Source organism: Pituophis catenifer, unplaced genomic scaffold (assembly GCF_029215685.1).
Source record: "Pituophis catenifer annectens isolate HBS135680 unplaced genomic scaffold, rPitCat1.0.hap2 SCAF_1, whole genome shotgun sequence".
Classification (NCBI taxonomy): domain Eukaryota; kingdom Metazoa; phylum Chordata; class Lepidosauria; order Squamata; family Colubridae; genus Pituophis; species Pituophis catenifer.
Genome location: NW_027256881.1, coordinates 182,482,591 through 182,626,769, shown reverse-complemented (window position 1 = coordinate 182,626,769; position 144,179 = coordinate 182,482,591). Strand labels below are relative to the sequence as shown.

The 144,179-nt window shown below is 37.8% G+C and overlaps 5 protein-coding genes and 1 long non-coding RNA gene across 9 annotated transcripts; 2 read left to right on the top strand and 4 right to left on the bottom strand.

Moving 5' to 3' along the window:
- Window positions 1–20,558: 20,558 nt before the first annotated feature.
- On the bottom strand, window positions 20,559–43,511 carry SF3B1 (splicing factor 3b subunit 1). The gene is given in 26 exon segments (XM_070933284.1): window positions 20,559–21,169; window positions 21,745–21,961; window positions 22,928–22,956; window positions 22,958–23,201; window positions 23,802–23,933; window positions 24,833–24,953; window positions 25,041–25,152; window positions 25,247–25,429; window positions 26,024–26,245; window positions 26,987–27,112; window positions 27,721–27,867; window positions 27,958–28,103; window positions 28,941–29,211; window positions 29,637–29,723; window positions 30,409–30,588; window positions 30,962–31,063; window positions 31,153–31,350; window positions 32,389–32,510; window positions 32,961–33,173; window positions 33,680–33,917; window positions 34,223–34,390; window positions 36,087–36,166; window positions 37,954–38,068; window positions 38,997–39,098; window positions 39,311–39,477; window positions 43,430–43,511. Coding segments are annotated over 26 exon segments (3,909 nt in total). The 5' UTR covers window positions 43,458–43,511; the 3' UTR covers window positions 20,559–21,010.
- A 5,567-nt stretch (window positions 43,512–49,078) lies between these two features.
- On the top strand, window positions 49,079–63,060 carry COQ10B (coenzyme Q10B). Of its 2 annotated transcripts, none has more exons than XM_070933282.1 (5): window positions 49,079–49,231; window positions 54,340–54,489; window positions 56,208–56,400; window positions 59,634–59,735; window positions 61,336–63,060. In XM_070933282.1, the coding sequence occupies exons 1-5, from the start codon at window positions 49,155–49,157 to the stop codon at window positions 61,501–61,503; spliced, it is 690 nt and encodes a 229-aa protein (XP_070789383.1). In that variant the 5' UTR covers window positions 49,079–49,154; the 3' UTR covers window positions 61,504–63,060. The 2 variants fall into 2 exon arrangements, with proteins under 2 accessions (XP_070789383.1, XP_070789384.1); XM_070933283.1 differs by lacking the exon at window positions 49,079–49,231 and adding an exon at window positions 51,458–51,510.
- Window positions 62,923–74,729, bottom strand: HSPD1 (heat shock protein family D (Hsp60) member 1). The gene is made up of 12 exons (XM_070933280.1): window positions 74,616–74,729; window positions 72,441–72,616; window positions 71,194–71,446; window positions 70,442–70,524; window positions 70,127–70,222; window positions 69,721–69,814; window positions 68,485–68,653; window positions 67,152–67,251; window positions 65,454–65,699; window positions 64,103–64,277; window positions 63,600–63,778; window positions 62,923–63,516 (listed from the first exon to the last, which is right to left on the bottom strand). The coding sequence occupies exons 2-12, from the start codon at window positions 72,612–72,614 to the stop codon at window positions 63,367–63,369; spliced, it is 1,719 nt and encodes a 572-aa protein (XP_070789381.1). The 5' UTR covers window positions 72,615–72,616; window positions 74,616–74,729; the 3' UTR covers window positions 62,923–63,366.
- A 303-nt stretch (window positions 74,730–75,032) lies between these two features.
- On the top strand, window positions 75,033–92,269 carry LOC139309123 (MOB-like protein phocein). 3 transcript variants are annotated; one of them, XM_070933279.1, is made up of 9 exons: window positions 75,033–75,334; window positions 77,601–77,765; window positions 86,663–86,725; window positions 87,160–87,260; window positions 88,481–88,523; window positions 88,708–88,794; window positions 90,051–90,130; window positions 90,241–90,352; window positions 91,869–92,269. In XM_070933279.1, exons 1-9 carry the CDS (start codon window positions 75,332–75,334, stop codon window positions 91,998–92,000), a joined length of 786 nt encoding a protein of 261 aa, XP_070789380.1. In that variant the 5' UTR covers window positions 75,033–75,331; the 3' UTR covers window positions 92,001–92,269. The 3 variants fall into 3 exon arrangements, with proteins under 3 accessions (XP_070789380.1, XP_070789379.1, XP_070789378.1); XM_070933277.1 differs by lacking the exons at window positions 75,033–75,334; window positions 77,601–77,765 and adding an exon at window positions 81,942–82,136; XM_070933278.1 differs by lacking the exons at window positions 86,663–86,725; window positions 87,160–87,260; window positions 88,481–88,523; ... (2 more) ...; window positions 90,241–90,352; window positions 91,869–92,269 and adding exons at window positions 78,525–78,614; window positions 79,704–79,907 and having other exon boundaries at window positions 75,075–75,334.
- On the bottom strand, window positions 76,168–81,689 carry LOC139309125 (uncharacterized). Its single transcript, XR_011599790.1, has 4 exons — window positions 81,089–81,689; window positions 80,732–80,884; window positions 77,133–77,214; window positions 76,168–76,760 (listed from the first exon to the last, which is right to left on the bottom strand). It is a non-coding gene; the product is annotated as an uncharacterized lncRNA (long non-coding RNA).
- Window positions 92,270–97,816: 5,547 nt separating the features above from the next.
- RFTN2 (raftlin family member 2) lies at window positions 97,817–129,298 on the bottom strand. Its single transcript, XM_070956825.1, has 9 exons — window positions 129,073–129,298; window positions 126,591–126,774; window positions 123,387–123,495; window positions 120,501–120,819; window positions 116,266–116,469; window positions 114,362–114,480; window positions 109,025–109,128; window positions 102,325–102,403; window positions 97,817–98,513 (listed from the first exon to the last, which is right to left on the bottom strand). The coding sequence occupies exons 1-9, from the start codon at window positions 129,209–129,211 to the stop codon at window positions 98,247–98,249; spliced, it is 1,524 nt and encodes a 507-aa protein (XP_070812926.1). The 5' UTR covers window positions 129,212–129,298; the 3' UTR covers window positions 97,817–98,246.
- Window positions 129,299–144,179: the final 14,881 nt, after the last annotated feature.

The window sequence follows — 144,179 nt, the reverse complement described above, 5'->3', positions numbered from 1 at the left end:
GCTGATGAAAGTCTGTTTATACCACATAATTATAACTGCCTTTCAGGAAGAGTGTATAACTTTTTAAGGGCTGACAACATGCTTGGCTTTCAAATGGCATGCTGTTTCCAAGATGAAGTAGTGCTGGTAGGATAAGGAAAAAGATAAATTTGATTTGATTTAAACGTAAACATAGTTAAAATGGATTCAATAGACTGTATGATTATTCTTTGTACATTTATCTTTTTTACTTTTTCACATTACAAGTGATAATTTGACCACTAATTCTGAATGGATTCAGTGGCCACAACGTCTACATATACTCAAAAGTATGTGTAATACAATTTGTTGATGTGTCGGTGTTGGCTACAGATTTGGATAAGGTCCCCCCAGTCCCTATCACCACCATTAAATAAGAAGGAGAGCCAGAAGGTGAAGAGAAAATGCCGATTTCTACTTCTCATCTCTGTTTGCCTGTGCAGACATTGAGAGCAAGAAGGAAGAGCAGTATAGCAGACAGAATATTACTGGTGAGTCAACACTGAGATCCCTGCTAAGGTGAGCCTCAATAACATAGAGCCCTTGGATGTGTTTCAGAAATAGTAAGTTATGGGTTTATTTTTAGAACTATATAATACTCTTGCTATATTTTAACATATCTCAAATTGCAGACATGAACAGGCTTTCTTTTCATCTTAAAAACCTGCACTGAAAGTCTCTCTCTCTCTGCAAGCCACAAATAATACATTTAGTTATGGTAGCCTGAACCTATGCAAGTTCTGTCATCAGTCTGATAACAAAAGCCTAGAGGGCACTGTAAAGGAAATGACAGCCTCCCGTTTGTTATTCCATCCTTCATAGCTTTATCAAAGGCATCCCCATATTACATTTTCCTTCGCTTCCTACCAGCAATCAACATTCCACAAACACAAAGTTTCGTCAGCTTTTGCTCCAAATGTTTTGTTCCATCACTGCGATTCCAGGATTCAGTCTACTGGGTGGACTTGGAATAGAACTATTTCTGAAGTGTATTTTCTTTCTTTCTTTCTTTCTTTTCTTTTTTTTCCAAAAATGTTACTTTAAAAAAAGGAAAGAGAAAATAAAAATAGGTAAAGGTAAAGGTTCCCCTCACACATATGTGCTAGTCGTTCCTGACTCTAGGGGCAGTGCTCATCTCTATTTCAAAGCCTAAGAGCCAGCACTGTCCAAAGTTGTCTCGTGGTCATGTGGCCAACATGACTGAACGCCAAAGGCGCACGGAACGCTGTTACCTTCCCACCAAGTGCAGATCTACTACACTTCTCCATCCCTAAACCCTCTTCCCCCAATGCTTCTTCATCACAGAAAGTCTTCATTGCAGAAGGTCTTTTTTGACATGACATCTCACTTACCAAGCAGAAAGACCGAACAGGCAGCAATGCAAATGTGGTTTTGGCCTTAAGTAAAACTATTTTGACTTAGCCAAGCTTTACAATTTGAATCCAGTTTTGCAACATTGAAACATCAAGAGTTTCTTTTTTATTTACTACTCTAATTATAAAGTTTGTCAAACATTGCTTGTAATTATTACAGGGTTTTGTTTTTTTTGTTAGTCCAGTTGTAGGACTAGAAAGGGACGGAGTGAAAATGATTTAAATTAAATATTTAGGCACAATTTAAATATCTAAATATCTAAATAAAACGAACAAGGTGTATATAAGCATTTAACCCCATACACTTAGAGTAAATAAAAAGTATGTAGTATGTTATGTAATTAAAGTATGTGTAGTTTCACACTCAGTGAAGATCTGCCTTCTGCGTTGAAAGGGGCTTTGCTTCAATTGGATTCTGCACAGTACTTTCTTCACACGTTGTACCGTGGCAGAACATTGAACAGTGAAATTCTACTACTTTTTGGAAAACAAGGACTGTTGTAAAGAGTTTGTTCAATTGCATGCAGTTACATAGACTATAGTAAATCAGACACATGCATGAACGTTGACTACACCTGTGTATTTGTATACCGGTTTTTGACTGTATAAATAAATGCATACTTTTAAGCTTATACCTCAATCCTGTCTACTCTAAAACCCATCAGGAAGTAGTTCTGAATCTGCTGATACTGAGATTACTGAAAATTACTGGATAACTGACTGATAAATTACAATGTGCAGTTGGTCTAGGAAGAGGAGTGGGTTTTAGTCCACTGTGGTTATGGAAGCTCAGTGGAAGACTTTGGGCCAGTGGTTCTCAACTGGGTTCTTTATGAAGGATAAACAAGAGGAGTTTTATATACACTTCTTTAATTCATATATAAGAGATAGGATGTCGATTAAATATAAAAATAAAAATCAACCAGCAGAGATTTCTGACTGCCAGTTGTCCATAGAAACAAAGCACATGAGATGAAATAGAGATATCAGGAGTGGATATTCATGTAGAGAGAGCTGAGAGCTTTGTTCCGGGATTTTTTTAATTTTAAAGTCTAACTATATATATTTTCCTGAGGGTTATAGAGGGATGTTAAGGCTGCAGCAGAAAACTAAATTGCTCTTATGTACTATATCTGTAGTCAACCTTCCCCTGGTCTTCTTTTACTGGACTAAGCGAGTCTTTCAATGTCTCAGGTGAAGAATTTAACCATCACTTGCTACCTGATACCTTTTGGGAGGAAAGTTTTTAAAAATATAATGAAAATTTGGGGTTGCTTTAGGTTAGGATTCTGCAATGTAAAAAGAAAAAAAAGAATCTACTAGATTTCTTTCATTACTATGAATCTTAGATAAATGATAGTGATATGATTTGATTCCCTTTTCAGGTTATTTCCAAGAGCCTTTATATTCTGTAAATCAAAGTTTATGATATTGAGAAATGATATATACACAATTGACAGCTTAGCACAATAGGGGATGATAATCTTCTGATGTCACCCTTACTCCCAACTATACTTTCCCTATAGGATTTTCATTTTAATGTCTGATACACATTCCACTCTAGCATTTATTAATCTCAAAGCTACGTAGCAACCAATACCAACAACTCTGTAGATATTAACCAATATCACTGCTCATACTGATACTATTGACAACTTACATCACAACTTTTATAGATTGTGATTTTTATCCCCGCCTCTTTTTTACGTCCCATATGACTTTGCTCACACTTGTATTAAATACATTATTTATTTTTTATTTAGATTTATATAGCATATCAAGTTTTAACTATGCCTTACAACGTTAACAAAACACATTAAATTAAGATCAAACAAAATATATTATGACTTTAAGTAACTTCCCCCAACCTGCAAGTGTTCCAATCATATAGACTTTGAGTCCAAGAATTCTCAACAATGGCCATGCTTCAGTCAACACATCTGGAGGCTACCAGCTTAGGAAAGGCAACCTTCATATAATTTGTGAACCCAGCATACAAAACTAAATTAGAAAATCTTAGAACTCAAAGAAGTTGCTACCATTCCTGCTATCATGCCAACAACCAAAACAAACTACCAGCATGGGGGAAAATTGTTTGCGTTTTCTCTCTTTGAAGGAAGCCAGATGTTTGGGGCAGCAGCTGAGGAGGGAAATGGTTCACAGCGGATCTCTATCAGTAAGGTCAGAAATCTTCTATACAACATTCACTTCATGTTAGCTAGAATGACATAGTTTGGAAAGGAACAAATAATTATCTTAACATTGGAATATGGACCCAAGGCAAAATGAAATCAGCATGAAGAAACTGAATAATGATGAGACCGTGAATAAATACCAATTACTTCTAAGACAACTCTTTCCACTAGTGTAGAGTTCTTTATCCTCTAAACCAATCATTTTCTTGACAAGTCCGAGTTCTTTATCCTCTAAACCAATCATTTTCTTGACAAGTCCAGGTCCTGCTGAAAACAGAGCAGTATGCTTCACAAGGAAAGATATGCAACATCTAGCTGAAGGGGAAGGAGACAAGGAAAGAGAAAGCAATTGTTGACACATGGCAAAATGGCAGATGTTGAAAGTTGGCTGAGGGCAAATGTGTAGGCATTTTAGATCATGAAAATCAAAAGCCAGGTCCTTCAAATTCTGTCACTCTAGCAGCCCATATCACTCAGTGGCTCAGCAAAATAATAATAGATTTACATTGCCATCAGGACTTAATTAGCCACAAGGGCAGCTTTTAAATTAAACAGTAGAAAACCACATCTGCCCAAATCCAATAAATCTTAATGCAGTTCTGAAACTGCAGGCAGTCCTGTTGAATTTCCTCATTTAACTCACTAAGATCTTAGTGCTTTCTTCTAGAAACTAGAAACTTTCACAGCTTTGACATCAATCTCAACTCCACATTACTTAATCATGTTCTGTTTCCTTGTGTAAATATTATTTTCATTCTGAAATAAGTATTGTGTACATGCACTTGATATAGTGCATGTACACATAAAAAATACATGCACATTGGAATTCCTTTCTCCTGTATATAAAACTATTCATAATCTTGAATCTCCATCTGAGGCTGTTGTATATTCTACTACTCAGAAATACTGGTTAGAAATAGATGACACAAGTCTTTACCAACACCTGATTATGAAAGTCTTTGTGAAAGCTGGTTCACTGTCCCTAGCTTTTGGTGCACATGCACGCACACACACACACACACACACACACACACACACACACACACAGATGGAATATGTGTGTCTATTAGGATTTTTAAAGTTAATTTGATCTTTTAGATATTTTTTATTTTAATATAATTTTATTGAATTATTTTTGACACAGAGGTTAAATTTTTGGAATAGAAATGGAGACCCAGATTCTAGTCACTCAGCCATGGAAGCTCATTGTATGACTTCAGATCAGTCACTCTCTCAGCCATTATTTCACAATATTATTATTGAGAAAAATAGAAGAAAGGAACCTACTGTACATTGCCATGAACTCCAGAATAAAAGGCAAAATATAAACTTAAGATATAATAGTTGTACCTTGACTTTTGGCAAACCAAAGGACTCAACCAATTTTCAGTACCTGCCATTTTGCCAAGTGGCAACAAATACTTTTAATAAATGGCTTAATATCTAATAAATATCTAATATGGTGTATTGGTAAAGAAACAAGTAAGATACTAGGAGATTGTGCATTCTAGTCCTGCCTTAGGCACAATGCTAGCTGATGGGTCACTCAACACTGACTTAGCTCCTCCCTTTCCCAAAGTATAATAAATGAATATGGCTTAATGATATCCAGCTTAATGATTGAAAAAAGGAATAAACAGTCCATCTGTGAAAGAAAATCTAAGCTTAGGTGATAAAGCAGGCTTAATCACATTACTTCAGCACACTAAAACACAAACACATGAAATACTTGCAACCATTTATGGAACACTGTGGTTTCCAGAATAAAAAAGAGAGTTGAGTCAAACATTACAACTCTGGCCAGAACAGAGTTGGTTCAACATTCTTCCCAGGTATCTTGATGCCATGTAAGTAGGTGGAGCTACAGTTATTCTAGATGGGTTTGGGCCATTTTAGTTATGCTAAGCCTTTTTCAGAGCTTAATATACCTATTCTTTTTCCATCAAAAAACTAAATTGTTGGTGGTGGCATGATTCTGCAAGATTCTAAGGAATTAAAAAACACCAGGAAAAGTTGGACATCATAGGTGCCCCACAGATGATATATCTGCTTTCTCATTAATAGTATTGGTTAGATTCAATTTCTAACCCAGAAATAGTCTTAAGATGACAGGTATTTTCATCAGTAAAAAAGAATATCCAAAACCTGAAATATTGCTCCTAGTATTAGTAGAACCAGCCAACAGAATTAAACAATAAAACTAATATTACCTTGCATAAAGATTGGACTATTTTTATGCCCCCCTTTTAATTAAAAAATAATAAAGATAAATTTTAAAAAGCTTAGTAGTTGTTGGTTAACAAAACAGGTTGCTTTATGATGAAGTAACTGACCAAAAGACAGGAAACAGTGAGTGGGAGTACACGAGTACATGGATGTTACTTCTAGAAATAGGACTCTTGAGATAGATATGTTTCGTGATTTTTGGTTTTATCCTACAATACAGTATAGCTGAATCAGAGGCAGTTGTTACAGCAGTTTTGTGGAAGTACAAAGGACAAAAACAAGGAAAAGCATTTCAAAAATGAAAACTGTTTTTTCTTTTTCTGCCAAAGGAAATGGCTCTCCCTAAATAAGTCGATTTAAAAATGTTTTAAAATAGAAATAATAAATATTCAGATCTGGTGTCTAATATGTTTCTTTTAAATGTATAACTTTTTTAGTTCTCGTTCTTGGGTATGCCATTTTTAATATGCTGCTTTAACATCACATTTTGCAGGAATCCATTATCTAGGACAGTGTTTCTCAACCATGGCAACTTCAAAATGTGTGGACTTCATGCTGGCTGGGGAATTCTGGGGGTTGAAGTCTAACATCTTAAAGTTGCCAAGGTTGAGGAATACTGTTCTATAGCATGTATAGGTAAAGCCTCCAAATCTGGTGTTGCATTTGGACCCTAATTCCTTTAGTTTTCAGGGGGAAAAACATGAAACAATATGAGATTTGATACATATAGCTCAGGATCTATTACACAGTTTGCCATAAGCACATTATTATGCTGGTCCCTCCAACTCTGCGGGGACTGCAACTCCCAGAATTCCCACCCAACATAGCCAAGCTCATAATTCTGGGAGCTGCAGTTCCAACTCACCTGAAATTGAATTGGAAAGTGTCAAAACAGGGCAAGATGCATTACTGCACAAGTGAAAAAGTACAGCCAAGGCCCAAAAGGGCTACATGTTGGAGGAAAAGTAGAATTTGATGCTGCAGTGTTAAGAAAAAGTAGGAGGGAGTTCTTAATTGAAGCCATATTTCTCCAAACCCACACCTTCTGGCAAAATAACAGCATGAACATACAATCTCAGTAGATAACAATTATTTCTAGATTCTTGGTGCTTGGAAAAGAGCACATATGGCCAGAGAGAGGGGGTTGCTGTTTCAATGTTTACGGCTACAGATTTAAACTCTGCCTGCTTCATACTAAACAGGTAACTATAAACAGATGTCAGAAGGGCAAATCTGGTGCACTGATTGGATTACTATTTTTGTTTTAGGGAAGGGAAGGGAAGGGAAGGGAAGGAAGGGGAAGAGGGGGGGGAGAGAAAGCAAGCAAGCAAGGGATGCCAGTTGGCAATGCATGCTACATTGTGAGCTTGCCTAAACTGCAGACTCTCTCTATATATATATTGGTCCTGTACAAACAGTGTGAAACCAGCTCTTGACAGATGTCTGCCATTATTTAGACCCTGCATCTCTTTAGTAGGTCACCAGGTTTTAATCACCAGTGCAAAAGAATGAGGCCTGGATTGCAATTGACCTGCTGGTTCTGGGTGGTCTCAGCCCAGCCATAGGAACCATAAACCTCAATATACTAATCACGACAGAAGCAAAGAGTAAATCCTACCCAAGACAATTGTTTGCAGTTTCATCTTTGGAGAAAGCTGCAGTCCAGAATTTGCTGAAGGAGTCACTGCTTGCAGTTTCAGAGCATTTGATCTCTGCCTACCACAAGGGGTCTTTGAGGGTGAGGTCATATGGCTTGCATATGAACCAGAGATTTAAACCACCAATTGCAGACAGAGATTCTGTACCAGAACTTGCTCCCTTCAGATACAGTACTGGAGGCTCTTAATGTGTTCAGATGCCCCCTTCAAGGGTAAGCCAAGAGAAAGTAAATTCACTTCAGCTAAGTAAACTTCAGCCTAGACTAGATTAATTACAATTAGACAATTAGAACTCCAGTAGATCTCAAAATATATTCAAACTTTTTCACAGGGAATGAAGCATTAACTGTTTACTTTATAAAATGTGTGACCCAGCAGCAGACTGAAAAGTATCCCTTAATTAGATTTTACCTGTTCTAAATAGTTTTAAGTAATATTTAACTACTGCTGTTTTAACACTTTTTTAAAAAGACCATTCTGGCTTCCTCTTAACACTTACACAAAGACAGAGCAAGGTTTGACAAAGGACTAACCCCCCAACTCCTTTAACCATCTGACACAACCTACCCCACATTAAAATAAATGACAGAGTGAATGAAACCAGGAAAATCCACCATTAAAACTGTAGGAACATCACCACCCCCTGGCTTCATTATTAAAGCATAATAGGGCTCAGCAAAATATGTTTTTCTATTTCTCTGTCCCTTCAAGGCCTTAATGAAGTCATGAGGAAGAGCCCAAAGCCAAAGTTCATAATTGATGTACTACCACAATAATGCTAGTCTTAGACTAACAAGGGCCCACTGTGAAGATGAAAACAGCCAGATAATTTGGCATGCTCAAGTTGGCAAAATGTGATGATGCTTTGGCAGTGTAGCTAGCTATCATTAGTAAAACCTCTCTTGTTCCCATGTTAAAGATCAATAACCTGGGCAGGTTATTAAATAAGCAGGAGGCCTAACAGAAACAACAAGTATTCTTATCTTCTAGCAAGTCTTGTTAGATCTTCTTTCCTACAACAGAGAAATACACTATTGGCCAAGGGTATAAGACTAATGTGACCAAAATCCTGTAAACAGGAAAATGACAAGGCAACACTAGAGAGCTGTATTGGACTTATGATTATACATTTAAGGCAAAGGCAAAAATGAATATTCCTTTATTACGGTAGTGAGTGGCTTTTTAAGACTTCTAAGCTCTTTCTTACTTACCTAAAGGACTCATAAGACTCTTGGTATATGCAACTGGTAAAATGAATCCTCATCTATTAAATATGTCATAAGAAATGAATGTTGACTCTTAATATTCAATGCAGCATATGTTAACAAAATATTCTTACAAAATACTCACTTCCTCTTTATATGTGTGCACCAAATGATTTTTTTTGAGGAAGTAAGAAAGATGTAGAAACTGACACTCTCAGACTTGCAGATCATCATAGGAAAAAAAAAAGAGAGTGAAATGGTGAATTAGTCAAAGTTCTACTGAAAGACTAACAGTGACCTAACTACAAGGTTTAGGATTAGGCTGCATTTCATAACATTCATTCTCTTTGAACAACAGTACAGGATTTGAGAACCATTTCCCAAAAGAATAGCCCATTCATTACTATAAAAACTTATGTAACTATTCAACCCAGCTTTCTCAAACCTGTTATCTTCCCAAGTTTGAGACTAGCTCCAACTAGCCTGGCCAAATGGCACATACAGTTCCAATTCTTGTGCTTATTTATTCATTCAGATCTATATGCCACTCTAAATATTTTATAAATTTATCAAGACTCTACTTACAAATGCTGCAGAACATCATTCTGCATTCTCAGAATAATTCTAAAATATTTTTTACTCAAAAGATGGCATGTTTTTTCTAAAATTATGCCTTTGGTGTGGATAGTGCCATGGTATCATTTAGTCACTACCAGTAGATGGCAATGAGCTCAACTGTATTTGGGTGAGTCAGGAGTTTCCTATTTTAGTTCTTGCTAACAGAAATAAAGAATTAAATTTAGCTGGCTTGCCACCTAAGTATATCCTCTAAATCTTCTTTGCCCCCAATTGCAATGCATTCAATTTCATCTAAAAAAGAAAAAAAAAAGATTGTTTCAGAAATACTGTTTTATTCAATTAAAAATAAATAATCTTGAATAATCTGCCAATGTATATTCCAGTAGGAAATTCCTACTATTTCCTCAATAGTATGTTTTATTTTAGGAGTTATGATTTTAATCATTGCATTATTCATTTTATTACACAGCATAGAATATTGAATGCTCTACATGTATCTGAGAAAAATACATACAAAGGATCAATCAGCATTCATTGTCTACATTTCTTAATCACATGATAAAGAAACTTCAAGTATACTGTCAAGTTTCACCCAATCTATTCCTGTACAAATGGTTTTTCTTGCCTAAATGTAAAATCTTACTTTTATTCACACTGAATTTAATTTTTTTAGATAGGGCACAGTGTTCAAATCTGTCGAAATCCTTCTGGATCTTGAACCTATCTTCTGAGGTGTTGGCTATTCCTGCTAGTTTAGTATCATCTGCAAATTTGATGAGTTCCCAATACATCTAATGCAATATTCTATTAATATTTATTCTGAAGATTAGGGGTGCTTCTGAAATGCAGGTAGGCTCAAACTGTGCAAGGGGACAGAGTGATAGATACTGGGCCTATCTCCTAAGTATACATATCTTTACTTTTAGCTGAAACAGGATTTCATTTGAACATAAACAGGACTTCCTACAGCAGCCTTCATTCACCTGCTGTTCTCTATAAATACTTAAGCCAGAGGTGAGGAATTATGTTTCCTTTATGACTTATGGACTTCAACTCCCAGAATACCTGAGCCAGCCATGCTCTCTCTCTCTCTCTCTCTCTCTCTCTCTCTCTCTCTCTCTCTCTCTCTCTCTCTCTCTCTCTCCCTCCCTCCCTCCCTCCCTCCCTCCCTCTCATGCTTTTAACAGCCTACCCTAAACAGTATTATGAATAAATATATTTCAATATCTGTTTCATGATTCCCTTGAAGCTTGAAAAGGAAAAGGAGAAACTATAAAATGTGTATCATGCATAGACCAGATAAGCAATATGCTGTTTTCTGGTGTTTGTTTTTTTTTTTACTATAAATTTCCATAAACCTGGTTCCTTAATATGTAGATGGGTTTATGGTGTTTGTAAATCTATCTTAAAAATTACACTTTACAAGTATCACTGAGGCACACCCAAGGTTTGGGGAAAGTATCTAGAGAACATTAGACTGCTTATTTTTGACATAGGTAGATCAGCTTGATCCAAGGAAGATAAAGAGGAGGAAAGAAGAATTTAATTTAATCTGCAATTAAATTAACTTTTACAGACAAACCAGACTCCATTCATGATTCCAAAACGTTCATGCTGGTTAAAGCTGCAGTGGGGATTATGTTGCCATTTTACAGAAGGAACCATATTATAAGAAAGCTATAAGCAAAATTTACCTGCCTCTCCAGACCTAACCAAAAAACATTCGTTATAAGGTCAGATATGGCCTTGGGATTACCAGGGGACATCTATGAATGCTTGCACAGTATAAGGTTCCCATCTATTCAAACGTTGGCATGACAACCAAATCCCTCTGCTGCAGTTAGGTGGAAAAGGTTACAAGTCACACATTAGGCACAGAAAAAAACTATCTTAAGAATCAAGAGTTTTGGTGAATGACATTTATATTTCGAGAAAGCGCAATCTGCCCAGCATGCACACCCAACCGATGGATACACATAATATAATAGACTTTTATAGACTGCTGCACTTCCCTATTCGAAAAGCAAAGTTGTAGCTAATTACTTTCTGGGAGAGGCACATATTTTGATTAGATTTCTTTTGGACGAGCCATTTGATAAACACAGTTAATTTTATCTCTTCCCTCCTTGAGGCTAAAATATAAACACAAATCTTATCTGCAAGGCTCTGAGGGGATGGTGGCAATCATCCTATTCCTAATCCATACTTTTAGCTCTGAAAATGTCATAAAAGTATGGCGATTCTCTGAAATTCTGTGTTCAAAAAGCAAACAATGAACCGAATAAAAGAAAAAGGCATTTTTAAAAGCATCATTACTCTGGTTAACAAGTTTGCGGAGTTCACATTTTTGCAAAATACTGAATTTTGACCACAGGCTATAGAGTGACTGTGAGAGAGATCTTTAAATGCAAACAGAGATAAATGACTTGTCAGCTGAACTTTATACTAATAGCAGTGTCTGTGGTGAAAAGGACTGTTGGGCTAAAGTCCTGCTTGTGGGCTTTCCACTGGCATCTCCTTGCCCATTGAGGGAGCAGAGTGTTGCGTGAAACAGGCGTTTGGTCATATTGACTACAGTGCTTCCTCTAGATTTATTTAACCCTGACTGTGTTGACAGAATAGGAATGAAGAAAGAGTTTATATCCCCTCAGTGATGGCTGGGTTATGCCAGAATACAATATAAGTCACCTGAAATCACTAATGGTTTCTGTCAAATTTAGGATCATTTTGGTTTCTTCAACATATTGTGATATTTTCTGAAGGCGACATTAAAGCTATTTCTAGCGCTAATAAATGGACTCCTTATTGTTCCTGTGGCTTTAGTGGGGTATGGGGTACAACAAATGGTTGCGGTAGAATTAAGTACCATAAACTAAGAGTTACAGTTTAAAGAATATTTAAAATTCAGTGAGAGGGTTGATCATTTTACTCTAGGTTGAACTCAGTTTATGGCTGTTTGCTTCCTTAACCATACTCAGTCTGGTGAGGCAAGGATATTACCTCTCCCACCAGTCAGCTATTCTGCCTTTCTGTTTTTAATGGCTCATCTACAACAGGAGGAAAATAACAGATATCAGAATAACAGAGTTGGAAGAGTCCTTGGAGATCTTCTAGTCCAACCCCCTTGCTTCAAGCAGCAGACCCTATAAAATTCCAGACAAATGGCTGTCTAATCTCTTAAAAACCTCAGTGGAGCATTCACTCCATTATACAGATCACTCACTCCATTATGCACTCACTCCAAAAATATAGGTAGTCCTCAACTTGCGACCATAATTGAGCTCAACATTTCTGTTGCTAAGCGAGGTATTTGTTTAGTTTAGTGAGTTTTGCCCCATTTAAGAACATTCTTGCCACAGTTGTTAAGTGGATCACTGCAATTAAGTTAGTAACATGGACGTTAAGTGAATCTGGCTTTCCCATTGACTTATCTTATCAAAAGGTCACAAAAGGTGTTCACATGCAGTTGCACTGCAACTGTCATAAATATGACTCAGCTGCCAAGCATCTGAATTTTGATCACATGACCATGGGGATGTTGCCATGATTGTAAGTTGAAAAATTGTCATGTCACTTTTTTCAGTGCCATTGTAACTTCGAACAGTCACTAAATGAACTGTTGTATGTCATGGACTACCTGCAACATGGGAGGATTAGTAATGGAGGATCACACTGATCAGTTTGTATGAAAAAATTATTTGGTTTTGGATTAGCATATTAAGTCAAGCACATGATTACTATTTGTAACTCATCACTGGGTTTGGTGAAATATGTAATCTCTCCTATTGTGATTTATTCAATATACCATAGAGGAGCCAACCACAGCATAATAAAACATACAAAACTAATCAATGTGTGGATCTAGGAAGAATCTGTGAGTTACGTCAACAGGATTCTCATCTGAAAGTACCTTAGTTTAGCAATTATCTATACAACTCTATCAATGAATATATATGATTTTGCTGGGTATTTTCTCTGGATGTTTTACTAGTTAAGCAGAATTGGCTTGTCACTTGCAAAATAACGTCTTTGTTTCATCATAGAACCAATACTCTACTCCTGCACAGAACTTTCTCTGTGTTTAGAAATGGTTTTTCATGCAATGTACCATGCTAAGTATATCATGAAAAGAGGCACATTTATTTCTGGCTAAGCATGCAGTAACACTGCATTCAAATTCATAGACTTGAAGCAAATCCTGGGGCATGGTGTCTTGTAACGTGTCACAAGAGTTAATTGCAGAAGTTCTTGCATCAACCTTCATGTAACACTCACAAGCAGGATGTTGACACAAACCACAAGTCTCTTCTCTCCCTAAAAAGCAGAAATTAGTTCTTAACAGGACAACACACTGACTGAAATGGGCTTTTGCTGAAGCACCGCCAGCCTTAAGTAACAAATGTGGACAGTATAGCTAAAGACATCTGGCAAAAATCAATCAATTCAACAAGATGAACATATAGTGTCTGCTGTGACAGCTGCAATAAGCCACAAGTGTGCAATTTTTGAGGGGTGGAGAGTTGATATAGATTTGAATTGCTTGTAGGTAGTCATGCTGGAGCCAGAACAAAAATGTAATTAAAATTTTATTTACATTTAAATGTGTTTAAAAAGAGTGTTCTGTCATTTTGTCTTATTAAGAATAATAATTTGGAAACAATTTTGGGATATATTTAGGATCACAGCTAAGATAATGGCCATATTTGTATTGCACAGAAGAGATTATCTAAGTCTATTTGTAAGGGAGGCAATTTAAGCATGCATAATGTTTGGCTGTTGAATGTATGATATTCTATTCATGCTTTTTCCTTTGACAGAAATTTTATTTATTTGCTGTTATTTCTCCCCCAGCTTTGCTATTTGAAAATGGTTAACAATGATAATTTAAAACAGAATTTGAAGTACAATGGTCTCAAAGGGAGGGGGGGGGAAGGGGGGGACCAGTCTATCAAAAACTATTAATCCTGAAGACTGAATGTAGCACTCCTCCAAATACCAGCAGGGAAACAAGAGTGGGAAAATGGTATGTCTGTGTCTCTGCTCTATTAGGCACCCAATGGGCATCTGGTTGCCCATTTTCTGAGGGGTAAAATACTGGATTAAGATGACCAGTCGAGCTGTTCTTGTCAATATTCAAAAGCCCAACATATCTAATTTTATTGCAATTGGTAGGGGTGGAAACAGTCTCTCCTTGTACCTCTCCCACCACTCTAGATTGCTCCCCAGCCTTCAGAAAAGGCTGGAAAAGACTACTGGCAAGGATTGACTCTTCTCTTTTTTAACCAACGAAAAAGCTCCAGGGAATCAGAAGGTCTCCTATTTGGGGTTGGATGGAGAGGAGGGGGGGGGGGGGTTTGCTGGAACCAGCTCAGGAAAAGCAGGAATTCTTGCCTTTACCTTCCAGAGAAGTCTTAGATTTCTTATTGCTAAGTTTGGCTGATTAAAACTAATTTGTCTATGACTAAAACTAAGCAACATGAGGAACATGAGGAAAAAAGTAAACTCCTTCGCACCTTGTGCTAAAATATTACTTTGCCTTCTCATGTTTTTTTTTAAATAAATCACAACATGCTAAGCCAAAATATGATTTTTACAGAATGCTAAGCCTTAAAGTTATTCATTTAGTTTGGATTTACTATGTTGTGCCTATGAATGTGTCTTGTCTCTCTTTCTGTTTCTCCCACTCTCTTACCCAGTTCTAGTGGCTTTGGGCAACTTAAATAAAATCATTTCTGAAGAAAAAAAATGACAAATACCATTAATCATCAAGGCTCATTAAATTTTTTAAACCCTTGTAACTAATTCCCAGGAAAATCTGGCTTCAAGAAAAAGTCTAAGCATTGAAATGACATCTAAAGCACAAACACCTTTAGTATTCACTGCAGCAAAGATGTTCAATTTACAAATCTTAGCTGAATTAATGGAATTTAGACCTACTCTGTGGAGGCCAGAGAAAGCCACCCAAAATGAAAGTGTTTTGTTAAAAATTAGAAGTATCTGTATAAAAATAAAGCAGCATCAAGAGGTAGACCTGAGGCAGCACTTATAAATGCTACTAGCCTTACAACTCTAAAAAAAATATCTAGGCTACCAAAATATATTGTCTACCTTACAGAATAAATACATATTATTTCATGTAAGACTACACAAAGTTATTAGCTAACACTACGCTGCAGTACAGTATTGGATGTAGAGAAGAAGTTGTGTTCTTATAAACAAAACTTAATACTTTAGGATAAGGCTGAGACCAAAACCTCTGTGACAAATTATACACACACTAAATTAAACCAAAATTAGTAGATTAAATTAATTGAATGCAAAATAGTCAGCATATTCTAGAGACAAGTTAGACTACTAAAGGAACTTAGTGTCGCCCTTAAATGCTTTGCTTGACTATTGATCAGAGAATTAGAAAAAAATGTGCTATTTAATAGAAATAAATGATTTAGAATGAATTAGGTCAAAGTGCTTCTTAATATGCATTTAAAAGTTCTTTCCCAAACATCTCTAAGAAAACATAATTCCTGCCTAATGAATAGCATATACGATTTCATGCAAGGACAACCAACAATTTCTTCATTTTTCTGCAAATCTAAAGGGATAATCCCTACTGTTGGGATTTTTGAGACAATTTTATTACAAAATTCCAGGATAATATTTAAACTGAACATTTTGAACTGCGCTAGTTAAAACTTCCTTTTAGTTCTTTGGGTGTGTTCCAAAGCTAATGTGTTATAAATCTCTATTTTTCAAATTAGATGTATAATGTGTGGGCTTTGGAGCACACTTGGGGAAGGCGGAGGAAGTTTAACTCTCACACCCCACATTTCACTCATTTATGAAACCCATCTGAATCTCTGCCAAACTCACCCACCGCCTGCAGCCTAGAAAAGAATTAAAGGGGCCTATTTGCCTGGCATCCAAAACATAGCATCCCTGTGCTTGGAAAACAGTGAGGTCGGTCCTTCTTATTTTCTTTGACAAGAATGCACTCAAGAGCACTTTTTAACAGGGGCTTGTATGGCTTTTCATCCCACCAAGCGCTTTAACTAAGTTAAGGCAATCAGCCCTTCAACTCACTCCTCCTAGCCTTGTCCTTCGACCAATCTAAAAGTTCCGAGGATTGGCTCACCAAATAGCCTATTAGGAGCGGCTCCTTTTTTCAGAATTCTGGCTTAATAAAAGCTGCATAAATATTTGAGCTCACCAGCAACTGGGCTCTGGCCCCGATTGAGCAGCCAATTAACAGCCATGAACGCAGATCGCTATAAAGTGTAAACGTTTGAACAGGGAAGACGAGAGAGGCGGGGGCGCAATAAAGATGCATTAACATTTCGGGTGAAGCCATTCATGTCAAAAAGCTGGGACTGAAGAGGCATTACAAGTAACAGAACAATTCAGCGATTTGCTCTCGATCCCCCTCGCTCCGGCACACACTACACGTTTATTAGGAGATGCCCTTATCCATTTCCCTCCCCCCCCCCCCCCAGCACTGGAGAGGCAGGTCAACACGTGAAAGCAGGTCTCCGGCCCGATCAATCCCAAGATAGGAAAGAGGAGGGCAAAACGCGCCGGTAGGTATTAAAAGCCGTGGGTCGGAACTGGGGGAAGGGAGCGGGGGGCCACGGAAACGTAATCCGCTACTTTGAGATCTGGGACTGGCTGTCCGTGTGGTTCATTTAAAGGTCAGCGGGCCGTGCGAACGCTGAGAGCGCGGCGGGGCTGTGCGGTTGTGCGAACGCGGCCGAAGCGCTGCCGTTTCCGAGATGCCCGCCCCACCGCCTCCTGTTTTGACAACTGCTCCCATTTCCTAGAGACAATGAGAAACTTGACGGGCGATCCGCCTCGGCCGTATCGTCGCACTCCCCTCCCCTCTGCCCCCGCCCCTGGGGCAGCGCGGCATCCAGGAGCCCGCGAGATGGCTTGCTTGTAAGGCTCGCCCCCGAGAGGAGGAGGAGGAGACCCGGCGCTCAGTTTGGGATCCCCGACCTCCCAAAAATGAAGACCCGGCCTCCGACGCGACCTGCCGCCGCCGCCTCCTCACTTGCTGCTGGCGGCTGCTGCTGCTGCTGCAGCGGCGGCTGCTCTCCAGAAGCCTCCCAGCAACGCAGCAGCTCTTCGTGGGCTTCCCCCGCCTTCTCCGTCCCCCGATTCTATTGTTGGTGGTCTCTCTTTTTATTTACCTGGTCGGTCAGTTTGAGCACTGCCATGATCTCCCCCGGGCTTTGCTCGCCCACATGCAGCTCTCTCCGCCTGGAGATGCCAAGCCACGTTCCGAAGGGGAGACGCGCGCGATCGCGGGCTGACAATCCTTCTCCTCCTCCTCCCGCAGCAGCTCGCTAGGTCAGGAGGAGAAAAACCCGCTGGTATTTAGCCAAGCCTGCTCTGATACAGGAAGTACGGATGCATTCAACCCAGCTAGCCCTGACATCACTCCAACACACTCTCCGGGCCGCGCTCGCCTTGAGTAAGAGCGCCCCTTGCCGAGCGTAGCTTGGAACTGCGCCTTTGGCTCTCCCCCCCCCCCTCCTTCCTCCTCCTCCATGTCCGGAAATGCGAAGCTGCTCCTACCGACTGCTGGAGAGCCCGTCGGGATCGTTTCCTTTGTTCCGCTCCCTGGTGTCAGCCGCCCCCGAGCGCGAAATCTGCCCTTTGCGATTGCTCTCCTTCCTTGGTCAATGCGCAATTTATCGGCAATTAAAATAGCGGCGGCTGGGTTCGGTGTTGTAGTTGGGCCAGGCTATAAAATTCTGATACACCATGTGTCTCCTTCAAGCTTCTGACGGCATTGCGTTTGGGATGCAGCCTTTTTGTCCTTGGAGCTCGTCGCTTATATGGGCCGCTGCCTCTTGCTTCCGGGGTCGATCCTGGACTTTGGGGTGCTTCTAAGATTTAGGGTGAAATCTCCATTTCGTGATTAATGGGAGGGCAAATTTCACATGTCTTATAATGAAAGATAAGGAGCTGTACGATAAGGTGTATAAAAATCAAGCCTGATGTGGAAAAACTATTCTTCCTTTCTGGACAGATTAAAGGGAAATACTTGTTGACACAGTGGCTAGTTACAGTAATGAAATTTGCAGCCATCAAATGTGGATATGGGCTCCAAAGTTAAGAGTTTTTAAAGGGGACTGAAACTATTGGGGGATCAGGCTAGGGCTGGTGGAAGGTAAACATCTAAAGCTGCTAAAAAGAGTAGATGGCCTGCACCTTTTTGAAATCCTGTGGCTTTTTTATTAATAGCCCTTGAACCTATCAGGTAGGACTTATGCTCACACAGAGATGTTCCACTGAACCATTTAAAAGGACATATTCCAATGTTGCCTTGACCCCTTCCACAAAGGTGATGGTTTAAATTCACCTTTAGCAACTGTACTAAATGTACAGTTGTAATGTAATAGGTCAAATCAATGACTTAAGGCCATGTTGGCTGGAGATAAGCGAGTCTCATTGTCTGACGCTTGGAAGATACCATGTTGTCAGAGGTGGTTTTGTCAATTTTAAAGGTAATATTCTAATATTTTAATAATTTCTTGCTTTTTACTTAGTCTAAACCAAAACGGGTGGCATAAAAATGCAATAAAATGTTGGCTCTATTTACATTTTTTGTATGTGTGCTTTGTTCGACTGCTATTCTTTGAATAGTAATAAAACTTGTTTGCTTTCTATCTGTGAGCTGCCCTAAAAATACGTTGAAAGGCAGCCATATACATATATCTAAAAAAACTTAGTTTGGATTTCCCAGTTGAAAAATATCTGATGTGAGCAATAAAGTAACATCAGAGAGGCCTTTCTAAAGAGGGGGATCCTAAGAAACAAGAATTTCTTTTCCCCAGGTAGTATGAAAGATACATAAAATGTTTCACTTATTGGATCCATTCCAGTGGTGGGTTGCTCCGCCCACCTGCCCGGACACTTCTGTGCATATGCAGAAGTGTTGCGCGAGCGAACCAGTAGCAAACTAAATTGAAACCCACTACTGATCCATTCAACTGTTTTCTGTTTGAATAAGAGATGGGAAGGGTCAGAAGAGAACTTAAACAATTATTTTCAGTTCATAATGTGCATATGTGCAATCCATATAAACAAAATCAAAATATAACTGTTTATTTAAATGTTTACATACTTCTTCCCTGCTCATTATGAATTTAAAAGACCCAGGGGAAAGATAATTCCTAGACTCTCATGGGGCACCTTTAAAGGAACTTTGAAAAGCATCTCTGTCTTCCCCATGGGGTAAAGAAGCAACAGGGATTAAAAAAAAAGTGAGATTAACTAGTAAACTATAGTGTTTTGAACCCTACGCAATTTTGGAATTAAAAAAATATTCTTCCAGTAAGAGATATATAAGCATCTGATGCACATTATTTTAGTCAAACTCCAGGGTAGAGTTTAAAATGTGAGACTGCAAGTTTTCCATGAATGTTCAAGAATAGAGAATCTAAGTGTCATAAGATTCTGGTATGTTTAAAGAAAATCTGAAGTAGCAATTGAGACACAAGTTTTAAAAAATGTGGCCTTGGAAGCTTTCCATAAACATTGCATGGCTCCCATGCAATGCTTTTCACTGCACAGCTGCAGCCCTATTCTCCTTATAAATTAAACAAAAAAATTAAGTGTTGTCCCTGACCAACAAATGAATGCTTTCCCGTGCTAACCCTTGATTCAAGTTACCACAATGTGTGAGCCTAGAGCAGACATCCCATTTAAACCCCAGGTTTGCAATGTCATCTGAAGTTGAATTGAATGTTGGCTAATCAATTGTCAATTTTCCTTTCCAACCTCCAGATAGTTAAGTGGGAATAGCAGCCACAAAATGACAACTTGAATGGCATCTGTTAACCATAGACTTTGTTTTTCTTTTATACTGGGCCTGAAATGTGCTCAATCTTTCCATATCCCACATACAATGGCTACTATCATCAGTTAGACATCTGTGCCATTTTCCCCTTTTGAACAAGAATGTTACCATGACCAGCCACCATAAAATTTGCTGGTGGATATTTGGTGTAATGTTTACCCACTGAACATTACATATTGTACATAGCCTCCTAATAACATTTCAACCCCACATATACATCTATTTTAGTGTATAATCCACAGCCATGTTTCAATAATCAATAAATATCCAGTTTTGTATTCATTACTGCTTCAGTAAAGCAAATCATAATGGAAGAAAACAGTGGATATATGATAGGAAAATATTTGGTGGAGAAAAGAAAAAATAAAGACCCAAACCTCAAAGCAATTCAGTACAAAAGCCAATTTTATAACAAGTGCTTTTTCAAGATAAAGACACAACAATCAAAATGTGAACGTTTCTTATTTATTCAAAAGCTAGGGTATGACAAAGACAATTAAAATGTAATATGCCACCTTTTTACATGAATTGCTTGATGATCTGAGACTTCTTATATGTCTCCCTGCCCAAAAATGCTCACACACAAATAACCATTAATATTTTATACACAAATGTTTATTTCTCAAACAGCCCCTTTAAACACAAGGAACAGAATCTTAAATCCTCATCAAGATGATTTCCCTCCCATATTCTCTGTAATCATTGTGTTTCTTGGTCACTACTGGCTTTAACACCAAAACAAAGACATGTTATTTAAAAATCATGCTATTGATTTCTAAGCTCTGCCTCTGACCATTCTACGGTACTCTGCAGTGTCTTAAAAATTGTACATCACCAGTTCTGAACCAAATATGGAATAGCTGTCTATTGAACACAAAACAAATGAGAAATAAAATTACAAGACATAATCAAGTTCATAACGAATGTAGGTATTCTTTTCATCATTGTAGATTCGTGGATAATGTGCTATTAGAGCATCCTGTGAACCAATATAGATGGAATTATAAATCTTCCAATACACATCTCTGACTTTTCTGGCAGGGTGAAACAAACCCTAGGAAAAAAAAAAGAACCAGAAATTAAATTGCACTTAAGTGAATCATCTTATTTACTGATCATTTTACAAAGAAATGGCATTTTTCGACATGTCAGAAATCTGGATACATTATTCAGTTCGATCTCTATTGTCTAGCTCCTCCTTCCTAGAAATAATTGGCAAAAGCTTTGAGAAGCAGCAGTAATAAGTTGCAGAACTTCTTATATGTAGCCACTGCCTTTCTACTTATGTTGATTTTATACTTTGTGGTTTATGTAGTCTTTTATTAAAATAATTTATCTGTTTATTAAGGCAAATGTATCTGTTGCCCATGCTAGATATTATTTCTTATCATATGAATCATTCAGAAAATTTTCTACTAGCAAAAAATGATCTTGGAAGATTTCATTATCTATGTTCATTTGCAAACCATATACATGGAACCTTCCTACATTACAATTCTTTTCTAGAGTTCAATATAAAGAAATCTTTAAGACAGTTGCAGGATACTTTTCAATTAAATAATTTTCCTGATCTAATATTGTTTTTAAAAAATATTCAGAAATCTAGATAGGCATTTTTATCCAATTTACCTGTAAACAATACTGCAACATCCGGCAAGGTCCAATAGCCACCCTTAGGCCCTCCAGTGCTCCCATAACTGCTTGGATGACATGAGGAGATGTCTCAAACACATTGGGCCACACATAATTTAGCAAGTGATTCAGAGAGTCCTCACAGCCAAACCCATATACTCCAAGAGACATATGCTGCACTACTGCACTAGCTGTTTGCCTGTGCACCAGATCCCTGAAAAAGAAATTGTACAGAAGAAATTATTAGTAACTTGCTCCCTATTTTTTCTTTCTTTCAACCTTAAGTTGAACCAGAAGTTGTTCTAGTTTGATAAAATAAAATCTTTTAATATCAAACATGACTGTTCATCCTTTTCTCCTCAATAGTCTTGGGTTGATAGCTGGCACAGTTAACTTCCCCCCTTTTGACTCCAAGTCAAAACTGTGCTTCAATACCACAAAAAGAAGAAAAGAAACATTGCCAGGTCAACCAAATTCCTAAAACAGATCAATGTAAGAAGGCGTGTCAAAAAGAGAAAAATGAGAGGGAGCAGCAGCACTTCAGCAGCCCAACGGGCTGACTCCCCCAGCTCAGATAAGTTGCTAGACAGGGTGGATTTGCTAGTAGGTGGATGGGTAGAGAATAAAAAGAATATCAAAAAACAAAGCTACCCTTGCTTCTCTTTTACTTACACAACCAGTATAAGGAACCATAGCAATAGAGGCACCCTCTATCCCAGCACCTATTTGTGCTCTGGAGCTGAATTCCTATTCAAATAATTAAACAAGGGTAAGAAAGGGACTGTTCTTTCCCTTCTCATTTCCCTTCTACTGTTGGCGTAAAGGAATATAATAGAATTATCATTTAAGATTATTTAACTCCAGACCATTGTAATTACTGTATTTCAAGAAAAGCTATATACTGTAGAATAACTCTTGAATGTACTAATTTATTTAAATACATAAAGGAGGTCCAAAAGTAATTATTACATATATGTATATTCCTGATGTCCAAGAAACAGAAAACCACATTTTTCAACTATCCCAAAAATTTCACATCTCAATGAACATGTCTCTGTGGTCTTTCCATACTGCCACAATCATGAACCTAAGTAATTGGCTTAATATTTGTTAGGTTTACTATAACCTGGCAGATAAGAGCAAAGGAAAAAAAATAGTTTAGTGTGGAGGGAAAAATTACCTGTCCATTAAAGCATCTTCAAGTAAGGGGGGTAACAGCATAAATGTAGTCTTTTCCCATTTCTCCAATATATTCAAATAGGAAAGAAAGAGATTTTAATACACCATTCTGAACATTCAACTCTGGAACTCTGTATTCATTCATAAGTGCAGGCAGTACTGTAAAAGGGGAACAAGTTTCAGCCACAATAGCAATTGCCACTGTTGTACACACTCTGTTTTGTCTTTCTTGTACTTTCAAATTATTTAGCAGGGTTGCAAGCACATCATGGGGCCTAAAATAAGGGAAAGATGAAAATATTAGAGAAAAATTACAGTTAAAAATCTATCTGCCTGCCTATCCACATAATTAATCTTTCTCAAGGAAAGATTTCTTGTATTTTTGCTAACAGAAAAGTTTTAGAATACATTTACAAAATCATATGAAACTAAGTAACTTTATATTTAATTATTTCACAAGCTTACAATAATCATGGGGAAGCTCATGTGATAATGTTTGATGCATAGTATTTTCCTTGGTAAAAATTCTAATTGCTTATAATTAATCAATCCACAATTTTATTACATATAATGTGCGCCAGATTATCAGGGTTTTTTTTTTTTACTGCTAACTTAATTCCTCTTTTCTTCTTCTTTCCAATTCTGTCACATGATTACATTAAATGAAATCAATGCTCTCTTCTGGTTGGGATGTTAGATTCTGTCCAAGAAATTCATTTCCAGATAAATGCATAAAATCTAAGGTAGGTAAAATGTTTAATGTGAGAATGTCTTGCCACTAACAACCAAGACATAGATAATTACAGTAGAGTTAACTGTAACATTAACTTTTCATTCCCCATTTAAACAAATCAGTACAGGAAGCTTATACTTACCCAATAGCTTTTGCAATATAACCAAATGTATTCACAGTAGCTCTTCTAATAGCTTTCTTATGTGCTTTTAACAATTCAAGCAATTCAAAACAAATCCTCATCCATTCCCTTGCAGAAACATATTCTGCCCCTCTGGAAGAAAGAGGAAATGGTATTAATAATAGTAATAAAGAACATTTAAATACATTTGCCAAATTAAGTGAAATAGTAGAGAAGACAGAGAGGGCTTCCCTCCCCAAAACTCTAACCTCTAAACCAAAGCACCTCCCCAAGATGGCATTATTTATCCTGATAGATGCAGTCACATTCCTTATGCTAAAATCTTTCTGTGGTTTTCTCTATGCAGAGAAAGGCACTGAATAAGGGATTTCTGGGAAGGAGAACAGCCTTGTCCTGACTTCTCTTGGACAGATACAGCAGTCAGCCGGTTGGAAATTCTTCTAAATCTTTGAAATACACTGCTAAATTTTGAGGGAAAAGCAACGATGGAAGGTATTTAATGAGGACAGATGCAATAATAGTACGCACATGATCTTCATCAGAACATTAGGATTTCATAAACTCTGTACAGGTAGTCGACTTACGACCATAATTGAGCCCACATTTTCTGTTGCTAAGTGAGACAGTTGTAAAGTGAGTGTTACTCCATTTTGCAACCTTTCTTACCCACAGTTGTTAAGTGAACCACGGCAGTCATTAAGTTAGTAACACAGTTAAGGGGATCTGGCTTTCCCATTGACTTTGCTTGTCAGAAGGTCGCAAAAGATGATTACATGACCCTGGGACACTGCAACCGTCATAAATAAGTCAGTTGCCAAGCATCTGAATTTTTATCATATGACCATTGGGGATGTTGCAACAGTTGAAAAAATGGTCTTAAGTCACTTTTTTTCAGTGCTATTGTAAATTTGAATGGTCACTAAATGAACTATATTGTAAGTCGAGAATTACTTGTATAAATCCATTTTAAGAAGTCATTTTATTTGTAAGACATATTTAACTGTTTATAATGTTGTTACAAATGAATTTACCTGTCTGCAATACGTCCAACCAAGTCAATACAATTCTCTTGTACTTTTTCATGCCTGTTTTTCAAGATAGGTGTGAGTCTTGGCAGCAGATCCTTAATTGGAGGAGTCATTTTGTGCATACCTGTTAAATGTAAGAAACAATACATTTAATCTCCATTTCTGTTTTTCAAAGTAAAAATGTCACTCTAACCACAACTCACATACTTACCTATGACGTTCACAATGGCTTTAAGAGCTCCTAGGATACTGCCCAATACTTCAGGGTATTCTTCACCCAAATACTCATACAATACCACACCCAAGTGACCCATCAATTTTTCCTAGAACCAAAAGACAAAGAAAAATATACATAGACTCCAACAATTTTAAACCAACAGCAGATGTTTAGGGAAGAAGATAGCAAACAGTGAATACCTCTTGACAGGTTTTCATGACAACTGCAGTACGAGATATCAGGTCGGCAGCTTGCTGTCTCACTTTGGCTGATTTGTTGTTCAAACGCCACAACACTGTACCACAGATCTGGGGTAAATATGGTTTCACTCGCTTGCCAAGAGCATTTACCACTGTACCAAAGCCATTCAACATCACCGAGTCCTATCAATCAAAAAAATTAGACCAGTGTTAAAATACTGACATTGTTGGGTTTTTATTGTCACATTCCGGGCAAGATTAAATTCTAGGCTGTCATCTTTTGAAGTGACTTGACAAGCAAGAAATATTACTGTAGTCCTCTGATAGCAAAATAATGCAAGAACATTCTATAACTTAACTCCAGCCCTTACACTGAAATAGATCAATTCCATTTTGAGAATGTTTAGCAATGATGCCCATCGAAGAGAATTTAAGAATTTTAATGTTAATTTCTATTCTACAGGAAAAAAGACTAAACTGACCGCAAAAGCAGGATGTATTAGATGAAGAAAGATTGAGAGCTCTTTCCCATCACGAAAAAGATGCTGATTATTTACTGGGGCAGAGAATAGTTTATCTCAGTCCAAGCATAACCCTAATGAGAGATGAAATGTTCTCTCATTACACAGACCTTGTGTATCTCTAAAATTTATTAATTTGCCATCTGCAACGATTAAGTGATTTTTGATGGCATAAATATATCTTTCCAACATTTCCCAATATTTGTCATAACTTGAATCTGAATCCAGAATAGCTTTTATGAGTATATTCATATACCTCTGTAGTCTGTTCTTGGAAGGCATATAAAATGCCATCAATAAGTTGTTCTTCCAACTTGTGGTCAATGTCAGCTGCACCCAGATTCCCCATGATCTTTTCAATAGTTTCCATAACCATTTTCCTATATTGCTCAGCTTCATCTTTCAGATCATCCACAATCCTGGAAATAATTTCTGCAGCTCCAACTTTGTTTGCAAGCTCCACGGTTGTGTCAACCAACTACAACAAACACAAAAGTTTATGGAATCAATGATCAATTTAGAAATTTGGAACCATCTCAATTCCATTTCCAAACAAAAATAATGTATTAAGGATAAAGGCAAAATGGATACATCTGGATTTTTGAAAAGTACACTAGATACTATCACAAGTTAGCTGCCACATAACAGGTAACCAATCACAAAGTAAAACATGCGGGAACACCCCCTCATTTTCTTCCCCTTTAGGGCAGAGGTGGGTTTCAGCAGGTTCTGACCAGTTCTGGAGAACCGGTAGCAGAAATTTTGAGTAGTTCGGAGAACTGGTAGTAAAAATTCTGACTGCCCCTGCCCCCATCTATTCTCTGCCTCCCAAGTCCCAGATGATCAGGAGGAAATGGGGATTTTGCAGTAACCTTCCCCTGGATTGGGGATAGAATGGAGATTTTATAGTATCCTTCCCCTGCCACGCCCACCAAGCCATGCCACGCCCACAGAACCGGCAGTAAAAATTTCTGAAACCCACCACAGCTTTAGGGTATGTATGTATCAGGCACACAATATATATTCCTTTTCATTTTTCTTCTAAGCCAATTATCTCTGCTTAGAAACCTCTACGGATGTTCCCAATTCCACTTCCTCGCAATTGGAATTAAATTTTGACCAACAATAAGCATCCTTTAGTTTTATCTATATTCTGCTTAATGTAATTATTAGGAATTTCTGCTAAAAATTACTGTACTAGTGTCAATAATAGTAATACCTGTCTATAATTTCTTCTATCCAATGCCATTCTATGCTGCCAGAAATGCTTGAAAAATGGAGGCAAAATTTCTGTTTTAATGTAGTTTGCTTCAACACCATCTGTGCCACAACACTGCTTTACAACCTGGAAAAAAAAGACAAGCTAATGTAAAATTTTCCAAAAAGTAAAGATGTTATTCTACCAAGTGTGCTTTATGCATTTCAAATAAATAAAATTATTTGGAAGAGCATTACAGCAAGAATGGGCAACACTGAATGTATTTGCATATGTGTAGTGATTATACTAATGCAGACCTGGGAATTTAGCAATATCCAGAGCGCTTACGGGCTTCTCATATTTACATTTAACAATCTTTAGAATCTCCTCAGAAACCAATTAGTTCAAAATTCAGCTCAACCACTATTTCATTAGCAAATCTTAAAAAGCTGCTATACTTTTATTTCAGAATCTCAGGATTATTTGGATAATGGACAGGAACGTATCAACATAGTTTTTAACACTGTGAAGTCTAATTCTTCAGGTAAAGTGAAACGTAGGTGCTAATCATGAATATTTTTTATTAAGAAACTGAAGTTCTCAGTTTTACCACCATCTCTACATTTATGTACACCTCTCTACTTTTATGCATTTCAGAGTCATATCTTTTTCTTTACCTCCCAATGGCGAGGCTTCCACCAGCAGAACAAAGCAGACTCCAACAAAATCTTCCATGTTCAAATATACCTACATACCTTCAACACAATCTTCTTCATTTCTTCATCAGGAGACTGAAACTCTCTGATAAGAATGAGCATTACTTCTCTGGTATAGTAGTTGGCATACTCTGCATCCATAAGTGGAATAAGATATCCTATGGCTTTCAAGAAAGCAGCCAGACCCTAAAATATATATATATAAAAAACAAATATTATTATAAATAACACCACCTATTAACGAATATTATCTGACTGATGTTAAATTGGACATACCTTTCCTCTGTGTTGACGTATGCCTTTCCAAAGGGGCTTTAGAACAGAGTCAAATGATTCAATACCATATGGGGTTGCTGCTTCAGCTAAAGCAGCAATGGCTAAAGCACTAATGGTGCGTACTTTCTGTTGCTCATCAACCAAGCCTGCAAAACAAATATGTAGTTTATTCTGTATTTCAGATTTCTTTTACCTATTATAGTGTGTGTGTGTGTGTGGGGGGAAACTATGCTGCCATTTTTTAAAAATATTGCTAAGGAGCAGGGGGGGGACATCTAATTTATTAAATAAGGAAGGTTCAGACAACTTCCTTTACTGCTTTCAGATAAAGGGAAAGTCTGTTTTTTTCAGACATTCAAGGATCTGCTCTGCAGGGTTAACCATCTAGAATAATTTTTGAGATAGCATTTGGTGGGAAGTCAGCAACTATCCTCCTAGAAGTCTAGGTGATGATAGCTTTGGAGGAACATTATGGCAGATGGAAAGTCTGCAATGATGTTACTAGGGTATTGCAATAGGTACTAGGTCTTATAAACTTTGGGATAGGCAAGACCAGCAGCAGAGGGGCTTTTTGAGGGATTTCAGAATGAGATAGAGCCCAGCACACAAAGAGATGAAGGCAAAGAAATAAGCAGGAAGTTTTCCTGGATTGTAATGAGAGACAAATATCAACATACTGAATAGTTTTACCAGAGACAGCCTCATTTTTAACAGAACATTCTATACTTCAGCAAAATCCATCTAATTGATATATACTGCTTATAACCTATCAGTCAGTATTGATTTGTCATGAGGGCTAATTTACTGAGAAATTAAAGGATAAAATCAACTGTAAGTTTGATTCTTAAATATAAAGACTATTACATTTCAAAAGGAATAGAGAAAACGACTGCTTTAATCCACTTCATTTAATTGTTACAGATTACTGACATCCAACTCTAAATCATTCAATCTCATAGTTACAGAACATTTAACACACCTACCATGTTCAATAATTTCAACCAAACTCCTGAGATGGGGTAAAATTGCACAACCCATCAGAATAGCAATTTGCTGCACAATCTTGATGCCCGTGTGTCTGGCTTGCCAAGACTTCTTGCTTTTGCACACAGCTTTTAAAAATGGCAACAAGGATGGAATTCCTAGGGCAGAAGCAACAACAGCAAAAGCTCGAGCTGTTGTGTTACGAACATATTCATCCATGTTATCAATATCAGGTCGCATGGTAGAGATCATTGTTGCCAGCCCAGCTGCCTGAATGGACCAAAAACATAAGAATCTGTTAATCCAACCAAAAACCAAAAATACTTATTTATTATTATTATTATTATTATTATTATTATTATTATTATTATTATTATTTAAATTTATATCCCGCCCTTCTCCCCAAAGGGACTCAGGGCGGTGAACAGCCGAGAATTAAAATAACATACAATATAAAAGTTAAAATAATTAAAAATAAATTAAACGGCCGCCCCAATTTAAAATATGTTCCATATTTTGCCATTATTGGTTGTTTTTCAGTGATAGAATATGGCTTAAAGTGAAACATTCTTGTTCTTAACAGCTCAATTTTGTGTGCATATCTATACATAAATTCAAATTGTACACAACCATTTGGCATATCTTCCTTCATCTCTAAGCTAGTATCTGTTCATTAATTAAGAAAGATATATTACCTTAGCCAGGTTGGAAATGATTTCTCTGCCTTCCACTCTAGCATAGTAATCTTCATCAATCAGCAAAGGTTCAATGACCACAAGAATCTAAAAGAAATTGAATGAAAGTCAAAACTCATGGAAATTAATGTTTGATACAAATAATGTAATATTAATTTTGCAAGCACAAATGAAGCTTCAGTCTCTTGTAAGATAAACATTTACTGACCTAAGTTGACAGCTTAAGAATTCCATTTAAAGGTTAATTTTGGAAAACTGTACACATACATATATATTGAAACCATCTGAACTAATCATTTAACAAGATAGCAATTCATAGGTAACACTAAAGAGTCTTTAGAAGGGCTGTTTAAAACCTGTGGCTTGCCTGCTCACTCTCTGTTGCTTGTATGGCTAGGAAGTGGAAGAAATTAAGGTTCATTTCAATTATCTCAATTCTTAGCCTATTAAAATGATACATTTAACCAAAAAAAAAAAAAAACCTGCCAACCCCATGGACTTAAAAAAAAAAAGCCTATAATTTGTTTCTAAACAATTCTCTCTTTTTACATGGTGTTAATTTTCCTGTCATTTGAAAGAAAGGGGAGGGAAAAGTGCATGAATCAAAATTGCACAGATTAGAAGCTTGCACATGAAATCCTATATCCTAGAATAGCGTTATAGCCAGAGTCATTCTACATTTATGTACAAAATATAGTTACAATTATGAGTTTACAAGAGGCTTCTGATCAAGTATGCAACACACTGAAATACTACATTCAGAGACACAAACCTTGTGTACATATGGCCGGACTAAGTCATCCAACTTATATAAGATTCTGTCAATAACTTTAACAAGCAAGTGGCGTTCTTGATCTTCAAGGGTTGGAGACATCAGAAGGGGCAAAATTTGATTGAACAATGGGCCAGCTCCAAATTCTCGAGCTTTGTCAGTAATCTGTCGCAAAGCAGCCTATGGAAGCAGAAGAAAGAAAGCATACTATTATATATAAACTCCAAAATTCCACCAAGTCAAATAATCAGTTATAAAGGTACATTGCTATTACATTTGACATCACAGTGCATTTCTACAAAGGAAGCATTTTAGTTATGGCACATAAAGCAAACAAGCATATTTCAGAAGCAGCTTATTAATAAACTGAGTGTGTGTATATGTATGTATATGTCTTTGCAAACACACACACACACACACACACACACACACACACACACACACACACACACACACCAAAGCTGAAAGCAATCTAGGAACAAAGAAAAGATAAAATGAACCAAAAGTGGGAATAAAAGGAAAATGCCATTGATATGAAAGTAGTCTATTTTACCTTCCTCATTGGAGGGGTGCCATTTTTTATCTTCAAAAGCAGTTTCATTATTTTTCTTTCTTTCTGTTCCTCTGGACTAAGAGTTGATTCATCAACATCAACCTGTAATTGTCACATATGTACAATATTAACATATATTCACTTGAATTTCTTCATCAAAGAACACAACACTGTCAGACCAAAGAACTCACCAGCAGTTTATCAAAATATTGTATGTCATCTGGTTTTAGGAAAGGAAGATTTCCTGAGGGCTGGTCATTGACACTCTTCATAGTCCTGTCTTCTGTTTGCATGTGGAATCCAGTCATGCCACCCAAGGGGGTTGGTGTTGCTGTAAGTTTACGAGCTGGAGTACGAATAGGAACATAACCTGCTGGGGGAGGGAGAACCTGAATGGACAAATAAACACATTGTCACATCACAGAAGAAAAAAGGAATTCCGTACTTCAAATTAAAAAAAGCTATGTTTTTTCTAGGAATAGTTTCAATTTGTTTGTTAAGATTTGTTATTTGTTAATTTATACACTGCCTTTATTCTAGAAGCTCAAGATGATTTATATAGCATTCCTAATGTTTCACTAAAACAAGATGCCTGTAAGGCAGCTTGGCCCAACAGAAAGCAAGTAACTAGTCATTCCATGACCTTCCATAGCTCTACTATTCCAGACCAAGGCAACCAATGTAATGGGTTTTTGTCATTTTACCCTGAGCACTACTGTACATTGTTTCTGGACTGAACAGTGTTGGTCCTCAAGCTCTCTTCTGTCCAAGGTACATGTGAGATAGAGAATTCTGTCCAAGGTACATGTGAGGTAGAGAACCATAACCCAGGCCATCACAGTCCCTTCTTAATTCTAAGTCTCTCTCCCCAGAAAACATGCATCAGTGATATGGACTTCTTGAACATCACTATTTAAATACTGGGAAAGTAGGAATTTGCCAGGCAGGTAGCTCTGGCATCTTATAAAATGTGCTTATATCTTGTCCTACATTTTTTTTCAAAGAATTATTAGAGGTAATTTTAGCTCCTATTGATGAAACTGCATTAGAGGATGTTGTGGTCAAAGAAAGAACATGAAAAGAGCTGAAAGCAAGGATCCTCCTCAACCATTTATTATTTCCCTTACCATTTAATCAGAAATGAAGACATTTCAAAAGTAGCTTAAGATACAATAGAATCAACAAATGGGAGATGAATTAGCTGTTCAAGTACTTTGGTTCATTCTAAATAGATCTTTGAAATTCAGTCTAATTTTTAAGATCGTGCTAAATTTTAGAATGAAATCTCTTTGGCCTTTTAAGAGATTTCTTTTTCATAGTTCATATAGAATCAAAATATTTTATTCCCATTAGTGACATTTAGATGATTTATGTATACACTGAATTTAGCACACAGATACTATTATTGTACATGGCTTATTCCTTACCCGATAGCCCTCAGGAAACATGGCATCCAACTCTTCATCAGAAAGGGGTCTATTTCTTTCATCAATTTCTCTTTCCCATCGCCAGGCTTGGAGTTGTTCAGGAGTCATGCTCATTATGTGCCCTATAAAGAATTTGTTCAATATATGAAGTACATGGAGACAACATGCATGTTTTTTAAAAAAATTATTGGCAATGTTTTCAAGTCATTGTGATAAGCATTATATTTCCAAAAATGCTTTAACTTGATCTGATAACTGAAGTTTAAGTAGAGCACAGATATGAAACAGTAGTATGACAGTATAATGGATATTCAGGCTAACTTCAGCATTAAACAATTATGATTATAGAATAGGATTTCATTTGTTCCCTACTTTCCTTTTTCTGTCTCCAGAATGCTCTAGTATGTTCCTATTCAAGGCAAATGTCAAGCAGGGCAGATGTGTGCATGTGCACTTTAATTAAACTTTAAGAATAATGAAAATTCTACTGGTCAAAGATCCCTTGTCATATAATACCACTGAATCTAGCAGATATAATTAGAATTTTGGCTATTTAAGGGAACTGAAATTACCTGGTGTAGGTGTTGCCATGTTCATAGCTGGTGTACCAATTGGTGTTTTGCCTGGTGTTAATACAGGGGTGCTGCCACCCATCTGACTTGCCGGTGTCTCATCCCAACGTGATTTTCTTTTACTCGCTCCAGGAGTTGGCGTTTCACCAATGGAATCACCCCCTCGATCAGTACGAGGAGTTTCTGCCCATCCACTCCCATGTCCTGGGGTATCTGGAAAACAAAATCCAACCATTTCAAATTGAATTCAGTTCACAAATAGAAGTAAAAACTTTCACAGTACTTTTATCTAAACTCCTAATCTCAGATTTATCTATAATAATTTGTCCAAGCAAAGTTATATTAGGTTATTAGTTTAATTTCTGGGACTGATATACAGGGAGCTTACTAACATGCAATATTGTCTTGCTCCTCTGAGCAAAAGACCTCCTTTGACATACCCAAATACATCCTTTTTTAAAAAGTGGCTTATAAGGTTACCTACATTCTATTTTTAGCATAAGTATCAATATGTTATCAAGATATAGCTAAAGCTTATTAGAACTAAGGGGACAAAAATCAAGTTAAAAAAATAAAAACTCCGGAATGCAAAAGCTTTCCAACAGCATACTGAATAAACAGTTGGTCTCATTTGAAATTAAGATAATCTGCTAAACATAATGTACTAATTTACTGATACAGTAGACTAAATTTATTTTAATATGTTCCACAAAGAATACCTCTTTCTGTTTTTGGAGTCTCATCCCATCGATTCTTCCGAGCACTGGAAGTTGCACCTCCATGCCCAGGTGTTGCATGACCAGGTGTATCACCACGCCCAGGTGTTGCAGCTCCTGCTGGTGTATGACTAGGAGTTGGATCCCATATTTTAGATCCAGGGGTTGCTCCAGGTGTCTCACTACCCTTTGCACGACCAGGTGTTTCATCCCAGCGCAGTGATGGAGTATGTCCAGGTGTCTGAACAAAATAAAACAGGGTTTAATGAAAATGTACTTCGAGATAACGTTTTACAAAAACATATCATATCTTTCAGTCAACAGTCTTATGTCTGGTTCAAATGACAGGATACATTATTCTTTTTAAAAATGTTGAGGCTTAGACCTGCAGATTCATTTGCATTGATGGATTAATTTAAAAATGTCACAGAAGAATGTTGTCTGTGCTTGAAACAGGTATATGTTGAGCACTATAGCCTGTCCTATATTTTATTTCCAACTTGGCAGATAATGAATAAAAAAATAGAATATGCATTAAGATGTTACCTCAGCTTGATCCCAGCTAGACAATTTCTTAGGTGTGGCACCAGGAGTCTGGTCAGCAGTCTGGTCCCAACGCCGTTTGCGTTTTGATGGTGGCTGGGATGCAGCACCATTGACGACTTTAAGTTCACCAGCTTTAGCCTTTTCTGCTAGTTGCTGTCTAATTTCTCTCTGTTAAAGAGAAAAGATGTCTCAAATAACATGAACTAAAGAAATAAGTTCAGAGTTATTGGTACATTCATATCTTCTAAATGGATCCACATTTTAATTTGGGATATACATTTCTACAGGTGAGCATTTCCAATTATTGGTATTAATCAATTACAGAAGATCCTCCTTTAACCAGCATTCAGTGGCTGTTCAAACTCATAACAGTACTGAGTAAGTGGCATTTACAACCAGTCCTCATACTTATGTTAGCCAGTCTCCCCATGGTCACATGAGCATCATTTGAGACCTTCACCACTGGCTTCCAAGAAGAAAATCAATGGGGAAGCTGTCACGAATGGCGATTTGCTTAACAAATGGCAACTGGAAGGACCAGAACTGCTGCCACTAAGCAGCATGTCAAACAATTACATTGCTTCGCAACAGAAATTCCAGTCCCATTACCATTATTAAGTGACAACTACCTGTATAGCCAAATAGACCCAAACCACGTACATAAAGAGAGTGGTATATATGAAGCAAAATACAGAATATATTGGTCTAAATTTTCTAAATTATCACAGTATTTCCTGGCTAGTGCAAATCACTGTTTTTATTTGAACAAATATTTAGCTGAATAATTTATACCCAAATTATACTTACATATGTGATTGCAACATGTTTTATGCGGTTCCATTAATGAACTATGTATGTGCATGTGTGTGCATCTATGAATTTACAATACATCAAACTACAACTTTTTATATATACTAAGAGAATGTGGCGGGTAGCACAGGCGGCCGGCTGAGGCACGTGCGACCCGCTGATTAGCGACTGCTGGAATCTAGATCCCGGGGTGATCGTCGGCTAGCTTCCCAGGCGGCCGCTGAATCAGCGAAGCTGTAGTCCAGACCCGGTGCGATCTCTGGCTTGCTCAGAGCGAGCGGTGCGCAATATGGCGGATCAAACGGTTCCCCAGCTGAGAAGCGCCAATTTAAACTGTCGGGGGGGGCGCAGGGTGGCAGCGCGGCGGCGTTTCCAGCCAAAGCTAAACTGACCAGTTCACAAGGAGCAGCAAAAAACAAACAAACAAAAAAACCCTGAAGTCCAGACCATCTGATTCTGGTGGTCAGGAATGAGTTGAATGAGAGAACTGCCAGTATGTCTCGACAGAGTCAAATAAATTGGAGTCGATAGAGGCATGGCCACCAAAATTATGACTCAGTCTCCAGGCAGATCAACTGTATCAACCCATTCCTGACCCACTCTGCAGCCAATTGGGAGAATGTGAATCGTAATATTATTTAAAGTGGGCCTTGGCAAAGCATTATCTATTCAGCAGACAAATCAACCTACTTCATGTACAACACCAAGCTAGAATTTTTAATCAATTTGTTGAGACAGGCATTTTGCCAGGCTTTTAAATGTTCATATAATTGTATATTATCCATATTTCATGTTTTAGATTTGGTAAGTCTTAATGTTAGAGGAACCTCTCTGTATGTTGCGTATCATTAAATTTTCCTACAATATTCTGAAGTGTTCTGCCTCCAAAGCATTGCAGGAACTAAGCAGTGGTCATAAAGCAGAGAGGAAATACACCAAAAGAAGACATCAATACTAGTGGTACTTCAGGAACTCAACATGCCATGAACTAAGAAAAGCCTTGCCTAAGATAATGAAAACTGAAGCTTAAGAGTAACAATCTTAACCAACTAACCTCTTCTTTTGTTAAATGTTGTTCACGCATAACATCCATATATGTTCTGGCATTCATTTTAGGATCAGGTGTCTTCCCACCTGCAGAAGAGAACAGCAACAGGACAAAAGCATAATAAGTGCAGGAAAGGCAGAAAAGTTGGCTTTTAAACTGCTCTATTCTAACTTTATTTTATTTCAAAATCAATTAATTTTAATATTTTGACTGATTTTTAAGAAGTTATATGAATCTTACTTTTATTCACTTTGCTGATCAATTTAACCTGTTTGAACACAAACATAACTACAACAGCTTAAAACAAATATTTTAAAGGAGATAAGAATGATAAAATGACAGCACAGTTAAGAGTCTTCAGAAGTGATGGGTTCCTGGGTTGCTAATCCGGAATACGTACACTTTCGTGCCTTTTGTCTCCATCAGCAGTTCTGACTTCAAGCAGCAGAATAGAAGCCTAGAAAATTATCTCTTTACCATTAGTAACACTTTGGAAAGATATTTATAATCAACACATTACCTTGTTCAAGCTGATAAAGCCTATGATATCTGACTATACGTACTACTGTAAACCTAAATAACTCAAATTGTTTTATCATACAGATCAGTGTATATGTTTGATGAATCTGGACAATGAACCCCAGATTCTTACTTTGTGGAGGCATGCTAAAAGGGCTTCACTTTAAGAGCACCCAATTTCTCCCCCCACTTATTCTGAAGGTATAATTACAACTGTGAACTGATTGCAGTACAGTGTTTTTACCATAAGGATACTCACAGGCAAAAAGTCTTTCCCCACATCATAAATATTAATTTGAACCTTGAAATTTATTCTAATTTCAAATATTTACAGAAGCCCAGCCATATAGTAACAATCTTATCTAGGAAGCACTATTTTTAAAGTGCAGATTGGCTATACCAGTAGTATAGCATTAGTATTTAGGACAAAATATAATTCTTAATACATTTTCTATGCTGAACATCAATGCCCAATTGGCAGTGTCATTCTGACACCAGCTTTGATAGGACTTTCCTTTGGGATACTTTTTCACCATTATCTACACAGGATGTGTTGAACTGCACCCTTAAGAATGCAGACAGGACTGGCATATAGCAGTACTGCTGTAGGAAAGAAATTAAGGACAGTTAGTATGGGCCTGTGAATTCTGACAATACATGTTTATATCAATGACAGTTAAGCAAGTAAAATCCATATCCCTATTAATTCATGCAGGCTGAAATGCCAATTTACAAAAACCTGCAACCAGTTATAGTTTTAATCAACAGGTGCTCTAAGGTTTCTTGTCAAACTAACACACCCAAGGAAAGCGTCCATCAGGCCCACAGATACCCCTTGCACTAAGCTAGGTTTATAAAATTTATCAGAATATATCTGAACTACTAAAAGTAACAAACGTTTTAAATGTTACTTTTGTTTCTCTTAAGCTTAACTTCTTGAAAATTCAAAATGTGAGAATCAACTGCTCCAGTTTGCTAGGCACCGTTTTAAAAGCAGTCATTCTTTATGTTCTACTTTTGGATTGAAAGCATCCAGTAAGTTGGAAGATTCTTGAGCACTAAATATTAAAATCACTCAAAGTACAGCATATATAACCAAAGCAATAAGAAAAGAGAAACCTTTAACCCTTTGTGTTTCTATGGCAATGGTTCATTATTTTCTTGTCCTTCTACCTGGAAAGAAAATCTGTATTATAAAGGATGAACAAAATGGCAAACTATGATTTCAAACAACTTTCAAAGTGTATAAACTAAAACTCCTGAATTTTCAAGCATGCCAACAGAAATCAAAGGGCTAAAGATAATTTAAGGAAACAAAACTGATAAAATTGAGTGAAAAATGAAAATAATTTACCATCTGCAAAGGGATCAAGACGTTCGGGGGAAATAATCATCATCCGTCTCCGATTTTTGTATTCATCTTCTCTGTCGGCAATCTTTTGTGGACGATGTTCAGCAAATGGATCATACTAAAAGTGAGATAAATAAGATACAACTCTCAATAAAGGCTGGAACAGATTATTCTATTGTACTCAAAATCTGTTCTGAGTGTTGAAAGACATTGTGGAGAACCAGGGAAAAGATAAACTGAAGACGATTATGGTAAAAAAACCCTTCATGTAGCTATACTTAGCATTTGCTTCAACAGTCTAAAAGGGTAGTGATTAGCACTGTTTCTCTTTAAAAAATTCTTTATGGTAAAATGTCAACATATGGATAAAAATGCTTTAATTTGTAGTCACCTTTCTACATCATGGAAGTCAGATGAATTAAGATGATGTTCTAATCCTTCAGATTTCAGCACAATTATTTTCAAATAATGCATTCTACAAACACTAAAGTGCCATCAATCCCCTTAAGAGGGGTAGGCAATTAATTTTCCCAAGGGGTCACGTAAGAAATAGGTAATGTTGTGAAAGGCCAAAACAGGTCTATAAAGGTGCATAGGCAGACACAAATGCACATATGTAAATTGAAACAGTCACCTTCAAAATAAAAGTGAAGCAGTTGTATTGCGTTCATGGCATACATGTATATTTGATTTCTAATTTCCAATTGACCTCATATGGGCTGGACAGGAAATCATGTAATCATGCCTCTTAGTGGAAGCAGTTTCTGCTGTGGTCATTAAGCCAGAGTCCTTGGGCAAAGACCTCACATTTGTTTTGTCCTGCACAAACAGCCTCCATTTCAATTCCTCCCCTATCTATTACAACCCTTCCACCTTTGGTCTTTTGGACTCCCTGCACAGGATAGCTGATAAAGAGGCCACTGTATTCTGCCGACCCCCATTGACTCTTGTTGTGTTCTTTCTTCTTGGCACAAGGGTTGTCAATACTCTACATATTATATATATAATAAATACATCTGTATATTATTAATATATTCTAAAATCACCTGTTCAGTTGATTGTGGTATGTCATTAAGTAATGCCACCGGTGCATGATACCCAGGCTTCTTCTGGCCAAGCAAACTTGTAGAAGAATAGTCGTCATCATCCTACATAAATCAAAATGATTAGGAGAGATCAACACTATATTTATTGAATATATTTTTGTACTAAAATAATTCAAAATTTCTTTAAAAATGTAAATGGAACTGTTTAAGCATAACTGTTAAAACAACTGAATCCACGAAGTCTTTAAACAATGCAGTTGTGCTATTGCTAATTAAATAATTAAAAAATAAATAATTAAATAAGTTACACTTACATCTTCAAGTTCAGTTGCTGCAATTGAAGTTACATATCCAGCAAACCTGCTATCACTTCCACCATAGATCTCTTGATCGTAATACCCTGTAGAATCAAGGCCAACTCCTTGAGCTTCATCAAGCGCAGCTTTTTTGCCTTGAATTTCTCGAATCTGGGCTTCAATGTCTGTGAAAAAGTTACAAGCTAACATTATATATATTTCAAAACAACATATCGAAAGGATTACACTGACCTTTTCTATAACTTTTATCTTCTCTTAATTTATGAATCTTGGCAAAATTGATTTTGAGAGCTTACATACTATTTCTGTGTAAGATCAATTTAAATGTATAATTTGATGAATGTTCTAGTACACACATTTTGATGTTAAGAACAATTATATGAATATGCTTAAAAAAGCATCAAATGCACATTTATGCTCTGGGGAAATTTCTGCCTAATTTTGAGAAGTTTATCTTTATTCCCAGTCAAATTTGATTTATGCAATTCCATAAACCATAATGAATTTTTGAATGACAGAATATAACTACACTCTAATCTGAATCACACAACTGTCTGAAAACACAAAACAGCCAGGAAAAACCTCCTATATTAATTCATCATATAAAAGGGGGCGGGGATTCTTTGTCAAAGGAGTCTAGCAGAATCAATTTTTCTGTTATGGTGCTGTGGGACAACTGGTTTTGGGTGTCCCACAGCAGCATTTTTAGCACTGTTAGAGATTGGAAATACCAACATATTAGGGACTGGTCCCAAAGTTTCCCAATTTTTCTACCCTCTTTTTAAAGATTTTGAGTTGGAGAGCACAGATAATCTGCCTTCTATTACTCTGCATGTTAAATGCTTACAATTAATAAACCATGGTTTATATTGTCAGCTTGCCCTCCCCTCCATGTATAGGAAAAGCAAGTATTAAAGCATTTTTAGAGAAAACTTAAGTTTCACATTATGTGGGGAATGCATTCTGTTTTAGCCAAATGTATTCAATATGTCAAATCATGTTTTGCTTAAACCATATTGTAATATATTCCAAATCCATATTCATCCATAATGCAAAAATAAATTTTTTCAAGAGAGAAAAACTTTAATTTGTTCTTATGCACAAAGGAAAAAGAGCACATATGTCCAACTCTTAATTAAGGGCACTCTCCAGCATACCATTCAACAAGTACAGTAGGGCAAGGTAAAAAGGATAAAGGTTTCCCTGTCCAGTCATGTCTGACTCTAAGGCGTGATTCTGTTTTCTAACTGAGAGAGCCAATGTTGTCTAAAGACACATCCACGGTCATGTGGCTGGCATGATTATATGCCAAGGTGCTCGGAACACTGTTATCTTCCCACTGAAGTAGTACCTATTTATCTACTTGCATTTTGATACTTTCAAACTGTTAGGTTGGCAGAAGTTGGCACAAGTAACAGGAGCTCACCCAGTTGCACAGGGCTTGGGATCTTGAACATTGGCAAATTTAAGTAACTCTCCCCACACCAAACAACTGGCTTAATCAATATTCCAATTTTGTAAAAATGCTACCCATTACTTTTTAGAATAAAAATAATGGGTCATATTATCAAAAAAGTTAGATAATTTTTAAGAAGCTTAAAGGTCTTCTAAGAAGATATCAGAGAAGATATTATATGCCAGAACTTTTACTCATGTGCACTGAAGTGAGAAAAACACACTAAGAACATTAAGAAACACACTTCTATAAATAAAGGCTGTGCTTGCATCATTTTAATTCTTAGAATTCATTCTAGAATCTTTGTTCATGACTTTCAACTCTGGAACAAATCAGAAGTCTGAATTCAGACATCATAATACACTTTGGTTGGTTGATTTTCAATCTATCCTGCTTTCAGCAACAGCCAAATGGAAGCACCTGAGCAAAATACCCTGCCATTCTGACCAATCCCAGTTAAGCAGGAACTCTTAAAGTTATTGCTTAATGTGACATGCAAATACACCGTCTCTTAAATAAATAATACATGGTATCTAGCAAGTAATACATGAATATCTAACTATGATATCCAGGCATTTCAATAAATGCATTGTTATTTTTATCCAACTCTCAATATGAATAGACCAACTTATTAAAAATGAATCGTTTTTGCTTTATTAGTGATAGGTCATATAATTTTAATCTTTCCCTGAATATTTTCAGCCTATATCCAAGCTAAATAATTTTTCTATTAAAAAAAAAAAACGACTCACCAGACTATTAGGAAAATTCTCAGATCTCTGATTAAAGAATACATTTACTCCAAATTTGGCTCCCTTTCCATTCCTAGCTTATACAGAAGTTTCTATGCTTAGAATTCTCTTTGGTCCTGCCCTCCATGTATGTTTTCATGTACCATTTCCAGAAATCTTAATGCCATGCAAAATACATGCCACTTCAATTTTGGGGGGAAATTGATGAAAAATATTCTGATCAGTTTTACATATATGGTATTAATTTTAAAACATTATGTGGTACATTCACTGATTGCTATAATTAGATAATTATTAAATTATTTTGGATCATTTTCCCCATTACATAAATAACAGCTCCTTTTGTATGTAATGGGAACACTGAATTTTCATTTAATTTTTCCAATATCTTTATAATTGTTTCTAATTAAAGATTTTAGAAAAGCTAGAAATGATATAACACTCTTCAATGTACATCAATCAACATTTATGACATGTGCAGTTTAAAGTGAAAAATCCATTTCCTCATCTAAAAAAAACAAAACAAAACCTAAGATGCTCAACTGGATTGATACCTTTTGAACTTCCTATTGAAAAGAACAAGCCAATCTGAAATAAAAAGTTAATAAATAACCCAGGCAGAAAAAATGCAAAAAGAGCTGCAAGGTGTTCCTCTCTTAACAGAAGCCACTGAAGAGGTGGAGAATACCATATGTGCCCAAAATACTCTCACAAATTATATTCCTGTAATATGGTATGCTACATACCGAAAGTTACAAACTGGCTAGGTTCACATAACAGATACAAATAATCTTTTGTCTTCTGCTTATAATCCTTCCGAAAGGCAGAAGGATCAAAGTACACATATGCTAGATCTATGTTTTTAATCTTCAAGACTTCAACAATAACAACCCAGTGACGTAGATTAAGAGTATGCTTAATACATTTATTAAGGGTAAATCATAATCAATCAATCAGAATAGAACTGGAAGGGACCTTGGAGGTCTTCTAGTCCAACCTTCTGCTCAAGCAGGAGATCCTACCATTTCAGACAGGTGACTGTCCAGTCTCTTTTTAAAAACCTCCATTAATTTATTAAAGTGTGCTTAATAAATTTACTAATTTATTAAGAGTAAATCATGCTCCTAGTAGTAACCCTAAGGGTATGCTTTACCGCAAGAGTGCTTCCGCTGTTATTAGTGGTCTCTTCATCCTACTTCAAAACCTTAACCACACCCCTCCTATACTCTGAGGTCCCTTTCTCATGTCTCGTCTTTCACAGGTTTCCTTTGGTAAACCCCTTTTGCACCTTTTAACCGTCCTACGTTAAACAAAGAGCCCACCCTTACCCCAAAAGCAGGCTACCTTTCGTCGGACGCCCGATATTAAAAGAAAAAACGGGCCTTACGTCCCAAACACATGTCGACCCGAATCTTGTTATTCTCGCACGTTTTTCCTCCGGTCGCGCAAGTTTCATTAACAAACCATTATTGTCAAATAATAAAAGTCTTCGTCGTTTAACGAACAAAAACGTTCCCCGTTTTAATCCGGTGAGCGGGCACCAAAGAGTGCGCGTTTACCTCGAAGTGGGAAAGAAACAGATGGCGGTTATCTGACGGGCCCATCCTAACGCCCGTGGCTTTCCAGCTCACACCCAACTTCTCTAGCCGCCCTCTGGCCTTCCCCGCACTGAGCTACCGACGACACAGAGGCCGAACGAAGAGGAGCGCGCAAGCGGGAGAAAATCGCTCCGCGACGCCATTACGCGCAGGCCCAGGCCCGACGGAGACCCAACCGCTTCACCGCCCGGACTCCCCTCACACCCTCCACTTTCTTCTCGAGGGCTTGGCGACCGTTTGAAAGGGAAGGCGAGGAGAGGCGGCCAGAAGGGGCGCCGCCCAAACGTGAAAGACCGCGACCGTTTCTTACCTTCGTGGGTCTTGGCGATCTTCGCCATTTTGTGGAGCTCGAAGAAAAACGGGAAGCGAGATGGAAGGGGGCGCCGAGCGCCTTCTCGCGACGACGTCAACTTCCGCTAGTGGGCGGGGTTGCGAGGGAAACTCCTGCGCAGGCGGGGAAGAAGGGAGGCCAGTACAACTGTAGATCGTGAAACTGGCAGAGTCGCTCGAATGCACGGATAGGCGAGGTCCCTGCTCTTGGGATTTTGCCCTTTATATAATAACCACGTTGTTCGCCTGCTTGTCGGAAGCCCACTCGTTTGCGAGTGTGTCCCGAGAAAGTAAGTACCCTATAGGTTAAAAAACACAGAGATCTTTATAGGTGGCAAAAGGAGTAAGTTTGTTTTTTATTTCCCAGTCCAGTCCAGAGATTTGACGCTCTTGATCCTGACTTTGGTGGGGGGAAGTTTGAATCGGAGGTAATTATTTTAAACGCGGTTGTCATTTGTTCAAACGCGAGAGGAGGTTTTGAGCCTCGATTGCTCTATGAGTGTGAGATTAAGAATAACAGCTGCACCATCCAGGCGAAGCCTGAATGATGGACTTCATTTCTGTCTGCTTATGGACCCGGATCCATTCATGGATAAAAGTGCAATATGTTTTTTATTTTTTAAAAAATAACATACGTGACTGTTAAATACAGGATATTATTGAGACTCTTGAACAAGATTAGAATGCAAATTGGAAATATACATACTCTTATGTTCTTTCAACCGCAGTGGGCTCTTTTCAGTTGTCATTGTGTGTGTGTGTGTGTGTCTTTTATATATTAGCTTCTAGTTTTTGCTCCATCATCCAAAGATATTTGGATCCTTCCAGCGATTACTATTTTCCCCATTCCTGCTCCTTATATTTACAGCTGTTTTTTTTTAAAAACCCAACCAATCATGTCATGTTTTCAGTTTCCTACAAATCTCTGCAGCCAAACAACTGCATATGAAAAACTTTCTATCTTCTTTGCTGATCATTTTCACACATTAAATGGTCCAGACAGTTAAGAAGAGCTACTTTTAGTCAAAGATCATTTAGTGCTAAATTACTTTTTCTTGGTCCATCTCTTACCTTTTTTTTAAGTTTGCTTTTTATTTAATAACTAAAAGTAGAAGTCGCTGCTTCTATTTTTTCCCACAACAAAAATCCTGAAGTTGGGCTGACAAAGAAGGATTGGCCCAAAGTCATGCAATGAAAGAAGTTGGAGTAAATCCTTGGGTGTCCCTCCTCCTTATTCAACACTTTAACCACAACACCATGCTATTTTCTATGGTAGAAGAGCTGACAAGGAAGGAGTATTAACAGCCTTTATTAATCTGAAGCAAAGATTACGTGCTACAGAGTCTCATAAATTAGCTCTCCTCTAGGCATTTCACCTCTTGCCAATTTAGTTTTCATCTCCCACAGGAATTGAACTTGTTGATTAATGTTTTTATTAACATAATATTTAGCATGATTTTGAATTTTTAAACAGATACATCTGGTTTCAACTGCCCTAAAATATACAACATCCTAAATCATTTGATGATGATGTTATCCATTCAGTCAAGTCCTACTCTTAGATATTCTATGGGCCAGGTCTCTCTATATCTTCTGATCTTGAAGTATTTGAGTTTTTCTATGCTCTGGTTAGTGTCAGCTCTGATAAGTGTCCAGTCACCATGTTTGGCCTGGTTTCCTTTTACCCCTAAATCATTTAGTAGTCTTAAATCTTTTTTTATGCTGTTTCCTTTAAGATTTGCATTTTTTCAATCTCAATCTGGAACAGCAAAATCTGGCAAAATCCATATGCAATTCCTGGACAAACACAGATGTCCAGATCGTCTAATTCTGGATAGAAGTTGCAAAACACTTGGAATTATAGCTCTCATTTTTAATATATCACATTCAATTTTTTATATGTAGAAAAATAGTATTGGTTTAATGAGCATGCTTAGTTAGAATTTAATGCTTTTTGAATGGGGATGTGTGTCTTAAGAGCAGATGTACCTTAGCAGAGGTATCTTAGATTGGATTATAAATTACAACATAAAAGTAGATATGAAAGAGAAAATACCTACCTTTAGAAAATTTGCTGTTTATGTCAGGGGAGTATGAGCTTACCTTCTGTTTTAATTACATTTTAATGAGGTCATTTTTCTTCTTACATTGTTCAATAATTAACAGCTTGAGCCATTACCTAGTAGTTTGATTTTTGATACTTTCTGATATTTGGAGTTGATAGTAATAAAGTGCATAGAAATTCTGGACTCATTCAAACAGGCTTTAGCAGATATTTTTGGGATTATTTTGGATCATAGTTTAAGAAGCCATAGCATTAGTTGGTCATGATAAAAATATGATGAGAAATGCTGTCTTTTACCTTGGTTCCAAACATGAACATCATAATTTCAGTAGATTGTAGGCTGATTCAGTAGATTGTAGGCTTAGAGAAGACTAATTTCAATAAATGGAATTTCAATCATGCCATTTTGGCATTTTTTTTCCAGTGAGCCAACTTTAAGCAATGGGAATCATGGAAGCTTATAGGCATGCTGCATAAGAATGTGAATTTCATTGATACTTCTCAGAATTTGGATAACGGAGTTTAAATTTGTATCCAACTCAGTTACATTTTAAATAATGGTGTTTAAAATACAAATCTTTCTGTAAGTGTGCTGCAGGTCAGGGAAGGGCACATGGTGTGCATGAAAGATACTGAACGGGTTAAGGAGGGTGCATGGAAGTGCAGTGCAGATCACTAAGGTATGGGGGATGAGGTACTGTGTGGGTTGGGGATGCAAGGGCACTGCACAGATCATGCAGGGTGCAATGGATGTGTAAAAAGTGTCATGTGAATTGGAGAGAGTGCATGGGGTTGTGGCAAGGGTCAGGAAGAATGTGTAATGCTGCATGTAGCATAAACTCAAGTGCAGAAGACCAGACTGGATGGATGGATGAGTGGTGTGGTGGCCTAGTGGTGAAGATGCTCGCCTCCCACTCAGAAGGTTGAGAGTTCAATTCTAGGTTGTTTCCTAGGGTACAAAGAAATATATTTGATGCAAACTCCACATGGCTTCAGGAAGGATATCTGGCCAATAAACACTCAGCTCCATCCAGTTGCCCCAACTCTACTCCAAATTAAGGGATTACAGGCTCGTAAAAAGGGAGGATAAATAGATGATATATTATTATGAGACTAATTACATTCTGGCTTACTAAACTAATATAATATTTACTAACGTAACATTTCTGATGCTAAAATATTTAGATCTTCTAACACAGAGGTCCCCAACCTTTGTGGCTTGGTGGCCTGGCTGGGGGGAGTAGGAGAGAAACCAGGCCACACGAGTGGTGGGCCGATGTGTGTGCAACTTCACTCGCATAAACAGGGGCCAGCATGCATGTGCGTGTGTGCTGGTTTGCTGGTCAGACGAGTGGAGCTATGCACACTGGCCCGGTTCTCATGCAGGTTGGTTCCGAATAGGCCACAGCCCAGTGAGCCGTGGTTTGAGGGTTGGAGACCCCTGTTGTAAGATTGCTGTCTCTGCTAAGGATTGATTCTTCAATGGAAAAATCCCATGCAAGTATGTTTTCCCATTAGGCCTATTATATCTGGGTTGTAAAAATCCAGATAACCACTAGGTGGCAGAAAAATATCTCTGTTGCCATGTAGTAGTCATCTGGATTTTTGCAGCCCACATATAGAAGTCTAATTTATGCTTGTATAAATTTCCCATTTTGTGAAATGAAGAGTCGAATTACAATAATGCTTGCTGCTAAATACAGAAAAATGTATTGCTAAATATAGAACAGATGAGCCTGCTTAAGCAGAAATGTTTTTCAGTATTAACAAGCTCATGTGATTAACAAATGTCTTCCTATTTGTTTTAGGTATCCTTGAATTAGGGACAGTTGCAACCATTTAGTCACAGACTTTCTTTTGAAAAGAGTGCAGAGATTTGAATGGCATGGTGTAGGGCAGAATGATGCCTGGTTTGGAAAGTTACAGACAAGGGGTTATCAACTGTACGGAAGTGCACTTTTTTCTTAGTTCTCTCTCCTGATTCTGTTTGAACTTCTAGGTTGCCCACAATTATGTGGAAATGATGTGAGCAAGTGTGAGGTGGAGAATATGCCACCACATCCTGGCTGCAAAACTCCAGATCACGAATAAGCAGCAGAGACATACAGAAAACATGAAGGCTTTTCTGTTAACAGGCTGATGCCCCTCTTCTAGAGGAATGACACCACTGGTACAACTTACTTCACGGCACAAGGCATGGCTCTCATCAATTCTTATCAATTCTAATTGTTTCCAGTAGTTGAAAACTTCTATGACAGAGAGAAGCAACCTGGAATTAAGAAGAAACTTCCTAAACAGTGAGGACAATTAATCAGTGGAACAGCTTGCCTCCAGAAATTGTGGGCGCTCCATCACTGGATGTTTTTAAGAAGCTAGACCACGGGGTCAAACTCGCGGCATCACGTTGCCATCACGTGACTTAACAAGACGGTTTTCCCCTTTACGGAGCTGGGGTGGGTGTGGCTTGTGCGTGACGCATCCGGCCTGCGGGCCGCCAGTTTGACACCCCTGGTCTAGACAATCATTTATTTAAAATGGTATATAGGTCTGCTTCAGCAGGGGGCTGGACTAGAAGACCTCTGAAGTCCCTTCCATCTCATTCTATTATAAAAAAACCCCATATACCTTGTTTTGGTGAAACTCGACTTCAACTGAATTTCATATTCCTTTAACGGATATAAAATTTGTGAAGTGTAAATAACACATTTTGCAACTCTATTTGCAGCAAAGGCTTCTTTACACTTGAGCAGTTTCTCACTTACTACTGAAAAGGGAAGAAGTGTATACAATGCAGCTATATTTGGTGGTGGACTTATTCTCACTAATGTCAAAGGACAAAACTGTGGAGTCCTTGGTGCTCGTTGAGCTTCATGGGTTCCCCCCCCCATTTCCTGACCAACTGAAAATGTTAGATGTTAATTCAAGAAAACAAGCTGAGTGGGTACCAAGGACTCCATAGTTAAACCCTGAACTACTGGTTAACCCAGCCCACTAGTTCTGTCAATAGTGTTGTCAATAGGGGGGATGGGGGGGGCGGGGACGGACACAAAATCTTGTCTTTAGTTCTCCTCAGTGCAAAAAGAAAGCAGAAGCCACGGTCGAACCCAGCAGCTTTTTCCTTAAGATTGCTTCTGCTGCCAAGAAATTATTTAAATGGGAGGAAGAATAACAAGGACATTCTCTGCATGCCTTTCTAATATTATTAGCTTTTCAAGCTACGTCGCTTAAAAGGGCGAGCGAGTGGCATTCCGTTGAGCCAATCGTATGCCAATTGTAACATTCACGAACCCGAGGGCCTCGTATAACCCCGGTAACAAGTCTTGTGATCGGGCGCGGCCCCGACGCCCTGAACTCTATCTCCTGCGCGAGTCCGGTAAATCACGTGCTGGGGGCGAAAGGAAGAGGGTAAGGAGTAGTCCATAGGAGTGTCTAAGGAGGCGGTGAAATCCGAAGGCTGACGCTCGGCTAGAACGCTGCGCTGATAGGCTAGCGTTAGGCGGCTCTCGTCCGCGATTGGCTCTGCATCCGGGAGGGAGGTGTGGACAGGTATTGGGAGGCCGTTGAGGCGGCGGCGGAGGGAGAGGGAGCCAGAATAGGATGGGGCAGTGAAGGCGGTTGGAGGCGCCGCGGAAAGTCGAATATGGCGCGGAGCAGTCGGGCTCTCGGCAAGGCTCTCGTGGAGAGGTTGGCAGTGCCTTCGCGTAGAGTAGCCCTCAGGTACGGCGAGAGGGAGCTCAGGTTGTCTGGAGACACCCCCCCCTCCAAGCACCCACCCAGCCGTCACTTTTCTCTGCTCGGGCAGGAAAGTTTGGGGGGCGTCCCATAGATCGAGTGGGCGGCTAAGCGGCTCTGCCGCCGCTGGCGGTTTCCGAGACTCCTTTCCCTGGTCACGAGCGCCGAGGGTGGTTCCCGTCGTCTTCGCTTTTTCCTTCCCCGCCCGTCACTGTCAAAGAGTTCCTGCCCGCTTCCATAGTCCCATCGAGGCGCGGTTGCCTTCCTGGCACTTCGTCCACCGGCTCGGAAAAGCCACAGGACCCGCGATTGGGGAGCTCCTGATGAGCTTGATGCCCCGCTGGCTTTCGTTCCCTCTCCCACCCCCCCATCGTTAATTGCCAGCTTAACTCCCATACCTAATTTTATCAACTTAATAGCCAACTTTATTGTAATGGGTGGTGGGTAGAATAGAAGCGACAAAAGACTCAGGTTGTTTGCCATGACAGATAGTTGTTGATTTCCAGCCTAAAATGTACTAACATTAATAAACACTTTTGTAATAGAACAGATTGGATATCTCCTTTATCCCTGTGATATTTAATTTCACGATTAATTGTAGAAAGTATCAATGGTCTCATGGGGTAGTCATCTAATTTTTAGTCCATTGTGTTATTAGTATGCACGTGTCTCACAAATGTTGTAAAGGAAGTACATTATATATTTTAATGTATTTGCATGCTAAGTTTAGTTCACCATTTCACTGATAAAGAAGCAAATTCCCCCTTCCCTAAGTCTTCTAAGTTTGAGCTGGTCTAAATGATGTGACTATCTTTTTTTATAGAGTTCTTTTCTTTTTACTTCTTTCAATCCAGCTACCGTACCTATGAAGTACCTGGCTATCTGGTGACTTACACTTGTATATTGTCATGTGCTATCAACAGTATTCTAAAGCAGAATAAATACATAATATTGTCCTTCAGCTCTTGCTCTTTGGAGCCATTTAACACCTTAATATTTTTCTGAAACTTTAGACATATTTTAAAAACTATCCACCCTTCAAATCCCAGACTTGAAAATGATAAGGAATATATTAGAAAATGCATACGTTATGTCAAAGGTAATAATTCATATTGAAAAGTGTTATATTTGAAAGAAGTAAAGGCTGTATGTATTATAACTGCCTTGGTTAAGAGCAGGTACTTAACTGTGTGTTAGCTAGTCAGCCATCAAGAGAATGACATCAAATTGAATTTTTGTGATATTTATTACTAGGAAAACAGTGTCCAAAGTTACATCTCTAAGTTTCTCTCATATGTGTAACTCTGACTTGCTTAAATTTCCTTTTTGTTTTGTTTTGTTTTACTGTTTCCATTTAATATGTACCGGTAGTTAGGAACTGTAAGTCAGACTAGCATTGAGAGAGAGTTGGCATAAGTTTTAGACTCTCCATGCACCTCTAAATGAATAGCATGGGGAATGGGGCATTTCTTATTGGAGAAACAAGTATTGTATGCCTTTTCTTAGCTGGCTACATATGGTATACCGTAATTCTAATAGGCTATTGGACAAATTCAATATATGACTGAACTGATGGTTGCTCCAGATCTTATACTTATTCACTCTTCCTCCTATAAATTATTACATATATGCTAAGTCTCACTTTGCTCTGTCAGTTGTATGTATTAGGTGGGCCAGTTGGTAAGGAAAACGTTGTGTAATGTCCTGCATTGAAATATCTGGCAATCTGTAATTCAGTATACAAATTTAATCTGGAGTATTCTTTTGAGCCTAGTAATGATTAATAATTTTAACAATTGAAGAAAAAATATTAGTTTTAATCACACTTTCTCACTTGCTTTCCTTATACTTGTTAATCATAATACTTTGGGGAATAAGTCCTAAAACCTATCTAGCAAACCTATCTTGAAAAAAATCACACACAAGAATACTTTAGCAAAGTAAAGCAGCAATTCTTTCCATATCAGATTACTCTGGTAAAATAGGGGAAAGTTTGCTAATTTGTAAATCTTTATCAAAAAAAAGATATTTTCTTACTCATATCACCTGTGTTTTGATTGATGAAGGCATGGATGTTCCAATTTTCTCAAGATCTTATCTGTTCATAAAATGTTGTATTAATCTCTCCATTAGGTATTTCTCATCTCAACACAAAGTTTGAAAAACACAGTGGTTGTCTTGAAGAACAAAATTTTATTTTTTGCATTGTACCAAAATTAAAAGACTCTGATATTTCAGATATTCATGGTTTATGATTTAGAATGGTAAAATATAATAATTGATATTTTGAGAATGTTATTTTATATCTGATCCTAGCATACTTTCTGATTTTTACTGAGCAACTTAAGTCTCAGTAATTCTGTATTGTTTTTCTTCTATCTACTACTGCTGTGTGCATTGGCACACATGAAGACAGTAATGACCTTCACTTTTCCTGTGTTTCCGGTAATTCATAACTTAATATATTATATATATATATATGAAAGTCAAAGTTTAAAAACGCTACAATCATAATTGGGATAATACATGCTTGAATTAAATATGAATAAAGTATAAAACTCACATTTTCTTTTAAATTGCAGTATTTAAAAATTTCTATCCTAGAGTCATATTTATGTCTACAAATGAGATTTATGGGTATAATTAGTATTTTCTTTGTTTGGATTACAGCAGTGAGCTGCATGCAAAATCTTGTTTATTGCTTGTCCCCATCCCAGATGGGTATCAAAGGTGAACAAGCAGCCCTAAAAAGGGCACCTTAGGCCCCTCCACCAGAGATATTATCTCTTCCTGAACATCCCATACACCCTCTTAAACTAGACAATAACCTACATTTTCAGTCATTAGAATTACTTATCTTCAATTAAATGTAAATGGTTCTTGCTACTTTTAATGTATCTGTAGATTATTTAAAGCTGTTCCTCAGAGACTAAAATGATACAAACATAACGTCATATAATCATCATATGATGACATTTTTCCAAAACTGACACTTGAGATACAATGAAGGCTAGGGTAAACATTTCCTACTAAATATATTCCTCTTTCTACTGCAAAATTTTCCTCCTTTTTATTTATGAATTATAATTCACAATCTCAGAAGCAGAAAAATAAATTTTATTCTTTGGAATGCTTATTTGTGGTATAATTCAAAGATAATTATGCTTACATTTGATCAATGAAATATATCCTTTAATCTCCTACATAAAACTATTTGCTAATTGAGGAAGGTCAAGTCCATTTTTAACTTCTCTTATGACTTCTTGATTCTAATGTTACAGTTCAGATTGATCAAGACTTTTGTGATTGAAAATAAAAGTTTAGCCTTTGATTTAGTTAATAAGAGTTTCACAACTTCAATAACTGCAAAAATGAAACCACTTTTAAATTAATTGCTTTATCTCCTTTGAAAACTGGCCTGACAAATTTGTTTATCAGATGTTCTGGTCAGTGTTATTTTTGTTTAATTTTCCAAACAATAGTGTAGGCAATTAAGAGGAATACTAAAGAGATAGTTTGAATTTATTAAAGTTAAAAGTAAAAGACAATAGTTTAATGTCATTTTAAATTGTATAATTTTCATTATTTGATTTTTGTGTTGAAATTAGGAATGCTGTTAGTGATTTTTCTGAAGCAATGTTAAATGATATACCTCTGATTAAATACTGGAAATTATCCAGTATTTAATGTTAAATTCTTAGTTTTAAAAGCTGTTAAATCATTTTAGTGCATATTTGAATACTAGTATATTTAATATCGACTATTTTGTAATTTGGAATCCTTGAGATCAGGGAAATGAATTAAATCTCATCCTCCCCTTGACCCTTTGCAAATATTTTAGGATTAATATAATCAATAAGGAGATTGCTTTAATGCTTCTAAATAAATTTGTGGAGGAAGTAAGGTATGAGATATGATAACTGAGTGAACTTGTCAAATCAGATTCCAGTCTGTCAGCAGAAGTGAAAAAGGTTGGTTTTCCTTTCTCTTTGCAGCCCTTCCCATGTCCATCCAGATTTGCTTTTAAGACTAGGGTTCCTGCAGTTTCTTTTTGAATGAAAGAGTTCTAGGAGAGTACTTTTAAAATAGCACTTGGCAATTTATGGTTTGTGAATTGGTTACAGCGCCAGGGCTTTCCCCGAATGAATATGGAAAAATATTAAAAAGTCCTTTATTTTTTGTATCTCAGTAAGGTTTAAACTAAAGCATCCATTTGACCTTTAAAATCCTCCTTCAATGTAAAAAAAATACTAATTTTTTGGGGTATTGTTTTTTGTAATACCAAAACTTTCTGTACCTTCCAGGCAGGGCACAAAGGCAAGGACCCAAGCTGAGAAATGTTTCTTACTCCTGTTTTAAAGACATACAATAACTCCTGGTAGAAGTGCTATTGCGGGAGCTGAACTTTTGGGTGGATATAGTATTTTATTATAAGATTACCATTAGCAAGAAATTGTTCATGCCTTCATAGCTACCTCTGAATATACAGATAGCTAAACCTAAGCAAGCAGCATTTCTTTCAGTGAAGTATATGGCTATGGAAGAAAATGTTAACTGAATCAAATATTTATAATAGAAGACCCATGCCTTGCTGAATATGCTGATAAGTGCCAGAGAATATTTGAAAGGAAGAAGGCCTTAGAAAATATAACAGATAGTTATCATTCTAACAGTCTGTATCTGTATACCCTATATTCTCACTGAAAACCTAAGGCCCTCCAAAAGAGAAAAAAATAATCTTATGAAAAATACTTTCTGCTTAAGCTATGTTTTATAACTATAGAAGAAAGGCTCAATATATTTGATGCTTGCCATCCTGACAGGAAACTTGCTTTTCAAATATATGAACCGAGTAGTGTGTGGCCTCAGATTGATTCAGAGCCAACTTTTAAGAGGGACAGCCTTTATATTGTACTGTTGCCAGGTTCTCTCATGACTGAGATATATTTAGCTTGTCCAAGGCATAAAAAGTTAACCTAATCCTGAGTCTGATTGTCCTTGTGTTACTCTTTATTTGTTTTCTCATTTTGTTGGCTCATCTTTATTGTGTTAACCAGATGCCTATTCTGATGAAAGTATTTAAATCATTCCAGGCATTTGACTTCTTGGGAAATATTGGTGAGCAAAGCACCACTACCGCAAATACCAGCAAAAAATTGTGCCTTTCCAAGAAGGACTTACTTCAGCTTTACTGCACCATTTGGGAACAAAAGGAAAGAATATTCAGAAAGAAGAATTATAGGGTTTGTATAAGAAAAATACATTGTACAGTTACACAGAAGTAGATATTAATGGATTGCATTGATGAAAACAGTCTTTCTCATTTTCAATTGCCTTTGCTCACATTGTTTATATAGTTAAAATTGATGCTTATCTATTTCGTTCTTGAATTTCACACTTTAATTTGAAATCATTTAAGCAACCCTTAAATTTTATTTGTTTTTTTAAAAGTTATATGCTGTTGTTAATCCACTCTGAGCAGTTTACAGTCCGACTGTATATAAACAGGATTAAAGTTCACAGGATATAATTTTTAGGGCAGCTCTACATTTGTGGAAGCAAATACAAGATTTATAGTTCCTTGCTTACAATGTAATTCTAGTTTGAGATCATTGTTATTTATGAATGAGATATATTGTCCTTTTCTTGAGATAATGATATAGTATGGCAGTATATACAGTGTAATGTAGTGTATTATCCCATACAGTTAACAATATATCTTGGGTAGGTTTGTCAACATCGTTGAAGAAGCCCCGTCATATGATGTTGGAGAACATACTATGCTTCCTTCAGAGATGTATGTGAACATATGTATATCTGTATTGCATTAGGGTAGCAGGACAGGAACTTAATAGTTCCAATGGGCCTACCTGGGAGGTATTTAAAACCTGATTTGAAATTCTGACAGTTCTGCCCCACAGCGACACGACTACACTTCAGGCATTTGGCAACTGGGCTAGATTTACAACTATTTTAAGTATCCCATAGTCACATAACTGTGTTTTACAAGTTTTGCCAAAAAACAGAGTTAAAGCATTGATTCATTTAATGAGCACTCCAAAAAAAAATCATAATCTCAGTTCAGTCACATGACCAACCTGCTTTACGAACATCACAAGTTACGAATATGATGGGCAGGCTCTATTATGGTCTTAGCTCACAGACTACCTCTACTTTTGATGCACTCTTCTGGTAGCAGGTTAGGGTGCAGTCCACAACTCCTTTCAATATGTTGCCTGAGAGTCTCATCCTGGCTTATGAAAGAAATGAACTGTATAGTTTTAAAAGTTAATGCTTATTTACTACCTACTTTAACTCTCAAATTCATTTTTAACGCGCTCTGAAGATTGGTTTAAGGTTCTTTAATCGCTTTGGGGAATAAAAACAAAGGCCATGTATAATAATGAGTTAAAATTATGGCCCCAAATGTTTGCAATTCCCTTTAATCAACAGAAGATCTACTTTTTAACTATTGTATCTTTTTATTAAGAGTTTTTATACCCTTTTTAAGGAAAGTCAAACACAGTTTGCAAAAGTTTTGACTACTAGCTTCTATTTTCTACTTTCCATCCAATATATTTAATTTTTGGAATTAAAATACTCTAAATAATCCTTAATATCCTTGTGTTATAAGGAAATAGTCAAGGCTGAGAGGAGGTATGATTAAACTAAGGATTCTTTTAAAGGCCAGTATTGTATACACAGCATTACATTGCCTTCTGCTAAATCCATTGGGACTAAGACTTGTGCAGAGGAAAAGTTTGAACAGTTTCAGAGTAATTAAATACTGGAATGACAGGCAGGATTGTGTCCTTGAAGTACAACCTTGTGTGAGAAAGCTAGCTAAAATTCCATATTTGTTTGTAGAATGATTGAAACAGTAAAGGGAAGGAGAGAAATAAAATATATTTTAACTACATATCTCTAATAATTGTATTTTCCATTTTGCATTATTTACTAGGTATTCTATGCAAGAAATGTATGATGTGGTAGCTGTTGTAAGCGAATACAAGAACTTTGTTCCTTGGTGCAAAAAATCAGACGTATTATCCAAACGTTCAGGATACTGCAAAGCTAAATTAGAAGTAGGATTTCCTCCTGTGTTGGAAAGATATACATCAGTTGTTACACTAGTCAGACCTCACTTGGTTAAGGTAATGCATATTTGTTGTTTTTATATGTAACTCCAAGAGTTGCCAGTAGTCAATAGGGGATCTAACCATAAGACCAAGAAATCTTGGGCTGGCTCTCCCTCTGATTATTCTTCTCCTTGTAAATCTGGATATAACTTATGGCTTGGGAAGATATTTGGATGTATGTAACTAGCACTAAACTGGAAAAGGATGTGGAGGGAAAGCTCTAGAAGCAAGTCTGCTGTAAAGAGTAAGCAGTATACTAATTCAGTATATATGTAGTTTGTTTATTTATTTAAATTTTTAAAATGCCCAATAGTCAAAACTCTCGGAGCATTTTACACCAAAAAAGAGAGAAAGAATACAGTTTGAGTTACTACATATCCAATCAAATCAAATACTACATAAATGCACCATATAATCCAGGAGGCAGTAAGGGGATAACACTCTAAAACAATGTGAATTAATATATGTTAAAATATAATTAAAATATGTTTTAAAAGCCTGTGAAAATAAAATGATCTTCACTGGGCACTAAAATAACGTGAATGCCAGTTGAGTCTACCTTGGGAAACAGCCTCAGAAATTGCCCTCCCTTGTAGAAACCGATCCTTCCTCTTTTGGTGGGGGATCTGGAGGACCTTAGAAAATCTTAAAGATCCAATTTAGGTACACACTAGAGAAAGTGCTCCTTCAGATAATCAGATCCTAAGCCTTGAAGTCTTTAAAGGTCAAATCCAGTACTTAGCATCCAGAATCCAGAAATATACTGAGAGTCAGTGTAGATGATGAAATATTGGCATAATATATTCATATCAGCCAGTCGAGTAGTCTAGTCACTCTAATGTTGAACCAACTGAAGTTTCCAGACTGTTTTTGAAAGTAGCTCCACATACAGCGCATTGCAATAATCCAATCAAAATTACCAGAGCACTGTGAGGCTGTTTGGAAAAGGCCACAGTTGATAAATCAGCCAAAGCTGTTGAAAGGCACTCTGTTCAAGTGAGGCCACTTGGGCTTCTGACAATGATAGATCAAAAATCACCTCCAAACTGCAAATATGCTAATTTAGGGTGAATGTGGATCTCTCGAGGCCAGGCAGGGCACCATCCAGCTGGACAGAATCTCCATCAACAAATCTTGTCTGGATTGAGTCTCAGTTTATTGACTTTCATCCAGCCCAATTGTGATGAGGCAGAATGGCAATTCCCCAGCACTAGTTGGACATTCAAGTAGGAGTAGACTACCATAGAGTGCTACTACATCCCAGCTCAAGAAACCTGTCTAGGAGGATGCTGTAGTCAATAGCATTGAAAACTTATGTTTTATAGCCATGCCTGAAATGATTGAAACCTACCTAAAAATCAAATCCACCCAAGAAAACCTGAAATTTTAAATCCCCTGAATTTGCAAATAGACTTTATTTTTCTTATATGAGGCTGGGTGGAAATGTCCTTTTAAATTCCCCTCTACTGCTTGAAATTAAAGCAGAAAACCCCAATGCTTAAATGAATTCCAAAAGTAGCACTACTGCTAGCTTCTTGCAATAGTCATAGTTCTTGCAATAGCAATATATACCATCCCATGGTGCTTTATGGGCAGTTTACAGTGTCAACAGATTGCTCCCAACAATCTGGGTCATCATTTTACCGACCTCACAAAAATAGAAGGCTGAGTCAACCTCTAGCCCATGAGGATCGAACTGCAGACTGTGGGCAGAGTTAGCCTGCAACGGAATGGGACAATTTGCCACGGCCAACTCATCATGGGACAATCATTCAATTTAATTATTTAAATTAATTAAAACATTATTTTAATTTTTGTCATTTATTTCATCCCTCCTTTTGCACCCTGTCTTTAATGATTCAGTTCCATCATTTCCGATATTGGTGTAATTCTTATCCCATAGTGAGTTGGCCATGGAAAATTGGCTGTGGCGAGTTGCCCTAGAGCTGTCTGTGTTCTAACCACTGCTCCAGAATAACTTTTCTTGTGCTGAGATCATGCCATAGCATAAAAGCCATTATTAGCAGGTATAAACTCTACTGAATAGATTAAAAAGAACTAGTCCAATGGCAAGATACAATTAGGTTGCCCATTATTGAATGAAACATTCAAAACTACACTACTGCTCAGAATTGCTACCTACCAAAGTTATGCAAATAGTTTACACTTAATTTTGCACTCTCATGCCTTAGACTATAATTGTTGAGATTATGCAGCCATTGCTCTTAAAACTGTACATTAAATATTACCAGGAGTACCTCTTTTTATTTCTGCCAAGCCAATAAATTGCCCATAAAGTATAAATAAGTTTTTTTTTTTAAAAAAAAGCTATAAAGATCTGAATACTGATTCTTCAATTCTACAACTCTGAAGCTATCTAAAAATGGCTTTTAAGAAAGCAAACTTTTATCTTATTTCCTAACTTGTCAATCTTCTAAAAGCCTCCGCCCACCCTCACCCCCATGTCATTTTCTGCTTGTATAGACTGGTATAATGACAGATACATTGCTGCATTATACCAGGTTGAACTAGTTCTATGTTTGAATTTCTATTGTCTGCTGAAATTGGCACTGCCTGCCTTGGATCATATCGCTCCTATCTTAAGTACTGGTGCTAAGGGACTGAAGCTAGAAAATTCTTCCACCAGCTTTTTAGTACCCTTCTGTACTTGTTCAATATTTTCTATTTACCTCCAGGCTGTTTCTGTAATGCATACTTCAACTTCTTTTAAGTCACTGTGAAGATTAGATTTTTCCCATAAATAATTGCTATAGTTGGGCCAACATGAAATATTTTTCAAAACGTATCCTTCAGACGAAAAATTTAAAAAAAAGTCCCAGAGAGAAGAAATTAAAATGAACAAAGCAATTGCATGGACCTAGATTATACTTTTAAAGAAATTACCCATCTTCAAGTTGTTGATTATTTTGCCAGTTGTTGGGTTAGTCTCTTTTACCTGAGAAAACACTTTTGTATTTGCAGAAGTGAAAAAATACTGTTGAGAAACAGTTGCAATGTTCAAAGGAAGCTGGACTATTCTAAGAGAAAAATCATTCATTTTGGAGTTTTTAAAATATTAATATAATGTTCCTTTCAATTTTGCTCCATGCTGAAAAACATTTTTTTTCTTGAAGTTACTGTGGTGATGATCGTATAATACACAAAGTATCAAAATTAAGACATTTTAAAAGTATGGGGTTCAAAGTTTTGAATGCAATATAAATTTACTTAATTAAATTTTTTCATAGGCATCGTGTACAGATGGAAAATTATTTAATCATCTGGAAACTGTGTGGCGCTTTAGTCCAGGAATTCCTGGCTATCAAAGGACATGCACCTTGGATTTTTCAGTAAGTAGCAAAATAACCCTTCCAAGCTATTGAGATCAAAGAAAAATGTATTTTTGAAACCATACCTGATTGTATTTTAATAAGTACAAATAAGTATTTTAAATTTGTATGTTATTGTGCATGGTACAGAAGTGGCTTCCTAGGATAGAAAGAAAGTGATGAGTCCAAAGTCATCCAGCTGGATTTGTGCCTAAGGCAGGACTATAACTCATGATCTCCCAGTTTCTGGTTTAGTACTTTAACCACTCTGGCAGACTGGCTTTGCATAGTTTGCTTTTAATTATGATTGCAAAATTACTTTTGTGAACCATAATTTTTAGTTGCAGCAATCCAACTTCAATGAATTTGTTTTTAAGCAACTAAGAATGCTCATTTCGAAGCAACTCGTAATGAGCATGGAATAAATTATTCCATTAGCATTAGTAATTTCATTATCATTTCAATATTTTTATAGCATTTCATTCAAATACAGCTTTGCTTTAGGTATTTTCAGGGTTTTTTTTCTGAATACAGATAGTTCTCAATTAATGATAATTGGGACAATGACCATCGCTAAGTATATGTGAAATAATGTGGCTACACCACTTAGTGATGGCACTTGATTGCCATCATTAAGCAAATCCTGCATTATCATTAAGAGTGATGTCACATGGTTGTCATTTGCGACCTGCCAGCTTCCCCATTGATTTTGCTTATTGAAAGCTTGCAATGAAGATTGCAAATGGCAATATTGCAGGACTCATTCAGTGCCATTGTAAATTCAAATGGTCACTGAATGAGTTGGTCATTAAGCAAGGACTAACTTGGGGTTTTTTGTACCTTTAATGTTGTTGTATTGAACAGGAAATTGTCAGAACTGGCCAAATAATTGCCTATTATTGACAAACATTACTCTTTAGAAGACTAGTAAAATGTATCAGTGGACCAGTGTACTTATTAATTTAAATATAACTTTAGCCTTCTTATGGAGATATATTCCTTGGTTAGGTATTTTTAACTGTGCAGCACTTTTGATTCTAAAGAGAAAGGGGTCCTTAGAAGTGACCATATATAGGCATGCACATGATACCTGTTGGCACTTCCTTAAATTAAATGGTATTTAGGATTGGACTGCAAGACAGCTGTGTAATCCTAGAAAACACAGCTGCTTTCAATTACAGACAGGAGCTTTGGAATGCCCCCACTGTGCCCAAAGGACCATGAAGCACTTTGAATTGGAAATACATAGAACATAGCAAACCTAGAATGATTATGTGGGGGAATCCAAACAAAAGACAAAGAAAGCATTGTATTGTGTGCAGACTGCAGAGCACTATGTAACCAATTAATGTTACTTTGTTGTAAGTCCTATGATACTGATTTTGTCTATAGTTGAGAACTACCACAACCTGAATGGCAATTAAGGTTAATGAAGACAAAATGATTCATGGTTAGAAATCTATAAATATTAGATTGAAATTGCAGCAGAAAATGAATGCCCAAATTTTCTTATGATCTTGTAACTAGCCACTATTCCCCAATATGGTTAGATTTAACATAAAAACAACTGCCTATTCATCTTAATCATTAGGGGTGAGTGATAATTTGTTTTCCTTTACAGATTTCTTTCGAGTTTCGCTCTCTTCTGCATTCTCAGCTTGCCACATTGTTCTTTGATGAAGTTGTTAAACAGATGGTAGCTGCATTTGAAAGAAGAGCAGGCAAGCTCTATGGTCCAGAAACTAGAATACCTCGAGAGTTAATGCTTCATGAAGTGCATCATACATAAAGTAGTTTTGAAATTTCTTGGACACCATCTTTACATATGAGATGTTTTTCTCATGTGAGCTTCCAATTATATGGGGCATTTTTTGCCAATTATGTATAATACTACTGTATAAAAGATGCATGTAAGATGCAGGTGTACATAGAAGCTTCAGTCAAGTGCAATTCTAAGGTGCTGGTAAGTTCACTGAGTGGCAGCTACATTTACAATGGCCTCCCCTCATCTTTTCAGCATGTATAAAACTCAGCACTGTTACCAGTTCTATAGCCTTATTTTGACAATGTTTAATATTTACTATTGAAATCAAGTTTTAAGTTATTATTTTAAATGCATATTTAAGTTATTTTTAGTATTCAAAACTAGCTTTAACAAGCAGTGTGCAGTTCTGAAAACAAAGTGTGTTTTTGTAGTGCATAAACTTTGGTAGCAAACTTAATATGCAGTATTTTAGTAAGTTGTATGAATTCTACAGAAAGGGCTCAGCTTCATCAGTACATTATTTAATATGGTACTGTAGTAAACTGTTGTAAGATTCCAACAGGTAACTTACCTATACTGGGGGTCTTCTATGAATAATCATGAACTCTAGCTTTTAAAATGTTCCAGTTAATGACAAACCATAATGCCTGGGGGTTTATGGCTTTCTTCTACCAGCAGAACTGACAGTGCTAACAAAGCACATTCCCTACCTTCCTCCATAGTTCTCTCCATCTGCCTTGGAAAATAAATTAGGAATGAACAGGAAAAAGGATACTACTGTTTGCCAGAGTTGGCTTCTGTAACTTTGGCATTAACTATATGTAAATATAGTTTAAGTTAAAACAGTGTATTTGAATTTAACATCTAATTTTATATATTGCTGCACTTACCATTTGTAATACAGTATGATGATTATAGCTAGATTCATAAACATACTATGACTATTTTTGATACTATGCACTCCTCTCATTGTTTATTTTCATAAATGTGAGGGTACTGGAATCTGTGGTCAGCTGTATTCCTTACTACAAACTGCTTCACAATGGTCATAAGTCCCATCATCAAGTTAGCTCTGGACCCTTAATCATGAAAAATGGTTACTCAGGCAAGAAAAGTTTGTAGATCAAATTGAAGTACAGCTGGATTCTAAATTGCTTCAGTGCAGTTCTAATTTGTCACAAAAATGTTATTAAAACTTTTTTGTAGTAGGAAGGCAGCTCAATCATCCTGCCTTCTATTTTCACGTATTTAAAGAAAAATAACTTGACAATTTTATATGAAAGTTTAACTTTTGAGGAATAACTTCTTTCCTTGAGAAATAAGACTTTAATGATTAGTTACTGTAGTTGGCTCTGAAATCCAAAAAATATTGTCTTGGAAAATTTAGTACTTGGGATGAACAGATTATGTTGTGAATAAGTTAATAGATACCATATCTTAGAGCAATTGTTTTATTACATAAAGTTGTCACATAATTGTATATTTGTCTACTTTGTACACAATTTTATTCAGTCTTGCACACAATGGCTTCTGCATTTTTTAGTGACAGCAGGCACCAATAAAGTCTTATTTAGCAGAATGGCAAGTGCTTCAACTGGTTTTAAGTTCAGAGCACAAGATTGGTACATGGATCTGCACCCAGTATCAGGAATGTACAAATGTCTTTATTCAAAGTATAAAATAAATTATCTGTAGGCATGGACAATGACTGTAAATAATCATACAGCTGAAATCCAGTAACAATGTTACAGTGATTTTCTTTCTTTTTTAAAACACAGACCCTTTCTCTGCAGTCACTATCCATCCTTTCTGACTCTGACCCAAGGTTCTCTTAAACTATCAGGTCATGCATTGTAGTTCATGATACGCATCCATGTAGCCTAGGCTTTAGAACATGCCACCTCCCATTCCTCCACCCATTCCTCCCATAGCAGCAGCAGCATCCTTCTCTTCTTTGGGGATTTCAGTTATAACTGCTTCAGCTGTAGATAAAAGGGAAGCTACTCCTGCAGCATCCATCAGCGCTGTTCTCACAACCTATGAATGGATCAAGAGTATTTTGTAAAATATTGAAACACTAAGAGTGCTATCACAGAATCATTAGAAAATTCGGTATTTACCTTTGTTGGGTCAATTATGCCTTTTTCTATCATATTCACGAAGTCACCGAGCATTGCATCATAACCAACATCAGGCGGGCTTTGCATGATTTTCTCAACTATCAGTGATCCTTCAACCCCTGCATTCTTGGCAATAGTCATAGCTGGAATTTTCAGTGTTCTTTTTATAATCTCTATGCCTAAAACAAATGAGTTCTGGTTATTATAAAAACGGAGCTACACTAGTTTCACTGCTGCTGATGGAACCAACATTGACCATTATTAAGATAAATTGCCTATCTTTCAAAATGAAGACTTCCGGGTATAAAATTTCCAGTCTGACTCTGGAAATTAATTTTCATCTATTTTCCAGCTCTCAACAAGCTCTGGATAGTTGGGAGTAAATTTCTGACGGTAAGAAAAGACAGCTACACTGGGGACAAGAGAGAGCACTATAGGAAAATTGGAAGTTACTTAAAATCTAAGTGTCCAAGTAAGTGCTATAGTAACTGGTATTAACTTACCAATTTTCTGATCTTCATTGACTGGAGTCAAAGTATCCAGTGCTGGAATACAACGGAGCAATGCACAGCCACCACCTAGGACTATGCCTTCTTCTACAGCAGCACGAGTGGCATTCAGGGCATCAGTGACTCTGTCTTTCTTCTCATTAACTTCAACATCACTTGTTCCTCCAACCTAAGAAAAATCCCTAATTATCAAGTTCTTACAGGTAATCATTGACATACAACTGTAATGGAGCCTGCCCATTATGGTAGTTTTGGTAAAGCAGTCGAAGTGGTCAGTCATCTGACTAATACAATTTTGCATTTTTTGTGGCGGTCATTAAGCCAACCAAGGGTTTGTTATGGTGTGGTTTTGCACAGAAAATAAAATGCCAGTTTTCAGCAAAGCAGAGATAAGACAGTAATGCAACTGCTCTGGTGGCACAGTGGTTAGAACGCAGTCCTGCAGGCTACTTCTGCTGATTGCCGGCTGCCAGCAGTTTGGCAGTTCGATTCCCTGGCTCAAGGTTGACTGAGCATCCTTCCGAAGTCGGTGAATGAGGACCCAGATTGCTGAGGGGAATATGCTGACACATAAATGTTAGTGAGTGCCCGAAGTCTAATCACATGACCACGAAGAAGGCCTGACAGGTGGAACTTCAAATCTGGGTCACAAGTCCCCTATTTTGGGTTGGTTGTAACAGGTTGCTAAATGACTGCTCTTAAGTTGAGGACTACCTGTACTTATAAGTTATCTGCAAAATCGTGAAATCTGAATTGACTCTGGGAAAGGCAACTTCTCTTGTATGACTGGAATGCTGCTTTTCAAGAAATAAATGTTACAGCTCCCTTTGACATAAAAAAAAACTAATTATACTAGTTTACAGTTCTGTGGTATGGTTAAGTATCTTACTACCTTTACCGCTTAAGAAAAACTCCACCTTCTCCAGTTTTAAGAGATGTCTCAGGCCATAAATGAATATTTGTTAAACGAATCATTACTGTCGTAAACCACATTGGAGGAAAGTATGAAGTCTTTCTATATGTTGTTACGTTTTCACAACAGCCACTTTTAACAAATTCTTAAATCAATTATGTCCAACCCAGTGTCTTCTGGATATGGATTACTATCCCTATCTTAACCAGGTAAATTATCATTCAGGTTATAGTTAATACCTCATGGATTTTACACTAGGCTGTAATGTTAATCGAATCCCAAACATGTTGATGCCATTTATACTACCTTCTATTCATTTATTAAATTTGCATGTGCCCAGCTAAGAAAACATTAAGTAGGCCAAATCAACATACAAAGATGAAATTACATTAACTTCATTTTACCCAGACAGAAAACCCACATTATACCTACTTTTAATACAGCTACTCCATCAGAAAGCTTAGCCAGGCGCTCATTTAGCTTCTCTTTTTCATATTCACTTGTTGTGGTTTCCAGTTGTTCAATTATTTCTTGAATCCGTTTTTCAATCTGAGTTTTATCACCTTTTCCTTTAAGCAATAAGCAGTCATCTTTGGTTACAATGACTTCTCCAACTTTACCAAAGTCATGAGGCTGAACATCTTCCAGATTTATAGTTAAACCTTCCTCTCCAAACACCTGAAATAGGTTATATTGAACAAAGTTTTTTGTTACCAGTTGCAATTTTACAAATGTTTAATAATCACTACTAAACAATCCCTCTTTATTTGCTTCATTAGTCCTACCTTCAGTACTCCCACCTAAAAGTTTCTCCCAAATTAAAAACACTTACTAAATGTCATATGAAGTAACCATTTACAGCCCAGGTATTTCAACGGTGTAAAATTTTCAATTATATAGCTCAGATGAAATTATAAATTGCATGCTTGCATGTTCAAGAAGCCGCGCAGGCTTCAGTGTTATCAGTTCTGAGTTGCACCAGAGCACATACTCGCTCCTGCTTCACAACATGAAAAGCCATTTGCTTCTAAAGTAGATAGTTGGGTTTTTTTAAAATTAATTTATTTTTTTATATAATTTTATTTCTATACTGCCCTTCTCCCAAAGGACTCAGGGCGGTATACAGCCTAATTAAAAGCACAAAGACAAACAAAATTTAAAAATAATTAAAATTATTAAATAATTGGCTCAATTATAAAACCCCCAAATTTAAAATCCCACATTTAAAACCAATTAAAATCTTTACATTGATAGCCCGGCCTGGCGGAACAACAAGGTTTTGAGGGCACAGCAAAATACACGGAGGTCGGAGATCTTACGCATTCAGTTTTTGGGTGCTTTCAAGTCAGTGTTGACTCCTGGCTACTGCCTGGACAAGTCCCTGCAGTTTTCTGGCAAGATTTTTAGGAATAGTTTACCCTTGCTGTCTTATTGGGACTGTGAGCGAGTGACTGGCCCAATTAGATAGCTGACCTTAAAATGGTGGGGCTCATTATACCATTGCACGAATGCAAAATTGAGCACCCGTGATTTAAATCCCAACAACCTCTGCAAGTATATGTCTTTGTAGTCCTTGATTTATGACTACAATTGAGTTCAAAATTTCCATCGCTAAACAAGATAGTTGTGTGTTTTGCCCCATTTTGCGACCTTTCTTGCCACAGTTAAGCTAGTAACATATTAACTGAATCTGGCTTCCCCACTGACTTTGTCAAAAGCAGATCACATGACCCCAGGACACAGTAACTGTCTTAAATACATGCCAATGTCAAGCATCTGAATTTTGATCACGTAACCAGGGCATGCTGCAACAATCATAATGTGAAGAATGGTTGTCAGTTTTTTCAGTACAGTTGTAACTTTGAACAGTCATTGAGTGAATGGTTGTAAGTTGAAGACTACCTGTAGTATATTCACACCTCTAGTCTGCTTTGGCATAAAACACCTTCCCAAATTCTCCTTTGATATAAATAAGGATCAAATATTACAATAAATCAAGTATATAATAAAAGTAGGTTAGAATCCTACAGCTCTAGATATAATACAAATACAGACGTGTCAATTTTGCATTAATGCTGCCAATTTTCTGTGGCTTAAGAACCTTTTCATTTCTTTTTAGGTTTTACTTACAGCACCACCAGTAGCAACTGCCATATCTTTAAGTTGATTTTTTCTATTGTCGCCAAACCCAGGTGCTTTTACTGCAACCACCTGCAGGCCAACCTTCAATCTGAGAAAGAAAATCAGTAAGCAGTGTGCACTTTAAATCTGAAATCTTTTTAATATTTCTTAGTCCAAGATACCTCAAGTACAATTTTAATTAGAGCTTATTTTAATATGACAATTTAACTAAAACGATTGGCCGTTATTTACTGACCAAAATAACCTCTGATATAAACTGCATTCCTGATTTCCAGTAAAGATTCAATTTGCCCTCCCGAGAATCTCATTAGGCCAGTTCTTAATCTTTTTGTCCTATGGACCCAAGTCCAGGAAAACCTATAGACCCTTTCTCAAAATGTATTTAAAATAAATTATATATAGTTAGTATTACCAATTATTCTGAAATACCTTTATCAAAATATTAAAAAGTAACAGGAATATAACGAAGTAATCAAATGTGCTTTGATTGAAATCAATCATAAAATTATTCTTTTTAAAGAACCTTTTTAAAATTCTTAGGAATTTTAAAGCCATAAATTACTTTGGATACAGAAATCATTTATTTGTGTCCAGTTTTATCACTTTTAGCAGCAAACACATCCAACACACCTTCCCCCTCCTCCTGTTTCTTATTTTCCCCACAACAATCCTGTGAAGTGAGTTGGGCCAAAATCGTTTAATGTATAGTTAAATTTAAAGTAGAAATTGGTGAAGTTAAAAGTTGTAATTTTTCCCACCACATTTGCAGACCCAGGTTAAAAACCTGTGCTTTAAATGAATACAAATTTTAACTACAGATTACCTTAAGTTTGCAGCATTAGTCTCAACTGCAACTAGCTAATCTTTCATTTATTTTGCTTGGTAATACCAAAATTGTTACTATTATACGGTTATCTTTACAGCTCTGCTGCTCTGTTAACAAGTTATTTAACTGTCTTGTTAAAATAGGTACATAATTGTTTGATAATTCCTACCACTAATAATCAAGAACAAAGTTTCCCTTCTTGTCAAAGTTTATCCTCGGACGCTGTTCTACTACTGCAAGATAAAGTTAAATATCATGTATGAACACTCTCATTTAGCACTTTGCTCTGTCACCCTATTATTTTTTCCCAAAATCTGCTCCCAAATGCCAAAAAATACCCTTTCTGTTCCAGCTTCCACTAACACAAACTTATCACAAATTCTTCTTCAAAGGAGATGACTTCCTTTCTTGAAACTGATCGTACGAATGCAGCTTCTTTTATTGAAAATATTTTGGAAAAAGTGCATTAAAAAAAAAGATTTATATCAAACCTACCTGTTTAGTACAAGTGTGCTGAGGGCTTCTCCATCTACATCTTCAGCAATAATGACTAAAGGCTTACGATGATTATTTGCAATTTCAAGAGCTGGTACTATGGATTGAACACTGGAAATCTTCTTTTCACTGATTAAGAGATAAGCATCTTGGAATTCACATTTCTGTCCTGCAGAGGAACATAATAAGAGCAGTGGCAACACATCTGGAGTCTGCAAGAGGCCCTCCAGTGGCAATTGCAAAACATGCACATTCAAATTCCATGCAAAGATGGATCCACAAAGCTATCTTGATTTTTAGCTGTAAGAAAATTTCCCTTATGGAACCCGTAGAAGTGCTTTGATCACAATTGCAATAGTTGTTATAGTTGCATGTATAGTCAGCTAGATGTTTAGACCGCATTCAGCATTTTTGTCCAGGTATTGAGTCCTTTCCAATGACCTGGCATAGGCAGATATTATTTAATAATATTTAAGACTTAATTTACAAATGTAAACTGTTCCAATAAACTGCCTTTTGTAACCAATGATTTTGTCAATGCCAATGAGGTTCAAGTGGTGCTCCAGATATATCGAGATTGAAGAAAGCACCTATCACTATTGGTACTGCCTTTCCTTTCTTTTGCCACAGTTATTCTACTTTTATTTGAAGGTTTTTGTATTTTCTCCATTTTTTTCTCTTCTGCTATCTACAGGTACTGCCATGTCCAGTATTCTGACTTTTTAAAAAATCTGTCTTATTGACAGAATTGTTAAATCTGGAATGTTGTATGGCATGTACTTGTCTGTCTGAATTCTAAATCCCAGAACATTTTAATTCCTTCATTTCGTATTATTTTATTATGTGTGGGCAATCTATAGTTAAACAGTTTAAGATTGGAAACAACAACAACAATAAAATAATAATAGTGACATGCAGTGTTAAAATACTAAAAAACTAAAAAGCTACATTTAAGAGTATAATAAGGCAGAAAAGAGTACATTTTAACTATATACAATGTAACCATTTAATGGACTCCATACTTCCTTAGGATCCCCAAGCCCAATATTAACAATATCTTGTCCAATTGGGGTCAAGATAGGGCACTAAATTGCTGTATTTTGTAGCAAAACATGCTTGAATACAAAAATAAATAAATAGGACCAGGGGAAATCATGAATTAGTTTATTCCTATCATTAAAACAAAAAGACTGATGGATCAGACCAAGACATGTGGTTCAATTAATGGCATCTTACCTTTGGCTGTATTAATGAAGTAGGGAGAGATGTAGCCTCTATCAAACTTCATACCTTCAATAATTTCCAACTCATCATTCAAAGTTTTTCCATCCTATTTTTTGAAAGATTTGGAATATTAACTAGTATGGTTGGAAGTCACAGATTGCTCTATCAGCTAACAGTTTTCACTGAGTAAGAGGAAAATGCTCAATTTGTAGTAATTGAAATTACCAAACCCAGCTTAATTTTGGTATATAACATGTGCATCTTATTCCCCAACCTAAATCTCCTATTAACAAATTCTATGAAGGATCCTAAACATGCTTCACATTTCATTAGATGCTCTCAGTAAGTCTTAAAATGCTATCATAAAACCAACCAAAATAATTCAAGGAGCACAGGGTTGTACTTGTGCAACCCTTACCTTCACTGTAATAACCCCTTTCCGTCCAACCTTCTTCATGGCATCGGAGATTATGTTACCAATTTCTTTATCCCCATTTGCTGATATTGTGGCAACCTGCACATGGACAAATTATATATCACATACTCTAGGAAATTAAACTAAATACAAAAATCTCATCTCATTTTAAAGACATCCCACCACACATTTAAAGAGTATGTTCTCAAATTAGAAGGTTTTATTAGGCGTATTAAACGGTGTAGCCTAAATAATATATTCATTTTTCAAAACATGTTGGAAAACAGAATCAGTTGCTTAAGGCTGAGATGTCATTACCTGAGCTATTTCTTCTGGTGTTGTGACTGGCTTGGACAATTTCTTCAATTCATTAATTACAGCCTCCACAGCAAGCATCACACCTGAAAAACAAAAAGTATTCATTTAAATAATCCATGGATTTAACAGTAAATAGGTATTTAAGAGGTATTATCCTCACATTCTCCCCATATCAAAGTTATTGTGGTAAAATCTTCCCTTACACATACACACAATTTTGTCTCAAATAAATAGACATCAATCTATTATTACGATGACCATGTTCAAATCTGCTATACCTCACAAGAAATAATAGGAGGAAGCTGAGGTAAACTCCTTTATTTTGCACTTTCCCATTCAACATTATCCAGCACTGTAATAGTGAAGGGAAAATGGACATAGTTATTTAAGACTATGGGAGTCTTAAATGACTCTATGGGAGGAGTTTAGAAACAGTAGTGTATTAAAAATTGAGAAATTTAAATCAGAACCTCATACTCTTTATAACCAGCATATAAGTATTTGTGTTTATATGACTCCAAGTGACCTAGCTACAGTTAGATTACAATCCACAATATATGAAAACATATAGAACACTTTTATCTATCAAAGTAACACCATGCACAGATATCAATATATGTCTCACTTTTCCTTGGCAATTATGGATGCACTAACAAAAATGGCCTATTTCAAAACACTTTTAAAAAATCAGGTTTGACTAAGTCTGACTACACCTTCTTTTACCAAACTCACATCAGAAAGGTTAGTATTACCTCTTCTAATTTCCACTGGATTTGCTCCTTTACTAATCTTTTCAAATCCTTCCTTGGCAATTGAACGTGCCAATACCGTTGCAGTAGTTGTACCATCTCCTGCCTCTTCATTGGTGTTGTTGGCAACATCTTGAACTAGCCTTGCTCCAATGTTTTTGTACTTATCCTTCAAGTCAATTGCCTTGGCTACTGTCACGCCATCTTTTGTCACCTTTGGGCTTCCCCAACTCTGTTCAATAATTACAGTTCTTCCCTGAAATAACATAAAGTTAAAATATTGGCCTACAGAACTTATATCAAATTTAAGTTCCATTCAGATCTCTTAATGATTAGACAATATTTTTACAACAATTTATTAGTATAAATGCTATTAAGACATACCAGAAAGGCACCATGATTAATTATGTGTTACTGTAGAATATGAAATAAATAAAATATATTTAGAGCCTCCAAGTAAACAAGAGTTGGAAATGCTAGCAGTGCCAAATGCGAATCATCAGGAACAAAGCATGCTTGTCCACATATCCATTAAAGTACATATATTGGGAAAAAGTTATGCATGAACAGGATTATGTATCTGCAAAAACAGTGCACAAAAACCACCTGGCATACAAAAGGAGATATGTCCAAGGAAATATGCAACAATACAATCATGCTATCGAGTAAGTTTGCATTTGTTTAAAGGAGTATTTTTATTCGCTTGAAAATCTTATGTAAAAATGATGACAAAAACTGAGCCCCATCACATAGAATTGCAGGCTCCATTGTGGTCATTAAGTTGAGGGCTATCTGTACCTATTCCTGTCCATACAACTGTATAGTTGGGCCTGATGTTATTATAATTACTTGCATTAGACTAGGGCAACTTTTACTGACCTCATACATGGCTATAAATTCAGGAGAATTTCACTAGTTTTTTTAAGCTCATCTGATTAATTTAATATCAAGAATGATCAATTTATAGGGAATGTTGCATATGCTTGCTTGACAGCATATTCTAACACGCCACAGGGAAGTAAATGTCAAAACATTTTACACAAAAATGTTAATTAAAATCTAACTGGTACCAAAAAAATTAAATGTATTTAAGTCCAGTGATTTCCATATAATGCATTTTATTTTCCTACTGAAATTATGTCACTTCAGATAAATCAAGCCACAAAACTACTTTGGATTTTGTTCTTCATCAAATCAAGACACTTCACAAGTAAATATCCACACAGTGCTGGACTTATTTGTTGAAATACCTTTGGTCCCATAGTGACAGCTACAGCATCAGCTAGAAGATCTACTCCCTGCAACATAAGAGCTCTGGCATCTGCTCCAAATTTCACATCTTTTGCATAGGCTCTTGTAAGGTGTGGGGCCAGGGCTCTGGATACAGGCCTTAGTTGACGTAGCACTGATGGTAAACGCAGCATTTCTATAAAGAAAAATAAATAAATAATGCAAGTCAGTGTCAACATAATCAAGAATGGAAACAGATCATAATCATGCCTAATAAATGCCAAAATAATCTTTCCTAAACTGATGCGCAACGGATATGCTGGGCCAGAAATCTCAAATTCATTCCCAGCATGGTTTAGAAGAATTGCACAATATGGTAAGTCTATGAGCAGTGACTTGCTACAACACATCAAAATAGGATTGCCTTTTTAAAATGGCAAATACCCAATTATAGAACGTATATAACTAACGTGATCAATCACTACAGTAGAATTATGGTACCTATGCCAAATTCAATGCCCTTGAATTCAACTCACGTCACTTCCATGAAAAGGGATCACATGTTGGCTTACAACTTTTTAAAGGATTGTTTATTTATATCCCAACTTTATTTTTTTTATAATAGCCCAATGCAGTGAACATACTTTTTTGTCCTATTTTCCCCACAACAACCTTGTGAGGTGTGCTGGGTTGAGAGAAGTGACTGCCCAAAGTCACCCAGCCAGATTTCATGTCTAAGGCCGGACTCATTCTAGTTTCTAGCCTGATGCCTTAACCACTAAAATAAACTGGCTCTTAAAGGATCTTTGAAAATGTACTGTATTTTCAACCAGGGAGGTAGGAATATGGATTCAGGTGTTATTTCCAACAAATCTATTTAGTACTACCTAATAAAAGTAATTTTGTACCAGCACAGTCAGTACAAGCCATACTGTGCTCATCTACATAAAGCAAATTAGTTGCTGGCTGAAGCAGTTCAGGATTTTTTTTTGCTTTCTATTATATTAATATTTTGTATTTGAAACACCAGCAACCATTTTGTGAGACTGCTCATAAACATCCCTCAAAATGCCAAATCTAATGCAAAAACATTGATAATCTTCTTTTAACTGTAATAATATACAATAGTCACATCCTATCAGAATTCATTTTTTAAAAGAAATACACGAATGAATGATACAGATATCGTTTATACCTCGCCTCGCATTTCATCTTGGAACAAAATGCACTGGGAAACAGGCTTAAGACGGTATCTATGGATTGGTATCAACTTAAAAGAACATCTAAGCATGAAAGGCAGCTTCCCAGCCACTATCATTACAAAAAAATGCAAGGGGGAGAAACAAAAGAAAAGAGGGCGAGGGAAAGAAGAGAGTAAAGTCTACTAACAAGCCAAGCGTATCTTTTGGATCTCACACGTGCTTCATTCATTTACCAGGTCGGAGGACAAGGTCAAAAGAGCAGCAGCGCCCCCTAGCACTCGGACAGCGGTACTACAGCCAGTAAAACTTGCAGCTCACCAATCCTTTTGAACTAAACTCGTGGGGGCATCAGAAGACTCCCCCCCTCCCTTAGCTTCACGGGTGTGCGAAGGGCCAAGCACAGCAATTGCAGGCCGCTAATTTGCGATCCACCGGCTCAAGATTTGGCCGGGCTGCGTTAAGTCTCCTAGAACCGCTAACCTGACGCCCTCCAGCAGCGAAGGACTGCCACCACCGCGTGGATCCGCTGGAAGCTGTTACCCAAACCCATCGCCTGCGGACACCAGGCCGGTCGGGGAAGGGCCAAGGCCGCCTCCATTGATCGCAATGCAACCCATAATTCGGCGGGAGAAAGACTTCTACGCACCAAGACTCACGATCGGCCCCCGATCAGCCTGACCCGCAATCTAGCCACCCCCGGCCCTCTGTTCCGCAGCCTCTGAGCTGACGGAATCACCTCCCGGCCTTTCCAAACGTTTGGATGCCTTGGACTACAAATCCCATCTTTTCGAAGCGCACCCAAAGGTGGCGGGGAGGGGGGACGACGAAAGGGGCAATGGGGAAGCGCTTCCGCAGGGCGATCGCGGGCAGGCGCTGGGCCATTCCTTCCAAACAGGAGAGGGACACGTGAAAGCAGCACCGATTCTCACGTCCATGCCCTGGGTCTCCCCGCAGGCCACCCGTCCTCCTCCCGGATCGGGAGCCCCGCTTTACCTGTGGTGGGCGCAGGCAACGGGCGAGATACCGCAGCACGAACAAGGTGGCTCCTCTTGACCACTCGCGGGGTCTGGAAGCAGCGCGGCGCTCTCACCTCCTTCGCACTGCCCCACCTCCCCCACGTGAAAGGTTGGCGCGGGAGGGCGCCCGGGAACGAGTCTAGCAGCAAATCTGCCGGGCCCGCCCACTCCCTGCGCCACGCCCTTTCGGCCTTCATTCAGGCAGGCCACGGGAGGGAAGGGGCGGAGCTTCCAAAAGCCTCCCTGCGAGCGAGCCGCCCGCGTTGATTGGCCCACTCCTCCCAAGGCTTCATTACTGATGGTTATGCAGGTTCCCGGGCTCCGTACTTCCAGAATTTTCTGGAATGCCCATGCTCACCAAAGGTCGTGCTCAGGATTACATCATTTCCGGGCATGTCTCGCCTTGTTCGGATGGCAAAGCACCGAATTCAGGGAGAGACAAATGCGTGAGTGAAACAGTGAAGGAGTTTACCGCGTAAGGAACGAGGAGAAATGTAAAAAACAACGTTTGAAAGGAAAGCCGAACGTTCCTCCCGCCTGATGGCACGGGAAGCAGTTTCCCCTTGGAGTGGGTGTGGCTGGCGCATGCGCATTCCCTGACCCTTTCACGTGTGGGTTGCCCGCCGAGAGCAGGGGGAGCGCGAACCGGGGCAAAGGCAGGAACCGAGAGAGGAAAGCTTGGAAGCAGCCGGCATGGTGAGTGATTGACGGGCTTCTGCCGCTCAGCCTTTTGTCATCCGTGGAGCAAAGCAGCAGGGAAAGTGGAAGAAAACGAGCCTTGAGACCCTTTTCTGGCCTTGCATGATGTGGGTCTCCATGAGCTCCACCGTCTTCTGTCCACTGTGATTTCAGTAGGTTTCTACCGAAGGGTAGAGGACACCGGAAGGTTATTCCTGCCCTCTGGTTCTTCAGAAGCCTTTGGCTGGATCCTAAGAGACGCTCGATACGTCAAACTTTTGGTTTGAGCTAAAATAAGCGATAATGCAGAAATGGGAAGACTTTGATCCGAAATATTTGGGAGATTATATGGAGGAAAATTTTTGCACGTGGCTTCGTCTTCTTCCTCTATTATTTGAAAGTGGTATTGCTTATGACTAAGACCTCTCTAATAAAATTAGCTATAAATCATAACTCTGGGTTACCAGGCAGAAGTGAAATGTTACTTAACTTCTAAAAAAAAATATGTATAAATTAGCCAAAATTTATTTTGCGTCTAAGAACATTACTATGCCCTTGTGCGATGGGATTATTCATTCAAAAATAAATAGGTTTTTTTCCTTTTATTTAATATTTTTGCTAAAACTAAGGCATCGTCCTAAAAGCTTTGTTCTGTTCATGTTGGATTTTAAAATAGCATGTTTGTATAGCGTATCTGCAGCCAGTTCTTGTTGAAATCAATATTACACCGAATTCAGGGGGACATTGCCTGGCAAATGAGTGTATGTATGGGTCTTATTTGAAATTTTGTGAAGTTTAATAACTACAAAATTGCGTAAAATTGCTGTGTGAAATTTCTCTGGTGTGTAGAGCCAGCTCCCATGCTTTGTAAAGGGCAGCTGTAGTAGTAAACGCCCATTTAAAGACATACAGGTCAAAGAGAACGGGGAGAGAGAAGAAAGAGGCTTTATTTAAAAAAAAAAACAAAAATACTTGTAAGTGCTGCTTAAAACTGGTTTTCATGGGAAATAGAATTTAATGATCTTTGGACTGGAAATGTTTTAGTGAAAAAACCTCCCTTCCTGCTGTCCTCTTCATGTTTAATTTCCTTTCCCATCTCTTGGTGCAAAAGAAATCTTATTTCAAAACAAAACTGATAAATTGCATAGTTTTGAGCCCTCTATTACGATTTGTTTTCAGAAAATTATTAAGGATTATCCTTGTAGGCACCAATGGATGTATTTGGAGGTGTTTGTGGATGGCTGTTTTGATGACTGCTGAAAAGCCCATAGAAAAAAGATATTACAAGTATTATATCCCTTTCCAGTTACTTGCATGCCAGGGATATTTTTCTATATGAGGAGGTGCTCAGTTTTCTTCTGCTGGTTAAACAGTGACCTCTAGAGGATTCTAGAGTACACTAGAAGAATCTTCTAGTAATTTCTTCCACCATCCATGCCATAATCTGGAATGTATTGAAAGAAACATCCTAGTGAATTGGCTTCCTTTTGATTTATTTTGTTTTCACTTAACTAAAGTAGTTACTGTTTGAAATCATTTACTATTTGTGCAAGTAAATTGCATAACATAGTTTTATACTTAACTATATTGCATGATAATTTACAGCTGGTAGTATGAATCTGCAGTTAACTGATTTGATGCATTTAACTGAGCTGAATAAAGCATTTACAGAATTTTTAAAAATCACACTAAAATACCGGTAGTAGCCAAGCCTTCCAAGTGCACATCCAAAGTTCACTACGCTTGAACTGTTGAATGTTAACTTAAATTATCTTGCAGTTAATTATTTTCTTCAGATATTTTACAATTAACTCACATTTCTTTCCATTTATCATTGGAATGGCCAAAGATCAATTTCTCTGTTCTTCCCTCCCCTCTGCAGAAGATTGGAGAATTGTCTAGAACAGACAAGGAAAAGTTGGAGGAGAGAATAAGATACTTAGTAATACTCATTTGCTTAGTGACACAAAGTTATGACAGCACTGAAAAAGTGATTTATGACCATTTCTTCACACTTCATGGTCACATCAAAATTCAGCCGCTTGACCCCTGGTTCATATTCATGATGGTTACAGTGTCCCAGGGTCATCTTTTGTGACCTTCTGATTTGCAAAGTCAATGGAGAAGCCAGATTGGTTTAACTGTAATTTCAGTGTCAGTTTTTTTCTCAGAGCTCTTAATGTATTTCATATTTCATACAAGCTATATAAGCCCTAAGTTACCTTATAGGTGAAAAATTATTTTTGCTACGGCTTCATGATGATTTCTGGTTTTGTTTTAACAGGCAGGACAGGCATTTAAAAAATTTCTTCCTCTTTTTGACCGAGTACTAGTCGAAAGATGTGTGGCTGAGACAGTAACTAAAGGGGGAATCATGATTCCAGAAAAATCTCAAGGAAAGGTGCTACAAGCCACTGTTGTGGCAGTTGGATCAGGTTCAAAAAACAAGGCAAGTAGGAATTTAGCATTATAATTACATTTTTTCATAACTTTTCAGAGGAGTTCAATGGAGAAATCTGTAGTTAGTCAGAAATCACTTTCCCGCTGCTGTTTTATCCACCCATGATCATTGTTTAAGTAAGAAAATATATCTGAAGTGATGACCCAAAGGAACATGGATTGTCTAATTTATCTGTAAGGCCCTTCATGCCACAGCAAGGTGATTTAAAAAATCACCAGTCTCTAATTGTTTCTGTCCATCCAGTATGTTTGGCCAGATTCAGTGTGCTCTGGGCTCCTTCAGTTAAATCTCTTCTTACACAACTGAAGAAGTATGCCTTCTTTGTTGAAGCACCCACCTTCTGAAAGTGTCTCCTTGGAGATATGTATACTACCGCGCTTTAAAAATTCTGAAAGTGTCCTTAAAGAACTAGCTCTGTTCCTAGGCCTGGGGTTAGTTCAGAGAGCCCTTGGCAATTTTTGGGATGTTAGTTTTCTTACTTTGTTCACACAGATATATTCCTTTTTTAGAAATCCAGTAAATATTACAACTCACTTTATCATGAAATGGGGTGGTTAGAAAGACATACAGGTCATTTAAATCACTGGGTTAGGTTTGGTTTATAGTAAACCTCTCAAGATGAGAGACAGAACCATGTCCAGGAACTGTTTTTAATTTGAATTTGCAACTTTGAATTTAAAATGTATTCTCACCACAAAATATTTCTTAGTGTGTTGTAATGTTTACAATTCACATTCTTCCCTTTAGGATGGAAACACTCAACCAATTAGTGTAAAAGTTGGTGAGAAGGTTCTATTACCTGAGTACGGGGGTACAAAAGTTATTCTGGATGATAAGGTTAGTTTTACATTAAATGTTCATTCTTTCAATTCCACAGCTTAATTTTAAAAAAGTAATTATGTTTAAGTTTATGCTTAGACACCACTTCTTTAAAGCTACCATGGCAAGTCTTCAAATACCTGACATTCCAAGCTTTTGTGTTCAACTGTGTGCCCATTTGTATCTGACTAGTCCTTAGCTGCAAATATTCATATTTATTTCTAAAATGCTTGTCCTTTTTCTTTATTAAAATATCTGTGATGAGTGCATTACTTGGAGCCTGACAATTGCATTTTTAGTTTCTGCTTTGTCCAGACATGAAGTCTAGAGTAAACATACATTTTGAATGCATTTATCAATTCTGTATTTAAGCATAATTTACTATTTGTAGATCTGGTCATGAAGGTATTTTGTAATTCAGTATTTTTGGATTTAGAAAACATGTCTCCATCTATGATCATAATGGAGCCTGCCCAATTGCATGTGACAGCCACTAAGTGAGTTGGCCTTGCTTAAAGACTTCCACACTTGTCTCCCTGATTGGTCATTAAACAGCGTAAATCATTACGTGGAACACAGGACCCCAGCTAAGGGAGACCTAGTACAGCCCAAGACACTCTTTGCTTCACTTGACCTGACTAGACAGTGGCTAAGACACTGAGCTTGTTGATCAGAAAGGTCAGCAGTTCAAATCCCTAGTACAGGTCTCCTGTGTGAGCAGGGGGTTGGAATAGATGACCTCCAAGGTCCCTTCCAATTCTGTTACTGTTTTCTTAAAAAAAGACTTCCTGTCTCTTAATGTCCTCACAAGTGGGGAATCTTGTATGCAGTAAGAGTGTGGCTAGGACTTGTAATTTAGTCTGCTTTAAACTGGAATATTTCAGTCCACATGAAGGCTATTTTACGGGAAATTAGTTTCAATTATCTCTTCTCTCCCCAGTTTTCAAAGAAATAATGTGAAGGACATGTCCTTGCCTCACTACTTGCAGAGCACTAATCACTTTGTGCTCGTAAATCCATCTCTGCTAGAACAACTTAATTGCCTTGACTTCTGAACTAGTAACTTTTTGTCTTTGGTAAATGCTAATTTATATTCTCTATTTGCAGGACTATTTCATATTTAGAGATGGTGATATTCTTGGAAAATATCTTGACTGAGAAGTTCATACTATGGCATTATCATGAAGTTGTCATTCCACAAAAAGTGCTCAAATGCTTTTGCTCCATCATGTAAATAATTATTTTCTTAATAAATGCAACATTTCTCAAATGATATTGACCTTGAAATAAAACTTATCTGTATAGTGAAAATATTTCTTGCTAATGTGTTCATTATGGTGCTGCTTTAGCACTTGTTACAATTATTTATTAAATTTATTATGACCTATTCCCAAAAGGCTTTAGGCATCTTATACAGAAACAATTAGAATAGTTAAAAGCATGAAAGAAAATGTTGGTCCAGATTAAAAACTATCATAATAAACACACGTTACCATAGGATAAGGATGGTTAACCTTTTCTGCACCGAGTACTGAAAGCACGCACACACCCATAATGCAATGTGCATGCGCACATGACCTGTGTGTGCGCGCAAATCTCCCGCATGGGCCCCCGTCCATGTGCAGCAGAGACCTGAAGACCAGCTGGCCGGCAAGAGGTGCATGTGCGGCGGAGCTGAGCTGGGACTACAGCTCGTGTGCCCACAGAGGGCTCTCCATGCCACCTCCATGCCATCACGGCCATAGGAGCCTCACAAATACCCAGCTCCATCTAGGCCCTAGGCGTGGGGGGGGGGGGCGAGAGAGTGCTTTGGCGACCCCTGTGAAATGGCTGTTCGACCCCCAAAGGGGTCAAAAAGGTTGAGAACCGCTGATCTAGGGCCTGGGAGGGAGCCAGATCTTAAAGGTCTTCTGGAACACCAGAAGAATGGGCATTCATATCACGTGGGGGGGGGGATCCTATTCCGGAGTACAATGATAGCAACAGGGAAGGCATCCACAATAGGACAATGTTTGAGGGAACATGAAGCACAGCTATTCTGCCCGAATGTACCAGATGGGTAGAAATGCCTGGTGATAGGGAGTCCCTCAGATAGCTTAGTCCTATCATTGAGTGATCTAAAGTAATGAACACACCTTTCATTCACAAGGAATAACATGGCTTGAACCTCGAAGATAGTTTTCCAAGGCTTGTGATGGAAACCAGATTCTGCATTCTCTTCCTCCACAAAAGTAGTTGAAACAACTAACTTCCCTATTCTCGCTTCCTCCTGAAACTACATTTTCTCCCTGAAAAAAAAATAAAAAAATATACAAGTCACTTAAAATTAAAGCCCTGATTAAAATTACACTTATTTTGGTTCTAATTCTTAGGTGTTTACAACGGTTTTCTTAATGCAAATCAATGTTCATATTTTCTTAACAGCCGAAATAGAAAATTCACTGCACCCAACTATCCTTGTGAAAAATGTAAGGGTTTAATTCTTTGATTACCTTAGTTCTAGTTCAATTTCCCAGGAAATTTAGTACAGTAGTGAAGTATTTACATTCCAGATGTACCCAAAAGCATTTTTTTTAAAAAAAAAACCTTATAATTGCCATATACTTGAAATTGCAAATATCTTGCTTCAGCAATACCCCTGCCATTCATTAACGGCTACATCTCCAAATTAGTGAGGTAGGCAGCATATAAATTTAATAAAATTGGAGGTGACACTCAGCAAGATTAGGAGTAGCTGCCTGCCAGCTGATAGGGAGGACCTCTTGTATGAGGGAGAAGGGCTCAGCGCTCCGCATCTCCAGCCGATAAACGGGCCGTCCGGAGAGTAGCGAAGAGAACAGCAGTCTGACCAGGGGCGTCTTTTTTCTGTGGCTGCTAGCCGAGTAAGAGACCCCTGACGCGTGCGAATTTCCCCAGCTTCAAGGAGCCGCGCGCGCATAACGACAGAAGGGTCCGGAGGCGCCAGACGGCCGCCCGAAAGATCTTCCACAAGAGATGCCCCGCCCTCTTTTCGGGAAGCCCTCAAAAACTCCTCCCGCCCCGACAAGCTCTAAACGCACGCGCTACTTCCCTGCTTCCTCCTCGCCTTTCAGTTCGGCTTTCCCCGCCCCTTCCGGTGTCGTTTGCGTCACGCATTCGGCTCCTCCTCCTCCTCCTCCTCCCTTGACTTATTCCGCTGAACTTTGTCTCCTCCCGAGCTGGAGGGCGCTGTTTTCTCCGCAGCACCCGCTCTATCAGTCCCACACCAAGTTCCCTCCTTAGCCCCGCCCCTCTGATGTAGGACGCTACGTAGTTCTCCGAATCCCCGCGGGCTCCTCTGCCCCTCTACTCCTTCCCCGCCCCTCGGGGGAAGTCGGCCTCGTCGTCGTCTCGCGTCTTTCCGCGCGTCTTCCGCCTCTTTTTTTTTTTTCCCCTCCCCGCCTGTTGGGTAGCTGCTGCTGCCGCCGCCGCATCCGGGTCCTGGCGCCGCTCGCTGTCACTATGGTCATGGCGGAGGGGACGGCTGTGCTAAGGCGGAACAGGCCGGGCACCAAGGCCCAGGTAAACCCGTCGTTCTCCCGCAAGGCCTGGGAACGCTTAGGGGCAGGGGCGTGGGGGACCGCGGCTGCGGCGAGGAGACGGGCCGGGTATTGCCGCGGGACTGTGTGGGGGGGAAACAACTGCTGGTGGCGGAGGCCTACTTGTAGCCCCCACCCCACCCCGTCCTCCCTCCCAGGAAGACGGCCGTTCTGCTTGCTCTGGACCAGGAGGGGGGGTGTCCGCCGGTGGGAGATAGCTAGGGCAAAAAGGGCACTCCCCGCCATGGCTAGCAGGGCCCGGTGTGGGAACGGAAGGCGGGGCGAGAAAAGGTTAGTCAATGCGGCGTCCCCGCAGGTGTGTATGTGTGGGAGGGACGGGACTGACAACCCTCTCTCTATCTCCGGGGTTAGAAACTAGTCACTGGGCCCGAAGCCCTTGGGGGATGGCGCTGTAACCAACAAGAGGGCAAGGATTCGGGTCTTTTATAATTCCTTCTCCCTCCCTCCCTCCCTCCCTCCACCAACCGCCAAAAAGAGATTTCACTCTGGAATTAGAAATTAGAAGGTTGAAAAACGTGAGAAGAAAAAGCCTTGGAAACAAGGTCAGGGTGGCGGGCGCCCCCCCCTCCTCCTCCTCCCCCGAAGAAGTGGGAAGAGAGTAGAACACGGGTGGGTCTGTAGGGAAAACGGCGGGGGCTATTTGGGGAGGAGGAGGAGGAGGAGGAGGAAGGTGTAAGGGAAAGGCCGGAGCCGTGACTAAAGCAGGGAAAGACGGAAGTTGACTGCACAAAGTGGGCTTGTAACCTGGGTGTGGATGAATGCTACAGGGTGTGTTATGGTGCCAAAGTGCTTCTGAAACAACGTTTTCCTATCTTCCCACAGAAGAAATGGGCGGTATTGGAAATCGGTTGTCCTTTCCTGTCCAGAATTAGTGCTTTTGGGATTGCAGAGGCTGGGAAGGGCTTGTTTTTGCCCGATGCTGATACAAACAAACCTTTTCTCCAATAATTCAATGCTATCATAGCCGATTGTTATTGTTATAAGTTGTTTGATTCTCACTTTTTGGAAGGTGTTCTTCAAATTTCTGTTTTGGAAGCTTTAGAATTTTTATTGAAAACTTGAAAGGGTTTTTAGGTGCAGTCTGTAGGTTTACTTGATTTCCCTTGGTCCTCTCCTGCCTTCTTCCAGCGGCAGCTTGTTTACTGCAGATGTAATGAACTTGATTAACATTTGGAACTGTAGCTCTCAGAAGCTGACTTTTTGCTGCCTAGAACTAGAAATTCCAAACTCTCTGAAGGAGCTAAGGCAGTGATGGCTAACCTTTTTGCTGTCGCATGCCAAAAGTGAGGATCATGCGGGAAGGGGTCACGCATGCATGTGCCCATACCCACCATTCAATTTGCCCCACCCCTGGCACATGCGCACCTGACCCCCCCCCCCCGCGCTAGCCCATTTTCCACCCTCCCCAGGCTCCAGAGGCTTTCTTGGAGCCCTGGGAGGGCAAAAATGGCCTTCCCTTCGCCACCTCAGAGGCTGGAAACAGCCCATTTCCTGACTTCAGGCAGGCCCAGAAGGCCCGAAAATTAGCTGGCCGGTGCACATATGCGCGCTGGAGCTAAGTAGGGCAACGCTCACGTGCCCACAGATACAGTTCCGCATGCCACCTGTGGCACCCGTGCCATAGGTTCGCCATCACAGACCTAAGGTGTCCACTTCTGATAGAACATTTGTATACTAATTGTGTACAGGTAGTCCTAGACTTATAACAGTTCGTTTGGTGACCGAAGTTAGAAGGCACTGAAGAAAGCGACTTATGACCATTTTTCACGCTTACGATTGTTGCAGAATCTCCATGATCAAAATTCAGATGCTTGGCAACTGACTCAGTTATGATGGTTGCAGTGTCCAGGGGGTCATGTGATCACCTTTTGCAACCTTCCGGCAAGCAAAGTCAACTGGGAAGCCAGATTCACTTAATGATGGTTTTATTAACAACTATGGCAAGCAAGAAATATTGTAAAATGGGGTGAAACTCACGTAACAATTGTTGCTTAGCAACAGAAATTTTCGACTCGATTATGATCATAAGTTGAGGACTACCTGTAGCGTGTGCTAGATTTCTATACACCTGGTGCCATCTTGCTTTCTTGAGACTAGTTTATAATGAATAGAATATGTATGTCACTCAAGCTCCTCTTTTACTATCAAACGAGTTTTTCTACTATGAAAGATACTGAGAAGATGATACTGTAATTCTGTGCTTGGAAGCGTTCTATATAGTAAAATACCTTATTTGGTAGACAGAAATAATGGGAGTTTATATTAGAAACAAAATGGTTTTCAAGCTATTCTGTAGACATCAGAGGAGCACATTAGTATATAAAGTTCACAATAAGATTTCTACACCAGGGGTATCAAACTGAAGGCCCTGGGGCTGGATCCGGCCCACAGGGTGCTTAGATCTGGCCCGTGAGTGGGGGCACCCTGGAAACAGCAAAGGACCAGCCCGCAGTGCCTCTGCCAGCAAAAATAGAGCTAGAGTGGGCTGCACTCTGGGGGTCCGTTTTCCCTGGCAGAGGGTTGCAGGAGGTCATCGCAGCTGGAAATGGAGCTTGGGAACCCATTTTTGCTGGCAGAGCATTTGGGCCACCAAAGGTGCCCCCCGACACTAGTGATGTTGAACTGGCCATGCCCACCCCACCCACACACACCTGCCTACCCCAAGGTCAAACACAATCCTGATATGGCCCTCAAATCAAGTTTGACACCCCTGCTCTACAGTGATTAGTCTTTGATTATATTCTATATTATAACTTAGTTGAAATAGTCATCTTGAAGCACTTAGAATTTTTAAAAAAATAATACTTAGTGATATCTCTGATTTTTCTCTTTGAAACTAATATAAAATATGTGTGTTTGTATGTATATATTCACCTTACATGGAATTTGTATAGTGCATCTCTGGAAGATCTTAGTTTTTATTTTCAGTCTATTAGTCTTAGCCTCTATTAATACAAAACAGTTGGAGAACATGTATAAATTAGCATGTAATATTTTAAGGTGATTTTTCAGATGTTGTAAAGCAAAAACAGATAATGAGGCAAAAAGTTGGTTATTTTCCCCTCTATTTCCTGCAGCCTGTATAATATTCTCTAAATGGAAACATGATGGTAGATTGGCTCTGATAATTTGGCTTTTCTTGTCTGTTCCTATTAAATTTATGGATTTATAATTTTTGGTAACCAAGATTGTTAGGGTTATCCTCACAAAATAGCTTGGGGAAATCTGATAAAACCTATGTAAAATGCCATGGGTTGTTAGAGTGCATATAATGTATTTGTGAAATATATTCATATATAATTTTAATTGTAAAACAGCTTGATATTTTTTCTTGAAAATGTCTCTAATGCATCCCAAAATGCAGTGCAGTAAATTGTTTAGATTAACCAATACAGTGATTACATTTAAGCCCTATTGCTATTAAATTTTATTTCAGAAGCATTTAAACACACAGTTAAAATGTCCACATGTAATAGAAAAATGCCTTTCTATTGCCCAACTTTCTGCCCACATGAATAGCAGTGACTCCTTACATAGTCTTACATGGGTGTTATAGAAAAAATTATTTTGCTATTCTTCCTATCTTTGTATTACATTTTAATAATTTTAATAATATATATCGTGCTATATCAGTTCATTGGTTATTTACCTCACCTTAAATTTGCATAGGATGGTGTACAACTGAGAGTTGGTAAATTGACAACCAGTTTGATGTAGGTGCTGACCTAGAAACCAGGAGACTAGTTCTAGTCCCACCTTAGGTATGAAAGCCAGTTGGGTGACTTTGGGCCAGTTGCGCACTCTCTTTCAGCCCAACCCAATTCACAAGGCTATTGTGGGAAAAATAGGAGGAGAAAGGAATTGATACTTTCATCATCTTGAGTTACTTATACTACTATAATAAAAGTATGCCATTTTTTTTTAAGTTGCAAAACTCTTAAATACATTTTGGTAATAGGCAAAGATGTCTGGGCCTTTTTATTATTTCTCAGCACCTCCCTTAATATTTCATTAATGCTACATGGAGTCTAGTAGCTTAATTGCTTTAATAACAATTGTAAGATGCAAGAAATTCTGCATCTTTGTAGTGTTAAACTTGTAGGACTGCACTACTGTAATTCTCTAACTCATACATTGTACTGATTCGGGTATGTATTGTTTATTGCAGTATTTATCATATTTAGATCCCAAATTTAACTATTTGCATTGTATAGAGTGGCTAGTAATAGAAATGTATAACAGAGATGGTAGGATTGGGGATGTCCTTCTAAAGAGGTTTTGTTTCATAAAAGCACTCATAGTACTGCTAGATATTTCTGGTATTAGAATAAAATTCAGTGAGATAGGTAACAAAAAACATGAAATTATACAGACTAGAAGGTGATTTGTTCTTTTAAAAGGCAAACCAAGTGCTGTTATAAACTTGAGTATTTTTAAGATTTGATTTTGTTGTGCGTCAGTCTTTCTGATTTTTGTTTTTGTTTTTAGGATTTTTATAATTGGCCTGATGAATCATTTGAAGAGATGGATAGCACATTGGCAGTTCAACAGGTACTCAGCATTTAACTATATCTTGGTATTCTATTCATTTACTTTTTGACAGTTATGGATTTATAATGGACTAGATTGCATTAATGGTGTAGTTTTACCAGCTTTGCTGTTTAGTGCTTATTATATCATTTTTACACTAGAAATACATAAATGTTGCATGCTTACTGAGCTGCCTGTTGTTTTATTGTTTTGCCCTGTAATTAATAAGTTCAGCTACAGGACTGACAGTTTTTAGTCAAAGTAAATTGTACATTTAGTAAGTTATCTGTGTTGGAACATAGATGCAAAACAATGAGAACAGGAATTAGCAGAGCAGGTAAAAAGGTTAGTTGGGAAGTGTTCAATATAAATTTTGCTAGCTTCACACATATACAATATATGGTTATTAATGCTGTGATTCATAATACATATATTTTAAACATTTCCCCCTCTAGTATATCCAACAAAATATAAGGGCAGACTGTTCAAATATTGATAAAATTCTTGAACCTCCAGAAGGACAGGACGAAGGTGTTTGGAAATATGAACATTTAAGGTAATTGCAACATTTAAGGTAAATTGCTCTTTTAAAAAAAGTTTGTTCTTAAGAAAATTGTGTTCATTTGCATCATTTGCAATCCAAGTAAACAAAAAGGACTGAAAATAGCAATACTTTCTCATTAAGAAAATTGCCAATTGCTTCTGAGATTCTAGTGTTTAAGGAAAGGGACATATGTTAAGTAGAAATGGCAAAGATACATCCTTTTAAAATGCCTTATTCGTTTACTTAATCTTATTCTTTTAATCATGTGGGCATGGGATTTGAGTGGGATGCATATTTACAAGAGATTCTCTCCTCCCCCCCTCCCTCCCCAAAATCCTGGCTTGTTTTCCCCACACACAAACAGCTCTGTAGGTTGTTAGAGGTGGATGAACTATGCATTTTTTCATCCCTGCTATAACTGACCTATTCAAATTTACTATAATATAATAATGTAGTTTAACATTAAAATGTAGTTTACCTCATTGGCTCTGTGTCAAAAGATAATTTTCAGATTGTTTAAATATTTGTTAATATAGTTTATCGTGTATTTTAAAATGTATTCTTTTTTACTCTGGGTCTTGTGGCTATAATAAAATAGTGTGGGTATACAAAGTGGCATGTTTTCAACTTCATATTCTACCATGTTCCCCACTCAGCCTGAGGTAGAAATATACTCACTGAACCTTGCCCCAAACTGATGGATAACCTATATTTTCTAGAGGCCATATAAGTATTCCACAGTATTGCCCTCTATCAGTCATCAGAGATCTAGGCAGGTCATCTGAATAGTCCATCTTCTTTATAGAGGCTATTGGCTTTGGTCAATTCAGCGTAACCTAATTTTGCTATAGAAGAAATTTTTGTCAAATTTACTAAATACCCTGTTTCCTCCAAAATAAGACATCCCCTAATAATAAGCCCAATTGGGCTTTTCAGCGCATGGCAATAAGGCCAAGCACTTATTTCAGAGTTCAAAAAAAATATAAGACGAGGTCTTATTTTTGTAGAAACATGGTAATATTGTTTTTATTAAAATTTTAGAAAATCTTAAATATTTAACTCTTGTCTTTTGACAGGAATATAAATAACACTTAAGATATTTTTTCATGCTTCTTTCCAAAGGTAACAATTAACAGCATTTTACAATGTTTGTGGTATTTCCTAGGCTTATAATTATATCAAATAAGAGAAAAAAGGGTGATGATCTAACTTTTTTTTCCTAAATATTTTAGGCAATTCTGTTTGGAGCTAAATGGTCTTGCAGTTAAACTACAGGTAACTTTTTTTCATTTTTCTTTAGGCACTTAAGAGTCTTTTTAAAAATTAGTTAAAACAGAACACTTTTTTAACATTTTGTTTTTTAGTTATATATAATGATCAGATAGGAAGAACATTATCTGCACAAAATGTATTTTTCACATAGGCTCAACAAGTATTTATTGTGCAACTATTTTAATAGAGTGAATGCCACCCAGACACATGCACACAGATGACAGCAACTGAACAATGGATTTTTCTTTGTGCAGCCCATAAAACTCCCAAAGAGGTAAGAGAGAAAATGGGAACTGTAATAATTAAAGATGTTTTACTAATTGTGTTACTGTGCTGCAAATGTTATTTTCCTATACTGTATGTTCAGAAACAAAATTTTACACTTCTGTTCATCTACAGAAGTGTAGATAAATTGCTATTCTCTAATTATTAGTGGCATTCTTCTAATTTCTGATGATCTTCCATGCATAAGCCCCACCCCACCCCACTTGTATCAGTAATTGGTAAAATGAGGACCCAAATTGTTGGGGGCAATATGCTGTCTCTGTAAACTCTTTAGAGCGGGCTGTAAAGCACCATGAAGCAGTATATAAGTTTTGTTCTGTCCTAGCCTTTCTGAGTCATTAAAACACACGAGTAGTCCCAAAAACCTCATTGCAACAGCTGTGAATTCTGTTCATTCACAGATGAGTCCCAATTAGTTATAAAGAGTCCTTCAGGAGAAGTCCTTCGATATAATCACCCACCCTTATCTCCCTTGACACTCTGCCAAAGACCTAATTGGCAAAGTCACATGGAGTCCAGAATCAAACAGAGCTTCAGGCTTTAAGCTGAACTGAATGAACAAATGTTGCTTCCTCCTCTTTTAAGTCTTATGGGAGGGACCAATCATCTCCCAGCCCTACTCCCGAGTTGTCCCTTTTGTTTTAGATGTTCTTGCCTTCTGGCAGCTCTGCACATGCACACACTGGGAACAGGCTCCCTCTGTTCCTCTGCCTCGCTGAGGTCTGACTCTGGAGGCTCCGGAGGCAGCATGTACCTCCCAGATGGCCCTTTCTCTGCCTCCAACGCAGAGCCCTTGTCCAAGCCTTCCCCAGATTCCAGGACTGGCAATTGTTCCTCCCCACCCTCTTCACTGTCCGACTCTGCTGCCAGCTCCTCAGGCTGCTGGTGGACCACAAGAAGTCTAAAGTGCTATTGCTATATGCTTGCAAGTGAGTAATTGCAGAGGGCATTGGCTTTTCCTTATGATGTAACCACATTAAATTTTATAAAAAATATACAATTCAAATCATAATTTGGCATTCATTGTTATTTATTTTGTTCTCATTCTTATCTCAACTGAGGAGCACAAGGCAATTCCTCATTTTTCCCTATAATAGTAATATCGCCCAGTGAATTTCATAGCTGTGTGAAGAATGGAATTTGGAAAGGATGATTTTTTTTTTCATAAATTGATTTTAGATTATTTGAAAGTATTAAAACGTTATATATATAGTAAATGCAGTACTTTCATTTATTTTTTTCTAGTGTCCTGCCATTGACTACACTAGACATACACTGGATGGTGCTGCATGTCTTCTGAATAGCAATAAATATTTCCCCAGCAGGTAAATATTTTCTCAGAATTATAGAAACCTTATTTCAGTATTAATTTCATGTATTGTCAATTGAGGATTAGGGGAATATTTAATGCAACAAAAAAATCTTGTTTTTGCAGGGTTAGTATAAAGGAATCATCTGTAGCCAAACTAGGATCAGTTTGCCGTAGGATTTACAGAATATTTTCACATGCATATTTTCATCATCGTCAAATATTTGATGAATATGAAGTAAGTGCTTTATTACAAAGAGTATTGCCCTCTAGCTATGTGTTCTAGAATATGCTCTATTAAACTATATGAAGCTTAACTTCTGAATAGATGCATATCGGATTGGGTTGTAAATGTTTGAGATGGCAATTTTAAATGCATTTAACTGGGACAACTGAATACATGGATTTTATTTCTGGGTAAACCTTTAGGTTGTGCTCTTACTTTAGTACCAGAAATTGTAATGGTGGAATAGCTTTATTGGTCTACTATTTTTTATATTGGAATGGTTGTTTAGAGTGCATGCCTACTGAATGTTGCTATTGTTTTTATGACATTAATTAATGTATAATTATGGTTTCAAAATGTTCTCCGGATATGGGATTTGAATATAAACTCTAAAAGTCAGTGTGTCTTGCAGTTTCTTTATCAAAACCTTATGCATTTAGTTTATTTTGATCATCTGATGTCCTGTAAAAGCATTTTCACAAAAATTGTGGAAGAAAGGATTGTAAAACCTGAAAGTACTTTCATCTTAAAAACTAATACTTTTCTGTAAATTTTTGATTGATTCTTTTTAATGGGACATTAAACAAATAGGTCAATAGCAGAGTGTATTGAATGAATATAGGTGTGTGGTCTTGGCTGCTTATGTATGGTAAATGTACAAAGAATGTTTGTGGTACTGATGGGTTGCAAATAATGGTAAAAAGATAGCAATGTGTAGTTTGCCCAGAGACATGAAAGAATGAAACAAACAAATAGAAGTGGCTAAAATGTATTTTCGTCCTTTTTGTTCAATGGAAGTGAGAGTTAGATATGTCAGGAAAAACATAAAATTAATTTAGTAGGAAAGGAGTACTTGAGAAGAATATGTGGCTGAAAAGAGAGTTTAGAAAATGAACGTAGATTGAATACTAAGATGAGCACTCAATTATGTATTTAGAGAGCATTTAAGTTGAATCACTGAAAATTTTAAATAAAATCATGTGTATGGATATCATGGAATCAAGGGTAGAAAGGAATGAATGGATTTGGTGTAAATTTTCTCCTCTTGTGCTTTTAATATCTTTGTTTTTTGTTTCTTCTTGTGGTTTCTCTAACATTGTTTATCCTGAAAACGTATACTGTGATAACTATATGTGTGGATGTTAACATTCATGCACAGTGGATTGTATTTGGTTAGTGAAATTGAATGGATACAAAATCCATTTAAAAATTGGGGTCTTGGGACTATCTCTTCATGTTTTAAGGGTGCTGATGTTTTGTGAAAGATAGTGTTAGAAGCATTGTAAGAAGACATTTCCACATTCTGTCATTTATCAGGTGGTTCCTTCTTTTTTAGTTGGAAAAAAAATCTTAAAAGTAGCTTTATCTTACATCCTGGAAAGCTTCAGAATACAGCACAAATTGTATTCTACATTCCCCCCCAACATAGTGCTCCCCATGAAGGAATTTTTGTCCCTGAGTAATTTTAATCTGTATTAACATGTACTTTTCTAATGTGTATTAACATGTACATTTTTTCTGTCCTCAGAATGAGACTTTCTTATGTCATCGGTTTACCAAATTTGTGATGAAATATAACTTGATGTCCAAGGATAACCTGATCGTACCAATTTTAGAAGAGGAAGTGCAGAATTCAGTTTCTGGTGAAAGTGAGGCATGAGGAGTTTCGGGGACTGAAATGAACACATAATTAACATTGTGTACTGTATATATAATTTTAGAAATTTCAATCATGTATCCTTAGAGCGTTGTTTAGTATACTTTTTGTATGCTGTGTGCGTTGCCTCTTAATATGGGATATGGTTTTAAGTTATTCATGAGCTGTATATTCAATGTGGCACTCATGGTTTTTAAATAAAATTAGAATTATCTGTTTATACTGCCTGTTAATAAATGAATTTACAGTTCTGTAAAATTGCTGCTAAACAATCATTGGATCTTAGTCTTCAATGTCCAGTTTAAACCTGAGCTTTTCATTCTAATGAAGTTGGAACTTTAGCCTTAGTTTGACACTTCAGAAGCTTGCAAGTCCATTTCATTTCTTTCTAACTTTTGTATTTTATGGAAATGATCCTTATTTAGTTTTGCTTTTGGGTGTATGCATATATAGAACTAACCTGTTACAGTACATGTGTATTGAAATATTTGTTACTGCAGTATTAATACCAAATGGTAGCTTTTATTATGCTGCCTAAAGTATATTCTAGAGCTTTTGGTTTCTTTCTGGACTTGCCTTGCTGTATCAATGGAGGCTTCTGCATATCCATAAATAGTTATATGTCCAATCCCTTTAAGGCAAAGATTCCCTAGCTGAACTTCTCGCCAGTGGATGAAACAGTGTGTGCTTTCTCCTGGCCTACAGTAAAGTTCTCTGTGGCTTATACTTGTGCATATTTATAGTAATTGCTTACAGACTATACCTCGCATTAAACATTTATGTTAACACTACAGCAGATTGTGCCAAAATAATCTTACTCATTTGTAGGACAAGTCCCATGTACTTGGAAAAGTTTTATCCATCATTTGCAGGTTGTTTTTATTGATCCAAATATTGCCCGAATATTATCTGAATATTTTGTATGCTAGTCAATGAATTCCACAATTATGTCCTCCAATCCAACTGTATGTTCTTTACGTAGCATCTTAAGATATGCATTAGCACTAAAGTTCAGTAAGAACTTAATGGAGTTTAAACTATTTTGAGTGCTGTAGAGCTAAATATTTTTAAAAGACAATTATAATAGGCTTCTATACATTGGATGTACATGAATACAGAAATCTAAAAGCACTAGCACTGTTCAGTCAAGTTTGGTATGATGTTTTAACTTTTGGGAATTGAAGGCTGATTCTTTCTTATCAAAGATGTCCCTTTATTTGTTGAAATAGGTTTGTTTGGCCCTTATGTGGTCAAACTAGTTTATTTCCTACTATTCGTAACTTGGTTTCAGAGCACATAATGTTCTTGCCTTAATTGCATATAAGATATTATGAATTGGTCCCATAGAGTATCAAGATTGCTGCTCTAATAGAAAGAAAATCTTTTTAAAAGATATTTGGATACTTCATAGCAGATGATAGACACTTTGAGTGAGACTGTGCTAGAGGCATATTCTTGGAAGTTGAAAGTTCTTCACTGGACTGACAGATTTGGCTTCTTCAACTGCTTTTATTATCTATTTTGGAATGGTTTTAATGGTCAACAGGGTCATCACATCAGATGGTTCTTAGCAACAGCAATTATACCCATGTGTAATTTGGTTAGAGCATGTGGTTGAGGAGTTACGTTTCAGGGGTTACAAGATGCAGCTGGCATTCTCTATTTGAATGTAGCCTCCCCTAATTAACAGACAAATATCAGTAAGCATTAATTTTGAGGCTGCAATAAAATCATAACATGTCTCCCTCTTCCAATACATGCCTTTGGGGGGAAAAACTGATTTTGCTCTTAATAAATCTGATTTGTCTGCACTATAATCAAAGTTCTGTAAATGGCCTACAACTACATTAAGTTTCTTAATGCTGTTGACTTGAGTACCTCTAATGTGTGTGCACATGTGCCTGCCTGATACTATAGAACTTCATTAAGCTTAAGTGAACTATTGAATTTGTATGCTAAATATATTGAGGGTTTAACTTACATTCTGCATTATAGGGAAACTGAGCTATGTTTGTCTTTTGAAATACTTTGTAAAAAGTAGAGGTTGCAATTAAAAATTTTCTTTTTCCAAAAAAAATTGGGCTGCAAAATGATGGTTACCTTTGTTAAGAGCATTCAGATGTCAAAAAAATATGGTGCTCCACACTTAAGTCCTATGCTCTGTAACACATGAGAGTGATATCTTAATAGCTGGGTGAAATGTTTAGCAAACTTTAAGCTGAAAGCATGTTAAGTCTTTTGAAAGCAAAGAAAATACATTTCTGAAACAAAAACATTTACACTGGAGTATTAAGATCAGTTTGAGTAATACCAACTCTGAATTGTGAATATTGAAGATGATTCAAGAATGCAAAATATGGTTTCTATGTCACTGAAGCAATGCATAAGACCCACTATAATTTTCCATGGAGCTAAATGAGCCTAAGGGCACACGTGATTTAATAACCTAAGACAATCTGAAGAGCAGAACAAGTTATAACTTTCATTGCTAGTATAACTTATTAAGTCAATGAATAACCCTCTTGATTCACACTAATATAAATATTAATAGGTAGTTAATATTTCCAATATTTCTGTTCTGGAATTTGCTACTACAGTCAACGAGAAAATGTTTCTCTATGTGCAGAACATGTTTATGAACAAGTTTTATTGAAGCTACTTAAAAGGCTTGAAGATCAGTGGATCCCTAAAGAAGAACATTGCTAATTTTTATTACATTCAACTTGTAGCAATATTTTATGAGGTGAAAGAGAATACTTGTAAGAGGGAACATGATTCATCTGGCTATCAGACAGCATTTTAAAAATAAAGCTATAAAGCACCTTTTTATATGGATACGGTATTGAAGAAAAGTGAGTATTGATTTTGACCAGTTTTTAAATCATTGCTATATGAGCAGTATTGGCTTCTGGGTGAAATTCAAGGTGCTGGTAATCTGTTAGCCCCCCACCCCACCCACCCCCCAAAAAACCCAAGAAAGACATGTTACTTCTGAGTAGTTTCCTTTATTGTTCCTCACATATAGACAGAAATCTTGCTAAACTAAAGCAACACTTGCATTACTATAGACAACTTTTTCCCTCTTCCGACCAGAGTCCATGTTTTGCTGCCTCTTTGGGCTGCATCCCTCCTACATTCCACATCATTTTTAAAGTTCTTTATGGCTTAGGGATGGGTTACTTAAGGGACCGTCTTCTGTTAATTGTTTTTACCAGTCCAATTTGTTCTGGTAGGTTGGGTCTGTTACAGGTCTCATTAGCTAAGGAATGTCAGATGATGGAGACCAGGAGACATTCCTTCTCTGCTGTAGTCCCTGCTTTCTAGAATATTTTCCCTCCTCCTTGTGCCATATCCGTCATCGGATGTTGGTGATCCTATTTTTATCAGTAGCCACACAAAAAAGTGCTGCTGAGTTTTGTCCAAACCAGTTCCTTAGATTTTGAAGCCATAGTGTTCTGCCTGGACCTCGTTTGCCTTCAATCTTTCCTTGGAGAATTAAGTGAAGTATGCCGTATTTTTCCAGGTGTGGCATCACATGTCCCAAAAATTCTAACTTTAGCTTTATAATGGTTTTGAAGATTTCCCTTGGCTTTCCCAGGCGGCTGATGACCTCATTCTCCCTTCACAGATCAGAATTACCCCGACCCTTTTTGTAAGGCCATGAAGACTTGGTTGTGTGCCTGGGTCTGGAACTTCAAGTGAGTTAGGGGGCCCATTTCTTGGAAGTATTATCGCCATGATAATAGTTCTACTCAGCAACCATGTATCTTTATTTTGTATTGGTTTTTTAAAAAATTACGTTTTATGATATAGGCCTCCCAAAATCACTCATTTTGATGGGCGCATATGGAAATCAAATACAACTAAATAAATACTGTAAATACCCAGAATGATTGAAACCTAGTGCTGTAATTATGCCATTGTAGACTTAAAGGATAGTGTGATCTTTAGGTGGTAATTGTTTCAAAATAATTTTAACCTCATAGTGAATCCCATTTCTGATTCTGGATAGCCCAAGTCTTCCCTTAACAGACAGCTGAGCTGTTTCCAATTGGAGAAAATTTAAGGCAATCGTTGACTACTTTTGAGAAGAACTTTTGGAATTTAAAATACAGCATACATTATAGGTGAACCATAAAATACTTGCTGTGCAGGGGCATGTGCTTTCACAAAATGGCTTCTAAAGCTGAGCATGGTGAAACTATCCCAAAACAAACAGAAGTGTTGTTGGGTGCCAGCTGATGATATCTTGATCACTTCCTCTTGCTTGAAGGCAGCAGTTAAGAATTATTACCTCAAGGCCAAAACCACCTCTCTTCAGACTTTTAAGGAAGTGAGAAATATGCACCTGCAATGGATGCAGTACTTGCTGCTAAGTTCTTTTGTAGTTTTTGTTTTCTTTCTATATTTCTAGTAGAATTCAATGTTTTCCTCCTTAAGGTTTGATATTGTCCTCAATTGAGCCTATATTTCTAGGTATTAGAAATAAAACTCCTCAGCATAGTGGGATTTAGTTTTGAGCAATTATAAATAAGATTGTATTGTTGGAGTTTTATTTAAAATATCCGCTGATTAGAATAATGAAAACAATATATTGTTATCGGTTTAGGAGTTATTTTTTTTATAAAGATACTATCTGATTCTCCAGTAAAAAGAAGATGCTCCTGGAAACAGACTTTATAATAGTGGCAAATATCTGTACCTCAGGTGTAAGATGAGGGTGAAGGTTCATTTTCTGACCAACCCACAAGCTCGGACAACCTCACAGACTTATAAGCGGTTGCTCTGGTATATAGGAATGTCTTAACTGCTTTACCTTCAAGTTTGTAATTGCCATGCAAAATTTCAATCCTAATCCTAATGTTGGATTTGTGTTACTGTAACACTTGTGTTACTGTTACTGTACTTGTGCAGTTTGATGATAGAAAGGGATCAGTATATTTTAAAGCAACATTTGATCCTTAACGTTCTGACCATGCCAGCTGAGGTTCATGTGGAGGTTTAGATGAATGTTTGGCATAGTGGCACTCTGCCTAAAGCATATGTCCACTCAGGAATGTTTTAATCTAATTTAACACAGTTGGGAAGTCAGCTGTAAGCATTTGCTGAAAAAAAGAATATGGTCTAATGCTGGAGTGAGCAGCTGACTCTGGCTATGTCGGACAAATTCCTACTCGGTGATTACAGCAGCAGATGGCCAGGAGTATAGGAAAGACTGGAATTTGTCCACCTGTTTTCAAAGTGGCCCCATTGCAGATGGGAAATAGAGACCATTTTTCTCAGATCTAATATCAGGACAGGGATACATGGTCTGCTTTCAATGAAGAAAGTTCCTTGATTAGGCTATCATTTATTCAAATATAATAAAAATAGCAGAAGTAAATTGAAAATCATGTTAAGTGGTAAAGGGGCTGATAGGTTGTGTCCAGAGCACAGAGAACTCATATAGTTTTCTTCCCTGGTGTATTTCTAAGGAAAATTCCTCAAGCGAGGATTCATACAGACAAAATACCAGCAGTTAAATTCCCTTTCTGCCTGCTCTGGTCATTTTTCCTTCCCCAGACTGAAGCAATACATTCTTTTTTAAAAATGAAGTCAGATATGAAAAAATACATTTAAAATGAATAATTAGCTTCACAGAACAGCTCTCTCATGCCTTCCCAGGACAGAATCTAGAGGCATTTGGGCAAAACTTTATTTCTTCAACTTCTCAACAATCTCATGTTACAAAGAACTCAGATATTTCAGCAAAAGGTTTTATGATCACCATTTGAATTTTAGTATTTTAAAAACAATGAGAGTAAAAGTAAAGCTCAGTAATGACACAGTTGTTTAGAAACCATTTTAATTTATTCTTAATCCTTGTTATGTTTATAATGGTATAGTAGTATTATTGCATCATATTGTCACACTGTAGAAAAGGTTATGCTTTCCAACAGGGCAAAAGTCAACAGCTTGTCTATAGCCGTTTCCTTTCCAGTTGCCAGGAAGATTGCAAAGAGGGCCACCAGCAGTTTATAGCGTTGTTCTAGGAATGTAACATACTAATACAATTGACCTAATGTACAAGTTAATAATTCTATAAATTCAATAGAAATAGTTCCATAGATTCCTCAACGCAGTTGGCAAAAACGACTCCAACATATACCTATTTGGCTGAGGAAACAAACAATTATGCCTATGCATATTAATAAAATATTACATTTTTACATTAAAAATACCTATAGGTTCCTCTTAGTAATTTTCTGGTCACATACAAGTAACCTGAGTGACTCCATCTTCTTGGTCAAACTGTCCTTCCTCCAGTTCTCTAAGCATGCCATCACTGCTCTTGAATGCAGAGAAGCTTCCATACTGGGCAGATTCATCCTTGGGCCAACACTCTGGAGAAGGTGCTATATGGAATTCCTCTGTAGGTTGCATGTGCTGGACAGGCTGAGAAGTAGCTGTGTCTGATCCAATTTTTCCACTTCTTATGTTCAACTTTTCTTCTCCAAATTGCTTAGTAGTTTTTTTCTGAAATAAAGAACTTAATTTATAGTTGATATAGGCAGGGATCATTCTGAATATGAGCTGGATTTTAGAATGGCTGGGTGGAAGTTGAATTTAGATTTTTTTTTTCACACACTGGCTGTTTTTACAAAGCAAGCTTTGACATCTATTGTGTATTTCTACAACCAAATCCAATTATGAAATGTAGTTCCTTATCCCTGTCTTCATAATTATGTATAGCCAACACAGAGCCTTGCCAAGTTCCCAGGAGATTGAAAAGATTTTAGATGTTGAATAGAGAGGATTCTGCCAGTGTCTGCACCGCATTCCTATCCTGTAGTTGGAATCAACCATTAATTCAACAGGCTATAAATCTGGCACTCCAATATAGAAACCCAAGTGCTACTGGATCCTTAACCTAGTCCTGTTTTGTATACATTAAACAAGGCTTGTTCTCATTTTGACCTAACAATAATAATTGCCAAGGGGTAACTTATTAGGAGGATTTTTAAATAAAACTCTAAATTAAGCTTCCAGTGTTAGTATACAGTGTAAAGATTCTTTCATAGTGAACTTGATTCCTACTGACTTCATGCCCATACTACTTTATTACCAACCTTACAGGCTTTTGTGAGATGTTTTTCAACTTCTCTGTTTAGGATACAGCCTTGGGATTCCCTAATCTCTCGTTCAAGTATAAATCAGGGTTGATGTTATTTAGGGTCTGATCCAGTGGTGAAATCCATTTTTTTTTTACTACTGATTCTGTGGGTGTGGCTTGGCTTGGTGGGCGTGGCAGGGGAAGGATACTGCAAAATCTCCATTCCCACCCCACTCCAGGGGAAGGATACTGCAAAATTCCCATTCCCACCCCACTCGGGGGCCAGCCAGAGGTGGTATTTGCCGGTTCTCTGAACAGCTCAAAATTTTCGCTACTGGTTCTCCAGAACCTGTCAGAACCTGCTGGATTTCACCCCTGGTCTGATCCAAGACAAGATTGGCTAGGTCATGCTACTTCCTGAGCTACTGCTGTACAAGGTTTTCAAACAGTATTCTTGTTCACTCCAAGTTATTTTAGCAAATCACACACACCCTTTTTTTTTTTTGCATAAAGTGAAGTCTGATTTGGAAAATGTCTTTGAATTGCATATCACAACACTGTGATTTATAATTAAACAGCATCATTATATACATACGTGAATATTTTTAAGAGCAAAATAGCAACTTTGATGATTGTACCCTCAATTTAAATCTAAAACAATAAATTAAAATTTTGATGCATTGAAACAGGAACACACTTATGTTGTTCAGTTTAAATGTTTGATTCCTAGTCTTATGGAGAGTTTTTTTTAACCTTTTACCTTTTAAGATACAGTTCCCAAAGGCCACTATTTTGTATATTTAGTATTACTAACTGAAACTGAAATACTAATTCCCAAATTTCTTGATCAAATGTTTTTAATGGTCCTTTAATCTCTTGTTACTCTCATAATACAGTTAATTCAGTGATTTAGAAACAAATATTTTTGTAAGAAAAAGCTTAACAATTAATACATTAAATGAGTAGTACAATATTATAGATTTATAAACTTGTTTTAATCAAGTAGGGTTTTTTTACAGTGGTAACTGTATGCTTAGTGTATTATATTTTTAAGTCCAAATATTGTAAAGTTTAGTCTCAGCACTGACAATTAATGGAGACAATTGTGATGTGATATTGCTCAGCAAATCAAAACCTTAGTCTGTTTAGATTAGAACCATGGTGGTGCAGTGGTTAGAATGCAGTATTGCAGGCTAACTGCATTCCACTGCCAGGAGGTCGATCCTGACTGGTTCAAGTTTGATTCAACCTTCCATCCTTCTGAAGTCGTAAAATGAAGTCCCACATTGTTGGGGCAATGTGTCAGAGTTTGTTGCAAAAATCAAATCCAGAAAGCACACACAGGCAGGTTGATGCAACAAGATTCATTAACTTCTTTATATACATAATAACACATAAAGTAAATTTACAATACCAACAGCAGATTTCTAAGCAGCCCTCATTGGCTGACTTAGTTGCTATGCCTATACATTGGCTGACCTTATTACCATGTCCTATTCCAGCCAGTCCCCAATGGCTGACCTGTTGCCATGTCTATCCAGTTCATGAATATTTTGACACAATGTGCTCACATTGTAAACTGTCAGAGAGTGCTGTAAAACACTATGAAGCATACTGTAAGTGCTATTGCTATTGCTATTGCTGTAAATTAAAACTAATTAGAAAGAAATACTTCATTGAGACATTCTAGGAATAAAAGTTTCTGAAAATCTTTTGTATTTCTTTTCTGAAACAATGGATTTGATCTACAAAAATGTGGCATGTTAACTCCTTTCCTGTCTCTTCCATCTGTTATAATTTCCTTTGCTTCCAACCCCAAGAAATATAATTTTAAAATCAGGAGAAAGAAAATTTTTAAAGAAATGAAGGCCTCCTTCATGAAACATGCTTAGCATAATAGCTCACCCTCTTCAGGAAAGCCTTTCAAAAGAAGTTTGAGAAGGGAGGGGGCTGCCCTGGGGAAGTGATTGCTGAAATGAATGAATGGCTCTAAGAATTTAAGTCATGCTTGCCCTGCATTTGAAAAATGCAACCTCTTAAAAATGTATTCTGCTAAACTTTCTCATATTCAGTTTTCTGTTTCTTTGGTGTCCAGACTAAGTATGAAAACATGTCATCAACTTGTATTTTCCTCCTTCCCCCCCCTTTTTTTTTTAAACTTTCAGACTAGGCATTTTTAGTAACTTGTTGCCAAGACTGCTTTAGGGAAGAAAAGAGAAAATGAGCAAAGAAAACAATTGATCATTAACAGTCCTTTGTGGCTCTTTCCTTTGATTCTTTTTTTTTTCATGAGATAAACTAACAATGCCAAATCTCAAAATACAATATTCATTCTATAGGCAACTTGGCTTCCAAAAAGATTTAAGGGAGTGGGATTGGATGTGGCAGTACAGAGGACAGAGGAATATGCAGCGAGATGCCTTGTAAGAAAAAAATGTTAATCAGTTCTTGACCCTTAGGAACTCTACACAGAGACCGTGACTGCAAGCCAGAAATAAAACAGTTACTAGTTTCACCACATCCTGCTAAAAAAGCTGAATAATGGACAGAGTGCATAAGGAAACAGGCAAAAGATCATCCAAGGACATCACTTTGGCAAAGTATTCTGAATCTTTCATTTTCAATGTTCTATTTATCTTACAAGGAAATGGATAACAATTTGTCACATAGCTCATCCTAGTAATTGCATAACTCTACACAATGTGCTCTTTATAATGGTGTGGAAAAAAGAATTGCTTTCAGCAATAATGGAGTTCTTTCACATATTGTCTTATAGGTATTGCAGACTCAGGCATGCCTAAGAGCTTCAGATAGTTTTGCAGGATAAACAAGAGGAAGTTAGATTTTATAAATATATATGCCCTGTTTCCCCCAAAATAAGACATCCCCTGATAATAAACCCAATCGGGCTTTTGAGCCCATGGCAATAAGGCCAAGCACTTATTTCAGGGTTCAAAAAAATATAAGACAGAGTCTTATTTTCAGGGAAACACGGTATATACACCTCGCATTTTGTATAGCAGCAAACTCAAGGAAGAAAAGGAAAGAAAACACATTCAAGGGAAACAGTTGACCTCTACAGTTACACATCCTCTCTGCTTGTGCCAATTAATCCTCTGAATTCTCTGAATCCCCTTTTCCCACATGAGCCCTTTGCCCCTTTACATGATGGGCAAGACACAGGAGTGGTTTTTAAGTGAGCAAGCAGGGATTATTTCAGATTGTTATTCTTACCTCAGGTATCTGGACAGCTGGGTTCCCCATAGCTGGCCGCTGAAGGAAAACAACTTGCTTAGTGGCTAGATTGCCTTCACTGAAACATTAAAGAAACTGTTTTTAAAATTCTGTCTTTCTCTGGTTTTGTTCATATACAATTCTACAGTATTCACTGGAATTAATTAGCGAGGTGCCACATACAACAAACATAGTTGTGCATGTATTTAACATGTTTGTTTATATATTGCCTTCCTTTTAGCATCCAGCAAAAAAGACACTACTCCTTACAGTCACAACAGATTCAATCATATGCTATTTCAGCAAAGGAGGAATCTCATATGCCATCAGGGCCTGTTCTCAGGGGCCACTTCATTCCTATCTACAAAGCTATTCTTCTCAATGCTAAATGTTGTAGCTTATGATTTTCTTTATACATTGTTCTAAAACAATCTCCCCCTTAAGTTTTTTAAGTCAGCTGTCACCCCATCATATTTTAATTTTTTTGGAATAATTGAGGACAACAACATATAATATTTATGAAATTACTGACTGCTTTTTCAAGCAAATTTTTCTCTTAATATTGAAAAGAAATGTACTAGCAAAATTTATTCAGAGGCAATGCAGCCTCTAAAATTATCTTATCTTTAGTGCATGAACTAGTCATGCCCAAATTTGTTACATCTGTTAATGTAAATAGTACATATTTGTCTTTCCCTAACAGTAATGTGGCCAAGTCATATTTGACCTTGGAATTAATGATCTTGATGAGTATTTTAAGGCAGCGCTTTTGTTTTCATTAACATTTTCTTTTTAATTTCATAAACATGACACATACAGATACCTTATTATCAGGGGTGAAATGCTCCCGGTTCGGACCGGATCACCTGATCTGATAGCGATAGAGACGGGTGGTTCGGAGAACCGGTAGCAAAAATCCCTGCCCCCCACATTGCCCACCTGAGCTGTGCAATCATCAGAGGCTTTTTTTTTCTTTTTAAAAGCATTTTTCTACATTTTTTCTTTGGCCGAAAAAATGCTTTTAAAAGTAAAAAAAAAGCCTCTGATGATTGCGCGGCTTAGCTGGGATCATCAGAGGCTTTAAAAAAAAAGAAAAGAAAGCCTCTGCCGATGAGGCAAGTCAGCTGGGATCGTCAGAGGCTTTAAAAGCCGAAGAGGTTGTAGAAAAAATCGTTTTAAAAGTAAAAAAAAAAAAGTTGGCCACGCCCACTCAGTCATATTACCCCCCACACCAAGCCACACCCACAGAACCAGTAGTAACGATTTTTACATTTCACTACTGCTTATTATTACAACATCTGTCTGTCTTGAAAGAGCTTCCTTCATTCTAAGTATTGTCAAATTATCTGGGTCCACATATTGTGCAGAGAACCAATGTGAATTGTTTAGTTTTGGTTTGGCACATTATGTGAGCTTCATCGTTATTAAGTTCATCCCAAAAAGTTAAATTTGCCCTCCAGACATTCCCACTTCCTTGTGAACACATACATGGCTTTTTTTGTTGATCTGTTTTTGTTTTGAAGGGAGTGGGTGTTTTGCTTTTGGCAACAATAGCAAAGCGGCTTGTTAAATAGTCTTCCAGGATGATTTCCCATCTATGCTGCAGCCCTTGTTTTTCCTGATAGCTTCTCATCAATGCAACTAACCAAATTCTCACCAGGATTAATTTGTTCAAGATTGATCAAGGTCAATGCATCACCTCTTCTGCAAACAGTGATTTAGAAGATTGGCTTAGTACAGTGCCTGATATTAGCAACAGTATGATCTGGCAATCAAACAATCAGTCAATCAATCATTAGCTTTGTAAACATCATGGGATTCCATTGAGAATGCTTATGGATGACATTAGAAAGACAAGAGAAAAAGGGGAGTTCTGTTATTTTTCTGCTTTTTTAAAAAAAGTGAGGTTAAGAATTTATCTGGAAACAAGTCATCTTTCTATATCCTATTTTATGTTGTGACACCATAGAATCATCAAAGGCATTAACTCATGGCTAAAACTTTTAAGTTTAAAGAAATGCTCCATACTGAAGTACTGAAGCTGCTTTAAAAAACAACTTTAAAATAGACCTGGCCTTATTAAAATGCTGAACACGATAAATGTCAGGGGATAAATTCACAATTGAACTGAATGAAGTTGGGATTGCCCCTGAATTTCAATGAAGGAGGGAAAGAAAGTACATTAAAAGGATCTGTTTTATATGTTGAATTTTCTTCCTATATTTTGTCTTAACAAAAGATATAGGTGGACTTGGATCAAAAAATGAGGAAGAAAACACATTGCTGCAACTAGATATTTTTCATAGCTTTTGCCTTTTTAATTTGCTTCTTGCAGATTATATTTAATGGCATTATTGGACTTGTTTACCAGTAAGAATTGAATTTATAGTTATTGTTCTGCTTATTTTCATACTGGAATAACAACAAGAAAAAAATAAATGTGGTGGAAGACTAAATGACACAATGCATCAAATACATCATATGTTGTTTTGACAGGATATATCACCTTGATTTCTGTTATGGTCAGAAATTATGTTATGGTTACTAAAGATAATGTGAACCATACTAATGTCAATCATGCTAAAATGTCCAAATCCGTGCTGGCAGATCTAAAGACAGAGAAACATTTGTACTGTTCCATCCATGTTTGACATCTTCCACCTTTCACTGCAAAGGAAATCTTACAATTCCCTCCAAGGTCAGGCTTGTGGGCAAGAATTGGGAGAGCCAGAGTGCTTTTTTTAAAATTTGCCCCTGAAATAGCCCAATATCCCTTTTCTAAATCTTTATTCAATTGGGATTTTCCAATCCTTGAAAAGGTTTTCTGGAAAGTGGTATCCTATGGCCCATGGGTACACAGGGTGACACCCTAAACCTTGAGCAAGCAAAAGTGCTTTCATGTAGGTAAGAAGGGAGAAGTTCCAGTAGCTCTTCTTGCTACTGTCCCCATTTTCTGGGGGGGGAAATCCTTTTCTACAATAGTTGATTTTTGGTGGGTCTACTTTAGAGAGAGGAATAACAGGAAATCTTACTGTGAAAACAGAAACTCTTCTAATTACAGGATTTAAAGAGTTATTTTGGGGGAAATGCTAATATTCCTGTAATCCTCTGAACAAACTGTGTGTGAACTGATGCAAAAGAAAAGTTCTCTGCATTTAGCAGAAAGTAAAAGCTATTAATATTCCACTTGCGTACTGGGGTCAGAGTTCAAAGTCTGTGGGAAAAACAGAACTGCAGACTGAAAAACATGTTATTTTTTTTTAACCAATGTGAGCAATGTCGCATGACAACTGAGCATAAAGTGTTTCACACAAATTAATGCAGCATTTCCTCAATTTTTAAAATGAGAGTAGTAACTACGTTTCTAATTCAGAATTGCTAGCAGACTATTCTGGCAGGTAGAGTACTTTTAAAAAAAAGATGATTTAATTAATTCAGTAACTTGGATTGCACTTTTAAAACTGAACCAAATAACATCTTATAACAAATTTCCCAGATGTGTCAGGACTCCCATTTAGCCATGAATGTGCCAAAGCAGGCTTCTAGGCTACAGATTCCTTTGTGCATAAATGCTTTGTGTATCATTCATGTGGCTGATCCAATTGCCTGGCAGGTTCACATAGTCCACAGTCAGTAAATGGGGGCTGGAATCACTTGCTTTAAGAAGCTGATAAAGAAAGCTTTTAACTCTTTTAAAAAAACTTTTTTTTTCTGATAGCTGATTAAGAAAGGTTGCTGACTCAACACATTGTATTGGATTGAGGTTATTTCCCTTCTGATCATCTATGTTTTTAAAGGAAGAAATAGATAGGTTGAACTAATTGTTGGAAAACAAGTGCTCAAAATACACTTTTACACATCCGTTTTTTGTAGATTGTTGTGTTATTTGGAATGATACACCAGTGATTTGGAAACTATCAGGAAGACAATAGTAATATGTCTTGTTTATGTTAATATTTTTCCTGTGTATAAGGTGAGAAATTATCAATTCCCCATCAGTTATACAATAGTCCAAACCTGGCTCTGCCAGTTAGCTTGGGGCTCCAATGGGGGAGCATCACAGTGGAGATGGTTGATTAACAACAGATCCCACCTACCCTCCCTCCCTCCTGCTCCCGACCTCCCTGTCTTTTAATTGGCTCGTAATGTTTGGATTTTGTATTGTCTTATTTATGTTTTTAGCTTACATAGTTTTTATCTTTTATATTGTAAGCTGCCCAGAGTTATCTTGAGGTAAAATGGGTGGCCTATTAATTTTATAAATAAAATAAAATCAGTAAAGATATATTTGAAAATCATTTTATCTTTGGGAGTCCTTTTCAGAAGACTAGCTAGAAAAGCAGATTTAATTTCCTTTTAAATATGTACAATTTTCTCTTTCTCCTATTAAATAATTACGTTCAGAAATCTTCAGTTCATAAGAAATGATTGCTTTCTTTGTGGACTAGTCTTTCTTTATTTGCATATGATAAAAATAAGTTTTGTATTTGTATTGCTTTTTTTGTATAATAGTTCAAGGGACTTCAGACTAGGTGAGCTGTTTAATCCAGTTTGATACAATAAAATATTAGTATATGTGGAATTAAGAACAGTTCCAAACCTGGCATAAAGAACAGGGTGTGTTTGTGTGCATATATGGACAAAGGTATGCATACTGAATAGCTAGTTGGCATGTGACTTTGATCACATTTTGCAGCTGTGATGAGAGCCTCTACTCCTCTATGTGTAGGAAAGTTATAGTTCATGATCCGCATCCATCTTTGCATGCCTTATTTTCACAAAGGACTGCTATTTATTATGACCCCAAAAATACTATACAGTTTTGCTTATTCATTACTACCACATGCTAGCTATTTAATGACTAAAATGCTATTTCCTGCAACAGTCCCTTAGTTATAAAAGATTTCAAACTTCCTTTTTTTCCCTAATGCCCCTTCTGCTATCTACAAATACTCAAGATAAGGATGGAGTCTATGAGCTGAGTCTATTTGCTTTCATTCTATATGAGCCAAGCTTGTTTTTCTTGAAAGACATGCTATTTGGTCTGCAAAGATACTGATGGAAATAATAGGATAATATATATCCTGTTAACTTTTCTCAGCTGATCACTTTAGCGTGCAACAGGCAGAAAATATAATTCTAGGAGGTGAAACTCCTAGGACACTTATTTCATTCAGGCATTTCAAACTTTAAATGCTCATCTTCAGAAAACACTTTAAATGTTATTTTTAAATCTGTAGATGAATATTTCTAAGTTATTATTTTTAAACAGGGAATTCAAAAATTGCTGTTATCCCTGTGAGAAATAAAATAAAAATACAATAGCACTGTCTGGAATATTGATGCTGCCTTTCAGTTAAAGAGAATTGCTGCAGGACCTAGGCCAATTCTCATGAAATAAATATATAATTGCTTGAATCAATTCCTAAATTATTCTGCCCTTCAACAGATTATATGGAAAGGTTTTCCCCCGCCTGTCTCTGCTCAAGCAATTGTTACTGAGGTAGTGGGCCAGCTGCCTAGGAGGTATCATAGAGAGAGATTGTTTAATTGTGCTAAATGATGGTTAAATATCAAATAGATATTTAAAAATCTGCTATTGGTTACAGCTGACCATTACAGTCCTATGCAGACATTAAAAAAGGGGAAAAAATCACCAATGTGGAAGACAATACAGATATTTGCAAATATGAAGGCTTTCTTCCTGCAGATAACTAAACTATTTGTTGTGTTCTCAGATGGGCATTTGAGTGAGATGAGCATGGATATCACCCATAAATACATAGACCAAGGAGATATCACATGTCCCTGTCTTACTGCCTGTGTAGTTCTGAATCATTCATGAATCATTCCATTTATTGTCATGTTTGCTTTACAGGTAGTCCTCACCTTATGACCAGTTGAGCCTAAAATTTCTATTGCTAAGTGAGACATTTGTTAAGTGAGCTTTGGCTCATTTTATAACCTTTCTTGCCACAATTGTTAAGTGAATCAATGTGGTTGTTAAATTAGCAACACTGTTATTAAGTTCTGGCTTCCCCATTGACTTTGCTTGTCAGAAGGTCACAAAAGGTGATCACATGACCCTGGGACACTGCAACCGTCATAAATATGAGTCATTTGCCAAGCATCTGAATTTTGATCATGTGACCATGGGGATGCTGCAATGGTCATAAATGTGAATAATGGTCATAAGTCACTTTTTCCAGTGCCGTTGTAACTTTGAAGAGTCATTAAAGGAACTGTTGTAAGTCAAGAACTACCTGTATACTCTTGTTGTATTTAGCAACTAGTCCTCAGCTTCATATTTCAACAAACATTTCCTAATTTAAGCCATCATTTTTTGTTTTGTAAACCGATAATTGTTCAGTTAATTCCTCAAATTCAAGTTTCTGAATAATCCATTCAAGAGGAAAAATGTAGGGCTAGTCTCTGATTCAGCCACCATTCTGCAAATCTCAAATGATGGTCTGAATTCCTCTCCTCAGTCTTTCAAAATCATGCACAAGAATACCAAAACCTCATGAGATTTCCCATAACTCAGCAGTTTGCACATTAGATTGCTGAAATTTCATTGATATTTTTAAAAAACATTTTATACGTATAGGCCACAAACATCTCCCTTAATATATATATTATATTAATATATGTATTCAATTACATTCCCGGGAATAGGAAGAGAAATTGTTATTTCATCTACCTGTCTAGTCGGATGACAGGAGTAGGCAACACACATGTTAAAAGCCAGCCAAATTCAGCCAAAGTGTGCAGTAAAGGACCATAATCAGTTTTGATTTCACTGCCCTGTTAACAAAAATAGATACAGAAATATATATGTAAGAATAGGGTAAGCATTTCCACAGGTTAACCACGAGATGTGGAGAGGAAGGAGGGGAAACCCAAAGGTCCTTGCATATTAAAAAAGGATTATTAACCATTAATATACAAAAAATAAGAACATGCATATACTTTTCTGGTATAGTCAATGGTGGGATTCTGGGGGTTCTAGGGGGTTTGGCCGAACCCTTTGTTAAATTGCTGGCTTGCCCCACCCCTTGCCCCGCCCCTCCGCACTACTATTTATTCCCAATAAATGGGGCGAGCGAGCCAGCAATTTAACAAATGGTTCGGTGTTTTTTTGTAATTTATTGGCCCCGCAGCACACCGAACCGTTTGTTAAATTGCTGGCTCGCCCGCCCCTCCTCCCACCCGCACGGCGCCAGCCTACCGTAGCCAGGGGTAGGCAATTGTGGCTCTTTTACAACCTGTGGACTTCAACTTCCAGAATTCCTGAGACAGCTTGGCCACCCCTTCCCTAGCCTGAGTTCCGCTGCCTGGGATCCACGTGGGCTGCCACGTGGTTCCCCACCGGCTCCGGACGCAAGAGAGCAGGATGGAGAAAGCAGATTCCACGCCTTCACCCACCCTCACTCTCTGCTCTGTTGGATCGCCGGCCGTTTGCTTACCCTGCCCACTCCCAATCTATTGCTGCCTCCAGAGTCCCAGCTGATGGCTAGAGGAAAAAAAACTTCAAATTCTTGCTGCGGGGCTTCAAAGGGCCACCCTATAGCCAGTGGTGCAGCCGAACTGTTTGTTAAATTGCTGGCTTGCCCCGCCCCTCCGCACCACTATTTATTGCCAATAAATAGTGGTGGGCGAGGGGCGGGCGAGCCAGCAATTTAACAAACGGTTCGGTGTTTTTTTTGTAATTTTATTGGCCCATGGAGCTTCAGCATAGGCTAATTAGCCCCTTGATTCTATCGGCCTCCCGGCTCTCAGCTGATTTGTCTCAGCTGTTTTGCTCAGGGCTCTGCTTCTTCCTTGCAAAGAGTCCTGGAGCAGATTTTTTTCCCTTAGCTCTGCTGAAACACGAAACTGAAACTGCTTTGTGTTGCTGCAACGTTGGAAAATTAGGCAGGCAGAATTCTTTTCTTTTTCCTCACCAAAAAAGGTAGGTGCAAACAATGGGAAATTTAGGGAAAGATTTTAAAACACAAAAGAAAAAAAAAGCTCTATTTAACTAAGGAATTGTAATAATTGAGATACTATTAATTGTATATTTCTGAAAGCAGAAATGGTTAAGTTGTGGTTTGGAGGAATATATGGGGGAAATTATTTGGTTTATTATTATTGGTAAATATAATTAATTGATTTGTAAGAAATTGGATTGCATGGAAATAATTGGAATATTCATGTTCATATTGATTAATATACAAAAAAGGTAGTTATATAACTAATTGATTTATATTAAAATGTTGAATTTATATTAAACAACTAATATTACATAATTAACCAATGTGAGGATGGATATAAAAATAGATGACAATGGGAAGGGGTATAATATAGAATAGAAGGGAAAAATTGAATTTGATTAAGATTAGAGATGAGGATGAAGGGTAATATTGGTTTTTTAAAAAAAATAGATGAGGAATAAATATGGCAAAAAGGAAATATAGAAATTGTAAATTTAATTGAAATGACTAAACACTGTTTAAATTTGTGAACCGGCCAAATACTCTATTCAAAGAAAATACATTGTATGTTTGTATGTGTGTTTCTAATTATTGTTATTTATTCATATTTGTTCTCTTTTATTCTTTAAAGTTTAACAATTCATTCTTTATCTTAATATCTTTATATTTGTTTGGGGTTGGCTTTCTTCTCTTTCATCTTTTTTATTGTACAGCAATCTTTCTCCTCAAACCTACCACCTCTCTCTTTTCTTTCCTTCTTACTTTCTCTTCCTCCCCCTCTTCTTTTCCTCCCTACTTCCTCTTCCTTTCTCCTTCTCCTCCCTCTCTTACCCTCCCTCCTACTCTAATTTCCCTTCCCTTCCTTCATCCCTCTCTATTGCTGTATCTTTTTATGCATATGGACTACTCAGAGGGCTGAAAAAGTTATTTCTGACTGGTCCTCACACTTTTGACCAGTCCTCAAACTTACGACTGTCCTCACATTTTACGTTTTTGCCCTATCTTGTCACCATGGTGAAGAGAAGCAGTTGTGAAATGAGTGACATGGTTGTTAAGAATGCTACAATGGGCATAAATGATGACCAGTCATAAGTGCGAAGACAGGTCAAAAGTGCGAGGACCTGTCAGAAATCACTTTTTTCAGCCCTCTGGGTAGTCCTTTTGTGCATATGGACTACTCAGAGGGCTGAAAAAGTTATTTCTGACTGGTCCTCGCACTTTTGACCAGTCCTCGAACATACGACTGTCCTCACATTTTACGTTTTTGCCCTATCTTGTCACCATGGTGAAGAGAAGCAGTTGTGAAATGAGTGACATGGTTGTTAAGAATGCTACAATGGGCATAAATGATGACCAGTCATAAGTGCGAAGACCGGTCAAAAGTGCGAGGCCCAGTCAGAAATGACTTTTTTCAGCCCTGAGTAGTCCCTATGCACATAGCCACGCCCACCCAGTCACATGATGAGCTAGCCACGCCTACATAGTCATGCGACCAGCTAGCCACGCCCACCCAGTCACATGATTGCCAAGCCACACCCCCAACTAAGCCACGCCGACAGAACCTGTTGTTAAAAAAATTGAATCCCACCACTGGGTATAGTTATGTTTTTTTCTTCCTATTGCTGTTCTGGTGTGTTTATAGAAAGAAATTTGACAATTACATATTTCTTTTCCTACAGAAATTCAGTTCCATTAAGTTTAGTTCCATTTTATTTTTAGTGTAGACCTGAAAACACAAGCCAAAAACTAAGTAATGTGTAATTCTCCTTCATCTGCACATGCAAACTCTCTAGAATGGAGATTTTTTTTTCCAGTTTATTCCTGTCTCTTTCTGAATTCCAAAAGTCACACTACAACAGTTATCTGTATGAGTTACTTGAAGCAATAATAAGAGTTTGGCAACTTCTAGATGTTTTGGACTATTTCACAGCTCCTTTCTTATCTTTAAGTATATCAGCTGAGTTAAATCGAAGTTTAAAAGTTCTGAAGACTCCATTATTTGTCCCTGACATATATGGTACAATGATTGCTGATATAATTAAAAACTAATCAAAGATGTTTATTCCAGTTGTCAACACTTATTTATGGAATCACTTGGGGAACTGAACTGGTCAGCTTTTTTGTGGGGTAACTTCTGAGTAATTATTTTGTTCTTCCAAGTGGAAGTGATTGCGCATATGCATTGTCAGCGAATGGCTGCTCCTTTAGACAAACTTTTTGACAAAGAATCCTGCATTACAAAATATAAAATATGCAAATCCAAATGAAGGATGCTTCTCAGCATGATCTATTCAATATATGTGACACAGAAATGGCAATATAGTAAACCCTCTAGTTAACAGTCCTCAATGTAATTTGGATTTAACAGATAAAATATGCTGGATCTGAGTTGTTCCAACAAAATTTACTGTATAAGAACAGACTTTGCTACTTTTTACTGCTAACAAGAAGGAATATAGCAGAAGAATAGAAAATGAGATACTAGAGCAGTGATGGCTAACCTTTTTGCAGTTGCATGTCAAAAGGGGGGTGGGGGACACACGCGCATGCTCATACCCATAATTCAATGCACCCTGGCCCCCGCGCATGCGACCCCACCACGCTCCCACCGCTTTTGGCATGCGATGGCAAGGTGGACCCGGTAGGCCCGTTTTTCGCCCTCCCCAGGCTCCAGAAGCTTTCTTGGAGTCTGGGGAGGGCAAAAACAACCTCCCCTCCCGAGGCCCTCTGGAGGCAGGAAGTGGTCTGTTTCCTGATTTCCGGTGGGCCCTGAAGGCTCAAAAATCAGTTGGCCGGCGCACACATGCGCGCTGCAGCTAAGCTAGGGCAACGCTTGTGTGCCCCCCGATATGGCTCCACGTGCCACCTGTGGCACGCGTGCCATAGGTTCGCCATCATGGGTATTTTAAATTATGGGTATCAATTCAGCCTAATTTATTTAATTCATTTTATTCGATTTTAAATTTTGTATATGTATGTGTTTTATTTCATGGCTGTTCACGGCCCTGAGTCCTTCGGGAGTAGGGCGGTATAGAAATTCAATAAAATAAAATAAAATCACGGTACTAGAGTATAGGACCAGACCTCTTAACAAAAAGTGGATGGTTGAAAAGATGGATATGGGAAGCCAAAGAACAGATGACTATCTGAAACTTGTCAGCTTTGTAAATCTGTGAGGGATAACTGTGGGGAGACCAGTGGCTGAATTTAGTTGATGAAACTTCCTCTTTCTGCATGAAGGCAAAGAATTAATCCTTTCATGAAGTCTTCCTTGCATAAAGGGCAACCTTTGTGGTCACCTCCCTTGAACCAGAACCAATGCTTAAGTTGCCCACTTTAAGTTCTGGAATATGTTTTTGTGTTCAGAGAAGCCAATGCACTGATTCTAGTGCTATGACTTTCTTTCTAGAACAAGAAAAGGAAAATGACAATTGTTTCACACTTCCAAATTTAGCCTTGTGATTCCTTTTGTTTCTCCTTTCAATTCACCCCACCATTTATATAAAAGGGAAACTCCAGGATGCAAAAGTGTTAGATAATATTGTACAGTATTTTAGACTGTAATTGTCATCACTTTCAGGAAAGTGCAACTTCTCATATATAAGTCTCTTTTTGAGTCTGAAAAAACCCATTTGGATTTAATTCAACTTTAACAGAACCACCTGTTTCATTTCTTAAATTGAAGATTTCATTTATTTGTTATTGCAAACTCTTGATATTCATTTCTTTGAGGATTTTTAAAATTTAAACAGAACATTATCTTTAATGACTGCCTATCATCAACAACTTTTTAGTTGTGACAACCACTCCTACCATTGTTACTGTAAAGATTTGGCCTTTATGGACACTAGAAAACAAAGATATATACAAGGAATGATTATCTAAAATGATAATTGAACTGTGAGTTATTTTTGCTGAAATCTCAAATATGTTAAAATTACAAGATATCACAAACTTGCTCACATATTGATTATTTTTCTAATTGTATACTGAGTTTATGTAAACCCTTGAAATTAATCAGGAAAAGTAACTTAAAATTGTTAAAAACAAAAATAGGGAATTACCTCAATGACAGTCCATTGTTCTACAACAATAGCATCATTTCCTTTCCTCTCCGAACCTGGAAACCCCGGTTCTTCTTCATATATAAATAACCCTTCTAATGATTTGAGCCCAAAGTCAGCTAGAGAAAGAAAAAAAAAAGAAAAAAGGAAAAGTAGTAAATAATATCTAAACTTTATAGTACTACACTTATGTATTAAGAGGAGTATGCTTTCTTTTTCTGTCTCACACATGATCATTTTGATGTGATTGTCAATGAACAGGATTTGGTAAATTTATATTACTTACTTACTTACTTATTTATGCAAGTTTAGACACTGCCTATCTTACTTTCTAAGTGACTGTGGGTGGTTAATTTTTTTCCTGTCAAATGCCACATATCTTCGGTTCCTATGATGAGTAGGGTTGGAACCGGCAGAAATGAGGTCAGAGCCCAAAGTGCATTCGGCCATTACCTCCCTCCCCCAAATTGTCTTTTTGACACATTACGCTTTCATTACTAACACCATGCTCAAATAATATACAAGTGTCTAATCTTCTGCAAAAGCTTTTCAGACTAGGCTGAAGTTATCTATCCTTGAATTACACATTTCTAAATTATAATTAGGGCTACTAAATCTTGGATGTGAAAGACTCCTTGTTGCCATCAAGCAGCTGTTTGATTCCCCACCCCTGCCCCCAGATCTGGTTGTCCTATTTTCAGCTATGTTCAATTTAAATTTTGATTTGGTAGATGTAATATAAAGAGAATATGCAGTACATTTCTTAAGCACAAAATGAATCTGACATTCTCATTTTTTTACAAATAAAATGGCAAATAACATACAGCAGCAAAGCAAATTCTAGGTCGATCTTCTTACTTGCTTCAAGCAAGTCATCTGCTGTTTATTTTACTTTTAGAAAGATTATATTTAAAAAATTAAGTTTAAAAGGAGACTGCATATGTTAAGAATTCACAGTCTTCGTCTGCATCTGTGAGATTGATGTATTAGTTCATTTCTTAAATCACTTCATGTCTAGTTTAGCCCTTAATGAGAAATTCAATTAAATTTTGGAAATTAAATAGTTTAGATATAAATAAGAGTAAAATTTGAATATGTTTCTTTTTTCTGTTGGCTAACGTTAAAAAAACCCCGTTGAGTGTGATTCACGTGTTTAATTCTTCCTGTAGAAACCACTTAAAAATGGGTAAGCCAGCTGCTCTTGTGATGTATGTAATAGGGAGTTCATCATATGTCTCTCTTTTTTTTAAACAAAAAATTTCCATGACAGCAAACATTTCAGGTTTAGATTTTTATTTCTGGTTATCTTTTTAAGCAATTCACTTCAAAGTGGAAGGCCAGATCAATCTGAGAACTTGAACTCTCCTACAAAGAACAAGTTGGAAATTTGAAAAACTACTTAATCTTCTCCAAGCCTCTTTATAGCTTTCTTCTGCCCAGCTATTGGTAGTTCTTATTTTTCACTCCTAAATTAAGGGTGAATAATCCCTCTTTCTCTCTTTGACTCTCTCTTGGTGGGAGGAAAGGAAGTGAGAATTCCCCGCCCCCAGCCATTCTGCTCAAAACAGTTGGTTCTCTACAGCGAGAAACAAGTGATACGCATAGACAACAGCTGGTGGGGGATCTTCATTGCTTCTCCCTTCCCTCTGGTGATCTTTTAATAGTTCCCTGGGAGAGAAAGCCAATGAGTGATAAATGTAGTATCTATAACTGTGGGTGAGTGACAGATGCAAGCCTTATCTGAAAGCTTTAACTATCCTGAATCAAACAGACCACTGTCTTTATTTACTCTGCAGCCTATTTTAAAACTTGCACACACTCTTTTTGTATCATTTTGAATTTTCTGAATGAATTTTGCTAATATCCTTATTTTTAAGTATGAAAAAGAGTATCATTATCCTTACCTTTAGAGGCTTCCCAGCACACAAAGGAGTCAATTAATGATAACCCTTGTTTGTAATAAAATGTGGTTAAATCTAACCAATCAGCATCCAATGTACTAATCACAGGTCCTTTCCGTGACACTTTCAGAGACAAAATACTGTCATGATAGGTCCAACTGATGGAATCATCTTCAAAGACATTGAAAATTGTATATAGTTTGGTGTCTGAGAGAAAAAAAAATGAAATAAAGATATTAGGGTAATATGCATTGTAAAAATGTCAATGGGTTATATTTACAGTTTTTTAAAAAATCTACAAAATTACATTTTGCATTAAGAATACAAATTAAAACCCATTTGGATAAAAGTCCAGCATGACATTTGAAGGCTATTTTAATTCAAATTGATCTATCAATCATTTCATTTCATTTCATTTCATTTATTAAATTTTTATACCGCCCCCTCTCCCGAAGGACTCGGGGCGGTGAACAGCCAGAATTAAAAACACACAATGCAAATATTAAAATACATTAAAACAAAATTAAATTATCTTAGGCTTCTCCAATTTAAAACCCCGTTACCCATAAAATTCACCCAATTAAAAAATTATTAACCCAGCCCGCCTTGCTGAAATAAAAAAGTCTTCAGGGCCCGGCGGAAGGTCCGGAGGTCCGGGATTAGTCGTATCCCTGGGGGTAGCTCATTCCAGAGGGCGGGTGCCCCCACAGAGAAGGCTCTTCCCCGGGGGGTCACCAGCCGACATTGCCTGACAGACGGCACCCTGAGGAGACCCTCTCTGTGGGAGCGTGTTGGCCGGTGGGAGGTTATCGGAGGCAGAAGGTGGTCTCGTAAATAACTGGGTCCTAAGCCATGGAGTGCTTTGAAGATGAGAACCAACACCTTGAAGCGCACTCGGAAGACCACCGGAAGCCAATGCAGCTCGCGCAGGAGAGGTGTCACGTGGGAGCGCCATGTCGCCCCCATAAGTACCCGCGCGGCCGCATTCTGCATCAGTTGGAGCCTCCGAGTGCTCCTCAAGGGGAGCCCCATGTAGAGAGCATTGCAGTAGTCGAGGCGGGAAGTAACGAGGGCATGAGTGACCGTGCATAGGGAGTCCCGATCCAGAAAGGGGCGCAACTGGCGTATCAGGCGAACCTGATAGAAAGCCCCCCTGGCCACGGCCGTCAAATGCTCTTCTAAAGACAGCCGTGCGTCCAGGAGGACACCCAAGTTACGCGCCCTCTCCGTGGGGGCCAATGTCTCGCCCCCAATAGTCAGCGATGGCACCAGCTGACTATATCGGGACGCCGGCAGCCACAGCCACTCAGTCTTGGAGGGATTGAGTCGGAGCCTGTTCCTCCCCATCCAGACCCGCACCGCCTCCAGGCACTGGGACATCACTTCAAGGGCATCGTTGGGGTGGTCTGGGGTGGAGATGTACAGCTGGGTGTCATCAGCGTACAGATGGCACTGCACCCCAAAACCACGGATGATCTCGCCCAGCGGCTTCACATAAATGTTGAACAGGAGAGGCGAGAGGACCGACCCTTGTGGCACCCCACAAACCAAGTGCCTTGAGGTCGACCTCTGCCCTCCAGCCAACACAGACTGCGACCGGTCGGAGAGATAGGAGGAGAACCACCGTAAAACAGTGCCTCCCACTCCCAACCCCTCCAACCGGCGCAGCATGATACCATGGTCGATGGTATCAAAAGCCGCTGAGAGGTCTAATAGGACCAGAACAGAGGAGCAACCTCTGTCCCGAGCCCTCCAGAGATCATCAACCAACGCGACCAATGCCGTTTCCGTGCTGTACCCGGGCCTGAAGCCGGACTGGAACGGATCTAGATAGACAGTTTCATCCAGGTACTGCGGGAGCTGTCGCGCAACCACACTCTCAACAACGTTCGCCAAGAAGCGAAGGTTGGAAACTGGACGATAGTTTGCTAAAACAGCTGGGTCCAGAGAGGGCTTCTTGAGGACGGGCCTCACCACCGCCTCTTTCAAGGCGGGAGGCAAGAACCCCTCACTCAAGGAAGCATTTATAATCCTCTGGAGCCAGCCTCGTGTAACCTCCCGGGTAGCCAGCACCAACCAGGAGGGACACGGGTCCAATAAACATGTGGTTGCGTTCAACCTCCCCAGCATCCTGTCCACGTCCTCGGGAGTCACAGGGTCAAACTCATCCCAGATAACCGTCTCAAGACAGACCTCGGACAACCCGCCTGTACCTACCCAGTCAGAGTCCAAGCCTTCCCGAATTTGAGCGACTTTATCGTGCAGATAATGCGCAAAATCCTCAGCACGACCTTGCAAGGGGTCTTCCCGCGCTCCCAGATGGAGAAGGGAGCGAGTCACCCTAAACAAGGCAGCTGGGCGATTTTCTACTGACGCGATAAGAGCGGAAAAGTAATTACACTTCGCCGCCTTTATCGCCACTAAGTAGGTCTTGATATAAGACCTCACTAGTGTACAGTCAGATTCGGAGCGACTGGCCCTCCAACTACTCTCTAGGCATCTTTTCCGGCGTTTCATCCCCCTCAGCTCCTCGGAGAACCAAGGAGCTGGGCAGATTCGGCGCCGGGTCAGAGGCCGCAAAGGCACGACCCGATCTAAAGCACCAGCGGCCGCCCTATCCTTCAATTATGTAAACAAATATGTTAGAAAATCCTACTATGAAAGCCAACTTAATTCAGGGGCTTAAATCCAAACTCTTCATTCTCTCTGTACAGAACATGGTTTCCTCTTTCAATTTACATTGTGATTTGCAAAATGTTTTTCTTCTCTTTTTGTATCGTATTAACGGGATTTTTCTTTCTCGGTCTTTTTCTAGCGTCCAAAACCTACATTTCCATTCTTAAATTTTAATTGGCTCATCTATTGCTGCTACCACCATGCATCTCACCAATAATCTTGCAGCTGTAACTATGCTGTGGACATCTCCCTGGGAATGCCAGTTTGCAAACTAAACTTGGCAACCTTACATCCTAATATTCCCAGCCAAATTATCCATGACACTGATATTTCTCTCTAAAGTTCATTCTTCTTGAACTAAATTCATCCTCCTCTTCCACCTACTCCCATTCAACTGTTTGCTACTTCTTTTTATGATTCACATTATTCATCTTTCTCTCTCTCTGCTCAGAATTCATCTTTTATAACATGGTGATCTTTGTTTTACAATTTGTGAGGGGTTTAAGGCTGGATGCTACCATGCTAATTTTTTCTAATAAACTCAGTGGCAATTTTCTCTAAGTTACTAAATTTAATTTATTTTATTTTGATCAACAATCAGCAGATGACACAAGAACATAATGAAAAACAATAGTGTTCAGTTTTGTATCACCTATTGCCTGATTTTCATTGCAGTCACACAAATTTAGTTACAATATGGAAGATCCATGGTTTCATTTATTTGTTATTATTTACTAAACAATCTGAAAGAAGGAGGTTTACATAATAATCAGTACTTTCTGAGAATTACTGCAACAGAGACTATATATAATTCTTTTGAGTATCCCATGGAAGTTATAATGTATTAATGTGGTGTACAATTTGTATCTGCTCAGGTTTGCAGTGCTGAGCTTGTGAGGTTTTAGAGGGAAGGATACTGTATCTGCCTAAAAAAGTTTTTCACAATTTGGGAAAGGTAAGAATATTTAAATATTTGGAGGATTCCTAAGTATCCTTGGCAACCTAAGTTCTGGGCTCTGTGATAATTGTTGACTTCCATTTGATGCGCCATATCATTTAGTCTTTGAGAGAATATTTGTTCAGCCAGTTTTTATCCTAAAGACACTAAGAATGGAGAGCATATGATGTTATGTTTTGTTCTGTTGTAGTTTTCCAGACTGAAAATAATTGTTAAAAAAGTAGAGGCAATACATTTTTCAATTTGGATAGTTTGTCCTTGCTGAAAAAAAGGCTAATAAACATAGGGATACATGAGAAAGGTTTAAGAACACCTCCAAATATGGTTGTACTGTTTGATAATCCTTCTCTTAAACTATTGTTCTTAAAAATGGATTCTTCTGTAGTTTGAGATAGCTACATAGTGCATGTAGACCAGTGATGAAATTCAGCCAGCTCTATCCTGATTGCGCAATCCAGTAGCGGTGGTGGGAAGCTCCACCCACCCACCTGGATGTCATCGCGTCTTGTTTTTGACGCTCTGTACACTCACATTTGTGAACCGGTAGCAAAGGTAAGTGAATACCACCCCTGATGTAGACCATATAGATGATGTGTTTAAATACCTTCTTTTTCCTTTAATTTATTCGGGCTGGGACAGCCTTCTATTCCCTCTTGAAAATCAGTCTTTTGTGCTGGCCTGATGTCCAGCTGAATTTCTTCCTGTATTCCACTCTCAGAGGATTGACTACTCAGTGTCCCTTCATTCCAGATTCTAACATTTTCCTCTGAATCATGGCTCCTCTGCTCTCTGTTCCTTCTGCATAGTGTCGAGTCAGACTCCATATCTTCGCCCAGGTTTGTACCATTGCAGATTTTAGATTGAGAGCAAGATTGGGTTATAAACCCAACAAACTTCATTCCTCTTTTAGCAGCATCATTGACCTATATTTTTCAAAAAGACAGTACTAATTCAATGGGGTGGATATGCATATTGTTCACTAAGGCGTGTAGCTAGTTTCTGTATGATGGTTTTACATGGATTCACAGAAAGAAATATTCATTGATAAAAATGAATAAATATAATAAATATAAAAATAGCATATCTATTTTACTATTAATATTATGAAACAGCCACCTATTCAAAAATTTCAACTAATTGTAAAACATGTATCTTCAGTTTTACAGAGAGCACGATATATGGAGTCTTTCTTTTGCCTATTTGTATCTGGGTAAAAATTAATGGTATGTAAAGGGATTTTTTTTAATGTTATTTATGCCTTTGAGTCAGTGTTGAATCCTGACAAGACCCTGCACAAATCCCCACAGTTTACTTGCAAGATTTCAGAATTGATTTGCCATTCTCTCTTTCCTAGACCCAACAGAGAAGGGCTGGCCCCAGATCACCCAGCTAGCTTCTTACTTAACTCAGGACTAGAATTCAGTCTCCCAGTTTCTAGCCTGATGCCTTAACTCCTTCTTAATTAGCATACTTGAAATGTCTTAAACATCAATGCAAAGGTTTAATAAATGCTGATGTTCTGGAATTATTTGTTCATGTATATTCCATCTTTATTATTTTTAGAAATACTTCAAGGTAGCAAACATACCTAATATTCCTTATTCCTTCTATTTTCCCCACAACAATAATTCTGTGAGGTGAGTTGGGGTGCAAGAGAGTGACTGGTCCACTAGTATTTACAATCTCTGGGTTTCTAGCCTGGTGCCTTATCATTAGACCAGTGATAGCGAGCCTTTTTGGCACCGAGTGCTGAAAAGGGAGCACTTTGTGCACACTTGTCAGGGCCGCAACCAGGAAGAGGAGCTGCCCAGGAGGCATGCGTGCGCCGGATAAGGTACTTTTGGCTTCTGGCACATGCATGTGCGGCAGCCAGCAAGTCTTCTGGTTACTGCCGCGCATGCACATGCGCCAATCAGCTGGCGACCCACATGCTCACGGCATGCATGCTCACACGCATGTGTTTCTGGCCAGATGCTTCCAGCCCCAGAGGAGGAATCCGCAGTTCTGCATTGGGGGAAAGTGTTTATCTCAGACTTTTGAGATGGGAGGGGCCAGAATGAGGGGCAACACCAATGAGAATTCTCCCTGCTTGAGCGTAATCGGTCTCCAGGCAGAGTCCTTTGGGGCTTCACCTGAAGGAGGAGAGACAGTTCTGCGGAGAGAGAGAAGTGGAGAAAGTGGGTGGGGGGATCTTGGCCTGAATAACCAACTTGGGCTTCTTCTCTGCACGGAACTAACTCCTCCAGTGTGTGAAGTCAAGGGAGACTCTGCCCAGAGACCAATGACACTGCAGAAGGGAGATTCCCATTGGTCCTCCTTCTTTCTGGACACTCCCAATTCTGAAGTTCGAGGAACCCCCATTCCTGGCTCACAGACCAGCTCTTCCGGTTTCTGGCACTGCCTCATGCACAAAGGCCAGCTGATCGTCACGTGTGCATGCGTGCCAGAAACCCGGAAGAGAACAGGCGACACTGTGCGTTCCAGGCACGTGGCTCCAGTTGCCACTCTGGGCACATGTGCCATAGGTTTGCCATCACGGCACTAGACCAAACTGGTTGTCAGTCAACATTTCATTCAACATGATATTCAACTTTTCATCATGGAATGTCAACATGTAATATTTCAAGGCTGCATTCTGCAACAACTTTACTGAACAGTTGAGGGACTCAGTTATCATACAGAACTAAATATATGATTCAATAGAATATTTCATCAATAAGGCCCTGGAGTTCTTCTGAAGAAATCCTAGCATAGTTTTCTCTTCTGAATTTAGAAATCAGGTTTCTGTGTAAAGCAGGCCAACACAAAGAAATGGATGTGAAAACATTTTCCATAGCTGCTGCCATCAGTTTTGTTCAACTACCCATCTTTGACTCAACAGAATCAACAGGGAACGGGAAGAGTTATGGGAGAACTGAATTGCAGGAGTCTATAAATGGGGTGCTAGCATTATTTATAGTGCTTCTCCTCTGCTGCAATCAAATGATTCTCAGTGTTTGCAGGTTACATAAAAGTTAAAACATTTGTGTGAATGTAAAACCAATCCAAATAGTCATAACAATAAAGCCAGTCAACAGGTTAGCTCTGCATAAAACCAAAAGGGAACACACATATATATACTCACCCACCCCCACACAAAATCCAAAAAGCAAGGTGGCATCAGGGAAAGACTCAAAGAAAGCCCCTCTAAAAGCAACTCAGTTTTTAGGCTTTTAGAAAACTGACAAGGAACAGGACAACCTGACGCCCTTCAGGAGGTTGCTTTATAGTATTGGTGATGCCACAGAACTGCAATGCTACCCATTCACCCTCTTGGAAATGTGGAATTATGAGAAGTGATTGAAACAGAAGATCCAGAAGGTAGTTATGTTAGCATCAAGACAAAGTTTGGTATTAGATATGTATGTTTTTGTTCGTGAACATTATCTGAGTTCTCAGAGTAGGATTATAGTTAAAGGAAAAGTAAAATATTCAGTGAAGATGGTCATACCTTCTCTAACACTTCCTTAACTGCCTCATTTGTTAGTTTTTCGTATGTTAAAGGACACTCTTCAATCACAAGCCTGGGTCTTGGTTCTCTCATTGGTGGATTCTTGTGGCTAAAACACAGAAAGAAAGCAGCCTTCGTTGAAATTTGACCTATCTTGTGCAAAATACTAGCAAGCAACACTTTTTTCCATTCCCAAAAATTATAAATTGAATGTTGGCAACTCTCTTCTTTGGGTAGCTCTTCTGTTATTCTTGATTCTTTTGCCCAAACATGTTGCTTGGAACAGAACTGAATTACACATTGAGCAACCTTATTTACATTTCATTTAAAATACTAAATATTTTTCTGTTGAAATATGCAAGTATAAATACGTGAGTTAAAAAGCAAACTTCCTTCAGATATTTAAAGAGGTTTCATTGATGGTATTTTAACTGTAATGCAGACCTGGTGAGGGTAAGATTTGAGAGACTTAATTTGAGCTATAAATGCATTACTTTTTTGTAATGGTTCTGGGGTCAGGGCTGCGTGTCTGTGCAAGGTATGCAGGAATTTCAGCATATTAAGAATGTTGTTGAGGGTTAGAGTTTGGAGGTTTTGGTGCAAACTGTTTGATTAAGTTGGGAATAGGACAGAGCTATGGTAGCCAGTTCTTAGACACCATGAAGCAGAACCTCCCCAAGTTAGCCCAAATTACGCAGAGTGTGGGGGAGGTAACCTGGAAGTTATTGGAGGTCTTTGGCTGCCAAGACATCCAGAACTGCAGCAGAGAAATCTGGAGTGGCCTCCATAGCTGAGTAGCTTAAATCTGGGGCTGGGTTTGTGGTGGAGTACACCAGGCTTATTGTTCTGGGAGACTTGAAACTCCCTTGTCTTGGACAGATCACTCCCTGTTGACCTTTGAGCAGGGAGGTAGGACCTATTTGATTAGTCCACTCGAGGAATCTGATGGATTCTTTTGGGTTCCATCCAAAAGGAAACTTGGGGTTATTCTTAGGGTTCTGGTTTTACTGAGGCCATTACCACTTGTAACAAGAGGATGACAATTGTCGTGTGGTTTTGTTATGCCTGTGGAGCTTGGAGAATCTTCATTAGTTTTCAGAGGAACCCCAGGTGATGCAGCAACATAAAAGATTTCTAGAGTTCTGCTCAATGAATGTGAAAAGTGAGTCCAACTGAGATAATGAATTGGATAATTTCAATCTATCCTTCAATTTTCCCTTTAAAAAAAAAGTACTTGGCTTGCAGCTCCAGACAAAATAGTTGCAATCATCATGACAAACAACTGTTATTGTCTGAGGTTCACCAAAATGACACAAGCAATAAATGACTGAGTGCTAAGTCAGAAGATAACTGTTTTCTAACAACTAGTTAGATTTAAAGATTTGAATCTTAGAATATTTCAGTTTAAGAAGCTAACAGTAAGGAAATGTTACTGTCTTGTCCCACATTGTTTATGAAGTGTAGATAGCTGTAGAGAGGACAGAACTGGAAACTTTTGCCTGTGAAATGCTTTAAGTTAACATTTTAAGGTTTAAATGGAGCTTAGTATATTCATTATCTTGAGTTTTAACAGCACGTAACATCTCACACTCAAATTTAGGTAATGTAACACACACAAATACAGTTTTTAGCTATATTGAAATATTTCAGAAGAGTTTCAAGAGCTGAACCTGAAGGAGTTCAATAAATTAAAATTAATTGTAAGTAGCTGTCAAGAAGAATACATTTAGAACTAATATCTGTGGCCTTTTTGTTATATATCATGATATTAATATTAATATGCCAATAATAAAGTTTATTATGTTAGTTTTAGTGTTACAATATATTAAGGTCATATAGGGTGTTTTCTTGCAATCTTTGTTCTGTTTCTGGAATAGTTTCCTCCTATTTAAGAATGCAACAGTTCTCATGCTGAGAAAATATATGAGGAGAAAGGAACAGTGTGTGTGTTTTCTGCCTTGAATTACTTATAAAAGTAATAAAGGTGGGGTAAAAGTATAATAAATAAATAAATATAATAACCCTACAAAGGGCAACTTGCAGTTCTGATCATGCTTTCAAGAGTAATCAGTCTCTCCCCTAATAGTCTGCAGGACTAAAAAAGAACAAAGAGATTGTTAAAAAATGAATCAGAGACAGAAAAGAGGTTTGTCAGCAAGAAGACAAGAAACACTAAGATGTTTCTCAAGATGGTTATAGCCACTTTTGGCTCAGATATCTGACATAATTTTAGAACAAACCAACAATTGGGATCCAAATAGGCTGACATCAGAGAATGCAGCCTTGGACAAGTAAAATAATGCCCAATTTCTTACAACATAAATTTTAGTTAGGTAAAAATGTACAAATATATGAACTTGAATATATCAAGTATATCAGAATATATAAAAGGCTACTTAAAATTGATTTCACAAAGCCTATTTGTCTAGCTTGCTTTCCTATCAGTACCTAATGTTCTGTATGTACTATGTTTAAGTTCAGCTTCAGTTTTAAGCAATTCTTCATTGGAGATTTAATTTAAGAATCTCAGAAGTATAGCTGGAAATCACATTGTTGGTCACAATTACAGTACCCACTATCGAATAGCTAAAGATTATCAAATGTAGTTTTTGCATAAACTTTCATGGGTTGAATGTAACTTCCTCAGATGCAAAAAAAAAAAAAAATATCTCCACTAATAGATATGCACAGGCAAGGATACAAAGAGAACAAAAATGTCAGAAGGAAATAAAAGACAAGGAAAAGCAGATAATGGCAATCATAATCATACTATTTTAGTTCTATCTGGCTGGAGAATTCTGGGAGTTGAAGTCAACAAGTCTTAAAGCTCCCAAGTTTGGGGACCCCTGGTCTAATGGAAATGATTTCATCTCCCAAAGTTTCTGTCCTAATAAATGGGCTTAAAAGTACCTGTGACTTAACTACATGTTATGTCTTTGCATGCAAGGGTTTTCAATATGAAAGAACAATCAGGGAGGATGGAGAGGATATTATTTTTGCAAGTCTCCTGATTTGAACAGCTATTTGCATGGGGAATAAACTAAGTCATGCAGTTTAACGTAATTTGGTTCTAAGATGCAACAAAGTTATGATGTGGTTGTCATAATAATGGTTTTACTCTTAAAGCAGGGAACAATTTGTTCGATGAAGGAACTCTGCTCAATACAAAAGCTTACTGGAATTTAAGCATTTCTTATGGCATACCTGAATTTGAGACGCACAAGCACAACTCGATAGATGTGACTTGCTGGAAAATGCCTTCTTTGTCCAGATGATAGTAAAACAGGATGAATAGCTCCTACCACATATCCTTTATTATAATACTCCTCCACGTTCTTTGCAATATCCAAAACAGAGCATATTTTGATAATTTCTGGATTTGAGATAACTAAAAGAATTAAAACAACCAGAAACACTTGATATAGGATTTAAAAAACATTTAAAATAACTTTTTATAAAGATTTTTAAAATAACTTTTTATAAAGATTAAGTTGTACAGTTGTACAGCAATACATTATCACTAGAGGGGTCCACTATTCACTATTCACTAATTATTCACTTCAGACATTTACTAAGACTACCCGCCTCCCAAAGTCCTGCTGCCCTGCCTCATCATAGTGGTAGGAGTAAGTGGTCCTGGGAAGGATATGTGAGAAGTCAGGATTGGATGCTCAGAGTATATACACATAGCAGGGTCACACAAGGTGTGAAGGTCATTCCACATGGCCAAGAAGAGAAGCCGAATCCAAGAAAAATACAAATTTCAGAAAATAACTTAACAAATAATTTCAGAGAGCTATTGTAAGAGAAAAGAAGCAATATTTCAATCAATCAATTTACTAAGAAAAAACTACTTTAAAAAACACAGCATTGCATGTGGCTTCTATTACTATAGCAGTAACAGAATATAGGGACTTAAGTGTTGAACGGTTAATAGTTATAATAACAGGTTCAGGCATAAAGTTAAACAAATTATATTTGTTGTTATAACAAAGGGTTATTAAATTATTAAGTGATTTTTAAAAAGGAAGTTTATATAACAATAGATTTTGGTCTATATATATTACACATCTGAATTAGGTATCTGTTTCTAGTATACACACTCAAGGAGTTTGAGTAGACACCGGAGCCTTACCACATATGAAGTTGTGCTTTTGACACCAGTCACTGTCCAACTATTTTCAAGCCTTGAATACTGTGATATAGGAACTTGCTTTTTAAAAAAAACAACTAGAAAGAAAGCATACTCTGATCCTGTGCTTAATAGGAAGCTTGCATCTATAAATGGCAGAATATTTTCACCTCTCAGTATAACCAATAATGTATAGCAAGACTCAGAGGTATTCTAAAATAAGCTGACAATTGCAGAAGAAGCTAATTGCAGTTTTGTTCAGTTTTCCCACCACCATCAATAAAATATGAAGGAAAGAGGAAAAAAATGCAACTGCAACAATTGGTTTTAGTCTCATATTGTTTCTGGAGTCTTCATATTTAACCTTACCATCTTGGTTCTACTACTGGATTTCATTGCCTCCATGTTTGCCCCAATAGGAGTCTCCATTGAATTTTGACTAGTTGCCAGAAATGGAAAGAGCCTTTCAGTAGTAGGAGGACAAGATTGGATCCAACTGCCTATTTCATTATGATATGTGATTGAAAAATAGCAATATCATCTCCCCCTCTCCCTCTCTTTCTCTCTCTCATCTATCACCTCAGTTACCAAAGTAACTGCATAAAATTGCTAACAGTTATTTGAATTATTAGCAATATGATTATTTTTACAAGAAATAATCTCCATCAAAGTACTTCTATAATCCTGAAAATATACATATTTAAATCTACCGTACTATCCATTAAAATAAAACAAAGTGTGATTTAAATCACAGTTGTAACTAATATAGTTGCATTTAATTTTAGGCAATCAAACATGAAACTCAGTATTTGTTACTATTTTTTCTCCTCATAATGAACAAAAGCTGTTTCATCCAAAACCAAATAAAAATGTTAAAAAGCTAACATATAGTTCAACGATACTGTATAATGCTTCCTTATGCATCCTATACATTATAAAATCATTCTATTTAAATTATAACCATGTTGACACTGACTAGAATATGTAAATTGTGTTTGGGATTAATTCCTACTAAATTCTACACAAAAAAGCTGGTGTACAAACCCAAATAGCTTTATGAAAACTTCTTCAAAAAATTCCCAGAAGCAACTTTTGCAGAACAGAGCTGTCTGTTCTTAGTGGGAAGCCATCTGGGACTATTTGTTTATTTTTTCAACTTTCTGAGACATGGAGTTGGTTAGAAACAAGACACCCTACAAAAGAAGGAAGTAGCCCTACAGGGTAGTCTGTTTCTAACCACACAGATGTCCATGAACAGTCTAAAACAAAGAAGGGTACGTTCAACTATATTTGTATTTGATATCTTCAATGTTCCACTTACTATTAATAGCTCAAGCTTAATCCTGAAGGTCTTGAAAAGTGATATATTTCTTCAGAGATACCCAGGTATGACAAGCACAGGCAGAGAAATGTTTTAATAGTCATTTCTAAATCCTTAATCTAATAAACAGTAGGGGAAAATGAATCAAACTTTTTGTCTGTATCTAACCGTAAGAAACCACAATTGGTTTATACAGTAAGTTCTTCTGAAAGGTTAAAACACTTCATACATACCTTCTAATGTAAAATCCAGCAATATGTACTCATAAGCAGAGTCTGTTTTTGTTTCCACTTGCGGTCTTTTCAGCGTTGAAAATATTTTTCCAGGACTGCTGTCATCTGGATCTTCTAGCTTTCTCAGCCCACACCCCATCTTAAGACCTGACGGATGGGTATAAGGGGAACAGTAAGAAGCTAAGGAAGAAACTCTGCAGGCACAAAATCGGCTTCTCTCACAAGACGGGTTAAAAACAAGCAATCTGTTTTAGATCTTCTTTATTGCTGTTAACCAAACATCCAAACAGAAACCAATCTTCTGCTCCCAAGTTAGAAAAAAGAGAATTTTTCTCTCCATATTTACAGCAAGGCACAACTGCTCTTAAGGATACCAGGCAACAAATTCAGCAGGAGTACTACTCCTCTTTCAAAAAAATACAAACTGCTACAAAGTGAGCAGAGATTTTCCATGCCACGTCAATTTACAGCCAGCCCCCTAATAGTGTTCTGTTGCAGAGGGCACCAATGAGTGCTTTGTCTGTCTCTCTTGGCTGGCTGATAATGATGAGAAAAAAGAAAAGAAAAGAAACAAAATAAAGTTAGAGCAAAACTTTAGCGTGATTACTTACAGTCAGAAGATCTGCTTCAGTACAATGACCAGTAAAAGAAATAAAACAGGAAAATGAAGTCAAAGAAATAGGATAGAGAGCTTCACCATGGTCTGAGAAGAAAATCATTTCCAGAAAGGAAGTCAACTTTAAAAGGAAATTGCTTTTGGCATCTCAAAGGGGAGGAAAATAAATGAAAAGCAGTTCAACTCTATTTTAAATGTGAGCGTTAGTTGCTTACTTCCTTTTCTTAGGGCAGCTGGAAAACTACACATCATGCTAGTAAAACAAAAAGATTTGACTAGAGTGATGAAATCATAGTGTTTGAAATGATAAAATTGCCTTCTTGAAAACAATCAATGGAGCAATCATCAGGGTAATGCAACATCATTTTAAAAATTGGGTCTTGGGAACGTTCCTTCCTAATTACTATCTTCTGGAACATTTTGTAAAAACAATATTTTAAAATTTATCTGACTTTCCTAAAATAGTAGGTGAAGCATTGGGTTTCTAACTATTATACTTTTACTTATGTTCATTTTTAAATAGATGCAGTAATCAAGTTAAACCAGAATGTGATCAAAAAATTTTGTCACCTCAGAAGATGGCAGCTGGACTGTCCTATAAAAGATCACAACCATGAAAAACAGCAAATCTGTTGTTCATCTTACAGGTCTTTTTTGAAAAATATTAACAGGATTCACAATATTCTGTTTCCCCCCTCTTTGGGCATCCCCTAAGGCCTAGTGAGATGTCTTGGAACACTGCACTTTCATTTTCAGAAACAATTTTCCCCCAAGAAAAGAGAGTAAAAATCTTTATTACAAATGATGAGGTTTTGCATCAATTCCATGTGTTGGAATTCAGCAAATTCTCAGTAGCATTATTGATTATTCATATTAGATAATGTGATAACTGAATTCATTTTTATAATGATTATACAACATTTCTTAATTCCTGAATCTGACAGAAATAGAGTTTTACAGGAATATTTTATCTCAGAGCAACCCTGTACTTAATCTAAATAAATAACCATTTATTTCCAAAACTGCTTAGCTTAGAACAGATTTGTATATTATACCATGTTTATATACTTTATTATAATCCATAATTTAGAAACTAACAGAAGAAAAATGGAAAGTTTTTTTCTTATTAATAATAATATCAAAAACATTTGTCTACCCCAGGTCTTTGGGAAGGAGTTGATAAAATGCCAAATCTAGTCTAAATATATGGTTGACTGTGGGGTGAACTATAAGATGAAGACATCACTTCAAGGGCATCATTGGGGTGATCCGGGGTGGAGATGTACAGCTGAGTATCATCAGCATACTGATGGTACTTCACCCCGAAACCACGGATGATCTCACCCAGCGGCGTCACATAAATGTTAAACAGAAGGGGCGAGAGGACCGACCCCTGTGGCACCCCACATACAAGGGGCCTTGGGGTCAACCTCTGCCCCCGTCAACACAGACTGCGACCAGTCGGAGAGAAAGGAGGAGAACTACCGCAACACGGTGCCCCCCACCCCTAACTCTTCCAACCGGTGCAGCATGATACCATGGTCGATGGTATCAAAAGCCGCTGAGAGGTCTAATAGGACCAGGACAGAGGAGCAACCCCTGTCCCGAGCCCTCCAGGGATCATCAATCAATGTGACCAATGCCGTTTCCGTGCTGTATCCAGGCCTGAAGCCCGACTGGAACGGATCTAGATAAGCCGATTCATCCAGGTACTGAGGAAGCTATCGTGCTACCACACTCTCAACAACCTTTGCAACGAAGCGAAGGTTGGAGACTGGACGATAATTAGCCAACACTGCCGGGTCCAGGGAAGGCTTCTTGAGGAGAGGCCTCACCACCGCCTCCGTCAAGGCGGCGGGGAAGACACCCTCATTCAAGGAAGCATTAATAATCCCCTGGAGCCAGTCTCATGTAACCTCCCGGGAGGCCAGCACCAACCAGGAGGGACATGGGTCCAATAAACATGTGGCGGCTCTCAGTCTGCCCAGTATCCTGTCCACGTCTTCGGGAGCCACAGGATCAAACTCTTCCCAGATAATATTCTCAAGACCTGCCTCCATCATCCCTTCTGAATCTACCGTCAGAGTCCAGGTGTTCCCGAATCTGAGCGATTATGTCATACAGATACTGTACAAAGTCCTCGGCTCTACCCTCTGAGGGGTCCTCCCACGCTTCCTGGTGGAGCAGGGAGCGGGTCACCCTAAACAGGGTGGCCGGGCGATTATCTGATGACGCAATAAGAGCGGAAAAATAATTACATTTTGCCGCTTTTATCCCCACCAGGTAGGTCTTAATATGAGACCTTACCAGTGTTCGGTCAGATTCAGAACAGCTGGCCCTCCAACTGCTCTCCAGGAGTCTTTTCTGGTGCTTCATCTCCCTCAGTTCCTCGGTGAACCAAGGAGCCAGGTGAGACCGGCGCCGGGTCAGAGGCCGCAAAGGCACGACCCGGTCCAAAACTCCAGCGGCCGCCCTATCCCAGGCGGCCGCTAGGTCTTCAGTCGAGCCGTGGGCCAGAGCCTCAGGGAATGGCCCAAGCTCCGTCTGGAACTTATCCGGATCCATCAGGCGCCTGGGGCGGAACCACCTCATCGGTTCCGCCTCCCTGTGGCGGGGTGTGGCAGTTCGAAGGTCAAAGCGAAGAGGGAGTGATCCGACCATGACAAGGGCTCGATCGCTATATCCCCTATCTCAAGATCACTCAGCCACTGACCAAAGACAAAAACCAAGTCCAGCGTGTTTCCCCCCTTGTGAGTAGGGCCATGAACTAACTGGGTCAGGTCCATGGCAGTCATGGAAGCCATGAACTCCCGAGCCACCTCAGACGCCTCACCAATGGATGGCAGGTTAAAATCCCCCATGACCATAAGCCTAGGGGTATCAACTGCCACCGCGGCTATAACGTTGAGCAGCTCGGCCAGGGCCGCTGCCACGTGGCAGGGAGCCAGTTATGTAACCAGCAAGCCCATCTGCACCCCATGACCTCACTTCACAAGGAGGGACTCACAACCGGCCGTCTGAGGAACAGTGGCCTCCCTTGGACCAAGACCTTCTTTAATGACAACCACCACCACCCCGCCCCTCCCCTGTGACCATGGCTGATGAAATGCACGAAAACTGGGTGGGCACATTTCAACGAGGGGGACCCCCCCCTCCTGGCCCAACCAGGTCTCCGTAATATCCGCCAGGTCCGCTCCCCCCTCCTGAACAAGATCGCAAATGAGGGGGGCTTTATTTATCACGGACCTGGCATTGCATAGCATCAGCCGAAGGCCCAGGGCCTGAGGGCCTGTGCAACCTGGGGAACGAGAGGAGCATTGGAGATCGGAGCGTGCGACCGCTCGGAGACAGCGAGCACGTGCGCCCACATGATATGGCCCCCTGCTCCTGCCATGTCTGCCCCTCCCACCCACAGTACTGATATAATGTCCATCAACAACACAAGCTCTAACCCACTCCTTGACCCCGAGTCCCGTACCTCCCGTGCCGCACTCCTCAGCCGGACCAGGCCCCCTCCCCCGCGGGTTATCCCCCGAACCCACACAACCCACCCCCCTCCCCAAACCCTTTAAAATCCTATCTAAAAACTTCCCCAAAAAACCCCACAACCCCCTCCTCGCAACATGCCACCTCTCGGGATTCCAAAATCCGTCATCAAGGTAGGCCCTCGATAGTGAGGAGGGCCAAGCCTGCGAGAGGGGGGGAGTCTCGCAGCGCAAGAAGGTCAAATAACATCTGTCTATGCCAGGAAATGGCTGGATAGATAAAAATGCCAAAGAGTCTAAACATCTTGCTGACTGCAATGAACCATAAAAATAAAAATAATACAAGAATAGAGGGATGCTTATTCTCCAACAGTGATCCAAAATTCTCATTCTGGATCTCATATCCAAACAAAACACTTTATTTCTGGAAATTTCATGCATAGGACTATTTAGAAATTTAGACTGCACACAAAAGTTTATATGAGTTTCCATTTTTTTCCTTTGTTAAGTAAACTGACTTGAAGGCTAGTAGCTTAACACCATACATGAAATAAATAGATATAAAAATATGGCTGATTTTAACATGAAAAGGGGTTATGCTCAACATGGTATGCTCTTTTTGCACATTTAGTTAAGAAGCCAGGTTTCCTCCATCTGAGAATAGGGTGGGTGTTTATAACTTTGCTAAAAATTAAGCAAGGAAATTAAAAAACAAGGAAGTGAGCAGCAATGGTTTGCCTTTGAAGTGGGGCTCATTTCTCCAGGAGGCAAATTCTATTTGTGACATCCTAGCAGGGTTTCTCTCGTTCAGTCCAGGAACCTCTTTCTCTCCTTTTTCATCCAGTTCCTTTCTCCCTTCATCTTCCATTCCTTATGCATCACACTGTTATCCCATCATCATCCTGTTCCTCACTGTTTTTTTCCTTTGTTTGCTCAAAGAAGGGAAGGTATACGTATAGGCATGATTTTGCGTGCACAAGTGCTTCTATATTTAAGATACAATTGTTAATATAAGCAAATGAGTGATCATGAGTTATTTTTTACAATTAGCTATGTTCTCTCTCTCTCTCTCCCCTCCCTCTGGCAACACACACACACACACACACACACACACACACACACACACACACGGATCTCACACTTGAGATGCACTTGAGAGCTGCAGTTCACAAACAATGTAAGTAGAACAAATAAACAGTAGGATATTGCACAAAAACTATTATATGCTTACAATTATTTTATCTATTCTTTTTTTTTGAAATGGTCTTAATTCAACCTGGGAGTGTAGGGTGGCAGTTATTGTCCAGGGGATCTTGATGTCTTTCTGAGGCTGTTCTCTGCAAGACTGGTCCATGGTTGGAGTTTTCTTGGATTCACAACTCTTCCTCAAGGAATAAGTGGCAGCTGTGGCTAAGAAGGCCTTCACACAAATCCAAATTGGCTGCTATTTGTGCCATTATTTGGACAGTCATTCATACTTTAGTCAGCGTGCACATGGGCTGCTGCAATGTGCTGTACATGAGGTGGTCCCCCAAAAACATGTGAAAGCTGCAGCTAATTCAGAATGCAGCAGCAAGCCTTGTCATGGCCATATAGCACCATTGCTCTATGAGCTGTGTTGGTTTCCACTAGGTATCCAGTGCAATTGAGGATTCTGGTTAGTGTCTATAAAGCACTTTATAAAATAGGGCTGGTTATCAAAAGAACTGTTTTCTATAGTTTTTGCCAGGAAGGAACAAATGGACTGAGTTAAGATGCTTTCAAGTCCCTTCCTTTAAGCAGTATCGCCTGATGGGACCTGGGAAACCAATCCCCTTGAAGTTTATCTCTCACCCTGGCTGTGTTTAAAAGATCCCAGAAAACTTAACTTTTCCTTCAGATCTTGAATTAGAATGAGAAGTGGATCCTGTGTATTATTTGGGAGTTTTATTTGTATTTTAGTTACTGATTTTATCATATACGGCTCAGTCAGTGTTGAATTAAGCAGTATTATAAATTTAAACCTTTTATGTTATAAGCTATCCTGAGTCATGTACTGAGAGGGTTGCCTGTATAAATTAAAACAAACATAAATAATATCATTTTATTTTTTATTTTTTTCCAAAAACAAATAATTACAAAACATGTAAATCAGATAATCAAAGCGTTTTTTTAATTAGTTAAATATTAAGGTTTATATAAAATTTTAAAAATATATCAGACTCTTACTCTATGCTTAACATTTGTCTACATTATTTCCATAATCCCTTATCTAATCATCAAAGCCCAGATCAACTTTTAATTTCAGTTTCTCACAAGAAGTCCAGTAATGGTTCATATCGCTTTAATCACTATTTGTTAAAGAAACCACAACTGATTTATTTAATTGCACCAAACTCTAAATAAAACAGGAATGGAAAATCCTAAACTATATTGTAGACCTATGCTTCTCAACTTTGGCAACTTTAAGGTGCATGAACTTCAATTCCCAGAATCCCCAAGGAAGCATGAAGTTCGCCCATCTTAAACTTGCCAAGACTGAAAAACGCTGATCTACAGATAGGGAATTTTCCATTCCTCTTTTATTGGCTCGTCAGACCTTTCAACTTCTTGGGGAAAAAAGTATCTCACAAAGTTGGAAGGTCTGACAGAACTTTTTTTAAACTGGTAGTAACTTGGTCGTCTTTTGTTGCCCTGTATGCCAGAGAATGGAGCTGGAAAGCAGGTTGGTGAGGGAATGGTGGTTGCTGCAGGATTTTGCAGAAAGCTGTCCAGGCCAAAAACGGTCCGTGGGGGGTGGGGTGGGGAGCCTCCCAGCTGATCGGAGTGGCCAGTCAATTCACTGCCTCCCAGCTGATCAACGTGGCTCCCAGTCACGCCCCTGCGGCCTCCCCACCCTGAATGGCAACCCCTGGTGGGCAGGGCGGAGCAAGCCAGTTGTGGAATCAACCAGTTCGCCGAACTACGCAAAAAATTAACAACCTGTTCGGCTGAACTGGTATGAACTGGCTGAATCCCACCACTGGATTTGACTAATTTAAGTTAGTAACAGATCGTTTGCATAATATGCATACCTAATTTTGAAAAATTCCTTCCACATAACTAGATGGTGTGAATGATTTATATTAGCTATACTAAGTGGAGATGCTAGTAGTAACAACACATATGGTTGATTCCATATTAGAGAAACTGTTATGGAATACTTTGGCTCCATTCTGTAAGAAAATAGAATATAATGTGACACAGAAACATACAGAGGTACTTGCAAAATATTAAGAAGACTTCTGTGATGTTATACACATTTTAGTATATATTCAGAAATACTTACCAATCCTTTTTTCTTTCTTTCCTAGCAATCACCAATAGCATGTGATTACATAAGATTCTTTAACATGTTCTAGATAACATATATCCAAAATAAATGGAGATAATAATAAAAATGGTTATTTTTAATGTTGATGATGTAAAATAGGTGTCTAGCCATTCTATATAAGAAAGATGAAAGAGAGAAATTTGCCAAAGTATCAAAATAAATCACTGGGAAAGATAATTTTCTTGATACAAACACCCATCAGAAGTATAAAAACTAACACACTTTCCATCTACGTAGTAGGACATCTGAGGTTGTATTTTTGAATGCAGTGTTTTGGAAGAAAAAAGGAAAAGAGAGAGAGAAATAGAGAAATATCTTGTTAAAACTGATATAACAGACCTGAATGGTAAAATTACCTCATACCAAATGGGCTATGAGATGGGTTGTGTTTGGTCACAAATGACTATTTAAAGAAATGCAGTAGAGGAAACCATTTAACCAATTATTTTTCATGGTGGCCTTTGTGATTCAATAAGTCCAGCAACCTTCTTAGTGCGATTATTACAATAAGATAGAAGGCATTTCTTCCACATACAGTATTTAATAATGAGGAAGACTGAACTCACAGGGCTGGCTGGAAAAGTTTTGACAAGAAAATTTTTCAGAGAAAAGTTTTCACTGTTGCTCTCTCTCTTATAAAGTGGGTACAGATTAGAAGGGGGGCATTGCTGCTTAGCCAGTTCACAACAAAGCTTGATGATTGCCTTTATACTTAGAGAATGTTGGAGATAAGAATGCTCCCTTTCCATGAGCCTTGAAAGTCCAGAAATAAATGCTGCCCCTGGCATCATATAACTCAAGCAGAAAAGAAGGGCAATGTGAATATCAAGTGATGTTTCCTTTAATGTTGAGGAAAAATATAGGTAGGAATATTTTGATTCAAATTGAAAAATTTAGACTGATTTAGAAAGAAAGAAGATAGCTGGACTACTTTATCTCTGTGAAAAGAAGGACTGTTCTGTAGTGAGTTTTGAATTAAAAATTCTGCTTTCCATGAAAGTGAATGGGAATGGTCTCAAGGAATTTCAACGAAAGAAAGAGAGAGAGGCTCCAAGATGAAATCAGGAGAGATGTCAGCACATAGAAGTGTATCACGTTCTTTAGAAGCACCTTATTAGTTGGTTAATAAAAACTGAGATACAAATGGAAGACCTGTAGTTGATGCATGGAGTGCATTAGAATGATTCAGGAGGCAAATGTAAGCCAAACATAACTGGAAAGATACCAACGTTTTATGAAAAGGCAGTTGGTTTGAATCCCTGTCACTCTTCATAAAAAGATCCAATCACCATTGGAATACCATTGGTAAAAACCAATTGGACACCCATTCCAAACAAGAAAAAGATGTTGTCAAGGCAATGAGGTCTATCCAATTACTTTTGCAAAAAATGAAACCCTAGATCTCTTATCCTGTGACACCAACAAATCTGTGATTGCCCTCTAAAAGCTGAAGAATAATATTGAAGTCAAAGATGTCATTGGAGCCTGGAACCTACAGCTCTCTTGGATGAATATCTGGGTATAGATTGGTAGTTATCTCTGTGAAACATGGGTGGCCTCTAGTCAAGACACAAACAGGACCATGCGTAACGGTGAAGGGGAAGTATAGTTGAGAGAGACCTTATTTTCACCTTGTTATGTATAGTTTTGAATTCTGTTCAGGATATTACCAGTCTTATTGCTGAATAGTAAAAAAAGTATTTATTATTAAGAAAACCAGGGTGATGTAATAGCTGTTGGACTATCCCAGGGGAGATCCAAGTTCTGATTCACCCTCCTCCATGGAGGTTCAATATGTGAGTTTGGGCAGCCACTCTTTTGTAGCCCAATCTACTTCAAAGGATTGTTGTAAAATAAGAGGGAATACCGCCTAGACCTCCTACAGCTGTGATGGTGAACCTATGGCACGGGTGCCACAGATGGCACGCGGAGCTGTATCTGTGGGCACATGAGCGTTGCCCTACTTAGTCCAGCACGCATATGCGTGCCAGCCAGCTAATTTTCGGGCCTTCTGGGCCTGCCTGAAGTCGGGAAATGGGCTGTTTCCAGCCTCCAAGGGCCTTCCAGGTGGGGGAGGGAAGGCTATTTTTGCCTTCCCAGGGCTCCAAGAAAGCCTCTGGAGCCTGGGGAGGGCGGAAAACGGGCTAGCACAGGGGGTCACACGGCATGTGCGGGGGATGGGGCAAATTGAATGGTGGGTATGGGCACATGCATGCGCGACCCCCCCGCATCATCCTCACTTTTGGCACGCGACAGCAAAAAGGTTAGCCATCACTGTCCTACAGGATATCAATCTACCAATCAATCAATCAATCAAACAAACAAACAAAAAATGTCTTCATTGAAAGGAAAGTTCTCAAGCTTAGCATTAGCTTACATTGGCCTTACAGTGGAGTAGAACCAAAATAGAGGCAAAGCAATGCTAGGCTTTTTAATTTTGGCAGCTGAGTCAACAGCCTGATGAAACATCCAACTCTTGCTTAGCATTTTTAAATTTTTTTACTTTTGAATTTGCATCCAAAATGTCTACTTATTCCAAAACTCAATGCAGTTTAGAATAATAAAACAGAAAATTCAAATAAAATTAGTAACATTAAAATTAGATCCCAAACTAAGTTAGTCATTAAAACATTCAAAACCTCAGTGGAATTGAAGTGTTTTTAACATCTTCCTATTTATTGGGAGAATGAGAGACAAATGTACAGTAGACATCTATAGCTGCCCAGAGTCGCTTGGCTGAGTTGGGTGGCTATAGAAATTGAATAAATACATAAATCTCTCTCTAGATACAACTAGGGATTCCATAACTATTTTACGGTTCTTCCTGAGAAAATCTGGACTATCTGCCTGTGGTCTATTAGCAAATGAGATAGAGCTAAGGTGAATATTTTCCAAGAGAAATGTTGGCATTTCACTTTATTTGGAAATTTGGAGGAAAAAGCTCCTAAGACTCTAAGGTAGTCTACTTTGGAGTATCTCTCATCCATCAGCACAGACAATTGTTAATGGTGTAATTAATAGAAATGCTCTTCTTTCACTAAGAGGGTGATAGCAAAGTAGCTGGCTTGGCCCATACATTTCTTGATCTCTTCAATAAGACAGGAAGGAAAGGGATGAAGACTGGTGAAATATCTTGTACTAAATGATGGACCAGGTCCTCAGATTGCTTAACCTCAGTGAGTAAACCATTAAAGGGAGACTCAAAAATTTCCTAAGAAAGTCAAGGTAACCCCAACTTTTGTTTGGTGAAAGCAGCTTAGAAATTTTTTTAAGATTTTCAGGATTGTTAATTCTATTCTACAACAATACATACATTCCTAATATTCCTGCCCTGCCCGTTTCCTAATCTTGCTTACCTCAAAGAACTGACACCGGCTTTGTGGCGATGGGCCTGTAGTTCATTAAGCAATGAATGGAGTGATCTCTGCTAAATGGACAAGATCAAGAGGTCTCTGCAGATACTGATTGTGAGGCTTGGATGAGAAGTGAACCATCTTCAAGGAAAAATGAAGAAAGCCCTTTTGAAAAACTGCCTTTTGAAAATAATAGCAATAGCACTTAGACTTTACAGCCCTCTCTAGGCAGTTTACAGTGTCAGTGTATTGCCTCCAACAATCTGGATCCTCATTTTACTGACCTTGGAAGAATGGAAGGCTGAGTCAACCTTGAGCCGGTAAGAATCAAATTGCCGAACTGCTGGCAATCAGCAGTCAGCAGAGTTAGCTAGCAATACTGCATTCTAACCACTGTGCTACCACAGCTCCTTTGGGAAAAAGCAGCTTTGGGACCACTGATCTCTTTAGGCAAAAGGGCCTTGCCATCCTAGAACTCCAAAACAAAATGAAAGAAACATCAAAGAAATGTTTTAAAAGATAGAAATACTGAAGACAGAATAGCAATATTACCAAAAACTGTCCAGCATCTCCTGAATCTTCCCCGATTTCAAGTCAAGTGAAGAGTAGCTGATTAAAAATTAGATACGTAGATTGGAATCTATAGAATTCACTTCAGCAGAACTGAGAAGGCTGATATGGTGAGAAACTTAAGGCTGTAGTTGCCTTTATCTCCCCCCCACCTTTTTTTTCCTTGTTGGGATCAGGCAAGGCCGTCTAGCTAGAACGTTTTGAGCCCTTATTGGGCAATATACCCTGTGCCAATTAAATTTCAGTTAAGATTAAGGATTTGATCAAACTCCTAAAGAGATGAACCCATAGTTTTTAGGGCACAATGGAAACTGGAGTAAGACAATGACTACAATAGCTTTAAAATTAAGTTTGTTCCCAGAAAATTGCTCACAAATGAGATGACTAATTGCAATAAGTCTGTCTAATAAATGACTGGTAATCCTCAAGTGTCTATTGAATGACATTCTCCAAAATAAAAAGACTTGTGGGGGCCTGTCTTGTGAGCGAAGTTTGCTCCTGCAATGCTGATACTTGTGAAATGTGACCTTTAAGGCAATATGGTTGAAGGCTGGATAGATTATGAGGGAAGACAATGGTTTCTTGAGTAACAATTCTCAAACAATAAAATGTTTTCATTTGTTTGACGTCAAGCTAAGACAAGTTTTTTTAAAAAACATGAAACTAAAAAAAATTAAGACAGCATTTAAAGGAAATCAGAGCTAAGGTAAATATTAATGCTGCTGTAGTTGAAAACAGACTGAAAGGGTTTGACATAAACTACACTTAATCATGTGGCATACATAGAGAGCATGATGTAGCCAAGTATTTCAAAGCTCTAGAATGTTCTGGATGGAACTTGAGACAAAGAACTTCACAAATTCAGAAGTGTGAATTACAGAGACCACAATGAATAATATCTAGGAAAGGTATGGTAGTCCTCAACTTACAACCACAATTGAGCCTAAAATATATGTTGCTGTGTGACAAATTAGTTAAGTGAGTTTTGCCTTATTTTACAACTTTTCTCACTACATTTGTTAAGTGAATCACTGCAGTTCTTAAATTAGTAACACAGTTGTTAAGTGGATGCTTTCCCTATTGACTGCTCATCAGAAGGTCACAAAACAGGATCACATCACTCTGGGTCACCTCAACCATCATAAATGTGAGTCACTTGTCAAGCATCCAAATGTAAATCACATGACCATGGGGATGCTGCAACATCGTAAGAGTGAAAAATGGTCATAAGTCAGTTTTGTCAGCGCTGTTGTAACTTCAAATGATCAATAAATTAACTATTGTAGGTTGAAGACTACCTGTTTTTGTTTTTCTTCTGGAAGGAGAAGTTAAAAATCAAACTATTCCAGGATTTCTCGCTGCCAGCTATGTCCCTTTGCTGGATTCTGCTTTTTCATACAAAAAAGAAAAAATCCTGTAGCTAGCTTTTGTTTTATTTTATGCAAATGTTTTTTCTTAAAAAAAGAAAAAGAAAAAAAGAGCCACCAACAGTAAATACAGAATGCTTTATTGAGATAAACCTTTATTACAAAACCACTTTAATTAAAAGATGCAATGTACAGGAACTGATTTGTTAGTCTGTATTTATTATACAGTACATTCATGAAACAATCCAGTCCAGCATAGATTTAGCGTGCCTGTACAAAGACCTTTTACAGTATTTATTAACAGAACTGCTTACTCCTCTCTGTGTGTACAAAAAAAAGAAAGCTTTAATAGGTCTTTAATAAATGAACCTGCTTAGCTCCCCTTGTTGCTTTAATATGTAATGCTGAGGATTATGTCTATTTGGAAAGACAAAAAAGAATGCTGTAATCTTCTGTGTACTACCTTTGTGCCTGAAATTGACTAATGGCTACAGAAAACATTCAGCTAATAGGCTTACAAAACTTTCAATACTGATAAAACATTTTTCTGTGCATCCATATTATTGTCTTTAAGGCTGTAGTAATTATAGCAAATGCATACACTGTAGTGCAAAGAAGACAATTTATCAGTTTAGGCATAATATTTCTATGGCTAGGCAAGCATATTTTTAAAAAATATTGGTTATGATTTACATCTTTATGAAAGGCTTCTTATGATGATATATACATGCCTGGGAAAATATCCCTATATTATAAAATACAATCCTAAAGCCCACTTGTAACTGCCACGTTAAAGGTATTTTTAGAATAATGTATCAACCATTTTGAAAGCACCTTCTTGTTTTGAAGTTCAAAAGAAGGTACTTTTTCAAGTTTCTTACATATAATAATACTGTTTAAAAATAGACTTTCACAATAATAAAGAATTGACATATATAAAAATAAATTTCCACAGTACATATACATATTTTACTCAAATAGCTTGTCACTTTTTTTTTTAAATTTGCTACGCTACAAAAATTATTCTAAACCCCTGAAATTACTATTTTATTTTACTTAACACTTAGAACCATGTATTACTATAAACTTGCATTCTAAAACTATGCTAAGATATAGGTAAATATATATATTGCAAAGCCATGTGTTCTGTTATTTAAGACTAAGGTTTAGGTAGAAGTCTTTGTTGAGTAATTTATTAAATGGATTTTTTAGAATATTGAAAGCATAAAGAAAAATTGAAGTGGAAGGTTAAATGATTTATTATTAAACTGAACATTTTTCTGGTTCGTAAGGTAACATTTGGTGTTTGTATTTTTTTTCAAATTTCAAAACAGGCCATTTTTCCAGTAACAGGAAGTTCCTGTTTATTCAACATTATAGCACTCTTTTTCTCAAAATATGGAGTTCTGATCATATTGACATATTATTTAAATAAATTATCTCTAAATCCATGGCTAGTATGATTCTACTTGTATTCTTAATAAACATTTGAACAGAAAAATGTAAGTCCTGTGTATTAAAATATTATAAATCTAGCCTTTCAAGTAGCATACAGATGACTGAATATTAAACATATTCAGGAACTACTGGCTTTTTATGGAGAAACATAATAAAAAATAGAAGAGTAATAGTTTTTCCCAGGTAGTATTCCAGGCTCTGTGATGTATGAAGTCTATGAAAAATGCTCATGCAATTTGATAAGAATTGTGATAGTCCATTATAGAACCAAATTAAAGAAAGCAGTTTTAATACTTTGGACATAATACACTTAAAACATTTGGGACCTGCTTATTAATTATTTCTGTTATTATATATAATGGCATGAAATAAACTTTTGGCCAAATATGAAACAAACTTGATGTTTTCACTGTTCTTTTATGTAGAATTAATTCACGTGGGAAATATGTATTTTCTTACCTGATAGGCATATCAATAACTGTAACACAATATTTGGAATAAAGAATTTCAAGTATATTGTTTTCCAAGTGCTTCCTTGAATATTCTGAAATATTTTCAGGAAATCAACATTTTATTTTTATATTCTACAAAGAAAAAAATGGGAACCCAAGCAAAGGGTTTAAAATTAACCCTGACTACTTGGATGTTTCATGATAGTAATAAGACCATAATAACAGAACACATGGCCTTTTCATGTCTACTTCTATATTGTTTACGAGAATATTTACAACAGAGCAAATCCTTTCATATATATAAAGCCGTTTCAAGAGATGTCAACATCTTTATATATATTTTAAAACCTCTGCAAATATCAAAACACAAACATTAGTATGATATTTTCAACAATTCAAATTATTTATATTTGACATAAAATGACTAAGGTCTGTTATCATAAACATTTATACA

What these genes read in the sequence shown, in the direction of transcription:
- COQ10B (XM_070933282.1), top strand. Translation starts at nt 49,155, where the DNA reads ATGGCGCGGAGCAGTCGGGCTCTCGGCAAGGCTCTCGTGGAGAGGTTG. An exon ending in TCGCGTAGAGTAGCCCTCAG is followed by an intron (nt 49,232 to 54,339) that starts GTACGGCGAGAG and finishes AAATCATTCCAG; the next exon opens with GCATTTGACTTCTTGGGAAA. An exon ending in CATGCACCTTGGATTTTTCA is followed by an intron (nt 59,736 to 61,335) that starts GTAAGTAGCAAA and finishes TTTCCTTTACAG; the next exon opens with ATTTCTTTCGAGTTTCGCTC.
- RFTN2 (XM_070956825.1), bottom strand. Translation starts at nt 129,211, where the DNA reads ATGGGGTGTGGGCTGAGAAAGCTAGAAGATCCAGATGACAGCAGTCCT. An exon ending in GCTGGATTTTACATTAGAAG is followed by an intron (nt 126,775 to 129,072) that starts GTATGTATGAAG and finishes TAATTCTTTTAG; the next exon opens with TTATCTCAAATCCAGAAATT. An exon ending in AACAATGGACTGTCATTGAG is followed by an intron (nt 109,129 to 114,361) that starts GTAATTCCCTAT and finishes TTTTGTTAACAG; the next exon opens with GGCAGTGAAATCAAAACTGA.
- HSPD1 (XM_070933280.1), bottom strand. Translation starts at nt 72,614, where the DNA reads ATGCTGCGTTTACCATCAGTGCTACGTCAACTAAGGCCTGTATCCAGA. An exon ending in CACCAGAAGAAATAGCTCAG is followed by an intron (nt 70,223 to 70,441) that starts GTAATGACATCT and finishes GTCCATGTGCAG; the next exon opens with GTTGCCACAATATCAGCAAA. An exon ending in AGCACACTTGTACTAAACAG is followed by an intron (nt 67,252 to 68,484) that starts GTAGGTTTGATA and finishes TTTCTTTCTCAG; the next exon opens with ATTGAAGGTTGGCCTGCAGG.
- LOC139309123 (XM_070933279.1), top strand. An exon ending in GATCAGGTTCAAAAAACAAG is followed by an intron (nt 77,766 to 86,662) that starts GCAAGTAGGAAT and finishes TTTTGTTTTTAG; the next exon opens with GATTTTTATAATTGGCCTGA. An exon ending in CCCATAAAACTCCCAAAGAG is followed by an intron (nt 88,795 to 90,050) that starts GTAAGAGAGAAA and finishes ATTTTTTTCTAG; the next exon opens with TGTCCTGCCATTGACTACAC.